Raw genomic sequence first — 144,179 nt, forward strand, 5'->3', positions numbered from 1 at the left:
ACTTTTCTAGAATGAAGGAAAAATGTCTTTGTGGTATAAATGAAAGAGATGAACTTAGTTGCTTATGATTAGGTCAGCAAGTTTATAAACTTTGGAAAATCAATGTTGACTAAAATGTGTATATTAGCTAAAGAATAATATCTGATCAACTCCATACAATTTTCAATGTTCAGTACCCCTAAATGTTTAGCACCCCTAAAATTGTACTCAGTACCCTATTGCCTCCAGAAGTATCTTTTCTACATTGTCTACTGTTGTACTAAGTCAATTACCAAGTTGTCTTTTCCCATTTATATAAAGCCATTAAACCAATGTCCTGTCCTGTGCAGATACAATAAGCAATCACTGACAGTTTTCCACTTAATTACATGCTTCACTGGGTACTTCTTGATTGAAAATATTCTCTCACAGTTTCCTTTGTTTTATGCTCATGCTATCACCCCTGTAACATAAGGGATGATAAAGGAAGATCTGATTCAACAAGATGGCTTTTCTGGGTAGTAGCTGTACCTGTCATTCCAGTAAAATACATAACATCTTGCCCTTTACCTTCAGGCTTGGATGTTGGATCTGATTTCTCCCCTGTGGGTCACTGAGTCTTTCATTTTTCAAGAGGTATTACTCAGCCCTTGGGTTACCACTTTTCTGGAAACTTGCTCTTCAGAGGCCACACACCTGCTTCCATTGGCCTTTTCTGATGTTTGAAAAAAGCAAAGTGACTGTGACATTTCTATTCAGATTTTCCCACCCTAATTTCCTGACCTCTTAGTCATTGGACCAGTAATTAGTGAGCTCCTACACCTCCATGATATGGCAAGAAACTCTCAAATGTTTTTTTTTAAAGAATCACAAAAATGTTGGGGCGCCTGGGTGGCGCAGTCGGTTAAGCGTCCGACTTCAGCCAGGTCACGATCTCGCGGTCTGTGAGTTCGAGCCCCGCGTCAGGCTCTGGGCTGATGGCTCAGAGCCTGGAGCCTGTTTCCGATTCTGTGTCTCCCTCTCTCTGCCCCTCCCCCGTTCATGCTCTGTCTCTCTCTGTCCCAAAAATAAATAAACGTTGAAAAAAAAATTAAAAAAAAAAAGAATCACAAAAATGCCTTTACTCAACCAATAGTATTATTTATTGGACCCAGAAACAACTTTGAATCACAGGCAAACATGTCAACCTTATGAAGAAGAAATTATCTGTTGGATTCAGCATTTGTTCCTTCTTCCTCTCCTAAATTCTTTCTCTAGAAGAGCTGGAGAAAATATTATAGAGTCATTTATTTTGCTTAAAGTGTCAGGTTGGCTAAAATAAAATTATCCCAAGAACAAGTAACAACTTAGGACTTATTTATTAATCACTGGTTAGTTAATCACCACGTATATAGTGCCATGTATGTAAAAATGTGAGAACTAGGAAGAACCTCAGAGAATCATCTTGTTCAATTTCCTTATTTCACAAAGAAAATGAGGCATAGAGGTGAAGTAACTTCTGATGTTGACTCCGTCTGTTAGAACTGGCACCAGAACACAGATCTTAGTCCAGAACACTTCCTATTATATCCTGCTCAGGAGGTCCTTCCATGGGAAGGGAAGGCTGAGATTATTACTGTAATAATTTTTCTGAGGGTTAGCATGGTAGGGCAGTGTGTTCTTGATCCCCTTTGTAACCTGGGAGGTACTTAATGTTTTCTCAAATACTTTGAGTTAAAAAATGTTTGTCCTTTTAAGATTGAGCCGTTTCTCTTTCTTCTTTTTTAACTCAATTTGGAAAACCCAAAATTTACTGAGTTTATACAACAAAAAAGATAAAGGGCCACTGATTGGCTTTTATATCTTTACAACATAGGAGACAGAACCATTTCTAACCAGTGTCTTGGATGATCTGGAGAATCTGGAGAAGAGCTCTGGGTGCAGTCAGAAAAGGAGGAATTAAGTTTGATTACAGTTGTCAGGAAAGAAGTAACACCTCAGCTTGTCTTTAAAATCCAGGCAGAATTTGAATAGATTCACAGGAACTGGCAGGGTAAGGGTACTTTAAAGGTGCAGATTTGAAAATGAACCTGACTAGGGTTTTGGAGATTAGTGGGAGATGAGCTTGCTAAGTTAGAGTGAACCGTGGTTGGCCTTGAAGTTTCCCCAATGTGATAGGATCAAGCCCACAGTAGGTTCCAGTGTGAGGGAATAGCTTAGGGAATGTAGGACTGTGGGAAATACAGTCTAATACCCTGAATGGTTTTAAGAAGTGGAAACAATGAAAGAAGAATGCGAGAGTACCCAAGACAGGAGGTGATGAGCTGGCAGCCCTGTGACCCCAAAACCAAAGAAGCATAGGTTGAACTCAGGACAGATTGAATACAGAAGAATATTAGAAACACAACTTCAAGATTTCAAGTTGGAAAGAAGACTGGTGTCAGTGATGAATTTTATAGACATTGATTTATAATACAGCAGCACTTGGCAAAAAGTTGAATATCGGGGATTAAGGGGAAGGAGAAGTAAACTGTGATTACAGTGTGACCCTTTCCACTGTGACCCCCCTGTCCCTGTCCACCAGTTTATTCATCACTCTTCCTGGCTGAATTGGAAACATGTTGGGGGTGAGGATTACACTCCATTTCTCTGTTCTCAGCACATGTCATAGAGGAACATACTAGGTGCTTAGTAGGGTAACTTGAACCCGGGTATCTGGTAACTTTATAAACAATAAGTAGGGGCATTGGATGGGGAAGAAATAAAATTCGGAAATTCTATGATTATGGAAACAACAGGAACCTCATATAGAAACATCTTAGCTATGGTTGGAAATACTGGGTCTTGGGTGAAATGTCAGGCCCAATGACAAAAGTTGTAAATTTGCAGGATGGAATTTAGGGTTGAAGTTTTGAGCTTGGATGAAGTTTCTGAGAATGGGGAATTAGGGAGAGAAGCATAGAGGGTTTGACTGTAAACCATCAGTTCCCACAAGAGTACTATCTGGAAAAAAAAAAAACAGCTATATATAAATCCACTGAGTTTAGAAGCTTATCATTGACTTCAGGAGCTTCTGTTTGCTCAGCAATTTTAAGCAATTACCTGGTTTATTTGGTATATTTTTTTCTCTTTATTTCTATTGTCAAAAAGCAAAGTATAACACCTCAACCAAAAGCAAGAGGGACAAGAGAGGCCAAAAAGCCCAATTCCCTTGTTCAGTGATGCACATTAACCTTGAGGCACCAGCATTAAGGGGAGGACTTGGAGATTAATGGGAAGATGATGAAAAAGGAAAAAATACAACACCTAAGGAAATAAGACAAAGTTGCAAAAGAATACTTCTGAGTCAGAATAATGTGTAGTTGAACATGAGGGATGGAATTATTATTTTTTTTATTACTAATATATGAAGAGAAAGTAAGACCAATAGAGAACATGAGAAAACAGGTTATGGAAAATGTGATTGGAATGTCTGGAAGATCAAATTATCTTTTCATTACTGCATTTTATAAAAAGAAGAACATTTCAGAGACTGAAATATGTTCTGTTGTTCTGGGGAATTATATTGTTAAAATTCCATTATAGCTTCTTTCTTGATATTAATGTACTTGCTAGGTCTGGAGAATCATGGCTGAAGTCTTTGCAGCACAAATCAAAAAGCATTTAATGAAGATTATGGCTGAATTGTGTTAAGAGGGCAGAAGAGCAATGGCCTTGAGATGTATGAACATCTCTCAAAACCATGAGTGCCTGATTCACCTGGAACCCAGACCAGTCTCAAGTATCTGTGGTACAACTAGGCCATAATGAAAAGTGAGGTTGAATGGAGTGGTGAGAAATGTGGCTGGGGAGGGGCACCTGGGTGGCTCAATTGGTTAAGTGACCGACTTCGGTTCAGGTCATGATCTTGCAGTTTGTGAGTTCAAGCCCCGCATCAGGCTCTGTGCTGACAGCTCAGAGCCTGGAGCCTACTTCAGAGTCTATGTCTCCTCTCTCTCTACACCCCCCCCCCCCCCGTTCATGCTCTGTGTCTCTCTGTCTCTCATTAATAAATAAACGTTAAAAAAAAAAAAAAGAAAGAAAGAAATGTGGCTGGGGAGATCACCAGTGATGAGATTCCATAGTCCCTGTCCATAAGCCTGTTTAAGGAATTTGGACTTTCTTGAAGAAGTAATGGGATCCATTCTCTGTTTTAGAATACTCTGTCTGGCTGAACTATGGTGATTGGATTGTTATGTACATTGGTGGGAAGAAGACAAATAAGAGAAGGAAGAGAATGAAGATTTAAGCAGTGGGAATGGAGAGCAGTGAGGAGGTTCAGGAGCTATCCAGAATTACAGAGTGGGATGATGAGAGTGACTCCTAGACCCCCTCCTTGGCCTGAGCACTGGGTAGATGTACATGCTGCTCACTGACAGAGGGAACACTGGGGGACATATATATCTGGGATACTAAAAAAAAATTTAAATGATTTTTTAAAATTGTGAAATACATGGAACACAAAATTTACCACTTGGGGGCTCCTGGGTGGGTCAGTCGGTTAACATCAGACTCTTGATTTTGGCTCAGGTCATGATCTCACAGTTTGTGGGATAGAGTACTGTGTAGGGCTCTGCACTGACAGCTCAGAGCCTGGTTGGGATTCTCTCTCTCCCTCTCTCCCCACCCCTCCCTTCTCTCTTTCTTTCTCTCAAAATAAATAAATAAACATTAAAAAAAATACCATCTTGGGTGCCTGGGTGGCTCAGTTGGTTAGACAACTGACTTCGGCTTGGATGATGAGCTCATGGTTAGAGAGTTCCAGCCCCGCATCGCACTCTGTGCTGACAGCTCAGAGCCTGGAGCATGTTTCAGATTCTGTGTCTCCCTCTCTCTTACCCTCCCCCACTCACGCTTTGTCTCTCAAGAATAAATAAACATTAAAAGAATTTTTTAATTAAAAAAATACCATCTTAATTTAAATATATAGTGCAATAGTGTTAAGTACATTCACATTGTTGTACAACCAATCTGCAGAACTGTTTTCATTTTGGGAATCTAAAATTCTATACCCATCAAACAACTGCTCATTCTTCCTTCCTCCAGCCCCTGGCAATAACCATTTTTGTCTTTATCACTTTGACAACACTAGGTAGGTACCTCGTATAAGTGGAATTAAATAAAATTTGTCTTTTTGTGACTGGTGTATTTCATGTAGCATAATGTCCTCAAGGTTCATCCATCCTGTAGCATGTGTTAGAACTTCCTTCCTTTTTAAGGATGAATATTATTCCATTGCATGTGTATACCATGATTTGTTTATCCATTCAGGACACTTGGCTTGCTTCTGCTTTAGGTTATTATGAATAATACTGCTATGACCATGGGTTTGCAAATACCTTTACAAGATGCTTTCAATTCCCAGAAGTGAAATTTTTGGATTGTATGATCATTCTTTTTTCATTTTTTTTGAGTAACCACCATACATTTTCCACAGTTGCTGCACTATTTTACCTTCCCACCAGTGGTGCATGAAGATTCCAATTTCTCAACATTGTTGCCAATTCTTACTGTTTTCTGTTTTTCTTTGTTTTCTTGTTTTTTTTTCTCTTTAAATAATAGCCAATCTAATGGTGGAAGATGGTATCTCATTGTGGTTCTGGAATATGTTTTGATATGTGGAATCTGAGATCTTGTAAAAGATACCAGTGAAGGAAAAGGGAATTTTTGAGTCCTTCACATGCTATTTAAATAATGACAGAGAAGACAAATGGTGATAACATAGCTTTTGAATCTCTCTAAATTCCCCTCAGAAACTGGCAAAAAAAAAAAGGTAGATTAAATAAACACTACTACTACCAACAATAAAAAATATGGAAACTTCTACAAAAAATGAATAATAAGACACTCCATGAACTCCTAAATACAAACAGCAAACCAATAATGGCAGCAAGAACTATGCTATATAAGCAACTGTGTGGGAGACTGCATGGTCATGCAAAGAGAGAGCCAGAGAAGCCAGAAATTAGCATGTTCTCTTTTAGTGTGGGAAGTTTGACAGGCTTCTCTGATAACAGCAGCAAACATTGGGAGAGGGTTTTGCAAGTGCCAATGCTCTTGTGAGGGAGAGAGAGCTGTAGGATGGCTAGATGGTGATGGAGCATTCTGGGTCCTATGAACTCTCAAAATTAACAGATAAATATGTCATTTCTGGAAAAAAGACCTTCACTAAGATCCTACTATTAGAAGTAGGAACGAAATGGAGCAGGGCTGGGATTCCATGAGCAAAGAAAAGTCCAGACAAAAGTGGGGAAAAGGGACCATGAAGGGTATAGAGTGAAACCATATTTGTTATTATTTCTTGATAGTAATGCAAAAGGAAGCCCTAAAATTGTGAAGATAAGGAAGTCACTCTACCACCCCATTGACCTAGCACAAAGGGACACCTAAAAGGACAGGCAAACTTGTCTCACCTAAACATGAGCAGCAGCAAAAGACATTAGTCACATCCCATACAGTTTCTTTATGAGAAAAAAGGGAGTACTAAGCAGAACAACATTTTTATGGGCAATCATGTATAAAACCATTACTCTTTCTAAAACAAACAAACTGAAAGAAATTAAAATATTTTTAGAAAGTAGAAAGAACAGCATAAATTAGAAATGGAAAACTCAGAGATAAAATAATTGGATAAAAGAAAAATTTGAAAAGAAACTAACCAAATGAAAAAACTAACTAGAAAAAAAAGAAAAAAGTCTTTTTAGAATTAAAGACTAAATTAGAAGGAGTTACAGATAATAGTACAGATAATACTTTGAGACAAATAGATAATGGAAAAGAGGAAAACAAAAAGATGAAACATTTGAAAAGCAAACAGGATTTCGGAAAAAGTTATAGATACATAATGTAGACAAAAAATGCAATATATGTAAGTTTCCCAAAAGCAAAGCAAAGCAATGTGACAAAAAATACTAGAAAACATGTTTCAAGCATAGTTTTATGGAATTAGAGTAGTCTTGAAATGACACTGTGCTTATGAGAAAAGTATCCTAGAATCACTAACACGGAAACATATGCTAGTAAAACTATTGGACTAAAAAGAGTAAGAACAAAACTTTTTGAGTTTTTATACTTCTTGAGGTCACTTAGAGAGGGGAAAAGCCATAGTTAAAACAACATTTTTTAAAGTTTATTTATTTATTTTTAAATATTTATTTACTCTGAGAGAGAGAGAATGTGTGCACAAGCAGGGGAGGAACAGAGAGAGAATCCCAAACAGGTTCCGTGCTGTTAGCACAGAGCCTGATAGGAGGCTTGATTTCACCAACCATGACATCATGACCTCAGTGGAAATCAAGAGTCAGACCCTTAACTGACTGAGCCACCCATGTGCCCCCAAACAACATTTTTTTATAGCAATACTTCATGCCATAATAGGAACATTTACTATACTCGAGGAAAAAAATGTGTAAGCCAAGAGCTTTATATTCTGCCAAACAAACTGTCAAGCATAAAATGCCATAGATACTCTTATAAACAAGTAAGAACTCAAGGGATATTGTTTCCAACATCTTTCCTGAGAAATCTCAATTAAAGTGACTGGTGAGCATGAACTAAAAAGCTGATCTGTGAGTATCAAATACATTTTCTTGTACAACCGAGAGTAGATGATGACATTAAGGGAAAGCAATATAGTATATGATGGTGACACACTGGCAACATAGATATGGCACAACTCTGGAAAATTGTGGGAAAGGAACAGGGTACATATATAAAATATAGTGTCAGCTCACTGAAGAACTTGTTGATATTAACATGAAGTAAAATGGCATTTCAAATTGAATGCTAGGGGAGAGGGAGGGAAGGAGGGACAAAAAGTAACTAGCTATATTATTCATAGTAGGGAAACGACAGAGAGCATCGTAAATGACTAATGAAATTATATATATTTTTATTCATTGCCTTGCATTTTCCTCACCTAACTAGACACAGAGAGCAGCAGAAAGGAGTGAGATCTGCAATGGGAGATCAGTTACATCTTTCCTCTCTATTTTATAGGACACATAGACATTCCCCTGATCCTTAATTTGGTTGGTTGGTGTGGTACAAGGAATAATGTCCCTTCCCCTTCAAGTTGTCTATATCCTAATCCCTGGTATCTGTGAATATGTTAGGCTACATGACAAGGGGGAATTAAAGTTGAAGAGTGAATGAAGGTTGCTCATCACCTGCTCTTAAAATAGGAAGATTATCCTGGATTAGCTAGGTGAACCCAGTGTAATTGCAGGGGTTCCTAAAAGGTGATGATGGAGGCATAAGACAGAGAGGTAGTAACCGGATAAAGTTGGCCTGATATTGCTGGCTTTGAAAATGGAAGAAGATGGCCATGAGCTAAGGAATGTGGGGAGCATCTAGAAACTGGAAAGGGGAAGGAAATGGATTCTCCTCTAGAGCCTCCAGAAAGGAATGCAGCCATGCTAACATTTGATTTTAGCCCAGTGATACCTACTTTGGACTTCTTAACTACAGAACTATAGCTTAATGAATTTGTTTTAAGCCACTGCATTTGTGGTAATGTGTTATAGCAGCCATAGAAAACTAACACAGTTAGTTTATATACAAATTCATATTCATAGAGTTTATGTTGGATATTGTGCTTAGTGTTCACAGTGTGTTCTATCTTCCTTGTATTGCATATCAATATCAAACTTTTTTGGTCCCAGTCCTATGAGCCAACAAACCATACAATCATTTTACATCATAACCCCATATGCACACACTCACACACACACCCCAAAATAAATGGCATTGCAAACAAATCCTTCTTTACTATATAGGGTATATTCTAGCCTGTTACATTTCATTAAAATTAAATTGATTTCACAGCCATTAAATAAATTGATTTTATCACTCACAAGTAATTTGCAACATAGAATTTGGAAAAGTGCTCTTTTAATATCCTTCCTGCCTGGTAAAACTATACTCGAATGCTAAAATTTTCATTTCCTGGACTCCTTTGATAAAGGTCCAGATGTGATTAGTTTTGGCCAAACAAATGCCCTTGCATGAAATGACAGACCCCATTTCCTCTCCCCCCCCCCCCCCCGCCCGCCACTGCCACTGTTGTTTCTTCTTGAAAACAGAGTGGAGACATTGGGCTTTTCCACAGTTGAATTCTTGTGTCTAATCATTAGCTTTGTAGGTGTTAAGAGGTAGAACTTGGAGCAGAGAAAAGGTAGTGTGTTCCTGAAGACAAAATTTCCAGTGGCAGCTTCATGATTGTTTTATTTGCTGATTGTGGCAAAGGAAGCTGTTCCCTTGGCAGGTCAGTTCTGAAGTGGTTTTATGGGAGCCATTCCCCAAAGCCCAACTGAGAACCTGTTCCTCTAGCTCTACCAGTGATTTTGTAAGCACCCAAGTCTCACTCTATTTTTTAAAATCTTTTCTTTTGAAAACAATTTCTGTTTTCTTCAGATCAACACTGACCAGGACAGTGGGTATTGTATTATAACCCCATGGGTATAATCAGTGAGAAGATCCCTTTTAAAAGGCATGGGCAAATCACATCCATGGATCCTGGATGGGATTGTGCCTGAGGGCAATCATGAGGTATAGTCATATCAGAGATTCAGAGATTCCTATTTTAAGCATTTCTGACTTTGAGTGACTATAGAGTTTTTGGAGGTGACAATGAACTCTTGATGATTTTCATTCCTTTGTTGAGTACCTAAAATCATGGCTGCTAGTAGAGGTCATTAAAAAAAAAGGGTACTTTGGGGGCACATGGTTGGCTCAGCTGTTTGAGCATCCGACTCTTGATTTGGCTCTGGTCATAATCCCAGGGTCCTCGGGATTAAGGGCCATGTCAGTGTCCATCCTGAGCATGGAGCCTGCTTAAGATTCTCTCTCTCTCTCTCTCTCTCTCTCTGTCCCCCCCCCCCCCAAAAAAAGATACTTTGTATGATATGCATGAATATAGTTGGGATATTTATTTTCAATTTCGGGTGACTTCCTTAGAATTCTTTAGCCTTTGAGAACCCTAAGGAACAAAGGGTTTTATTTTTTTAATGTTTATTTATTTTTGAGAAAGGGGGGGCGGAGAGAGAGAGAGAGAGAGAGAGACAGAGAGAGAGAGAGAGAGAGAGACAGAAAGAGAAAATAAGTGGGGGAGGGGCAGAGAGAGGGGGAGACAGAGGATCTGAAGCAGGCTCCAGGCTTTGTGCTGACAGCAGAGAGCCCAATGCAGGGCTTTAACTCATGAACCATGAGATCATGACCTGAGCTGAAGTCAGACGCTTAACTGAGCCTGTCAGGCGCTCTAGAACAAAGGGTTTTAAAAGCACAGGTATTTTATGTCCAAGCATACATATGTACAAAAAATATTTAACAGCTGGTATAACCCAGTCACTGGCGGATTGGAACAGGGAGAATGGATGCTAGCCATAAACATCCTAGGCAGCCTAGGTGGTGCCCCACAGGCTGACCATCAGCCTTGTTTACTATGATATATTGTTTGTCTAGAAAGAATTAAGTTTGTTTACAAAATTAGAAAAAGATAAAATAAACATATACTTAGAAAAATAAACAAAAATTTACTAAAGAGAAAAAGAAAGTAAAAAAGACAAGATGAAGCCAGGGGAGAAATGGATACATAACATGCATGTCATGGGATGTTAGGTACTTTTTAAAGGACAGGAGGAAAAGGAGGGTGACTTTCATCATACTCCACCAGGGGGCACTGAACCTGTGACAGTTTATGACTGTAGCATTTGAGGTCACTCACTTTCTTCATAATCCAGATTGACCATCTATCTATATGTTAACCACAGGTTAGTTAAATAAATGCTTTCAATCTTTAGAAAAACTTCACAGCATTTTTTATTTCCTGACACAAAAATTCCCCCGAGCCCTCTCTTTTTCCAAAGGGCAGAGGAAAGAATAAATGAGAAATGGCTCTTCTAAATAGAAAGAGCATGTCTGAGTTCAGCCTCATTGTGGCCAATTGGATCTCAGTCACGGTGACCACTTTAGCATCTTGCAACTTATTGATAAAAGTAGGGTCTGTTTTTCAGCTCCATTCTCTTAACTAGCTACAGTCAACCTCTGATAATCATTTCGTGCACTCTTTTTCTTACTGGCCTCGTATACAGGTTTGCTTTGTGGAATTTTATTTAGCCTCTGCATTTTTTGAAATACTTGCTGAGGGGAAAAATACTAACAAATGAATACAGTTAGTGCCTCTAAATCAGTAGCTCTGAACAATACTTAAAAGAGTTAATGTAGGAAGAACAGTGCTGGCCTATAGCAAGTCTAAAAACGAAATGTTATTATGCTGTTCAAACGTAACTATTAGAAATACTTCTCATTACCCATATTAGTCTTCACATTCAAGGGCCAAGTGGTTAAAGAGATAGGCTCACCTACAATCCCAGCTAAGCCATTAAAGCTGTTTTTGCTCTTCAAACAAATGTCAAAAACCAGCTAGACTTTAGTCTGTTAACTGCTAATCTCCCAAATCGTTGAAACAAGAAACTCTGCAGGGCTTTAGGGTTTAAATCTGAAACCAGAGATTAATGCCAAATGCCTTTATTCTTTTCTTTTCTTTTCTTTTTTTAAGCCAGGTATTTTCCTCAGGCTAAATCATCAGCCCTGGGGATGCTGGAAAGTCATAGCAATTAAAACATAGAAAGGTATATTTAGAAGTCTTCCAAATAGTCTTCAAAGTAAATTTTGACAATCATTTAAACCAAGTGAAATTGATATCCATAAACCTTTTTTTTTTTACTAATGAAAATAATAATAAATAGGAGCAAACAACAGCCAACATTTATTGAACCTTAATTATGTGTCAGATGCTGTGCAAAATACATCAAGTCTGTTGCAAGTTGTAAACCTCACAACTACCTTTTGAATTAAGTACAGATCTTACAGGTGTAAGATCTGGATACGAAGAGGTTAAATAATTTGCTAGAAGTCTCAGGTTATAGCGTGTGGTAGAATGGCTTTCAAATCCAGGCCATCTGACTCCAGAGTTCCTTATAATTTCGATATGTCCTACCTTTCCATACCCATCTGTATAGCTGAACAAACATGAATCAAACAACTCCCCACTATGGCTTCTGGGCTAACTCAGTGGTTAATTATCATTGGGTCTTGTGTGAAATCTGTTTACTATAATCAGAATTGGTAGTTGGTAGGGTAACCTAAGAATCATGACAAATGATAAAACATTCAGATTCTTCTGGTGTCCTTAATGGCAGCTTTTATGCACATTAGACTATTCAGAGGTTACATTGGATTTTAAAATAAATCTTTGATTTATTAAAGTAATAATATCAAAATCTAATTTTTCCTAAATGTTTCAATGTAACTGAAAACATTATGATTCTAAATATAAATCTAGGAAATTTTAGCAGTTACTTTTAAAAAGGTTGTACAATTTCTTTTACGACTTGTAGATTAAAACTGTTCTAAACATTTAAAAATATTACTCCTTTACAAGAATCTTGACAAAACTTTACTTCAAGTACTTAAATAACTCTCACAGTCTAGCCAAGATAGGGAAGCAAACCAAGTGTCCATCAGTAGATAAATGGATAGCCACCAAGTGGAGAGTGTATTGAGAGGTTTCTGGGAACAACTGAGTGGCTGATGGATGCTATATTTGGGAACAGCAGCAGTTGGGAAAAGCAGATGGTATCAGGGATATATATACACGTGTGTGGAGGCCCTTATTATTTAGACACCACTAACCTTCTGTCAGCCCTACTGTGAGTCATTCTCAAGAGAAAAGGCATGTTAACCCCAGTTATCTGTCTACATGTGTGTGTGGTGGGGAGAGGTGTGGAAACATAGAGGTAGTTGGTATTAGTAGACATTTCTTGGAACATAAAGAATGACGACTTCCTGCCTTGACATCCAAATGTGGTTGTAAGCCCAGAACCTCTGGGTAGGTATATTAGGCTTCTAGAGCCAAATAAAAACAAAAACAAAACCAGAAACAAACAAAAGCAAAACAAAACAAACTACAAATTTATGTGAGAACAGTGTAGAGATTGGGCCAAGTCAAGATTCAGAGGAAGTAGATAAATTCCATTGTTTTTCTTTATCACCTCTTCTTGTTTACAATAATCCTGTGGAGTAAGTATTATTTTTCAGATAAGAACACTGAGACTCAAATGCATAAATTAATGTATCCAGGATTTCACAGAAAGCAAATCAGAAACTCAGCCCAGGTTCCCTGACTTCTAATTCAGTGTTTACCCTCTGCCAAGATCTCACATTTTCTGGCAAGCAAGTGCCAGGAAAGAGAATTTCATGTTACTTAGCTACATACAGTTTGGAGATGGTGCTTTGAGCCTCAGCAGGACATATGGTTATATCCTCAGGGGAATGGGCCTTCTGGGATTCTCTGTTGTGCTCATGGATGAAACACTCTTTATTTTGGGCAAGTCTCTCTGAGCCTCATTTCCTCTTACAAATGGAGATAAAAGTCTATTTTACATTTATTTATTTATTTTCTATTTCCCTCACCAGAATGTCATCTCCATAAGAATGGGGACGTTGCCCTCTACCCTTCTCACAGCACTAAAGAGAAACAGAAGTATTTGGTGAGTGTGTGAAATAAATGACTACACCCTATACTTGCCACCTGTATTAGTTTCCCAGAGCTGCTGTATCTAAGTACGACAGACTGGGAGGCTTAAAACAACAGAAATCTATTTGTCTCACCGTTCTGGAGGCTAGAAGTCCGAGATGCAGGTGTCAACAGTGTCGATTCCTCCTGAGGACTGTGAAGGAGAATCTGTCCCATGAATTTCTTCTAGTTTCTGGTGGTTTGTGGGCCATGTTTGGTGTTCTTTGACTTCTGTTACATCACCCGATTTCTGCCCACCTCTTCATATGGTGTTCTCCTTGTGTGCGTGTTTGTGTCTATATTTCTTCTTTTCATAAGGACACAATTGGATTAGGGGCCCATTCTACTCCAGTGTGACCTCATCTTAACTGATTACATGTGCAAAGACCCTCTTTCCAAAGGTTACATCCTGATGTATTTGGGGGTTAGGATTTCAACATACGAATTGGGGGTGGGTGGACACAATTCAACCCATAAATAGCACCTAAATGCACTATAAATAAAATATAGTTTTTGTCCATGAGGAGCTCATAAATATGAGCTATGAAGCAATTCCAGGAGATGATTATAGGTTTTAAGCAACAAATGGTTTTTTGTTTGTTGTTTATTTTGCATAATAAGTTAAGGAACTTTTGAGTTAAGCCATTTAAAGGGTTTATTTATTTAAGGATTTCTCAAGTCTTTACAATGTGAATATATGTTAGATAACACCCTTTTCATGGAGGATCTCACATGATTGTTTTTCTACAGAATCAATTTTGGGAAATGCTGGCAGAGTTTAAAAACACTCCTTTGAGAGTTAGGAAGCTGATCTTGGAAAATATTTGATGTTGGTACCTCTGCTTTATTTATAAAATGCACCAACCATCTGCAGAAATTTCTACTGAGGGTTGTTGCAAGGATCAGATAAGATCAGGTTTGTAAAAGTGATTAAAATTAGTAAAGGATTATATGTATTTAAGGCATTGTACTTAAATTCTAATAAGGAAGGTACCACTTGAATCAGGTGGATAAAGATATTAGTTTTAGTGTCTACATTTAGAAACTGGTATAGCAAACAAAAGATGTCTCTTAGTTATTTGGAATAAAAATATAGCTCTTCTTCCTCTTTGTTCATCTGCTATATTTTGCTTCCTTGTGATGTTGCCTGTGGCATGGACTGGCATAGTTGCTGTGTTGGCTCCACAACTACACAGTATGGTAGCTCACCTAGCCATTGCTGTGTTGTAGCCAGTTGGTGAAGGACCCCTGACTTCTGCAGTGAGGGACAGGGTGCAAAGGGGAGGAAGAGTTACATACCTTGATTTGGGGAGCATGGCACCTTATTTATCTCAAAGACATGTTCTAGTCTGCCACTCTTTTCTACTTATTTCCCAGGAAGTTGGTGACCATGCATGAGGAGTACCCAGATATGTAGGAGCTTGGAGAAAAGTGGTTTGTTACTATGGAACCATGAGTGAAATAAACACATGTGTGTGTGTTTCCAGTTGTTAATCCTGCCTTACCGGGACACAGAATTTTGAACCCATTTGTTTTTTAGGTTTAAGGTGAGAAGGCAAGTGACAGATTATGAAAAGTATATCAATACCTATTTTTAGATTTGGCATTGTTGGGTTAAAAATGAAATTCAAGCATGGGAGTGAATGCTCGTCAGTCCTTTTTCTTGACAAAGGCGAAATGCATCTAATTCAAACTGGTACAATTTTGGCAATAACCATGGTTACTAAAATGGATGCACTTTATCTCAGTGAGAGAAAGCAGCATGACAACAGTTGCTCATTTCACAATAGTAAGGCTCTTCATGGCAACTAAAAATGGAAGAGTCAGCCTATGTTTGTAAGCAACTTATTTCAGCCTCAGACTATCCATTTAAACTAAACAACATGATGAGATGCTTAAGCTAAACAACATGAAAGGACGCCAAGATTTAGTAAATACGCAGACGGGTTTGAATGAGGCAGCAATGTGATGAAAGTGTGGCACAAATGGTTCAGAGAAGTGGAACAAGATACTTCTGTAGTACATTTGTCAGGCATAACTTGGCTCTAGATAATGCAACAATAGTGCCAATCGCAGATATTGATGGAAACAGAAATCTGTAGTTCTATTCACTGAGTTGCTGTCCACTATTAGCAAAGTTTTGATTTGGGGAATATCCACACGGTGCAAATAATTTTGATAAAAGAAAACTGATTCTTTTATTCATTCTACATCTTGACAATATAGAAGCCTGTCTTGTATTATTTGACCTACTTTTGGAAGAAGGGGAAGCCCTTTCCTCTCAATACTCAAAACATTTATGTACTTGAATTTGCTGTAACCAGGAGTAACCTTTCTAGTACCCATTGGAAACAGAACTCCTCTAGAAGTTTACCTGCTATTTAGCATATCTTGCTCAAGATCCATAAAATACCTGCCTGTTTTCCTTTATCCATAGAAGTTTGCTTCTAAAAATTGAACAGCTAAAAATCATACATAAAATTGGTTGTGGCTAAAATTTAAGTAAATAAAATAATGTATGAAGCACTTAGAGAATTTCTTCTAATAGGATGCAAACATAAAGAGTTTCTTGATTTTCCTGTCCTTATTCAATAAGCGTTTTAATAAAAATATGTTGACTCTCAACTATGAGCCAGGCACTTTGCAAACCCTTACCTTATTTGATTTTAGGGAACTCACATAACAGGTGATAAATGAATGTATTTTAAATAGTGATCACAATGTACATACTACAGAATATTTAGGTTGAACCATATAGAATTGCTGTATCTGACCACTTTTTACTTATAAAAATAATAATTCCCTAAGTTTACACACGTACACACACTCTCACACATACCCCTTCAGCTAAACAAAACTTCCTTGCATTTATAGCCATGTTTTTATTATATATTATGTTCATGGCTTATCATGTTAATTTCAGGATGACATGGAGTGTAGCTGCATTAATTATTGTTCCATAACAAACAACTACACAACTCCAAGAGCACATAACAATGAAGACCTTAGACACTCTGCTTGGACTCCAGATCTTCTGGTCTGCTTCATGTATCTCTTAATCTCCTGGGCCCAGCAGACTCCCAACAACATGTCCTTGTATCAGTGTTAGAGGTGCAAGAGGGCAAACAAAACGTGCAAGCTTTCTTAAAGCCTAGACATGGAACTGGCCCAATGTCTCTTCCAACACCCCATTCCACTGGCTAAAATGAGTAAGTAAGGTGTGGACACAGGGACAAGGGGAAGGACTTAGGTCAGTTATGCAATCTACACAATGGTCTAGCATTACAAAGCAGCATGTTATCTCTTTATGTCACTGCTAGAAAAGTACTTTCCTGTAAGGAAGGCAATCATCGTTGTTGTCAACATCACTATCACCATGATCGCAAATACATGTCATGCTTTCTATGCTCAGCCCACTTCTATTAGCTTTACATTTAATTTTTGCGACAACGCTGTAGGGTAGTCAGTGTTATCACCCTCCATTTATAGCTAAGGAAACTAAGGCACAGATAAATTAGTAAAAATGATCATTGTTATCCAGGAAATCAAGAATAACTGGATGAGTTTCAAGTTGCACTTTTCTAGCACAGAGTCATGTGTTGGAGGATGTGGCTATGTTTAAGAGATTTTAACTTTATGTCAGGGCACTTATCTGCCCTTGAAGTCACCGGAGCGAAAACTCCACAATAGGGTGACTGTAGCACATTAGTATCTCCCTTAATTCAGTGGCTTAGTCAATCAGATCTTGTACTGGAATGTTTGGTCCAATTCTCTGCTTGGAAATGAGGGAGTCAGGACTATCATTCACTACTGCTCTTTTCTTCTTAATAATGGTTTTGTTAATCTAGCATATTTCTCCTTTTGGCACACTGGTTGGGTTCCACTTAAAGGTCTTGTCAAAAGATGTATGTATTTTTTACATCCAGTAAATTAATACAACCACTAGTTCTATCTGTGATACTTAACCCTTTGCTCTATAGAATATGTTGAGATTTTTGTTTTTGTTTTTGTTTTTGGTTGCAGGAGTAACATGGCCCAAAGAGAACCAGAGAACTAGGTCCAGGGTGGAACAGGGAAAAAAAAAAAAAAAAAAAGATTCCTGAAGCATTCATTTCCATTTAGAACCAAAGAAAGGAAACATAAGCTAAGTCCAGTTCAGTGTAATTATGCTTAGTACTTAATTTAAAGAAAAATCAAGACTTCAAAGGTTTGTATGATAATACATACCTTCACATAATTTTTGCTATATTCTTACGTATCATTAATTCTTATAGGACTTAAAAGAATCCTTGAATTCAGTTTTTGGATGTGTTCTTCCAATTCTTTAACTCAATATTTTTCGTTTTGCAAATCTTAAAGATTTGTACCAATACAAATCTTTTGTATTGATGCATATATTAAATTATAGCTTTCCCTTATATTATTTTCTTTGTTGGGTGAAGGGTCATGTTTACTGTAATCAAAGAACACTGTATAGTTACAAATAAGATAAAAAGCATTTAGGAGACACTTTTTGGGGACAATGCTACTAAAATTTATTTGTATAAAAAAGATTTCTAGCATTTCTACTTAGTCAATGTATTTGAAACCATCTTCCTTTTAAAACATACTCAAATATAGCCTAATTTTGCTATTTATTTTGCTATTTACTTATTAAATTTTTATTTTTTTTTCCAGTATATTTAACATACAGTGTTATATTAGTTTCAGGTTGTACAATAGACTTACTCAACAACTCTCTACATCACCTGGTGCTCATCACAACAAATGCACTCCTTAATCCCCATCGCCTGTTTTACCCATCCACCTACTCACCTCCCCTCTGGTAACCATCAGTTTGTTCTCTACAGTTAAGAGTCTGTTTATTGGTTTCTCTCTCTCTTCTTTTTTACCCTTAGCTTGTTTGTTTTGTTTCTTAAATTCCACATATAAGTGAAATCATGGTATTTGTCTTTCTCCAACTGACTTATTTCAGTTACCCTTATACTCTCTAGCTCCATCCATGTTGTTGCAAATGGCAAGATTTCATTATTTCTATGGCTGAATAATATTCCATTGTGTGTATATACCACATCTTCTTTATCCATTCATCAATTGATGGACACTTGGGCTGCTTTCATAATTTGGCTATTGTAAATAATGCTGCAGTAAACAGAGGAGTGCATGTATCCCTTTGAATTAGTGTTTTTGGAGTTTTTTTTTTTAGGGAGGGTAAATACTCAGTAGTGTGATTACTGAATCATAGAGTAATTCTATTTTTAAATTTTTGAGGAAGCTCTATACTGTTTTCCAGAGTGGCTGCACCAGTTTGCACTCCCACCAGTAGTGCAAGAGTGTTCCCTTTTCTCTACATCCTCACCATTACTTGCTGTTTCTTGTGTTTTTTATTTTAACTGTTCTGACAGGTGTGAGGTGATATTCCATTGTCATTTTGATTTGCATTTCCGTGATGATAAATGATGTTGAGCATCTTTTCATGTCCCTAATGACAACCTGAATGTCTTCTTTGGAGAAATGTCTTCTGCCCATCTTTTAATTGGATTATTTGTTTTTGGGGTGTTGAGCTGTGTAAGTTCTTTATATATTTTGGATACAAAACCTTTATCAGATATGTCATTTGCAAATATCTTCTTTCATTCAATAGGTTGCCTTTTAGTTTTGTTGATTGTGCAGCTTTTTGTTTTGATGTAGTCCCAGTAATTTATTTTTACTTTTATTTCCCTTGCCTCAGGAGACATATCTAGAAAAATATTGCTACAGCCGATGTCAGAAACATTTCTGTCTGTGCTCTCTTCTAATATTTTTATGGTTTCAGGTCTCATATTTAGGTCTTTAATCCATTTTGAGTTTATTTTTGTATATGGTTTAATAAAGTGGTCTGGTTTCACTCTTTTGCATGTAGCTGTCCAGTTTTCCTAACACTGTTTATTGAAGAGACTGTCCTTTTCCCATTGTATATTCTTTCCTGCTTTGTTGAAGATTAACTAACCATATAATTGTGGATTTTTTTTCTGTGTATTTCCTATTCTGTTCCATTGATCTATGTGCTTAGTTTTGTGCCAGTGCCATATTGTTTTGATTACTACAGCTTTGTGATATAACTTGAAGTCTGGAATTATGATGCTTTCAGCTTTGCTTTTCTTTTTCAGAATTGCATTGGCTATTTCTTTGGGATCTTTTGTGGTTCCATATGAATTTTAGGATTGTTTGTACTAGGCCTGTGAAAAATGCTGTTGGTATTTTGATAGAGATTGCATTAAATGTGTAGATTGCTTTGGATAGTATAGACATTTTAACAATATTTGTCCTTCTAATCAATGAGCATGGAATGTCTTTCTATTTATTTGTGTCTTCTTCCCATATTATGTCTAAGGCATTTAAAAATTTCATGTCTAGGCATTTATGAATTATTTATATATTCAAGAATTAGGAAAATTCTTCCTAATTTGCTCACCAGCAGTCAACTTGCCCAGCCAACCCTACATGGCAGGTGCTAGAGTGGCTGCTAGAGCTACTGAGTAAACAAGGCTCAGGGCTTCTTGTTTCAGTGTAGCGTTTTAGGGCTTACCAGGAAATCTGATCTTGGCACTCCTGTCATTTGCTAGATGGTTGACACAGGCTCCACTTGGAAAGGAATGTTGTGACATTTTAGAATGATGACCAAGAGCGCTTTTTTTTTTTCAGGGTCCTCCCAAATGATCAAGTAAGTGCCACTTGCTAGAAAGGTTTAAGAAGTGCATTTGGTAATAATATTATCTCTTTGCGGAGTCATTCCTCTTAGAAAATTTTTGGCTTCTCAGCTTTAAATGCAGTGCTGTTTACTGGATTACAAACCACTGTCTTGCTAGGGAGTGGAGATAGTGTCTGTCTCAATTTTCAGTGACTCCCACACTTAACATGGGTCTTGGCCAGCAGAAGAAATAAGACAAAGGCTATGTGAGGTTGGAGGTACAGCCTTGCCTTCTACTCAACATTGGTTACTTTGGCAAAACATTCGTTTATATTTTTATTAAAAAATAAAATGGGCTGAGCATAGTTCTCAGCATTGGAGATAAAACAGGGATCTGTGTCAAAGAGAAGCCCTAGGGGCCAAGACAGGGAATAACTGTCAGGGGGAGAACTGAGGGATCTCACTTGTTCTTGTGCTTCCTTCTTGAGGATCTGTGAACAAGGTCCACCTCCTCATGCTCAGATAGGAAATCATCTAAAAGAATTGCTTTAAAAAATGATGGATGAAATGATGGTTCATGCACAACAAGGTTCTCTGCAGACCTTGACATTCTGCTCTCTGACTCTCAGACAGAGTCTTGGCTTTCCTCCATGCTGGGCTCTGTTGAGCTGACAAAATCTTTTCTTCAATTTAAATGACTTATGGTACAGGGACAATGCCTTCTGTGGAAATGTGCTTGAAGGCTCAATTATTAAATGAAAAATGACTCTAAGCCAGAATGTGTTATATTTTTAGTTTTTAATATTATTTGTATGGGTTCCATACTGAACTAGTTTACACAGAGTCACTCCTATACTGATCATATAATAACATAGAATTAACATGACTCATTAATTATTTCTTTCCAGAAGGATTATGAGCAACTTGGTTTTGGTGATCTGTCAGAGTATTACACTCATTGAAGATATTTTAAAATATTTGCTTGTTGAGTGCTAGGACATCAAAATAACAACTAACAAAACAAAACAAAACAAAAAACAGGCAGTAGCCTGGTGCACCACCACTGGATGAGCTACTAGTACTCATTTTTACAAATTCTTCTCTGAGAGATTTCTTCAAACAGGGAGTATGGATGCACATAAGCACTGTTTTTCAAAAATACATCTTATCACCAAAAACAGAATATATAAGGACAAATTTAAAACATAGTAAGTTGATTTTATAACCTCATTTTCCTTATAGCGAGAGCCACTGGGCTGTGCCGATGGCTAGTCACATGCTGTATTGCCTGTTGGGAATGTTCACTGATAGGCAGCCATGCTGTTGGGACAGTGTAGGGAATCCTCTGGGAATGGACCACCACCAACCCCTTCCTTGCCTGAACATAAGGCAGGAGGTGGATACCTTACTAAATGAATGGAGTCTGCCTTCCCAGGGTCTAAATACTGGGGAGAAGTAAACTTGGAGATTTTCCTACATGTGAAGTGGGTTTCCAGCTCATAAAGAAAGCCGTGTGTCCCTTCTGACCTACACCAAGGGGTTCATTGACAGGAGAACTCTCTTGCTTATGACTAGCTCAGGATAGCTCAGAGAAGCAGCAACTTTTCATCTGCTAGAAGAGAGAAGGACAGAAAGGGAGAAACAAGAAACATCCTGACAATGATTTTATTTCCTTTCTTCTTTTTTTCTCTCAATCTCTCTCTTTCTCATCCCCTCTCCCTTCATTCTTTCCTTTCCTCATTTTTGCAAAAGTATGGCTTACCTACCTGCTTCTGTCATCCCTTGGGAGTGAGCCAGGCTGTCAGTGGTAAGATATTTCCTGGCAAACTGTACTTAGTACCTTGCTCTGATTTTGTTGCCACACTAGCGAAGTGACGCACTCACTTTCTTTCCTTGAGGGAAAGGTCCAAGCAGCAGTCCCCGCAGGCAGGCTGACAGATGTCAATACCCCAGCCAGAGTCTCAGTTTAAAACAAATTGGGTCCAAGCCCGGGATAAACTTTTATGTTTCTTTGGAAATTTTGAAGTGTATACTTGAACAGACGATGAGGACTTGCTTTTGATATTTTTTGTTCCTTCAGTGGATTGTTAAACAGTAAAACTCTTCCCTATAATTTTGAAAATGAACCTTTTTTCCTTTCTCTTCCCCTGATCTCACACAAAGTCCAGGAAGTTATAGGGATAACTTGGTTAACAGTATTTCTCAAACTTTAATGTTCCTATAGATCTCATGGGAGTGAAGATACCATTTCAGCAGGCCTTGCTGAGGCCCAAGACTCTTTGTCTCTGGTAGGATCCCAGGTAATGCTGCTGCTGCTGTCCCAGGACCGCACTCTGAGAAATAAGGAGTTCTGCTTGAATACTCATGCTTTAGAACGGCCTCTGGAGTATGGATTCCTATTTTTCAAGGATGTTTACTTTGCCAGATCCAATTTGAAAATGTGTCCTTAAGTGATGCTGAGCAGGACACCCAACGTGAGGGTCTGCAAATTAGCTTGAAAGATAAACGGAATACCAATGGACAGTCTGCCCACAACTAAAGACTTCTTCCTTACATGTTGAGGTTGTTCGCTGCCTTTATAAACTTGTCTTTCTGACCTGGCAAAAGTGCGAAGCATAAGGAAAATGCGTGACCGTAAGTAAACAGCAGAGGTCATCCCAGTGAACGGGATACGCAGGCTGAGGTGATGGGAGGCCTCTGTTCCTGTGATGACTGTGTGAAACTGAACGACTAATTGACTTCTTTCTGACTCAGTTTTCATAGCTGCAGATTGTGAAAGTGAGAAGATAGCTCTTTTCCAACTGGTGAGGTTCTTTACTGAAATTATGCAATCAAACTTGGGACCTAGGACTTGCATAGGACTGTGTATTTCATTCAGATATATCCAGGAACATGTGTAGAAAATATGATTTTGAATAGTAATGCTTACTGGGTGCCATATAGTCCAAATTCTTACCATGTGGCCATATATTTAATCCTCCAAACAATCTTATGAGGAAGGTATTATAATTATCTCTTCTTTTCTTTAAAAAATTTTTTTTAATGTTTATTTTTTATTTTTGACAGACAGTGATAGCAAGAGCAAGTGGGGAGGGACAGGGAGAGGGAGACAAAGAATCTGAAGCAGGCTCCAGGCTCTGAGCTGTCAGCATAGAGCCCGAAGTGAGGCTCGAACTCATGAACTGTGAGAACATGACCTGAGCTAAAGTCTGACACTTAACCAACTGAGCTACCCAGGGACCCCACCCCTGTTTTTTAATAGAGAAATGGAAGTAAAAATAACTTTGTCCTGTGTCAAATCAAGCGCTTAGAGCTTGAGTGGTAAGAAGTTGCAAGGTGAGGGCCTACAGATATGTTTTGTTTTCTCTGGCCAAAGAGTTTTAGATAATTGAATTAGTCGGCAACAGTTACAGGCTATTTCCTGCTTCTTTTGTAAAACAGGGTATCTGGCAGTTTTAAGCTTGTGTTCCTGCACAGTGGCCATCAGCTGGTGCAGAGTAGCAACCCTGCGCTTCGAGGGGGTGTGAGCGCCTGACTTGTCACAGTTCTTACCTGGCCTGTTTCACTTGTGTTTACTATTTCCTCGCACTGGAAACCATTTGAGTTTGAAATCCCCTGGATGGCTCAGTTGGTTAAGTGTCTGACTCTTGCTTTCGGTTCAGGTCATGATGTCATGTTTTGTTAATTCAAGCCCCACATTGGGCTCTGTGCTGACAGTGAGGATCCTGCTTGAGATTCTCTGTCTCCCTCTCTCTGCCCCTCCTCTGCTCTGTCTCTCTCAAAATAAATAAATTAAAAAAAATTAAAAAATGAAATTCCCATGCACACTGTCATTATCAAGGATCTTTATACAACTAGGAATCACCACCCTGAGCTAGTATTTTGTTGAGCTTTCCCAAGGTAGAAGTCACTATAATGGGGACAGTCAGTGGGAGGGTGGGGTGGGCAGAGAGAGAGAATGAGATTGAGAGAGAGATTGGCTGTGTGCAGGCAAATGTATTCTGAGAAGATGGAGCCTGGATCAAAGGAAAACTACATCTCTGGCCTGGGTGAGCAGGACAGAGTAGAATGATATGGATAAGGCAGGTGAACATGCTTTTAATTAGCCTGAAACATTAGCTGGCATAGATTTCTTCTGCTTCCAAGCAGTCATGTAAGAATGGGTGCTTAAGCATGAACTCATTATTATTCTTGAGGCATTCCAGAATCATTGGCCTCTAAGGAAGTGGCACCTGCTATGTAAATCTCTGTGTTTTCGGACTTCTGTAAACCCTCCGCAAAGCCCTCCCATTCCCCGCTCTGCAACAGTTTCATATGATGTGTTTTTGGAAGTGACAGGGCATCTGAAAGTCCACCCAGTGCACCCAGTTTTAAGGGTAGTGGGGGCGGCAAGGCTGGACCAGGCACTGTCAGCAGCGGCAGTGACAGACTAAACACAGAAGTAATAGAACGGCGTCCCTATTGTTGGATAGAGCTGTCATCTTCTTTATCTGGCTCTTGCTGCTCTGTTGATTTTTCCACGTTTCTCAAAGGGCAGAATGTTTTTTTTTTTCCTTTCACAGGGTCAGTGGTTTATTCCTGCCGTCCTGTTAGTTACTGCCATTGCTAAGAGGTATCAGTGGCAAAGTCACTGCTATGAACTCAATAGCTGCCTGGACTCCCAAGGACCACATTTTTCTGTCTTGCCATGGCAGGGTCATTTGCTCAAAGTCAAATAGAATTGATTCTTCTATTTTCTTTAGAGTGACTGATAGCATCTCAGAGTTTACCAGTCCTTCTTGTCACTGACCCTGGTGCTATTTGGAGGATGCTTTCTAATTGGACAAAGTGGGTAAAGGAGACTGGGTGGGCACAACTGGGGGGACGGGAAGCAGCAATACTACTTTGTTTCCCATATCACTTGTGCACAGGTTATCTCAATACATCATCGTCTCTATCTAGGACCAATGTAGGTACAAATGACCCGGGCATGGCTTAGTGCCCTCTGTCCCTCCCTTTCAGGGAAGTGCTCTGCAATTCACTTCACCCTCCTACTCCTTTTTATTTTCTGCAGGTTGTTAATTAATCCTTACTTAAAATATCACTGCTCTTAGCAGTGTTTTCTTATTAATAGAAAAGTAGTGAAGAAGAAAAGCCTGAGAGGACCCTGAAGGATACATCTTTCTGGAGGTAGAATTTCAGGTTTTGGCACAAGAATTCCTAGTTCCTGAAATTCCCAATTCTGTGCCTTTTCACTTTTTGGTCCTTGTGCTCTTCTTCTTCTTTCTCTTCTTTTTTTATGTTTTAATTATTTATTTTGAGAGACAGGGAAAGCACAAGTAGGGGAGGGGCAGAGTGATAAGGAGAGAGAGAATCTCAAGCAGACTCTGTGCTGACAGTGCAGACCCAATGTGGGGCTCAAACTCATGAACTGTGAGATCATGACTTCAGCCTAAATCAAGAGTCAGATGCTCAACAGACTAAGGCACCCAGGAACCCCATTGGGTCCTTGTGTTCTGATTGATTTACCTCCTGATTATCAACTGGCTCATTACTTCTCCTCATTCAGGTTTCTATTTAAACATTACCTCCCCAGAGAATCTTATACTCGCCTCCTTATCCAGTCTATCACCCCTGCCAACCCTGATCTTGTCTTCATTTTTTTCATAATACTTATCATTACTTGACACTATATTCTGTATTTGTTAACTATCTGTATACTTTAAATAGAATGTAAGCTCTGTGAGCTCAGGGACGTGGTCTGTTTCAATCATCCCCACATCCCTTAAAAATAGTGTCTTACTAGGCTCTGTGAAATTTTTTTAAACTCAGGTTAGTCATAGAAAATTGTCCTGGTGTTTCTTAATTTTATCAGATATGATTTATCTTTATATTTCTATATCATATGCCTATGTCTTTAGCATTTTGTTTATATTTATTGGTTGATTAATTCAGCAAAAAATGTTAGCATCTACCGAGTTGTAATCATTAGGCTGGTGCTGAGAATAGAAAGGTAAATAAGTCATAGTCTCAACCTCCAAGCTGCTCACAATCTGGTAGGGGAGGCATATGAGTAACAGGTATGACAGAGTGTGAGGATGGGTAAGACAGTGCACATCCTGTAGTATTTCAGTACAGTGATGAAGATGAATGAGAACTGGCCAGGAGACCTGGAGGATGTCTCTGCAGGCAGAAGAGATTAGTAGGTAGAAGGTCAAGAAGGTGTAAGAGTTCATAGGAAATTCACTGACATGGAAGTAGTTGGCATGCCAAGACTGAAAGATATGGGCAAATACTGAGTGAGATGAAGCTGAAAATAAGTGAGGTAAGGTGGGAAGTTCTGAAGTCACAAATGCCACCTTAAAGAGTGTAAACTTTTTCCTCAAAGAGCCAACAAGGGATTTTTCACAAGGGCAAGACATAATTATATCTGTGTTGATTTAGCCTCTCTGGTCCCTCTGATTTTCTTTCACACACAGAATTAGCATCAGGTACAACAGGAAAGCAGGGTAGATGTGGAAAAAAATTTGTTTCTTTACGTTAAAAATGACCAGAGTCACTGAAAGAAAAAGAGGTCTGTAGTGCCCAACCAGTTCTCTGGTTGGTATATATCTCGTTTCTGAACTTTTTAAAATGAAAAATTTCAAATACATACAAGTGGTATGTATTAACAAGTGGTATAATTAACCTCTGTGAACTCATCACACAGCTTTAACATTTGTCAATATTCTGTCATTCTTGTTCCGTCTGTACCTCTGCCCACGTTTGACCCTAGCCAGTAAAAAGTAAGAGGTTTATAAGGTGAAATCAGATGGAGTCATGAGCAAGGGATGTGAAGAAGGAGGGAAGGATATAATTAAGAGTTCTGTCTGAAGGATTATTCTCAAGTAAGCTCAGACTGAAAGAGGAAAGAAGGGTATGGATGTGGACAAATGTGTAGGTGGAAGGAGCCATGAGGGTTGGAAGGCAAGGTCTTGAAAATAGGGACTCTGTCCTATCTGTTTTTGAGTTGTCTACAGTCAACATCCTGCTGCAGTTGATAAGCCTGCAATAAGCATTTGTTCAATTGGGCTCATGCCCAGTGGTCTCTGTTTGCTTCACGAGCTAGAGGCTCACTCATTGATGGGAGCGAGACATAAAGAATAGAGAAAGGGTGGGGCGCCTAGGTGGCGCAGTGGGGTAAGCGTCCGACTTCAGCCAGGTCACGATCTCACTGTCCGTGAGTTCGAGCCCCGCGTCAGGCTCTGGACTGATGGCTCAGAGCCTGGAGCCTGTTTCCGATTCTGTGTCTCCCTCTCTCTCTGCCCCTCCCCCGTTCATGCTCTGTCTCTCTCTGTCCCAAAAATAAATAAACGTTGAAAAAAAAAAAAGAATAGAGAAGGGGTATAGCTATGGACTAACTTCAGTGCTGCAGGAAGTAGATGCCATTGGTCCACACATGAAGATGCTTTTGTGTGCGTGCTCTGTCAAAAATGTTCAGTTATCAAGGAAGGATGTTCTTCAGCATTTCAAAGAAAAAAGTAATGAATGATTTAGAAGACAGGCTTTGTCAGTATTTGTGTTCTCTTTTACAGATAGAATCTTAAAGGACTCTTGGGGTTCAAAAGGTTGTAGAGAAGATTTTGAACTTAGATTTTTTATCTCTGTTGTCCTTTATTTTCCTCTGTTTTTTTTTTTAATCTTACTATATATCATGAATGCATCTGGTCCTTCTCTAGTCTGACATAAATATCTCTACTCAAAATTTTCTGGAACGCCCAAGACTGAAACTCAACAAGTCAGAGATGTTACTGTTCATTCCACCTCTGTTGTTGAGAACAGAATATGGGAATAACTAAGACATAGCAACAGATTTAACTCGAAACTTGTAAAATGAGATTGCATAGAGCAAATGCAACAGTCAGTGCTAAGGCTACACATGAACTTTAATGACCTTTTAGGTAAAGCAGCAGATTAAGTAAACGCATATCCATGTTGTATATTTACAACTATTCATCTAAAAATAAAAATTCTTCTTAAATGCAGTAACCATTCAAATATATTAACCTGAATATCAAGCATTGATGTAGAAATATTCCAGTGCCCGGACATTGTCACTTGTTATAAAAGAAATGAGGGGAAAAAAGGTCATTTGACTTTTTAAGGCTATTTTGCAAATGTTTCCATCACCATCATCCTGCCAAGGTTTAAAATCTTGAGGATTCAAATTTTTACTGCGCAAAATAGTTCATATCCTTTGCATGCTGGTAAACTTTATGGTCATGAGGTATCCTACACTTCCTTCCTTCCTATTTCTTGCAAATGTTATGAAGTTATTAACTTTTAGAAACCTTATTAGACACCAATCATGAGATGGCATGATTGCCACCCTGAGTGGACTCATAGTCTTAACCAGTCATTGATGTCTTCTTTTATATGTTCCTGCTGCTTCCTAGTCTTACTCACATTATAGAAATTCTCATGGTGCCTTATAATTACATTTGTGTTTTGTTTTCCTCTTTAGATGGGTAGAAGGATGAGATGATGGTGTCTTCCCCCCACTTTTTTGGGAGGCAATTTTCCACAGCATTTCTGCAATTTCAACTTTTTTGACGAACCATCCTTTCGAGTCTGTTTGTATAGCAAACAGTGTGAGAAGACAGAGAACCCAAACTTGCATTAGGATTATTGAGGTAGTAAGACAGTTAGGGCAAGTAAGGTCACTCAGAGCTGTCCTTGCATAGAGTTGGTGCACATTACTGTTGTTATCATTAACATTATTATTATGATCACCTACATGGAACACCCTAGATGCAATGTTCCTGCAACTAAGGATGTTTGTGATCTCTTGAAGTGTGTCTAGTGTTAAATTATTTAAACAAGGAGGCCATTAGATTGATGTGGCTCTAATCCATGGTGGCCTACTTAAGCAAACCAAAATCTAAGCCAATAAGCACCTTAAGGTTATGAAATCAAAATGCTAAGGACAACCAGCCACAAACAGCCAACTAGGCTTTAAGCTATAGCCAATCAAATAATTTCCTTTCTTTGCTTCTGCACTGTTTCTATGTAAGTCTTTTCCCTGCCTCATGTTGGTAGAGTTCTCCTCTACCTAACCACTCCTGGTTTTGTGTTGCTTGATTCCAATTCATTTTTTCTCGAATAAACTCAACATTTTTAATATGCCTCTGTTTATCTTAACAGTGGTAAAGAGCAAAAAGGGATGATGAAGTCACTTGAAACCATACAATAAGATGATTAATTGAAACAAGCAGAGATATTCAACCTGGGGAAGGAAAGGTTATGAAGAACCTGGTAGCTGTCTATCAATATTCAAATGGCTATGGGTGAGATTAGATTTATTTTGGGTGAACTCAAAAGTGAGGACAAGGACAGATGTAGATATCAAAAAGAGGCATATTTGGGCTCATGGTAAGGAAAGCTTTTGAACATGACTGCATAAAATGGCCCAGACTCTCACTGGAGGGTACCTTGTCAGAGATACTGTCAAGGGAACTCAAGGTCTCGATGAGACTGAGCAAGAGGGGAATGGGCCCTGGTGACTACTGAGATTACTGGTCAGAAGAAAATTCAGAAATCCATTAGTTAAACTTTCCATAGGAAACAAAAAGCTCATATTTACTTACTCGACATTTCCAAAACAAATAAATATCTTAGAGTTGTTTGCTGTGTACTGTTGACTCAGGATGAATGATGAACCAACTCACTAGTGAAAATTTTAGTTTCTGCTCTGTTAGTTTAACGCATTTATCGTAATACATGTGCTCAAATAGACAGCTGAATGTCTGCACAACTTCACTGTGTAATGGGATGCCTGGAGATGTGGACCTTTAAAAAATATGTATGTATTTAGTTAGAGATACTGCCATAAAATTTTCTAGAGAGCAGGGGCTCAGGATACTCTGGAGAAGGCCCTTTTGTTTGGGGAAGACAATTTGAGTAGTTCCATTTAGTAAAGTAGATGTAAGGTAATTTCCTGTTCCCATTTTATAAGTCGCTGGGGGAAGAGATGGGTGATAGGTTATTGTTAAACAGCTTGATTGTGGGTTTCTATTCTGTGGCAGTGGAAAGACTATGTGGAAAGCAACTGGAATGGATGGCTTCATCACCTGCAGTCAGTTAGTTCCAGGTGATGTCAGGGTCAGCTGCTTTGTGGCAACTTGGGTGGAGCAAAGTTATACATAATGAACATTGATTTCTGTGTGTGTGTATGTGTATGTGTTTGTGTATCCATTGTCAAACTAGATGTTTCCAGTCCATACCCAAAACGAATTTCTTGGATCAATATGGGGACTTATGAAAAAATCCTTTTGTGGGGTGCCTGGGTGGCTCAGTTGGTCAAGCATCTGACTTCAGCTCAGGTCATGATCTCATGTTTTGTGAGCTCAAGCCCCGCATCGGGCTGTGCACTGACTGCTCGGAGTCTTGGAGCCTGCTTTAGATTCTCTGTTTCCCTCTTTCTCTGCTCTTCCCTTACTTGAGGTCTGTCTGTCTGTCTCTCTCAAAAATAAATAAGCATTAAAAAAACTTATATAAAAAAAAGTCCTTTTGTGATTTTCTGAATTTGCACATGCAGGTTTTCAGCAGAAGTTACTGCTGGAAAAATTTGACGTGCAAGCCCAGTAGGGTGTCCTATTCCAGGCTATACACTCTTTCTTTTGTTCATGTTAACCTGACAGATATAGTTCACTTTTTCTTTTTCTACATCTGCTTGATTTCTCTTGGGTGATAATTGCAAGGTTTTAACATATAGGGCTCATCTCCTAGGGAGACTCTCTCCAGTTTCTTGTAACACTTGTGTGGGGAGGCCAGAGAGAAGCTTCATCTTTTTTTGCTTTCGTCTGAGAAACTGCCACCAGAAAACCTGTGAGATTTTCTGTGAGGCTCATTCCTGGATCACTAAAGTAATACCAGATTCCATAATTTTGGGCAGGAACAGCAGCAAATATGATTAAGAATGATGCATTTCAGGGAACTGATGAGACTCTCTGACGCCTCTTCTCTGAATCACTAATAACGAGGACTGACACTCTTAATTTGAATAAATACCCTTGGGCTTCATAGACTTTTTATGAAAAGGGGGTGAGGCACTACAGAGAAAGAAAGACATTCCTTAGATTAGTGGGTGGGGCTCAGAGTGGATGAATACTAAAAGGGATATAACCTTTTCTTTTTTATGAGGTGGGATGTGCCAGGCACCATTGGTTAATATAAGCTAGCTCATGACAGAAGAGACAACAGTGAGCCTGATTGGATTTCAGTCAAGTTAGATTTCAAACCCAGATTAATACTAACTGCCATATCAGTAATTCTTCATGGTGTTTATATCTCCTTTGTTAGTCCAGGACCTAGTTCAGGTGGTGAGTGTTACCATCTAAAGGTAAGACATTCAGTCATAAACTCAATCTCAAGCATAAATATATTTATTCAAAAACCTCAGCCTAATTGTCTAGTGGGATGATGGTAAATCAAGGACATAGGACTTTATTGATCTATTTTTTGGTTATCTATTTATTTATTTAATTTATTGGGGTATAATTGACACAGAATATTGTATTAGTTTTGGTGTACACTATAGTGATTTGAAATTTGCATACATTGAGGAATGGTCACCATAATGTCTAGTCACCATCTTTAACCTTATAAAATTATAAGGTGATACACTATTATTGACTTATATTAATAAAATCAACAATATTATTGACTATATTCCTCACGCTATACATTATATCATTGCTTATTTATTTTATAACTGGAAGTTTATACTTCTAATCCACATCACACATTTCAGTGCCCCCTACCACCCCCTCCTTAGTGATATATATATATATATATATATATATATATATATAGTCATGGAATACTACTCAGCCATAAAAAAGAATGAAATCTGACCATTTGCAACAACAGACAAACCTAAAGGGTACTGTGCTAAATGAAATAAATCAGACAGAGAAAGACAAATACCATATGATTTAACTTATACATGGAATCTAAAAAACAAAATAGATGAACAAAAACCAAACAAACTCTTAAATACAGAAAACAAACTGGTGGTTGCCAGAGGGGAGGTGGGTGAGGGGATGAGTGAAATAGATAAAGAGGATTAAGAAGTACAAACTTCCAGTTATAAAATAAGTAAGTATGGAGATGAAAAGTAACAGCATATATATTACAATAATATTGTAATACTCTGTGGTGACAGATGGTGATTATACTTATTGTGATGAACACTCAGTAATATATAGAATTGTCAAATTGATATGTTGTAAACATAAATTAATATAACATTGTGTGTCAATTATATTTCAACTGAGAAAAATATTGCTAAGACAGATATCAAGAAGCTTACTGCCTATGTTTTGTTCTAGAAATTTCATGGTTTTGGGTCATAGATTCAAGTCTAATCCATTTTGAGTTGATTTTTGTATATGATGTAAGATAGCAATCCAGTTTCATTCTTTTGCAGGTAGCTGTCTAGTTTTCTCAACACCATTTATTGAAGATACAGTTCTTTCCTCACTGTACATTCTTGCCTCCTTTACTGTAAATTAATTGACCATTTATGCGTGGGTTTATTTCTGGGCTCTCTATTCTGTTCCATTGATCTATGTGTCTGTCTTTGTACCAACACCACACTGTTTTGATTACTATAGCTCTGTAGTATAGTTTGGAATAAGAGAGCATGATATTCCTGGCTTTGTTTTTCTTTGTCAAGATTGTTTTGATGATTTTGAGCCTTTTGTGATTCCATACAAATTTTAGAATTATTTGTGTTCGTTCATGAAAAATGTCATTGGAATTTCTATAGGGATTGCATTGAATCTATAGATTGCATTGGGGAATATGGACATTTTAGCAATTTTAATTCTTTTAATCAATTAGCACTAAATATCTTTCCATTTAATTGTATCATCTTCAATTTCTTTTATCAGTGTCATGGTTTTCAATGTACAAGGCTTTCACCTTTTTTGTTAAATTTATTCCTGGGTTTTTTAAATTCTTTTTGATGGAATTGTAAATAGAATCATTTCCTTGATTTTTTTTCCCCTGATAGTTTGTTATTAGTGGAAAGAAATGCAGCAGATTTTTGTATACTAATTTTGTATCCTGCAACTTTACTGAATTCATTTATTAGTTTTCTAACAATTTTTTGGTAGAGTCTTTATGGTTTTCTATATATACAGCATCATATAATCTGCAAATAATAACTTTCTTTCTTCCTTTCTAATTTTTATGCCTTTTGGCTTTTATTCTTGCCTAATTTTTGTGGCTAGGACTTCCAGTATGGTGTTAAATAAAAGTAGGAATAGGAAGCATCCTAGTCTTTTTCTTGATCTTTTTCCTGCTCTTAAAGCTTTCAGCTCCTCCTCACCATTGAGTATGATGTTAGCTGTGGGTTTGTCATATATGGCCTTTATTATGTTGAGGTACATTTCCTCTACACTCACTTCGCTGAGAATTTTTATGATAAATAGATGTTGAATTTTGTCAAATTCATTATCTGCATCTATTGAGATGATTGTATGATTTTTATCTTTCATTTTGTTAATGTGGCATATCATGTTGATTGATTTGTGAATGTTAAATGTCTTTGAATCTCTGGAATAAATCCCACTTAATTATGGGTGTATGATCCTTTTAATGTATTGATGTATTTAGTCTGATAATATTTTGTTGAGGATTCTTGTATATATGTTCATCAGGGATATTGGCCTGTAATATTCTTTTTTTGTGGTGTCCTTGTCTGGTCAATCTGTGTTCAGTTAGTGTCTTTGTGACCATCGCTTTGAACTCCTCATAAGGTAGATTACTTATCTCTGTATCATTAAGTTCTTTTTCTGATGTTTTATCTTGGTCTTGAATCTTTTTTTTAATGTTTGTTTATTTTAGAGAGAGAAACAGAGCATGAGTGGGGGAGGAGCAGGGAGAGAGAGAGAGAGAGAGAGAGAGAAAGAGGGAGAGAGAGAGAGAGAGAGAGAGAGAGAGAGAATCTGAAGCAGGCTCCAGGCTCTGAGCTGTCACCACAGAGCCTGACGTGGGGCTCGAACTCTCAAACCGTGAGATCATGACCTGAGCTGAAGTCAGACGCTTAACCAACTGAGCCACTCAGGTGCCCCTTGGTCTTTCATTTGAAACATATTTTCGTTGCCTCATTGTGTTTGACTCTCTGTGTTTATTTCTATGTACTAGGCAAAATAGCACCCTCTTTGTCTCGGTGGCCTTATGTAGGTGATGATCCTTCTCATTCAATTGTGTTCTAGTCTTTCGGTTGTCTCTTGAACCTTTGTGATTGTCTAAACCACCTGACTTATTCTTGATATATCCTCATTGTCAAGGGTATGCCAAGACCTGTCAATGACCCAAAGGGAGAAATTTCATTTATCACCTAGTTTCAGGCTGATTGGAAACCAGACCCTCAGGGAGCATCTTTAAAAGCAGGCAAATAGGGGCACCTGGGTGGCTCAGTCAGTTAGGCATCCGACTTCAGCTCAGGGCATGATCTCACAGTTTGTGAGTTCGAGCTCCGTGTCAGGCTCTGTGCTGACGGCTCGGAGTCTGGAGCCTGCTTCAGATTCTATGTCTCCATCTCTCTCTGACCCTCCCCCATTCATGCTCTGTCTCTCTGTGTCTCAAAAATAAATAAAAGTTAAAACACAATTTAAAAGCAGGCAAATATAAATAATCCTGTGGGTCTCAAATTGTTATCCCTGCTGGCCTCCAGACCAGGAGATTTGGAGGTGCCCTCTGGGCGATGGTTGCAAAAGTCAGAGCTCTACATGAATGTATAAATCCCCTCTGGGAAGTCTTGTTGAGCTGTAGGAAGGCCAAGGTTATGTACAAGGATGGTGTTTGCCTGGTTACTTTCTGGGAGCTCATCCTGAAGCCTGTCCCTTAGGCTGAAGCTCCAGACTAAGTAAATAGGCCTTTTCCACAGGAACTTGAAGTTGTGTTTCTGACTGCTATCTGTGCAGTGCCCTGGGGCTAGTGGCCTGCCAACAACTGTCTTTCTGACTGCTATAGTCCGAGGGAGCTCTAGGACTCCAGGTCCCTTGGCCACCATAGCAAGATAATCAGGTGTCCCCTGTGTGTATTGTATGTGCCCACTGGCTTCAATAAGGCCACTTGAGAGTATAGTGGGTGGGCTATGTTTGTGGGCTTCAGAAAGGCAATGGGAAAATATCTTGACTGCTTATGCCTGCTGGGTTTCAGCAATGCAGTGAGAGAGCAACTTCTGTGCCTGCCTTCTGGGTTCGGGCTGGGAGTAGGAGAATGCCATGACTTCTCACCCTTGCCAGCTCCAGCCGGAAGGTGGAAGAGTTTTGCAACCACTTGCACTCTCTGGCCTTAACAAGTACTATGACAATTCATGCCTGCCTGGCCCAGCAAGGTGGCAGGAGTGTGCATCCCAAGCTCACCCACCTGGGTTAACAAACTATGTGGAAAGGGCAACAGTGGTGTCTGCTATGCCTCCAACTCCAGGCAATGCCCAGCTGTCCTCTGCCCCTCCAGCCAATGTTCCCAAATCAACAGATGAATCTCTCTTACATACAATCTAGGTGCTTTTCAGTCTGCTGTTTTCTGGCTGGGTCTTGGTGCCAGCGAGACAACAAGCGATTCCTCCAGGAGAGGAATCTCAGTTTCCAATAGCACTTCAGGACCACTGGACATTTGCTCCTTTGGGTTTCCAACATGCTGGGGGCTTGGTTCTCTGGTGCAGATCCCAGGGGCCAAAGTGCCTGATGTGAGGCACCAACACTTTGCTTCTCCAGAAGTGCCTGTCTGGTGAGATCCCTCCCTATTGTGTGTTGGTGCATAGGGAATGGGTTTTTATTTTTGTGAGGCTGAGTCTCTACCTGCTCTACATCTGCTACCTGGACTGGTGTGGTCTTTTTGTCCTTTGTTGTGGAGAGCAGTTCATCTAGTTTTCAGAAAGCAGTGATTCATGAGCAGCTGTAGATTTGATGTGTCCACGGTAGGAGGTGGGTTCAGGATCTTCCTGTGCTGCCATCTTGGACATCCTCCTCAACTTTATTTTTTAAGCACAAGTTAAAAAAGGAAATGAAGATACTATTGCTAGTAATAATATTTCACAAGGGGACTTCAGCGATAAAGAAAGAAAAATGAGTTAAAATTCATATAATCTGCATGGGCTGATCGTGAGATCATTTGTAGAGGGGCGGGAACAGAGGCCCCTGCTTAACTCTACCTGTAAGTGTCTTGCCAGACAGTGTATAAACATTGAACTCAAGGAAGAGGAAGAAAATGTGCCCACTATCCTCTGTGATAACACACGATCTGATGTTCTGATGTTTTTCCAAATTCCCTGCAGTTGAGAGCAGTAACTTTATCCTTTGAAGTAGCTCATAGAAAGTGTCTTTGAGGTCTTTAATTAAATGCTAAAAACTGATTCCAGAAACTTCATATTGTCTGGTACTATTCTGCTGATAAGCTGAACTAGCCAAGGAGAGTCTTAGGGGAAAAAAAAAAAAGAAAGAAAGAAAGAAAAAAGAAAAAAAGATAGAAAAAGAAAAGAAAAGAAAAAGACGGGCATTTCATTTACTCTCCATTCAGGTTTTCTCCAGGTGTTCCCATTTACATGTAACCTTTGTGTTAGACAATTCTTTCCCAGAAGGATAACACTCTGTCACTAATCTCTAGATAACACAAGACAAGAGACATAGGGTAAAGATACAATAATAGATTTGAGTCTCTGGATTTTTCACTTAGACATTATGAGGGTGGGAAAGGGGCCAGATCAAAAAATAAATGGGCCCAAACAGAAAACATCCATTTGTCCATAGACAACCCACATGGGTTTAATGGAAAGAAGCCCAGAATATACAGGATTGTCTTCTTACTTTTAACACAATATTTTTTAAATGTTTATTTACTTTTGAGAGGAGGGGAAGGACAGAGAATGGGAGACAGAGAATCCCAAGTAGGTTTGGCCAGCACAGAGCCCCACATGGGTTCAAACTGTGAGATCATGACCTGAATCAATATCAAGAATCTGACACTTAACCAACTGAGCCACCCAGGCTCCCAAGGCAATATTTTAAATACCCATTAGTGGATTCATTCTACTTAGACCAAGCAAGTGTGTATGCATTTTAGAGTTCCATAGCAGCGCTTTCTTAATAACAACAAGCAAGAAATAACCATTTCCACCATTACCTGACTGACTACATAAGTCAAGAGTTTGTAAACTATGACCTGTGGGCCAAATCCAGTCTGCAACCTGTTTCTGTAAGTTTATTAGAATACAGCCACACCCATAAATTATGTATTATTTATAGCAGAGTTGAGTAGCTGTGAAAAAGATCATATAACTCACAAAGCTGAAATATTTACTATTTTACCTTTGCAGAAAAAAATTACCAACTACAGATATAAATGGTTGCATATACATTCAATGGCACACTGCTTACCATTAAAAGAATGCAAAATATTGGTATATGATATGAGAACATATCTGGGATCAAGAAAAAGTGAGTCAGAATAGTGTTGATATAAATATTTTCAGAACCTATTTGTCTAAAAACAAAGAATACAAATAACAACAAATTTTTTGGTAAGAGTATATAAGAAACTCAACAATGATTACTTCTGGGGAACTGAAATATAAAGTATAAGTGGGCAGAGGAAGGGTGGGAGAGGGAGGGAGGGAGAAATATTTATTTGATATTCTTCTCTATCACTTAAAAATTATAAATTTTCATATTATGTTTATATTTGGAAGGAAACAAGATTAGGTTTACAGAAGCCATGGTCATTTGTTAAGAACATATTTATTTATAGCATGAATTATTGTAATGCTTAATGATATAATAATAATGCCAGTCTTTTTTTTCTTCTCTTATGGATATTTTTGTTGAACATCTATGTAATATCTTTTATTTCTTTTGACTAGTAAATAGAGTAAATGCTGTCTCATGATTAAATATCTATCTGAAATTTTAGGTTCATTATGAGCATTAGATGATTACAATTTACCTCTTCATTAATTTGGTGAAGAAATCATTAAGGCATTTTATTCCAATTAAATTGTTTATATATTTTTAATATATTTTTACTAGGAAGAATTTCACATAATGGTACTGTCTTCTAATGGAATTTATAAAGCTTTATCTTAAAGCCCACTTGAGTCTTATAAAAATGTTTAAATGTTTTATTTATTTTTGAGAGGGAGAGCAAGAGAGACAGAGAGAGAGGGGACAGAGAATCCCAAGCAGGGTCTGCACTGACAGCAGAGAGCCCAATGTGGGGCTTGAACTCACAAACAGTGAGATCATGACCTGAGCTGAAGTCAGATGCTTAACCAACTGAGGCACCCAGGAGCCCCAAGTTTTTAAATTTTTTAACTTTTTTCTTTCTAGTTTTATAGAAAAATGTTTGATTTGGGACAAATTATTTAAATACTTGATTTTTTTTTAATCTACCAAATGGAAAAGAAAAATAACACCTGCTTTACCAAATAAAATTTTTATGTTATGAGAAACTTTTCATTGTTAAATAATCAGTTATTTCAAATATATGATTTTGGCACAGTTTTAGTGCAATCAAAATGTGGACGATCACAAGAAAGATTTTTTTATGATATGCATGGAGCCAATTAAAAGGCAATTTTCTGAAAGATCTGAAGCCTGGAATTTTAGGCTCTTAGACCACAAATGATCCTGGAGAAGTCACACATCAACTGTGAAAATTTAGAAAACACAAGTCTCAAATAAAAGCAATGTCCAAGTCCCTTTCAGCATGAAAATTCTATTTTTTAGAGACAGTGCCTGTTTCTCATATCTAAAGTAAGAATGGTTATACCTGAGTTTTGTAAATAATTAAATGAATTAATGTTTACTAGAGAAATTTGTACATTTTAAGCCTGCACAGCAGAATTTTTCAAAATATGGGATGTAACCACTGTTGGTTTACAAGATGATTTTCAGGGGGATGACAATTTTTGTATTCTAATGATTATGTATTCATTTTATATTTACTTTTCATTTATGGTGAATGATATGTTACACTTATGGTAGCTTCCTTTGAAGTTAATTTTCAGAAGTACAAATGTGAGTCAACTTAATGAAAAATATTAAATAATTCACACTACAGGTGGAATGCAGATATGACATAATGATGGTATGTGAACAACTAAAATTCAAGAAATCTTGCATTAGAGAGATATAAATTTGATTTGGATTTTCATATTTTGCCATATGGTTCTCAATTGGCATTGTTTAATCTGCTGTGGCTGCAAGCATACTGTGCTAAAACAAGACATATGGAGCCCTTTTGCAGTAAAGGAAGAAAGAAAAGAAGCAGATGCCTGAAGCATTTAGGTAAGGAACCCCACAGTAGCTGAAATACTGGCCAATGCAGAATCCCTAGTCCTGTTAGTGTGGGTTAGGCTGATTTCACTGAAAGATGAAGAACAACCACCATGAGAGTCCTGAAAAGTATAGCTCTAGAAAGGACTTAACATTTCTGGGAAATTTCTTAGATAAATTGCAGTAAAGAATCTTCCAGAGAAGTGTGATTCTCATGAGGAGTGAATCCAACTGCATGTCAGATCTGACCCACACACCTGCCAGCTCAGTGAGTTGCCATCATGAAAGCTGCTAGATTAGGTAGAGGCAGCAGATAGAGAAAAGTGGTTTTTGGAGATCTGCTTTTGCGTTCACAACCTAAAGCTACCGGACTTCTGCCTGAATATAGCTTTTGTGACTCTAGGTGAAAGAGGCCCACCAAGCTCAGGCTGGGAGGAAGCAAGAGTTGTGTCGAGGTGCCTGGTTTCCTCTGTGACCTGGACAGCAAAAATGTTATTTCATAACACAGCAACAAGCACACCTCTTCCCAAGCCTTCCCTCTTCTGCCCAGCAGATAGTTCCAAGAGCAGAGGGCTCTTCTCTGGGGTGCCTGCACATTCTTACCTCTTTTTTCCTCACATCTGCTTGGGAAGAGTACATTTTGTTCCCTCATCCAATTTCATGCCCTGATATGGGAGTATAAAAGCAAGCTACTGCGTTGTAAGTTGAGGACTCCTGACTTAGGAAGTCCCGCTATAGAGCAGTTCTAACCTGCTCTTGATGTTAGACGGGAGCTACTTGGTCTGAGTATCTGCCTGCGACACTGTTGCTTTTCCATGTCTCTGCAAAGTCAGACAACTAAGGAACTGCTTATGCAGCAGTTCAGAGGCAAGATGGAGAATCTCTCTTGATTATTTATTTAAGAAATTCTTTGAAGCCTGCCATTTAACTCCAGCAGGGGAGTTGGGATTTTTCAGCCACACATAGTGATTTTATTCCTCTGAGCCTTATATGAATTATTGAGCTTTTCAGAAAAGAGAGCAAATAGTTCTGCAAGGTAATCAAAAGCAAATATGCTAATTTGGGTCCATAGGACAGTATTTTTATCAGAAAGAACATTAAGGTTAGATGAGTTATTCATCTAAATTAAGGAAATTGAAAAAGAGAGCAAGACTAGCAAATTACCTTTGCTGATGTTCGAAACCAGCCCTATCTTGGACTCTTTCTTAATCGTCTTTCTCAGTGTAAAACCTAGTTACTAGGATACAGCCGTGTGGCAGCATCTTTATTAGAAATTGTGTGGGAGAAAAAAAGGTCAGAGGCTCTTTTCCAATAATGGTTTGACAAGTAACACAGAGAAAAGAGCAGAAGGAATTGAGGTTTGTGGTGTTTCCCTGTATCAAGATTTTGAGATAATAGCACTTATGTGAATGGGAAGTCTCTGGGAATACATTTTATTAATCTCAGGATTTAAAGGAAAACAGACATGATATCATATTGTCATCAAAATTAAAACCAGGAAGCCTAAAAAGATACATAAAAATCCTTTCTAAAGGATCAGGTAAATATCAAAATATCAAATAAAGAACAAAAATCCCATTATCTGTCATTGGTGAAAATTTTCTTACCGTGACACTAGCTAAATCCAAGAGTTGTATAATTATATAGCTAGAACTCACACCTCCAATTACCACAATTTGAAAATAGTCACTGAAGAGCTTAAACATTATAGAAAACTTTGTAAGAGCCAGATCTTGAACAAAAGTCTGCAGAGAGGTCATTATCCCTCTCTGCACTCCTCTCTGATATCTTCATATCAGAATAGAGATACATTTGTAAAAATTTGCACTAATGAAAATTTCTTTGAATTAAACCCTACTATCGTCTTCTAGCAAAATCTAAGCTATATGAATAAATTACTGAAATTCACATGAAGCTCTACAGTAAAACGTGTCTAAATTATTAACAGTACAATTTGCTGAAAGATAAAGAGACCAAGAAAATAAAAATACGTGACATCCCAGACATTCTGTGTTATCATGCCTTTCCCGCTCTCCTCCTCCACCCTTATCACACACAGAAGCAGTCTGGGCTAGAATAGAGCTCAGATGTGTTGGCTTCCAATAAACCTGGCATTGAAATTCAGTCTACCAATTTATTAGCTGTGTGACCTTGGGAGGATCATGTAGCTCTTTTGAGGCTTGGTTTCTTCAACTATAAAGTAAACAATTTTCAGGCTTATTGTGATAATTCAATGAGATCATATATTTAAGCTGTAGGTATTTAATGATTTATTATTATTATCATTATTATTATCAGAATTTTGAGGGGGAGCCAATAAAGAACACATTTCTTCCCTGCCTAAGGGTGAAACCAACTGAGAAATGAACGTAGAAGTCATACAGATGGACTTTGAATTACTAATAACAGCTGGGCTGAAGATATAACTAGGTATGGGTCACAATAGGCTTGCTAGATTCTCTCTGGGTAAAGTCTACCCCTCTAGTCACTGGCACAGCTGTATAGGGACAGGCTTCTTTCCTCATGAAAAAGGATACACCAGACCATCCTCTCCCACTAAGCAGGGCTGCTACAAGAGCGAGCCTAGATGATCTGTGTCATGAATTCCCAGACATTTCTAGATGTACCTATTATTGCCTGTCCTGGAAGGAGGGAACAAGAAGGTTAAGAGAGACTGGAAGTCCCTCCACATGGAAATTTAAGATGAAGGGGCACTGAGATTTCTTCCAAAGCATTATAAATTTGATGGATATAATTTTAGAAAATTGATTTTTAATAGTTAAAAGTTGAATATTATAATACCTATATTTTATATATGAATGTAAATATATGTGTCTATATTGTGTGTGTATGTATATATACCCTCAATCCTTTTTCTTTGATACTTTTCCTACTGTGGTAAATTGAACTATTGTTCTCAGTTGTTACCTTCCTCCCACTAAAGAGTTTTTGCATGCTTTCTCTTCGCCACAATTTTCTCAGTATCTTCTCTATAGGTGAAGTATACCTTCCCTGCCCCATCAACTTTGGCCATGGTCTTGTGACATGCTTTGGCTAGTGGAATACATGTGGATATTAGTTAAGCCATGTCTGAGCAGAAGCTTTAAATGAGCTTGTGTGATTTGTCTCCATCCATCCTTGACCATCTGTCCTTCACTGTAAGAACACCAAGTCCTATGTCTGGCTGCTTCCTCAGTCTGGATTCCAAGATGAATGGACACACAGAGCTGGCCCAATGGACCCAGCTCAGCCTAGGTAAGATCCTACCTGGTTACCTATGTCATCAACACATCTGCAGCTGACCTGCATCTTTCATGTAAAAGAATAAGTGTTATTGTAATTCACTGTGCTTTTAAGGTTGTAATACCACCAAATATTGACTAAACAGTAGACCATTTGTTCTTACTAGATCACTGACCAGACAGCTTTCAGGGTCATATCTCAGGTGAGAAGCAAGAATAGTAGTCAAAGCTCAGGACTAGGAGCGCTGGGGTGGCTCAGTCAGTTAAGTGTCCAACTTCAGCTCAGGTCATGATCTTGCAGTTCTTGAGTTTGAGCCCCATGTTGGGCTCTGTGCTGACAGCTCTGAAACTGGAACCTGCTTCGGGTTCTGTGTCTCCCTCTCTCTCTGCCTTTCCCCACTTGCACTCTGTATCTCTCTCAAAAATAAATAAACATGTGGAAAAAAAAAAGGCTCAGGACTAGCTGGTCTAAATCATATGGAATTGTGCTGAGTAAGCCTGACACCTGATGACCTGTTAATAATGTAATAGTGACAGCCAAACTTCTCACAGAGACTGCTAGCAGTTTCTGAGCTGGACAAGGAATAGCACGTGGTTAGACACTGCCCAGTTGTTGTTCTGTGAATACCAGAAACAACAGGATCCTTACTCGGGGAATCCTAGCTCTCCTGATATGTATATTTGGAGGAAATGTTTTCTTAATGTGAATCTCATTTTAAGTTCTAGCAAGTGCATGGCAGTCAGGAGTGTATCAAATTGTCTTAGCCCTCCTGCATAGTATAATTTAACGTGTGAACGTTCCAAGTGTGCACTTGGATCTGTGAAATTGAATTGTGGCAAATACCTAGGTCTTATTACAATATAATATATTATAATAGAGCGTTTATGACCCAAAAGATTTCCAAAATCCAGTAATGGCCAATTTATTTTGAGAAATGCGAAAATAAAATTTGATGTTGCCTTGCTTTATACGATGGGATTTGACTCACAAATGTTTTTTGTTTTTGAGATAGTGTACTTGCAGAGTGACTAAGGACAAAGACTCTTACTGAACTAACAGGACTCATTTCAAATGCCTACCTAACCCGTGTCCTAACTTTACATTTTTTGGGTAAGTCACACTGAGCTGTTTCCACTCTCCCCACCTGCAAAAACAGGGACAGTGATAAACCTACATAACAAGGTTGAATAAGGATTATAGGAAATTATATTTTAAAGCACTTAACACACTGTCGTTGGCATATTGTAAGCACTTGATATTTGTTAGACATATTTTTACTATCATCTTTGCCATATATGATTATGGATAAAGCATAAACAACATTGAATATTTTAAAAAGTTTCAGCTGTTGGTACTTCCAAATGATTAAAATATGAATGAAATTTCATCAAACACTGAAGTTCCACTATTGTGATAGAGGAGATAAAAGGAGAAAAAGGAAATTCTGTTTTGTTTTGACAAGACAAGGCAGTAAGTTCCATAAATATTAAACAACTGACGTCAAGGCGAACATTTCAAAATGTCACTGCCTTTTAGTAATAATTATACTCATTTATTGTATAGCATTTACTCTTTTCAAGGAACTTTGCTGGCTATTTTCTTTAACCCTCCCAGCTATTTTATTATAAAAGTTATTTACATATTTCATACGCATACCAGAAGTCAATGACATTTCTAAAAACACTGGCTCTTGAAAGCTTCCATAGAAAATACTTTTAAGGTTTTATTTTTATTTTTTTTGTAGAATGGATTCACCGCCTTCTTCTAGAGGTTTACTCCTTTGACAACACCAACCCAGTAAGTATGAAAAATCTGGGTGTGTTTATGTGTATTCATATGAATATTTTTATATTTTTCTTTGTGTGTTTGACGTTTCATAATTTTAAAAAAGCTTTATGGAAATGATTCAAACTGTAAAATTATATAAATTCAAATTTTAGTGCCCAGAAATAAGGTTTTGTTGGAATTCAGCCATGTGCATTTGTTTACATATGATTGATGGCTATTTTCGCACGATCACAGCAGAGAAGAGTAGTTGCTCTAGAGAATGTATGACCTGCAAAGTTTAATATTTATCATCTGGACCTTTACAGAAAAAAGTTCACTGATCCTTACCCTTCTAGGGTATATATCTAGAAGTGGAATTTCTGTATTCAAAATAATGCCTATGAATAAATAAATATATATACCCTTTATAGTATTATGTTTACAGTATATGTGTATGTTTATTGATTGGTTGATTGATATAATATGTAAATATTGCCTAATTGCTCTCCAATGTGATTGTTCCAATTTATATTCCCACCCACCAGGAGCATTTGAAATGTTTCCATTTCTTCATATTCTTATCAGCATGTTTTTTAACACCTTTGTAATACTTGCTAATCTATGTCTCAGGCTCTTTTAAAGACTATAGTATCTAAAATTGTTTTCTTCTTAAAAGTCTTTATGTTTATGGTTACCTTTAAATTGGTGGCAAATGATATTGGTATATAACAGTAAAGTGATACGCAGAAAATAATGATGGATTATGAATGACTGAAATTTGTGAATCAGTGAAAGAGTGGAAACTTTCTGTGTTTTAATCCTGGGTCAGTCACTTGCTAATTGTGTGTTCTTGGACAAATTATTTAGCCTTTCTAGATTTAAATAAAGTGGAAATAATTGCTAAAATTTCCCTGTCTCTCTCATAGTATTGTTCTAGAGATTTATTGAGAATGTTAAGTTAAAGACTTTGATATAAGTATAGAACGTTATTTAAACGTAAGACATTACTGTGTTGTACCGTCTCCATGCATAACCTGTATCACAACTTAACTGAAGTTTCTACTGTTTCAAAGGTGACCAACATCATCCACTTTTGGAGTTTGGGTTTTGCTCACCTTGACATTTCTGTCAATAGTACCAACCCACAACCCTCCATTTCTACTTGTAGAAATTGTATTCACTGTTTGTTAGCCCTTTTCCATGAAATTTTGCCCAGATTCCATTCCCTATCATCATCTTGCATGATCTCTTCCTCCAGTAAATCTTTATATTACTTGAGGATGTTCTCTTATAACATGGGACATATTCCCTATTCTTACTTGGGCTGCTTATGTGCTATGGGTAAGAATTGTTGTATTCCTTTGGCATCTTCTTCAGACTCCAACGTTGTTCCTTGCACATAATACTAGTAAATCCATGTGTTGACTTTAATTTCTTTTATAAGCATCTATTACCCCTTTGGAAAGTTTTGTTTGCCCTAATTTTTTCTATATGGCTGAATATATGACCTTTTAATATGGTAAACAAGGTCTTGGGTGGTGGGTCTCTTCTTGCCTCTTGAGACTCATCTTACAAGAGCCTGTCTTCCTTCTCTCTGCATCAGCCACCGTCATGTGCCAGTCCCCCAAGCATGTGTACTCCTGCTTTGGGGCCTTCACATCTACTGTTCCTAGGGTGTGGAATGATCTCCCTCCCTCTTCGTGGAATAATTTCTACTTATTTTTCGTACTTTATCTCAATTATTTATTCTCCAGAGAAGCTTTCCCTTACTTCCTTAGTTATGCCAAATATACTTCTTCTATGCCTTGATAATACTACAGACTTTCCACTGGCAGTGTTTATCAAAGTGACAATTTCATATTTATTTGTATGATTATTTGCTTAATGTTAATCTTACCCATTAAGATTTATGCTTGAGGAACACAAGGGAATATTGGTTTTGCCTCACTGTTCTATCTCCAACATCTAATACAATACTGCATACATAGTAAATGTCTAATGATATCTGTTGGATGACTGAGTGAATATAGACTTGCTGTGTCCCCTGTAAAATAAAATCCAAAGTACTGTCCTCCCTTGCTCCCATTTTCCATGATCAATAAGGAAACACATAAGCAATGGCATAAACTGAGCTTTATTTGCTTTAGCCAAGTAGTCTGGGAAAATTTCCAGGGTGTCAAGACACCAGTCATGTCTTCCAAGAATCAGTGACTTCTTGTAGCAGTTCTTAGTGACTTGCTACCACTGACCCCTGCCTTTTGAAAATTATATCTTCTCCAAGAAAATGCCAGAATGCTGTCTGTGATAGTTGGACTCCAGCTACAGGCTACTCTAAATATACCCAGATGCCATTTACTTTAAATTTCTATCAAAAAATTATCAGGTTGTTAAACCACTGAAGAATAATACACAATTTAAATTCAAGTGTCAAGCAGCATGTCGATGTTTAAGAACAGGCCATCTTGCATTTGGTTTCTGACATAAAAAGTCCTGTCTTGCTGTGAGGTATGAATTACAGACAACCCTATAACATCACATATCAAATCTGACACTAAGAGCAGCCTCCATATACATAAACACATGTGCATAATTACTATTCAAGCTGTATTTTAAAAGCTTTTATGATCAACAACACTAGACTTTATTGCCACTTATTAGTCTTAATACTATGGCAATAGATTGTGGCAGACAGAATTTTAAAAAGTACTTAGCTTTTGAAGATTTCAATAAAGCGAGTTTTCCTAATTTTACCCCCAAATATCTTTTTTGTTAATTGCCAAAATGATCCGGGAGGTGTGTTTAACAGGAGATAGAATATTTTGAGTTCAGGGCACCATGTTTATATATTCTTATTATAAATTCCCTCACAGTATAGCTATGGCAAGGACATGGTCTGTGAACAGATGTCAGCAGTCAACAGAACATATACAATGGCACTTCATCTATTGTTGTAACTTGGCCAAAGCCTCTTTCTGCAGCATTGTCTGTTGTCTTTCCACAGCATTGTTAGCATGTATGTGCCGCTTAGGGCCACCCAACTGAAACACAGGGAATTGTCTTCTGGATTTTGTTGAGGACTGAGCATTACTTGTCTTGATCTAAACTTGCCTCTTTACTTTCTAGAGCCTGAGTGTGGAAGAACAAATGCTTGCTTTTAACCAGAGGAAACGATCAAAGCAAATGGTCTGGATAAGATGGCTCTGTGTACTGGTTTAGTTATTGACTTAATCAGGGAGAGAAATTATTGCAGAAAATGTTCATATGCAGTCCTGGATTTTCTAAATTAATGAAGACTCTCATTTCCATTTTCAAACAGTGCTGCTGGGTATCATTCCTGCTTAATGTCACATTGTTGCTGGGTTGGTAGTGGGCTGGCATAAAAATGGTGTAGAGAGAAGGTGCCAGTCAATACTAGAAAGGCCCAGGAAGCAAGAGCGCCAATAGAACATCTGGGTTAGAGATACAGCTGCTTTGGGGAAGGTTCATATCCTTATAGATGGGGTGATAAAATTCGGTGAGTCAGAACTTATATTATCGTGCATTTCGTAATAAGCTTCTAGCAGTGTTGGAGGACTGTCGTTGCCAAGACTGCTATTTACAGAGGAACCATTTGTGTTTCATTTTATTTTGCTTGATTGCTTCCATCGCATTGTGATGAAATTTGCCCAAAGTTTTGATAAAGGAGACCTTTTAACATTCTTAATAGTGAATTTTAGAAATATTATTGAAAATTGGGACTGCGGCAGTGTAAAAATCTGTTTTGAATCAATTTTCTTTGATGGAATAAACAAACATTGACGTGAGAAGGAGTTTTTGACTACAAAATGGTATCATCCTGTATCAACAGTGGTTATTCCTGGCTGAGGGTTTTAGATAATTTAAAATTCTTCCTTTTTGTTTGCCTCTATTTTCTGAATGCTTTCCTTTTTTCTCTTTTTTTTCCTTCCAAGTTTTTTATTTAAGTTCCAGTTAGTTAACATACAGTGTAATATTAGTTTCAGGTGTAGGATTTAGTGATTTATCACTTACATACAACACCCAGTGCTCATCACACATGCCTTCCTTAGTACCCATCACTCATTTAACTTGTAATGTAAAAGCAGACACACATACATGAGCATACAAGCACGTGTATACATGTGCAAACACGTGGACTTATTTCCCTTAGTCTGAGCTGCTGTTTTGAAGGAACATGTATTCTTACCCTCCAGGATTCTATCTCACAACTGTTTTGGGGTGGGAGTGATAGAGAGGGAATGAGAAAGGGTGAGATAGGCAAAAACAGGAACTTCTGCGCCCTTGTCTGTGGCTGTTGTTTGAGTTGGATCTTTGACTCCCATTTTCCTCACTTTCCTGTAACTTTTGCAACTGTGGTATTCAGGACAGAAGTTAATTACTTGGCACGCTAATGACTTATGCTTTCCAAAGACCTTCACTTGTGTGCATTGTGAATTTTCCTTGTGGTCTGTTGGTGTTGTGGGCATTGTTATAGTTTGCCTACAGAACAGTCCTCTCCTCTACCTCAACTGTTTCCTTGCTAACGAAACCCAGCACTTGTTCAGGTATTGGGTGACCATGTTTCAAAAGCTCTTATTTAGCTGCCAAGGAGTGGGATGACCCATGTCTTCTAATCTAAGTCAGTTGTGGTAGCTCTATTCCTTTGCCAGTGGTGGGTTCAAGTGTGCACATGTGACACAATCCTGGCCAATTAAATACAAATGAAAATTTATTTGAGAGTTTTTTGGGAAATGTTTCCTTAATCTTACAAAAGGAACATAAAGCAGTGACTTGTGCTTTTTAAGTTGTTGTAAATGTGGCACAAGGGTGAAAACCTTAGAACTACCACAGACACGTTCCCATGGTAGAACAAAGACAAAGTCAACATGCCGAGGAAGGATTTGAGAAAGATGGAAGACGCCTGGTCCCTCTTGATATTGCTCTGCTCCTGAAAACTTCTACCTCTCAATTTATTGTTGTGAAGCAATAAGCTTTCTAATTGTTTTATCCACTTTTTTTTTTTTTTGGTTGGATCCCTTACTTGCAGCTAAAATCATCCTAACTGGTTCAGCCTGTAGCCATATTTCAAAATGAGTCTCCCCACTCCCCTCCATTTCCTGTAGGAGATAAATAACTCAGAAAAATGTTAACTATTACTTGGATAAATACAGGATTGTTTTAACCCATGCCCCATATAATGGTTCATTTTAGGGAGAAGGAACACACACACATCCTGCCAAGTGCTTTAAAACAACATGTGAATTAACAGTTTGGAATGCATTTAAAAGATCTACCAATACAGAAAGAGTTGAAAATGGTATATAACAGACAATTTAATACTAGGCAACAGTTAAAAATAGGGTAGCTCTGTGGGGATTTATCTGGAAAAGGCTTTAATATATATTTTAAGTGGAAAAAAACATGTTGCATACCTACATATGCAATATGTTATTTCACATGTGTGCATGTATATAAATGTGTGCATGCATATAAATTATATTTTATTTTATATAGATTTGTAAATGAATAGAAAAAGTTCCAGAAAATGTAAAAACAAATGGAGGGTGGTGGTTATCTTTGGGGAAAAGCTAGACTGAGGAATATAAAAGGGATGTTAAAATTCTTTACTCTATATTTAAGTAACATTTGAATTTTTAGTGAAAGAATTTATTCATGTATTACTTATGGAATTAAAACCTAAAAAACCCACAGGTCATGTTAAAACATTTACAATGGCTTTTAACTCTGTGATTATTACTTCCCACCTAATCCATTAAACAAAAAAATATGCCTATATAATTCACTTTCCTTTATTAATATTTTGAACAATATATAGAGATCTGCTTTTTTTTCTTTTTCTTTTTCCTTTTCTGTTTTTGCTATTGAGCACTTATTTCTCTCCCCACTTTCCCCAACATACACTTGTTAGGCCCACATGTCCCTTTCATGGACTTTTCTATTGTATATAGTCTAGGAAGGGTGGGTGTTCCCTGACTTCAGTTCCCTCTCTGGCCTCGAATCTGAGGCACCAAACCCTTAGTTCAGCCAGAAGTAGGGAGGCGCTTGCTCCTGGAGTTTTTATGTGAGTGCTTCAAGGTGAAAAGAAAATTTGGGGGTTAAATTGGTCACAGAGGGGACTCGAGGACCAAATTTTTTCTGTAGCGCATAGGTCCTTTTGGCCCAAGCTACACAACCTTTGGGCCTCTTTGGGTTTCTGCTTGCTCTCCAGACCTTCCCTTGGGAGCCCCCAGTGTCCTTCCAATCGGTTTGCTTAGATAGCTGAGTGTACTTATCTTGCTGGCAGCTAGGAACTGACAGATACAACTAATGTTAACTAAAATAGACATGTCTCTTTTTCTATGTGAGGTGATCCATAATCCCCAGGAACATCCTATGGGAGAAGACTATTCTTGGAATATGAATGTCCACAACAAAGTTTTAATCTGTGATTTATACAGCAGCAAGCCGGCTCTGGGGCTTTCTCTATTTAATCATAGCAATGATGATGCATTGTTCTTTTATATCCCTCAGGCTGCTCTCACTTTTGATTACACAGAGAAGGCACAGAATTCTTAAAGACATAATGAATCCAGAGGTCTTTCACCTGGAGTTTGACTTTTAAAGAATTCTATTTGTGACTTGCTTTACAGTTGTAAATTGTGGACCTATAGAATGACTGTCATTGAATTTAGTCCCTGGAAGGAACTCAGTAGTTATCTATGAACATACGTTCATTTTAAAACTAAGAAACTGAGGGGCGCCTGGGTGGCGCAGTCGGTTAAGCGTCCGACTTCAGCCAGGTCACGATCTCGCGGTCCATGAGTTCGAGCCCCGCGTCAGGCTCTGGCCTGATGGCTCAGAGCTTGGAGCTTGTTTCCGATTCTGTGTCTCCCTCTCTCTCTGCCCCTCCCCCGTTCATGCTCTGTCTCTCTCTGTCCCAAAAATAAATAAACGTTGAAAAAAAAAATTTTAAAACTAAGAAACTGAAACTCCTAGTAAAGAGACTTAACCCAAATCATAACTATTTACAGACAGAACTGTGCTTAGAATTCAAGTCTTCTGAATCCTCGTCCCAAGTTCTTTCTTGAGACACCACTCTTGAAGGATTTTATGATAATTAAAAAAAAAAAGATGGAGTTTAAAAGCCACTTTGCTTTGAAAAGTGTGGTAAATAGATTCATAATAATGCTTTTTAGACATCAGCTAAAGAGGAATGCACTTAGCATTTGCTTCACTTACACTTCTGTTGTTTGATTATCACGTTTTAGGAAACTGTCTTTTAGATAGAAATAGGAAAAAGTAAAACACATTTTAAAAAAATATTTATTTATTTTTGAGAGAGAGAGAAGGAGAGAGAGAGCAGGGGCAGAGGAGGGGCAGAGAGAGGGGAAACAACTTGAAGTGGGCTCCAGGCTCTGAGCTGTCAGCACAGAGCCCAACGCGGGGCTCGAACTCACAAACCATGAGATCATGACCTGAACCCAAGGCAGAAGCTTAACCAACTGAACCACCTAGGTGCCCCGTGACCTTCTCACCTTTTAACCCCCTACTCAAACTTCAGGTCTCAACTGGCTCAAATGTCATTTCCTCCAGAAGCTTCTCCTGACTTCCAGAACAGGTCTAGGTGTCTCCCCTCTGTTCCCAGAACACCCTATGTTTAACATACATCGCACCCCATGAAATGGCCTCTTTTTCAGTTTATCTCTTCTTCCAGACCAGAGAGTCCTTGAGGTCAGAGACAAGACTAGCACATCCCAAGCGTCTCACAGGGTGCCTGATACTTAAATATTTATGTAAAGTTGACAACACATCAGGAACCAATGAGAGGTTGTCAGGCAAACAATTATACCAGCCATAGGATTTTTGTTAAAAGAATTCACAGTTGGTGAGCTCTCTACTGCCTGAATCAAATACCAAATCTCCATCACAAGTTTCTCATCAATGGATTAAATATGTTGTGAGTTACAATCATATGCCCCACTAGAGTTAGCTGCTATGGTGTCTTTAGGGAGACCAGCTTCGAGTTGGAGAGAGAAAATTAATGCAATTGGGAAGCAAGTTTGAAAACAAAAGTTAGAAGAAATCCATAAAGATAAATCTAGAAGTACCTAACTATATGTAGCAGGTAAAGCTCAATGTTGGCACTCAAAAGAAAGAGAGATCAGGGCAAACTGGAACAGACATAGTATTCACTGAGGGATCTAAACATGAGCAATCTCTAGAATAAAGAATAAAATTTAGCTCGGTCACTTTTAGGAGGAACTAATTATAGGCTATGAAAAGAGGCCCATCTGTCATTGTTTTCAGTTTACTCTGGTGGTTAAAAGAAAAATCTTTTTCAGAAGGATTAGAACCATAATCTTTGAGTAATGGATTAAAGCAATTAATTTGAAATCCATTCTTAGTTATATTTTCAAGTAGCTTCATTCTTCCTTCTTTTTATCCTGCCATTGATTTCATTATTCTTCCTGAATAATATTGTTATTCAGCTTAGAAAAAATATATACAAAAATCCTGAGGCAGTCTAAGGATATTATTCTGAAAGTGGAGAATTTCAGCAACAGTCCACAGTGCTGTACAGGAGGCCAGCATTTGCCCGTTTCAGCCACCGTTAGCAACCCATCAATTTCTCACACAAAAAGTCACAGTGACCTACAGTTGAAGAGGAGTCACTCTGAACCACTTAGTCAAAATGACAAGCATGTCCTTGGTGACAGGATGTTTGAATGGTTGGCCAAGGGTTTGCTGGGGTGACAGCCTATGGGTGTAATTGGAACTGCATTTTCCCCTGAAGAGCTTTGAAAGGCTACTTCCATCTCTGGTCCCCCCTCTCTCTGAATTTGCTTTATCTTCACATTCTTCAGTTAAGTGATACATAATTCTGCTCTTATATTACTTTATCAAACACATTACTCACTTAAAAATAGTTACCATAAAGTTAGAACTCCTAGGTAGCCCTTGTTCTTGAGCCTGAGATAGTAAGTAAAAGTCATGTATGAGACCACAGCCAGAAAGAAGTACCTGCAGGCAAAAAAGGATGTAGGGACCCTCTTTTCTATCATGGTGACTAAAATTGCATCTTTGTGGCTGTATCTCTGTTATGTATCATTTCTCAAAACAGCCATTTTTAACAGACATTACACTCTCCTGGTCCTTCCCTTGAACCTCATAATTACCTACAGTCCTTCAATATTATTAATTTCATACATTCTATTTTTTGATAGCCTTTTTTTTTACCTCATTCCCTCTAGAACCTCAATTTCAGCATTTGACACCATCTAAATAACCAATCTATTGATTATCCACGTTTACCCTGTCCATATGACATTGCTTTCTTCCCTTACTTGACTTAACTCCATGGCCAATCATTCTAATCACTTCTTGGCATGCACTGCCTGAGAAATCTTTTACCTTTCTTTTCAATCTGGTCTGTTGGTGACAAATTCCTTTCAACCTTTGTCTCTCTGAAAATGTCTTTATTTCACCTTTATTTTCCAAAGACCTTTTTGCCAGATGTTTACTTTGGAAACTCTGAAGATGTTTTTCTAGTGTCTTATGGCTTGCACTATTTGTGATGGGAAGTCTATAGCAATTTATTGGTTTTCTACATATAATGCCTGTGTGTTTTTTTCCTTCTGAATACTTTAAGGATATTATCTTCATCACTGTTTATTATCAATTTGATGTTGGTATTCTAGTGTTGTTCTCTTTGTGTTACCCTCCATGTAGTTCACAGAGTATATTAAGTCTGTCAATTTGTAATTTTAGTCACGTTTGGAAAACTTAAACCCTTGTTTATTCAAATATTTTTATGTTCACTTCTCTTTCTTCCCCTTCTGGGACTCATTGGCTCATATTTTAGACTGCTTCGTATTGTCACTGAGGCCCATGTTCATTTTTATTTTCAGACACTTTGCTTTCTGAGCTTCACTTTGGATAATATATAATATATATTGCTATGTCATCAAGTTCACTGATTTTTTTTCCTGCGGTGTTAATCTTTTTTAATCCCATCCAGAGAGTTTGTCATTTATGACTGTATTTTTCATCTCTACAATTTCCATTTGGGTCTTTTTCCATTTCCCTCTCATTATGTTCATATTTTCTTTCAAAGCCTATGTATCTGTTAAAGTCTTAGTCTATCTGTCTTATATCTTTTAAGGTCTTACTCTTCTAATTTTACATCTTTATTATCTCTGTATCTGTTTGTAGTAGGTGACTTATTTTCTCCTGCTAACGGTAGACATTTTCTTGTTTCTTAGTATTTATTATATTTATTATTATATGCTAGACATTTTAAATTTTATGTTCAGTGCCACATTTTGCTTTCTTTCTTTAAAAATGTTAAACATTTTCTTTCGGGTAGTTAAGTTACTTGGGAATCAGCTTGATTATTTTGAGGGTTTTTTGTTTTACATTTTGCTAGAGTGGGTCTAGCTTAGACCTACAAGTAAACTTCTTGGGTCTCTAGTGAATGTTTCAAGTGTTCAATAAGGACTCTCTACTCTGGCTGGCTGGAACTCGAATGTCTTCCAGCTTGGCATAAACATGACAATTGCTTCAGCTTAAAGCTTCCCATTTGTTTTTTTTCCAGCATTATTTATGGCTTAGTATTCAGCAACAGAATCAAAACTTCCTGAGTTATTTCTCTGTTACTTTCCCTGTAAATGCCAGTTATTTCGGCCTCCCTCAATTCCTTAATATTTTTCTTCTCAACTCAGTGAGACCACCATGTTCTGTGGGTCCACCCCCTATCCTGTGGCTCAGAAATGACTTCATGTAGCAAACCAAGAAAAATCATTTGTTTTCCCTCTCTCGGGGATCACAGTCTCACATTGCCTAATGTCCAATGTTTGAAAACAGCTGTTTTACATATTTCTTCCAGTTTTCTCCTGGCGTTTTGTTTTGTTTGTTTTTTGGTAGTCTTGTTCCAGTTACCTTAACATGTGTAGAAGCAAAAGTTCTGAGTATGCTCCCTTTTGAAGTAGGGGCTTAGAATAGTGCCACGATTCAAAAGCTGGATGTTCTCATCCCAAATAAAATGTTCAAGAGGAAACATGAACTTCAGGTTGAAAAAATCTTGACTGGATTCCTGGTACCACTATTTACAACTTGCATGATTGTGAACAAGACCCTGAACCTCTCTGTGCTTTTATTTTCTCTTCTCTATGATAATGGTAATGACAATACCACCATGGGTGTATAGCTGCAAGATTTGGATGAAATAATACACATGAAGAGCTTGTAGAGATTACTCAAATTTAATTCCCTCAAAGAATCCTGTGACTTTCCCAGTTTGCCCTGATCTCTCTTTCTTTTGAGTGCCAACATTGAGCTTTACCTGCTGCATATAGTTAGGTACTTCTAGATTTATCTTTATGGCTTTCTTCTTATTTTTGTTTTCAAACTTGCTTCCCAATTGCATTAATTTTCTCTCTCCAACTCGAAGCTGGTCTCCCTAAAGACACCATAGCAGCTAACTCTAGTGGGGCATATGATTGTAACTCACAACATATTTAATCCATTGATGAGAAACTTGTGATGGAGATTTGGTATTTGATTCAGGCAGTAGAGAGCTCACCAACTGTGAATTCTTTTAACAAAAATCCTATGGCTGGTATAATTGTTTGCCTGACAACCTCTCATTGGTTCCTGATGTGTTGTCAACTTTACATAAATATTTAAGTATCAGGCACCCCGTGAGATGCTTGGGATGTGTTAGTGTACAAGACCTGAGCTCTGACCTCAAGGACTCTCTGGTCTGGAGGAAGAGATAAACTGAAAAAGAGGCCATTTCATGGGGTGCGATGTATGTTAAGCATAGGGTGTTCTGGGAACAGAGGGGAGACACCTAGACCTGTTCTGGAAGTCAGGAGAAACTTCTGGAGGAAATGACATTTGAGCCAGTTGAGACCTGAAGTTTGAGTGGGGGGTTTAAGGGTGAGAAGGTCATTGCAGCAAAGGGAAGAGTATGTACAAAGAAATGAAATTTGGACAGAACTATGTTTGTTTGTTTTCAGAATTTGGAAGGACCTACATGGCTGGAACTTAAGAGAAGAAGAGTATCACGAGCTGGAGAAATCAGCAGAGCCTTGTATGTTTCACGAATGCTATTGGACTTTATCTCCAATGTATGGAGAGTAATTTGAAGTGTCTTCAATAAGGAAGACATTACCATGATCCTATTATTGAGAAAACATTCCAGATAGAATGTGAAGTGAATGGAGTTGGGCAGGAATAGATACAGAGAGAGCTAGTAAGGGGCTGAAAACTACTGTATTTCATTAATTTTAAGACATATGCTTTTCACATATTATTGTCTCTGAAATACGGGTTCATCTTGCCAATAGTGACATGTCCTAGATTAACTGGTATCTTTTATTTTCTTCCTAGTGACAAAAAATATAATAGTAGAGTTTACACACCATGGCAGCTTAGATTCAAGTCCACAAAGTCAGGAATGACTGTAGCTTTAACTAAAGTAGTTCAAGCAGAGCTGAAGAGCAGTGGATGTGAAATCAAGACATATCTTGGAGTCCAGATCATCAGGATCTGATGACTGATTGCATTTGGGAACATGAGATTGAGGGAAAAGTTAATGATTTCTCCTGTTTTTATTTTGTTTTATTTTTCATTTAAGCAGTTGGGGAGGTGCTGGTTTGGGTAGCAGGGTATGTGTTGGGGATCAATAACCTCAATAAAGAATTCAATAGGGTTTGTGGGGATGAGGTGGAAAAGGTATGGGATGGGGGAGATGAAGAGTATAGTTCTGGGGACCATCCAAGTTAGAATGCCCCATCAGGCATTGTATCTACACTTCTGTTGATGAAAGGAACTAGAACAAGAGATGTAGGCTTCTCTGCTGTGTTTATTTTTTTAAATTTTTTTTTTCAACGTTTTTTTATTTTATTTTTGGGACAGAGAGAGACAGAGCATGAACAGGGGAGGGGCAGAGAGAGAGGGAGACACAGAATCGGAAACAGGCTCCAGGCTCTGAGCCATCAGCCCAGAGCCTGACGCGGGGCTCGAACTCACGGACCGCGAGATCGTGACCTGGCTGAAGTCGGACGCTTAACCGACTGCGCCACCCAGGCGCCCCTCTGCTGTGTTTATTAACCAACAAACACATAAAGTAGCCACAGTTACTTTAGGCTGCCAGGGAAGTAGTTTCCCCTCGAAGGCTACTCTTTCATGAGGATTAGTCTCATTCCAGAAGTAAGCATCTCTAAAGAATGAACTCTTATATTGATGCCTCCATCTTCTGTGTGTCTGGTAGATTTCCCTCGGGAGAAGTCTAATCTTCTTTTTCCTGGATCCCTCACGTTTATTTTTAGGATAACCTCACCATCTTATAGAAAAGCCATATGTATATTCACCTTAGCTGAGTTCAAGAGCCCACATTTAAAAGAAATTACTTGGGAAGTCTTGCCTTTGTAGCTTCAAAGACCAGGATGCTGGTTTATATTTGTCTGCAGGAATAGTGGAAAGGTAAGAGAAAGAGGAGACTCTTCTGATCATGACCCTACCTTCTCTCTCTCCATAAGTTCTTCCTGGACTACCAGTACCAGGCACGTTTTGATTAGGCACCTGCTGAGAACTTTGCCAGGCACTGGTCCCCTTTTCCATATGGTGGGGCTCTGAACCCCTGCTAGTGCTGCCCAGGGTACACAGGTATACCTGATGGTATAAGCTGATCTTCTGGCTTTCAAGAGCCTTATGGATCCTGAGTAGGGCTTGGAGAGAGGATAGGAAACTCTGGTATGGCTATAAGGGGCTGGCCTTATTTCATTCATATGGTGAAACTCAAGTAGACTGGTTGGGCATCTTAATACTCATTAGATACCCATTGAAGGCCTTGAGTTTTAGAAGATGGAAAGTTCAAAGCCACGCAATGATCTGGCAATATTAAAACCTGGTCTTCTGAATTCCAGTTGACTCTTCTCACTAGATCAGAGAAGCTACTGACAAAAATAAGAAAGGTTTCTTGAAGTGTTTTAAATTACCGTAAATGGTATGGAATGTAGGTCCCTGAGAAAGGCCTAATATTCAGGGGTCTCCCAGATGTCTGGAGTAATTTCACCAAACATGACACCCCTCAAAGACATTTGCAGCTATTTAATTCTGACCAATAGAGCAGGGAAACCTCCAAGAAAACTCTGCAGAGGCTCCTAGAAGGCAGGGGTCAAGCAGAGATTTGTTTGCTCCCAGAATCTAGGAGATACCCTGTGTTTGGGCCCTTTAATTTTAATAATGGACCCAGAATGTGGTTTCCCTGATTATTCCTAGGCTCAAAAAATATCCAGCTGAACGAAGTACAATGTTGGTCATTGCCCTGGGCATTGTGCATACAGTGGAGGACTTTCTGGTTTCGTCCCCAGAAACTGTTGCTCCCAAGCACCAGGAGTTCAGATCTGAAGTTTTGCTGCTATGAGTGTGTTGAATGCCTTGTCACAGGCTGTTCTGTGGAGTGAGATCACAGAGTTCAACAATGGGTTATGTTAGCAAGGGAAAGATTTTCTTGTATGTAGAATCATGCCCTTCAGCAAATCTGTTAACCTCATTTGAACCTGGACCCTTTTCTTCTTGAAAGTAATAAAGCCTCTGAAATGACTGCACTTGGCAAGAGGGTCTCTTGTGTCATTTACAGCAGGGGAGAATTCACAGAGTAAGTGAATTACTTTGGTTTCCAATAAAAATGTTAATATCTGCCTTAGATGTGAACAAAGGACACTGTATTTCAATAATGAGACGATCAAATCCACAGGGGCTGAGGGAGATGGGTGTGTGGAGTTGATGCCACTTAGCTCCAGACAGAGAGAGTGGGGTTGGGGGGAGAAGGAGAAAGACAGAGAGAGGGAGAGGGAGACAGAGAGATGGAGGGACTGGGAGAAAGAGAGTGTGAGTGAGCATGAGCCTGAGAGCACGGAGAAGAAGAAAGACCTCAAGATATGCAAGCCTTTAGAGGAACTCAAACTATTCAAACTGGGATTGAGAAATCACCAAATCAAACTGCTCTCATTTGGTAACCTGTAATAGAAGAGAAGGCTGTGTGTGTCTTTCTTCTAGGACTCTGGTATGTGGTGGTCATGAAAAAGAAACTTTAGAATATAACTTTGTTCTTTTCAATTGCATAAGATGCAGGTAGCCTTTAAAGAAGAGCAGGATAATTTTAACATAGAGAAAAATGTTCATACCCATCAACATTATGTTATTCTGTATTTCAAAACTCAACTCCCATCCCCCACCAAAACCCACAAAGATTATATATACTTTGTTAATGAGTGAGCAGAGGCTTGTCCATATAAGATTCTGACTGAACCGTTTTTTCTATATAGTGTTATTAACAATAGCTATCATTTAACAAGCACTTACTACATACGAGACATGATGTTAAAAGCAGTTGCATGCAATGTCTCTAACTTTAGGGAACTTTCCAGGTTGTACAATCACCCCTATTTTAGAGATGTGTAAACTGAGACTCAGAGAGGTTAAGTGACCTGCTTAAGGTCAAAAGGCTAATGGGAAAGAATTGAATTAGGTTTAAAAAAGCTCAATGTGAGGAGGAATCTATGGAGGAAGTTCACTGTTACTAGTAATTTGCAGGCTATGTGCTTCCATTTATTTACCTAAGATCCAGGAATAGGCAATCCTAGCACTTGAATTCTATTTAAGGATTATTTCAATATAATTGGGTACAGCTAATGTCTTAGCTTTATCTTGGAGTTTTACTCAAATGTCAACTTCATTTGTAAGTATTGCAGTCTTTTTTTGTATAAGTTATAGATCTAAATAACCAAATAGTGATCCACATTCGTACAGGTGGATATTCTGACCTTAGATGTTCTGAGGCCTTAAACACCCCCTTCCCCTGAAATTTACAAGAAGAAAAGCCAAGTATAGGAGTTTTCATTCACTGAAGTCAATGTGTATTTCCTTCATATCTCTATTGAAATGCGTAAGCCCGTTTCAGCCTCTGTAGTTCTCAAGGGTAAACTATGTTGATATTTAAATTACACTTATAAATAAATATAATTTATTAACCAGCCTATAATAATTTCCTACAGACCGTGAATTTAATTATTATTTTTTTAACCAACTTCTAACCAAAAGTTGATACTTATTCCCAGAAGATGACTAATTAAATCTTTCAGGGCTCAGTTGAATTTGATAATTCTAATCTCTCTCAGATAAATTCAGTGACTGGAGAAGAGGACATCTCTAGAGATAACTGGAAAGGAGAGGAGGAAGGGATAAGGAGACCTCGTAACCTGTAAGTACCCTGGATATTATCTTCCCAACCTGTCTCTGAACAGGTGACTGCCATCTTCTTGAGTGTTGGCATTTGAAGGAATAACATTAAAAAAAAACAACAACAAGAATTTCCCAGAAGGATTATATCCAAATGTCATGTTTGAGTTGCAGTAGAATATAATTTCTGGAAGCATGGCCTTTGTGTGTGTTTGTGTTTGTTAAAAATGTTCCTGCCGGCATAGGTTAGAAGGCAAAAATTAAAACAGTTTATGGTATTCATTACATGGTCATCCAAGTTTTCTTTATTCACAAAAATATTTACTTACTGTTCCTGAACTACCACGTAGTATTTTAATAAACATCACCACATTGCAGCTTCTGGCAGATGTTGGAATTGTGCTCATCTATAAGTATATCACATTATTTTATTTTATTTTATTTTATTTTATTTTATTTTATTTTATTTTATTTTATTTTATTTCATTTTATTTATCCTGACAACCTCTTTAATTGGCAATAATTTTCAAACATTCCCAACTGACTTCTCAGATGGGATGCTGTGGCTGACATACACTAAGATGACTTCAGAGAGTCACGCTCTTGTATAATCCTTCCCCTTGAATGCAGGATGCACCTGTGGTTACTTCTGGCCAGTAGAATATGGCAAAAGGATTCAATTCCCTTGATTAGCTTACACTATATGGCAAAGGTGCTGGGATATCACTCCTGTGATTATGCAATGTTACATAAAATTCCTTTTCCGCAGCTCAGAGTGAGAGATTCTCTGGCCTAAAATAAGTAAGCTGAATATTGTGGGACAGTCAATGTAGGCAAACTCGTGGCAAATAACTAGTGTGTCCTCTGGGATGTGAGAGCAGTCTATAGCCAACTGCTAGCAAGATCTTAATCATACAACTGCAGGAAATCCCAACAACCTGAATGAGTTTGGAAAAGAAACCCAAGCTCCAGAAGAGAACACAATTTAGTAGACACCTTCACTGCAGCCTTGTGAGGTCCTGATCAGAGGACCCAGTTAAGCTGTGCCCAGAATCCTGACCTATGGAAACTGTGAGATGATAAATATGTATTGTTATAAGTTTGTGGTCATTTCCTACTCAGCAATAGGAAATGAAGACAGGTGCTATGGCCTGCCTATCCTATCCTATTCATTTTCATTTTCATTTTTCTGTGGAAAAGAATTGAGTGATAATGGAATTGTAGAATATTAATATAATTTAAAATAGCTCCAACTTCTCATAAACTTTAATAGCTCACTTAGAGGATACTTGTAAGTAGTCAGCCCTTTAACTGTATATAACAATGGAAGGCCAAGGAAGGGCAAGTCACTTGAGCTCTAATTTGGGATTGAGTACAGGAAGCAATTGTGGGATCTGTTTGAGGGGGCTAAGGACTTGGGTGGGGAATCACCACCACTTTCTATTTTTATGCTTGAGACTTTTTTGGAAATAGCAGCTGCTAAAAATGTAATCACAAAACACAAAAGTGTTTTCATGACACTAATTGTTCTGTTTTCTGGAATTATCATAGGTAATGTAATTGAAGGGTATCCCATAGAGCAAGTGGAAGAGGAAAATTGTGCAGTGACATTATTCCTGAACAATGCTGAAACCTATATGGTTTAATGTGGGTACTTCTTTGATTAGCAGTTGGTTTCGTTAAAAAATATATAACTACCTATATTTGTAACTTATGAAATTAATCTATTCCCAAGTTAAAAATTTCAAGCCATACAAAAATATACACTAAAATACAGATCTTGATTTGTGATGTAGTTACATCCCAATAAATTCATCATAAATTTAAAATATCCTGTCAAAAATGCATTTAATATACCTGGCCTACTGAACAGCACAGCTCAGCCTAGCCTACTTTAAATGTGCTCAGAACACTTAATGCTGACCTACATACAGTTGGTCAAAATCATCCAACACATAGCCTTTTTTAAAATAATGAAATGTTGAATATTTCATTTAACTTACTGAATACTTTATTAAAAAAGAAAAACAGAATGGTTATAGGTGTGTGGATTATTTATCTGTGATTGTGTGGCAGACTGGGAGCTGAGGCTTTCTGACGCTGCCCTGCACCAAGACAGCATATCATACTGTAAATCACTAACCAGGAAAAAGATCAAAATTCAAAGTATGGTTTGAGCGCATATCCCTTCTTCAAGAAATTATAAGTTGAACCATCATAAGTCAGGGAACATCTGTATCTGCTTCTGACTCACATCTTGAACCCTTTCCCCAATAGGCAACAATCATCAGCACTTTCTTGTTCATCCTGTAGGAAACGTGTGATACATTTAGATGCTCACATATCCTTTTGAAGCTTTATGTGAACACATATCTTTTTGGACATATATAGGAACATAGGACCCACTGTGTTCTTTATCTTATTTTTTGAGAGTAACAGTATATCCTGGAGATTTTTACCTATCAACAATGAACTTATGCTGTTTTAAAATAATTTTAAAATATTATAATTGTGTATGTATCCATGCATGTATATATGTACATATAAATTGTATATGTATGTATATTTTTATGAACATATGACACATACTGTATCATAAGCACTGTATATGTGTTAATTCATTTAATCTTAACAACTCTATGAAATAGATACTCCTTTTAGTACCACTTTACAGATTAGGAAACTGAGGCACAGATTGTTTAGGAATTTGTTCAAGGTCACAGAGCTAATAAGTGGTAGAACCATCCAGATATTAGATGAGGCAGTAAAGCCTCAGAGCTCATGCTCAGTTAATATCCTAATCATGTTGATACTTAAGTATCAACTTAAGTTGCTCTCAGTGATATATATATATATATATATATATAATATATATACACATATATATATATATATAATATATATACACACACACACACACACAAAACCATGCTTAAAAACATTTTTTGCACCTTCACAGTTGCACACACGTGCAAGTCTGTCTGTGGAATAAATTCCTCAAAATCAAATTTCTGAGTTGGAAGATATACACATTTTTAGTTTTTATAGATACTATCAAATTGCCTTCTAAGGAAGTTATGACAATGTGTACACCCATTGCCAGTGTGGATAATGCCTTTTTCCTCACAATCTTGCCAAGACTGTATACTATCAAACTATTGCCAATCTGGCAGCTAAAAATTACTATCTTTATTTTGCTTTAATTTGCATTTATTTGTGAGAGGGATTGGGCATCCTTCCATCTGCATGTAAGCCATATGTGTTTACTTTTGAGAGAAATGCCTATTAATCTATATTTTAAAGAGGATTTGGGGTATTTTTCTTTATTGATTTTAGGAGAGTTTTATATTTTAAGGAAAATAGCATTTTACCTTTGAATATGTTGCAAATATTCTCCAGTTTGTTTTTTGGCTTTTGTCTTTGTTTACACTACTCAGTTTTAACCACACACAAGTTTTAAATTTTTATGAAGAGTAATTTACCAGCATGTTCTCTAACGGTTTCTGGATTTTCTAGCCTCGATTTAAAAAGTTGTTCGACTTCAGGATTTCGAAATTTTGGGATAATTTCTTTATTATGGGCATGATTTCATTATTTTCCCTTTGATGTTTACTTCAGTTGGAAATTATTTTGATACAAAGAGTGAAGGAAAAATTCAGCTTTATTCTTAGTTTAAGTAGCTGATGGTCCCATCAAAATTTATTGAATAATGTCTCCCATTTCCACTTTTTGCATACAGTAAATTGTCATATCTACTTGCACATATTACTGGACTTTTTGTAACCACTCTATAGTCTGGCTACCTGGGCCTTCCTCCTCCCCCTCCCCCATTACTATTTTATTTCAGAATTTTCTTGATATTCTCACATATTTATTTTTTCCAGTTGAACTTTTTTAAAAATTTAAATTAATTTTAAAATACAACTTGTATAAATGTAAGATAGAAAACATGATATTTTGATATATATGTATATATATATATATATATATATATACACACACACACACACACACACACACACAGTGAAATGATTACTATAGTCAGGCTAATTAGCATGTCCATCCCTTCACATGGTTACCGTGTGTGTATGTGTGTGTGTGTGTGTGTGTGTGTGTGTGTGTGTAGTGAAAGCACCTGAGACCTACTCTTTTAGCACATTTCTGGTATCTAATACAGTATTTTTAAAAAATATTTAATGTTTATTTATTTTTCAGAGAGAGAGAGACAGAGTGCGAGCAGGAGAGGGGCAGAGAGAGAGGGAGACACAGAATCCCAAGCAGGCTCCAGGCTCTCAGCTGTCAGCCCAGAGCCCAAAGCAGGGCTTGAATCCACAGACCACAAGATCATGACTTGAGCCAAAGTCAGATGCTTAACTGACTGAGCCACCCAGGTGCCCCTCTAATACAGTATCTTTAACTCTAGTGGCCATTCTGCACATTCGATCTCTAGAAGTTATTCATCCTATACAACTGCAACTTTGTGCACTTTGACCAGCATCTCCCCATTTCCTTCATCTCCTTGTCTCTGGTAACCATCCTTGTACTCTGCTTCTAAGAACCAGTGTTTTTAGATTCCACATATAAGTGAGGCCATGCAATACTTTTCTTTTGTGTCTGATTTATTTCACTTAGCAAAAAGTTCTCCAGTAATTAGACTTTAAAATTTTGTCTCTTTATCAGAAAATGTTGTTATTCTTAATGATATCACACCAAATAGTTAGATTAATTTATAGGAAACAAAAATGTTTACTGTGGAATATTCTTAACCCCGAATATGGTATATAATTTCCATTAGTTCATATTTTTATGTCGTTAAGAAAATTTTGAGGGGCGCCTGGGTGGCTCAGTTGGTTAAGCATCTTGATTTCGGCTCAGGTCGTGATCTCACATTTCCTGAGTAATAGCCCTGTGTCTGGCTCTGTGCTGACAGTGCAAGCTGACTTGGAATCCTCTCTTTCCCTCTCTCTCTGTTCCTCCCCCCCAAATAAATTAATTACTTTAAAAAAATTTTTTTGAGGTTTCCTCGTTTCTTGCTTATCACTAGGATGCAAGTAAGTGTTACGTGAGTGTTGGTGTTGGTACATAGGATCTTCCCTATGTATAGGAAAGCGATTAGATTTTTAGAATACCAATTTTGTAATAGCTAACTGACAAATATTTTGTGATTTCCTCCCTTCTTTCCTCTGTTTTTTTTTTTTTAGGATTTTTCAGATATGTAATTATATCATCTGTAGATAATTTTGTTACTACTTTCCTCTAAAATTCATTTTTTTCTCTTAAGTAACTGAATTGATTGGTGCTTTCAGGACAATACTAAATAAAACATTTAAAGAAAAATATCACCTTGTTCTTGACTTTAATAAGTAAGCTGTTGATGTTTAACCACAAAGAATATTTACTGACAGTCTTCTAACAAATATCTGTTATCAAATGTATACCAATTGTTAAGAGGTGTATTCCAAATTCAGTCAGAAACTTGAATTTTGCTATAAATACTACTTTTTGTTATCTACAGAGTTGACACATCATTTTTAGCTTTGCCTATTATGATGAATTATATTAATTGGTTTCCTATTATTGGTTCCCATCAATCATGCTTATATTTGTGAATAAACCCTACTTACTTGTTTATCATCTATTGATCTTTAAATGTACCACTGAAGAGCATTTGCTGTTTTATTTAGAATATTTTCATTGTTATTTATTATAAATGAGATTGGTCTGTAGTTCTTTTTGTGGGCTATCTATGTCAAGTTTGGGTGACAATATTATGAGGCTTTAAGAAAAATTACTTGGAGAATTTCTTTTACTTTTTATGTTCTGGAACAATGCAAATGGCACTGAAATTATCTGTTCCATCTACAGATGTATTCAACTTTTTAATTTTTAAAGCATTCTGGACTTTTTTCATTAAAGGGCAAGTTCTTATCAGACTCTTACCAGAATCCGAGCACTCTTAAATGTAATTGCTCGATTTTAGCTTTCTAGAATTAATTTTTGTAATTTTTTTCTAAAACATCTATTTCATCCAGGTAATTCAAATTTACATGAAAAAATTTACAAAATATTTTTGCTAACCATTATTCTCCCATTTATTATGTCTAATTTTGCAAATTTGTGCTTTCTTCCTTTTTCTTTATCAGATTTGCTGATGGCTTATCTATTGTGTTGTTTTCTCCATTTCCTAGAAGCACCTCTTGTCTCTGTTCATTATTTTATTTACTTATTTTATTTACTTCATAGAAATAATTTTTACCTTTACCTTAGTTTTTACTAAAATACTTTTGTTAGGATATTTTTATATTCTGTATTCATTTTTTTTTCATTTTATTCCCTTATCTTCAGTACTCGTTCTTCAGTAACATGGCATAAATTTCCACTGAGTATTGCTTTAGCTATATTTCAAAAACTCTGATTAGTAGTGGTATAATTATCATAATTTTCTACAGTATTTGGAATATTATCAACCCTTCCTTGCTTCTCCATATTTTCATGGTTTTGTTTTTCCTGGGCATGTATTTATACATTTAAATATCCCAAAATCCCTATTACTTTATTTACCATCCATATATAGACACTATTGACTGTATACTATGAAAGATGAAAAAATATCAATCTTTTTTCCTCTATTTTCTGGAACTCACTTCCTAAATTTTAATATTTAAATTATAACTTTATATTTTACTTCACATACTGGTATCATTATATTTTGTATTTGTAATTTATTTATTTCTGCATTTATTATATCTGTTCTCAGAATGATACAATATTTACTGTCATCCATTTTAAAATGGCTTCTCCAATTATTTCTTGTTTTTTGATTTTTAAATTCCATTTTTCCCTCAAAATACATGGATGTCTGTAGCATTTAAAATCAAACTATTTTATGGGCACCTGGGTGGCTCAGTCAGTTGAGCATCTGATTTTGGCTTAGGTCATGATCTCAGGTTCATGGGTTCGAGCCCCCTGTCGGGCTCTGTGCTGACAGCTCAGAGCCTGGAGCCTGCTTTGGATTCTGTGTCTCCCTCTCTCTCTCTCTGCCCCTCCCCCACTTGCGTGCGTGCGCACTCTTGCTCTCTGTCTCTCTCAAAAATAAATATTTAAAAAATTAAAATCAAACTATTTTATTTACATATTTTCTGTGTCTTGTTTCCTGCCTTTTAGAGTGTGTTCCACTGTCTTCTTCTTATCTATTTTTTATGATTTTATGATTTTATTCTTATTTTAATAACATTTTATTATTACAAAGCAATACATACATTGCTGAAACTAGAAAACAAATAAGAAAAAACAAAATTGCAAGGTCACTTCTGATCCTCAAAGATCACTACTACAACACCACTAAAAGAATATGGTGCCTATTCTTTAGATATTTCCCACACATACAGAAATAGACATTCACATAGATAATATTTCCCCTGCTAGCTGAATTATGAAAGTTCTTATTAGTAATACAAAACAAGCCTGTTTATATTCAGCCTTTGGCAGCTTTATTTTTGGCCTGGATGGCAGTGCTTTCTCAAACTTAAAGCCTAATAGTTTTACCAAATTGTGTTATAGTATTGATTATTCTATAGTTTTTCCACCAGGATATGTATGCCCTTTCAACGTGCAGATTTAGGGTTTTTTTATTTCAGTGTTCTGATATTAGAGTCAGAAAACATAGCAGTTTATAAGTTTCAGGTATCTCTGAAAATAAAATAAAATACCTTTAGGTTATCTCTGAAAAGTACCTTTGGCCAAGGGAGGAACACAGTGAGACATTCTACAACATTGGTGGTGCTGTCATTCCAAAGCACATGCCAAGACCACCTCCCTGGCCATTTTATTCATAGAGTTATCACTTTATTGGTAGTATTGTACCTATTCCCCTGGTTAAGAAGCACTACCAATTTTTTCTCAGTTCAATTCATTTATTTAAAAAGTAGTCATTTCCAACTCTTTTTCTTTTTACCCCACAATTTTTACCATAAATTTTAACTTGTTACATACTAATCCATGAGGGATTGTTGTCATTTTATTTCATTTCAAACTGTTCCCTCTCTTTCAGTTTTCCAATTTCTCTTTCTCTCTCTGTCCCTCTATACATGCATGCATACACACATGCTAACATATATGCATACTCACACAGACACACACATAAATTTTCAATCTTCACTGTTTGCGTCATGAGTGTGGTGACAGTCTGAGAATTGATGCCATCATATTGTACTGCATATGGACGTGTATAACTGTACTGCATATGAATTTGCACACTCACTGTATATAACTGTATAAAGTGTTTATGAGGCAAGTGAAGGTTTGGATTTCTGTTGAAATTTCTGAGGGAGAGGAAGTGAAGTGTCAAATATAATCCTGTCTGTCAAACAATATTCCAGAAAATGTTTTGGGACATTTTTTCCCCTTCTCATAAAGATTCCAAGGCAATCATGAAACTTCTGTAATAACATGAGGATATATAACAGAGAGTGGAGGAGAAGGATTAAAGCAAGGCAAACTGGTTTTATAACCTAACCATCCTTATAAAACCAAGCTAATGAAATACATTTTCCCTCTAATGGCTTTCATTTCAGGATACTGTGTGCTTTTCCTTGAAAATGTGATGAATTGTTGCTTTACAAATCATTTTGATTTCTTCTTGTTGTCACATTCTCTCTAATTTTGCTGAGTTACTGGCTGAACATTGACTACAGTGATGGAGAGTTATCACCATTTCCAGGGATCAGAAAATATATGACCGAAATAATATCTCTCACTACGATATCTGTGACTTAATTTTCCTGCAGTTTACTTGATATGGAAAACAGGAAATGACATGTTGCTTTATAATCCCATAGGCTTGACTATGAAATACCTAATATAGAATCTGCTCAGTTTATGTACTCAGTGACTATTGATTTACTACTGAATAAGTGAATGACAAGCAAATAAAAGAAAGTGATTTAAAAAAATAATCATGAAGTTTGGGCTCATTATAATGGATAGTTTATGAGTAGGATAATTTAGTAATTTATTCCTTTATTTTGTGGCCCAGATCATAACACAGTCCTTATTGAGGAGACTTGCAAACCTTTGTTACTGAGAGAGACCTCTGTGCCTTCTGATAAAAAATGTATTTTTGGACGAAGGTATACATGTTTACACACATGCACACACTTATTCACACATGCACAATCACACTCAATGCAAAAAACATTGCAGCTTAAATTAGTATTGCTCTTGGTATTATATGATAAGGGAGAGAAAAACTGGGAAATGGATCGACTTTCTATTTTATTGTTATTATTGGCTGACTCAAGCTCAAAGCTGAAAAGATTAGCTCCCAGGCGATCCCTTCAAAGTTTGGAGATTTATTCAGAATAAGCATCTGGGAGATTGGATGCTTAGCTATGCTATTCAGTCCCATCCAGCCCAAAATGTGGTTAGAAATTCTTTCCTGAGAGACAAGGTTGGACCTTTCTCTTGTCAGCAAAACTAGAACTGTTGAATTTTTTTTTTAATTGAGCAATTTCACAGCTCCTTGTAATCCAGCTGTGTCCAGGAAGTGATCGTTATAGTTAAAGTATAATACACATATTTTCCACTCTCTCCAAAACCTTCTTTAGGAAATTAGGAGATGGTGGAGATTTATATGTATTTTTATTCCTAATAAATTTAAATGTAAGTGGATTGGTTTTGTGGGAAAGAAGGAACGGCATGCCTTAAACATACCTCTTTTGAAAAAGACATTTTATTTTATTGCTGGCTTGACAACATAGAAACATTCAGTAAGGTGCAAACACTTTGGTTCTTATAAGAAGATACATATAGATGGGTCGCCTGGGTGGTTCAGTTGGTTAAGTGTCTGACTTCAGCTCAGGTCATGATGTCGCAGTTTGTGAGTTCGAGCCCTGGGTCCAGCTCTGTGCTGACAGCTCAGAGCCTGGAGCCTGTTTCAGATTCGGTGTCTCCCTCCCTCCCCCGCTGGAGCTCTGCCTCTCTTTACCTCAAAAATAAATAAACATTTTTAAATAATTTTAAAAAAGAGGATACTGGTAGATGAGTGGAATGATATTTTTCAGAACTGATATAATGGTATTATCTTATTGTAAGGAGACAGAACTTTGGGTGGTCTGAGAATTTTTCTGGGCTATGGGCATCAGTGAGTCCTGCTTTAGGGACTGCAGCTTTGCTGTGTCATATACAGAACCCATTTGACAGGTGTCACTAATGTAGGCTAGGATCTTATGAATCACTTATCATAATTTAGGGGTTGCTCTTCTCCCTGTTAGAATCATAGATTTTATATAATAAGAGATTGAGATAATCTAATCTGTGGTTTCCCTATAATGAAATTTTAGGTTTCAACTTTGAAATTTTCCAAACACATTGAAAAATACGGAAAATAACAATAACAAGAATTCACTACCAGTATTAAGTAGATGGTAATATCTTGCTATATCCACTCAGATCTCTTTTAAGAGAATAGAAAAAGCATGCCTCATATAGCAAACCATCTCTCTTCCATTCCCCAATCACTTGTCTTATCCTTTTTACCAGGAGAAACTTCCACCTTGAAATGCATATAAGTTTCTTTACCTTTTCTGCATATGTATTTATTCACTAACACTATATGGCATTTTTTATATGTTTTAAAATTTATATAAATGAAATGATATTATGAATGTCTCTTTGTTAGTTACCTTTTCACTCATTATTGATTTTTTGAGATTTTATCAACATGCATCATATATTTACATATGGCCCTTGTGCTTTTCCAAGGTCAAGAACGTGGAATTAGAAGTGGAATTTCTAGGTCGTAGACTATTCACATGTTTGATTTTATTGGCTCTTGTTCTGCTGTTCTCCATAGCACTTATCCCAATCTGCATTTGCACCAGCAACTGCTATCCAGCTAAGAATTAGTACTCTCAGATTTATTCATTTTTGCCCATCTGACAAACATGAAATGGTATCTCTTTGTAGTTTAGTTTGCATTTCCCTGGTTTATCTGTGACATGGAGCAGTATCCCTCTCTTCTTCTGTGACTTCTCTTATCATATGCATTATTTATTTATTTTTCACTGGTTTATTATCCTTTTCCTTATGGTTTCCTTTGACTTCTGTATATATTCTGGATTCTTTACTGATTACATGGATTGTGTATGTCTTCTCCAAATTTGTGTCTTACCTTTCGATTTGTTGGTTATGCCGTGTTAAGAGAAATGTTACCTTTATATTTTTTGTGTCTTAAGAAATTCTCACCTTCCTCAATGTGATAAACTATTAGAACTTTTCTTTTAAAATTTTCACATTGCCATTTTTCTTCTTTACCTCTTTATTTTTAGGAGCTTTATTTTTATTTATTTTTTTTAATTTTTAAAAATTGTATTTAAATCCAAGTTAGTTAACATACAGTGCGATAATGATTTCAGGAGTAAATCTTCTTTTCTTCTTTAATTCATCTGCGTTTTATTTTTGCAAATGACATCATGTAGGTATGTCTTCTTTTCTTTTCCCGTATAAATAGCCAATTTTCCAAAAGTATTTAATGACTAGTCCACTCACTATTTATTGGCTGGAGCTAGCCACATGGCCCCACCTGTCCTAAGGACCAATAAATGCAAATGTTTACACTGTGCCCACTGTCAGGGAGAACTGAGCATATTCATAAACAGCAATAATAATTATCTACATAGATGTGGTGTACTTAAAATACGTTCACAGATTCTTCGATACTCCTCAAAACTTGGAGTCTAACTTCTCTCCCCTTGGATGTGAGCTTTCTTTGGATCCTTTACCATGGAGGAAGCCAGGTGTCATGTCATGAGGATACTCAAGCAGCCCAACAGCAAAACATGTGATGAGGAGCCAAGGCCTCTTTGCAACAGACAGCATCACCTTGGCAACCATGTAGCAGATTCTCCAGCTCTAAGTAAGCCTGAAGGTGACTGCAGCCTTGGTCCAAATCTTGATTGCAAACTGATGAGAAGTCCTGAGACAGGACCCTCAGCTAAGATATTCCAGAATTGCTGGCCGGCGGAAATTGTTTGAGATAATAAATATTATTGCTGTTCTAAGCCCGTGTATTTTGAAGTAATACAGAAATGATTATGCAGTAATAGAGAATTAATAAGTTGGATTTTACCAAATTTTAAGTTTATGTTAAATTCAGTACGATTTCAAATATAGGCTATGTGGCATGAATCATATCTAATTCTGTGGTCTGATGAGATTGTCTCAAAGAAATTATTATCTGCCAGGACAGATTAAACTGATGGATAGCCAGAAACTTAGAAAGACATCTATGCCTATTCAAATGCTGTGGGTGGAAAAAAACAACACAGTAATCACTAATAAGAACCTCAGATTGTAACTGTGAGTGTTCTAAGTTGCAGTGACTAATTTGCTATTCCTGTGCTTCTTGCATGGGCAACAGCACGGAACTATGCTTCACAGTGAGTAGAGATCTATGTATCTAATGTCATGTGAATTGGGGGAAGATATGAGGTCCAGCTAATTTCTAGCATAGAGATATCATCACCTGGCTGCCACACTTCATGGGGTTTGGGGATGATCAAGGTAAATAATACGAGAGTATCACTGGGATTATATACCAGTCAGAAAAGGTTAGGCTTTGCTGTGGTGATGGAAACTCCAAAATCTTACAGGCTTATAATATCTGAGTTTTGTTTGTTTGTTTGTTTTTGTTGTTGTTGTTTGGTTGTTTTTTTTTTTTTTTTTTGTTTTTGTTTTTTGCTCACGTAAGTCGGCTTCAGGTTGGCTATGGCTTTGTCATATCATCTTCACTCTGAGACCCAGAAGACAGAGCAGCCTCTACTTAGGGCAGTGTTACTTGTCATGAGAGAGGAAAAAACTCATTAAGGACTTTCCAAAAGCAACACTGTCTTGGATCCTCAAGATAGCCCTAGATTTGGCGATTCACTACAAGGTCTGACGGCAGGTGGTCACAGAGTGTTGATTTACGACTGAGAAAGGCTCTGAAGCAACATCAGCAAAGGAAAAGGTGCATGGGATAAAACCTGGAGGAAACGGGTGCAAGTCTCCAAAAGTCCTCTCCCAGTGGAGTCACACAGGGTCCATTTAATTCCATCTGCATCAAATTGTGACACCACGTGTGCAGTGCTATTTACCAGGGAAGTTCATTAGAGATGCAGCACCCAGGGTTTTTACTGGGGGATGGTCATGCAGGCACCCTCTGCCTAGCATGTACCACAATCCTGGATTCCCCAAGGGAAAGCATGTATTAAGCATAAGCCACATCATTGGCACAGTTTAGATGCAGTGAGTCATTCTTACCAGAGAATGACAGCAACTTTCCCCATACCAAGCTCCCCAGTACCATTCAAGGGCCAACCTTGCATGCAAGTCTTTCTAAGTCTAGCAGACTCAGGCCTGCTGTTAACTTCTTTCTGCACAGACATGTATCACTTCTGCTTACTTTTCACTTGACAGAGCAGGTCATATGGCCAAACCTGACAGCAGGGCAGTAAGAACATACAATCTCGCAATTTTGAACAACAATTTGGTCTGCCATAGGTTATTACCTATAGATCCTTTGAATGAAACATTAAAAAAGAGAAGGAATTGATAACATCTATACATGTGTGTATGTATACCTTCTACATATTTACATGGCCAAGGTTCATATCATTTAAACATTTTTAATGAAATGAATTCTATAATGACATGAAGAAAAAATATAGCAACAGACAATTAGAGCTACACTGAGTACTGATTAATTAAAAAAAAAGTATTATTTTCTCTACATTATAATTCTCTTTTTTCCAGATCAAGAGGGTTTCTGATTCCTTTGGGAGGCAAATGCTTCCATTTTGTTTTTGCCTTTCGCTAGAGTAGCACTATATTTGTTGAGGCTCTAATCCTCTCCAGCACTTGTGATTAGACCCCTGAAGAGCTGTTTCATGGCCTTTGCTAGGTTTCCTTATCACTGTACCTTTTAAGCTTTCAACCGTATTTCCAGGTCTGGCCTGCTTATGGCCTTCAGCATAAATTCCACGGGCAAAGTGCTTTCCTCATCTCTCTCAATTGTTTTTATGCATCTTTTCATTATCTCTACTCAGCTCTTTGACCTTTTTTTCATTAGTTCTGACAAGGTAGAACACTTTTTTTCCATAGGGTCAAGTCAGGAATATAAGAAAGGTGGTTGGCTTTTAGCATATATATCTACATTTTTTGCTTATATTTTTCTGTATGCTGTATAGTGTTTTTTATTAAAAATATCTTATCTGGGGTGCCTGGGTGGTTCAGTTGGTTAAGCATCTGACTTCAGCTCAGGTCATGATCTCACTGCTCCTGAGTTCAAGCCCCATGTTGGGCTCTGTGCTGACAGCTCAGAACCTGCAGCCTGCTTCAGATTCTGTCTCCATCTCTCTGCCCCTCCCCTGCTTGCACACTCTCTCTCTCTCTCTCTCTCTCTCAAATTAAAAAAAAAAATCTTGTCTGTCCCCTCAAAGAAAAACAAGGTTAATTGCTTAGAAATAGAAATAAAAACGTTGGTTCTAAAACTGCAAATTTTAACCCCTGCTTCCCCCACCAAAAGACAGATATTTAGTAGAAACGCATAATGTATTGGAGGGAATGATATTTGCAGCACAGTTTTAGAAGATAACATCTCCCTTTTCAATGAAGGGAGGACTTTATGTGGGTCTCTTCTTTATGGTTAGATGGCAGAATGTTTTATTGTTATTTATAAAGCCTGCATTAAAAGAATGCAATATTGGTTCTCCCAGAGCGGGATCTATTTGGAAAACTAATTATCTCCAAAATGGCCACAAATTTTCAAGAATCTGCCAAGAAGACAAATCAAGAATACCATCTAAATGACTTACTGCAGTGAGGGATACTTCAGAACTCTTGGGACATCCCTAAAGCTATTGAAAACTCTCCACTCCCCTCCTGGCTTCCTCCCTCTCCAACCTCTGCAGATGACCTCAGCTGTTATTTCACAAGGAAAATAAGGACTGACAAGGGAGAACTGGCTCAGCTCACTATTCTGCCTTGCAGAATACACTTTACACTTCCTAATGCCCTTTCCTTCTATGGCAGTGAGACTGTGCCCTACTGCATTCGACGCTGATCCTGCCACATGAGTTTCTGCCATTTCCAGGTCATGGCTCCATCAAATACTCCTCCCTCACCTGCAGTTTCCCCACTGCCTCTCTTTTGGCTCTTTCCTATCAGCTTGTATATATAATCAAATTTCTTCAACTGAAACAACAGCAATATCACACACACGTTTGCACCAGCTACTCTTTCTCTTTTTCTTTTTTTAAATTTTCTTTTCTAAATTTACATCCAAAGTAGTTAGCATATAGTGCAACAATGATTTCAGGAGTAGATTCCTTAATGCCCCTTACCCATTTAGTCCACTCCCCCTCCCACAACCCCTCCAGCAACCCTCAGTTTGTTCTCCATATTTATGAGTCTCTTCTCTTTTGTCCCCTTCCTGTTTTTATATTATTTTTGTTTCCCTTCACTTATGTTCATCCGTTTTGTCTCTTAAAGTCCTCATATGAGTGAAGTCATATGATTTTTGACTTTCTCTGACTAATTTCACTTAGCATAATACCCTCCAGTTCCATCCACGTAGTTGCTGATGGCAAGATTTCATTCTTTTTGATTGCCGAGTAATACTCCATTGTGTGTGTGTGTGTGTGTGTGTGTGTGTGTGTGTGTGTGTGTATACCACATCTTCTTTATCCATTCATCCATCGATGGAAATTTGGGCTCTTTCCATACTTTGGCTATTGTTGATAGTGCTGCTATAAACATTGGGGAGCAGGTGTCCCTATGAAACAGCATACCTGTATCCTTTGGATAAATGTCTAGTAATGCAATTGCTGGGTCATAGGGTAGTTCTATTTTTAGTTTTTTGAGGAACCTCCATACTGTTTTCCAGAGTGGCTGCACCAGCTTGCATTCCCGCCAACAATGCAAAAGAGATCCTCTTTCTCCGCATCCTCACCAACATCTGTTGTTGCCTGAGTTGTTCATGTTAGCCATTCTGACAGGTGTAAGGTGGTATCTCATTGTGGTTTTGATTTGTATTTCCCTGATGATGAGTGATGTTGAGCAGTTTTTCATGTGTCAGTTGCCATCTGGATGTCTTCCTTGGAGAAGTGTCTATTCATGTCTTTTGCCCATGTCTTCACTGGATTATCTGTTTTTTGGGTGTTGAGTTTGATAAGTTCTTTATAGATTTTGGATACTAACCCTTTATCTGATATGTCATTTGCAAAAATCTTCTCCCATTCTGCCGGTTGCCTTTTAGTTTTGTTGATTGTTTCCTTCGCTGTGCAGAAGCTTTTTATTTTGATGAGGTCCCAGTAGTTCATTTTTGCTTTTGTTTCCCTTGCCTGCGGAGACATGTTGAGTAAGAAGTTGCTGCAGCCAAGATCAAAGAGGTTTTTGCCTGCTTTTTCCTCAAGGATTTTGATGCCTTCCTGTCTTACATTGAGGTCTTTCATCCATTTTGAGTTTATTTTTGTGTATGGTGTAAGAAAGTGGCCCAGGTTCATTCTTGTGCACGTCGCTGTCCAGTTTTCCCAGCACCACTTGCTGAAGAGACTGTCTTTATTCCATTGGATATTCTTTCCTGCTTTGTCAAAGATTAGTTGGCCATACGTTTGTGGGTCCATTTCTGGGTTCTCTCTTCTGTTCCATTGATCTGAGTGTGTGTTCTTGTGCCAGTACCATACTGTCTTGATGATTACAGCTTTGTAGTATAGCTTGAAGTCCGGGATTGTGATGCCTCCTGCTTTGGTTTTCTTTTTCAAGATTGCTTTGGCTATTCCGGGTCTTTTCTGGTTCCATACAAATTTTAGGATTATTTGTTCTAGCTCTGTGAAGGTTACTGGTGTTATTTTGATAGGGATTGCATTGAATATGTAGATTGCTTTGGGTAGTGTCGACATTTTAACAATATTTCTTCTTTCTATCCAGGAGCATGGATCTTTTTCCTTTTTTTGTGTGTGTGTCTTCTTCAATTTCTTTCATAAGCTTTCTATAGTTTTCAGCGTATAGATTTTTCACCTTTTTGGTTAGATTTATTCCTAGGTATTTTATGGTTTTTTGTGCAACTGTAAATGGGATCAATTCCTTGATTTTTCTTTCTGTTGCTTCATTGTTGGTGTATAGAAATGCAACCAATTTCTGTGCATTGACTTTATATCCTGCCACTTTGCTGAATTCATAAATCAGTTCTAGCAGTTTTTTGTGGAATCTTTTGGGTTTTCCATATAGAGTATCATGTCATCTGCAAAGAGTGAAAGTTTGACCTCCTCCTGGCCAATTTGGATGCCTTTTATTTCTTTGTGTTGTCTGATTGCAGAAGCTAAGACTTCCAATACTATGTTGAATACCAGTGGTGAGAGTGGACATCCCTGTCTTGTTCCTGACCTTAGAGGGAAATCTCTCAGTTTTTCCCCATTGAGGATGATATTAGCATTGGGTTGTTCATATATGGCTTTTATGATCTCGAGGTATGCTCCTTCTATCCCTACTTTCTTGAGGGTTTTTATCAAGAAAGGATTCTGTATTTTGTCAAATGCTTGCTCTACATCTATTGAGAGGATCATATGGTTCTTGTCCTTTCTTTTACTGATGTGATGAATCACGTACATTGTTTTGCAGATATTGAACAAGCCCTGCATCCCAGGTATAAATCCTACTTGGTCATGGTGAATAATTTTTTTAATGTATTGTTGGATCTGGTTGGCTGATATCTTGTTGAGGATTTTTGCATCCATGTTCATCAGGGAAATTGGTCTATAGTTCGCCTTTTTAGTGGGGTCTCTGTCTGGTTTTGGAATGAAGGTAATGCTGGCTTCATAGAAAGAGTTTGGAAGTTTTCCTTCCATTTCTATTTTTTGGAACGGTTTCAAGAGAATAGGTGTTAACTCTTCCTTAAATGTTTGGTAGAATTCCCCTGGAAAGCCATCTGGCCCTGGACTCTGTTTTTTTTTGGCACATTTTTGATTACTAATTCGATTTCCTTACTGGTTATGGGTCTGTTCAAATTTTCTATTGCTTCCTGTTTCAGTTTTGGTAGTGTATATGTTTCTAGGAATTTGTCCATTTCTTCCAGATTGCCCATCTTATTGGCATATAATTGCTCATCATATTCTCTTATTATTGTTTGTATTTCTGTTGTGTTGGTTGTGATCTCTCCTCTTTCATTCTGCATTTTACTTATTTGGGCCCTTTCCTTTTTCTTTTTGATCAAACTGGCTAGTGGTTTATCAATTTTGTTAATTCCTTCAAGGAAGAAGCTTCTGCTTTCATTGATCTGTTCTAGTGTTTTTTTGGTTTCGATAGCATTAATTTCTGCTCTAATCTTTGTTATTTCCTGTCTTCTGCTGGCTTTGGGTTAGATTTGCTGTTCTTTTTTCAGCTCCTTAAGGCGTAAGGTTAGGTTGTGTATCTGAGATCTTTCTGCCTTCTTTAGGAAGACCTGGATTGCTATATACTTTCCTCTTATGACCACCTTTGCTGTGCCCCAGAGGTTATGGGTTGTGGTGTTATCATTTTCATTGATTTCCGTATACTTTTTAATTTCCTCTTTAACTGCTTGGTTAGCCCATTCATTCTTTAGTAGGATGTTCTTCAGTCTTCAAGTATTTGTTACCTTTCCAAATTTTTTCTTGTGGTTGATTTCGAGTTTCATAGCATTGTGGTCTGAAAATATGCATGGTATGATATCGATCTTTTTGTACTTAGGGCTTATTTGTGTCCCAGTATATTGTCTATTCTGGAGAATGTTCCATGTGCACTAGAGAAGAATGTATTTTCTGCTGCTTTCGGATGCAATATTCTGAATCTATTTGTTAAGTCCATCTGGTCCAGTGTGTCATTCAAAGCCATTGTTTCCTTGTTGATTTTTTGATTAGATGATCTGTCCATTGCTGTGTATGGGGTGTTGAAGTCTCCTACTCTTATGGTATTGATGAGTTTCCTTATGTTTGTGATTAATCGATGTATATATTTGGGTGCTTCCACATTTGGCACATAAATGTTTACAATTGTTAGGTCTTCTTGGTGGATAGACCCCTTGATTATGATATAAAGTCCTTCTGCATCTCTTGATACAGTCTTTATTTTAAAGTCTAGATTGTCTGATATAAGTATGGCTACTCTGGCTTTCTTTTGTTGACCATTAGCATGATAGATGGTTCTCCATCCCCTTACTTTCAATCTGAAGGTGTCTTTAGGTCTAAAGTGGGTCTCTTGTAAAGAGCACATAGATGGATCTTGTTTTCTTATTCATGCTGTTACCCTATGTTTTTTGATTGGAGCATTGAGTCCATTGATGTTTAGAGTAAGCATGGAAAGATATGAATTTATTGCCATTATGATACTTGTAGAGTTGGAGTTTCTGGTGGTATTCCCTGGTCCTTTCTAGTCTTTGTTGCTTTTGGTATTTATTTATATATGTATTTTTTCATCTTTTCTCCCCTCAAAGAGTCCCCCTTAAAATTTCTTGCAGGGCTGGCTTAGTGGTCTCAAACTCCTTTAATTTTTGTTTGTCTGGTAAACTTTTTATCTCCCTTCTATTTTGAATGACAGCCTTGCTGGATAAAGAATTCTTGGCTGCATACTCTTCTGATTCAGCACACTGAATATATCCCGCCACTCCTTTCTGGCCTGCCAAGTTTCTGTGGATAGGTCTGCTGCAAACCTGATCTGTCTTCCCTTGTAGGTTAGGGACTTTTTTTCCCTTGCTGCTTCATGATTCTCTCCTAGCCTGAGTATTTTGTGAAGCTGACTATGATATGCCTTATTGATGGTTGGTTTTTGTTGAATCTAATGGGGGTCCTCTGTGCTTCCTGGATTTTGATATCTGTGTCTTTCCCCAGGTTAGGAAAGTTTTCCACTATGATTTGCTCACATAACCCTTCTACCCCTATTTCTCTCTCTTCCTCTTCTGAGACCCCTATGATTCTGATGTTGTTTCTTTTTAATGAGTCACTGATTTCTCTAATTCTTAAATCGTGCTCTTTTGCCTTAATTTCTCTCTTTTTTCTGCTTCGTTATTCTCTATAAGTTTGTCCTCTATATTGCTGATTCTCTGTTCTGCCTCATCCATCCTTGCTGCTGCAGCATCCATCTGTGATTGCAGCTCAGTTATAGCAGTTTTAATCTCATTCTGGCTATTTTACTTCTTTTATCTCTGCAGAAAGGGATTCTAATCTATTTTCAACTGCAGCTAGTATTCTTATTATCATGATTCTAAATTCTGGTTCAGACATCTTGCTTGTATCTGTGTTGGTTAAATCCCTGGCTTGTGTTTCTTTGTGCTCTTTCTTTTAGGGTGGATTCCTTCATTTTGTCATTTTGAAGGGAGAAAAGGAATTACTGAGGTAGAAAAATTGAAATTAAAAAAAATTAAAATGCAAAAAATATTAAAATTAAAAATTAAGAACACACACACACACACAAATCGAATAGATGATGCTAAATGCTAGGTGTGTTTTGGTCTGGGTGTGGAAAGAAAAATTAAAAGAAAAATATTAAAGAAAAATTAAAGAAAAAAATTAAAGGCAAATATTTTTAATAAAAACTAAAAATAAATATGAATTTTTTCTTTTTCTGCATTTAAGAATAAAGAAATGAAAAAGAGAAAAAAGATAAAAAAGAAAAGAAGAAAAAAAAGAAATCGTTTGAAAATTTGAAAATGTGAATACTCTGTAGTAGACTAAAATAAATTGATGGAAGTAGAATAGAATTTGAAAAAATTTACATAAAAGCAAATAATATAGTAATAAAAATTAAATAAAAATATTTTTAATAGAAATTGAAAGTAAAAATGAAGTTTTTCTCTTTTTGTATTCAAGAGAAAGAAAAGTAATGAAAAAGAAGAAAAGAAAAAGAAAGAAAAAAAGGAAATTGTTTGAAAATTTGAAAATGTGAATACACTGAGGTAGACTAAAAATGATGGAAGTAAAGTAAAATTTGAAAAAATTTACACAAAAGTAAAAAATATAGTAATAAAATGTAAAGAAAAATATTTTTAATAAAAATTGAAAATAAAAATGAATTTTTTCTCTTTCTGTATTCAAGAAAAAGAAAAGAATTTTAAAAGAAAAAGAAAAAAGAAAATAAGGAAGAAAAAAAATAAAGAAAATTGAATAGATGAACCTGCTAACAGATTGCAGTAGGACTGAAATTGCTTCATTTTCCCCTAGAAGTCAGTCTATGTAGCGCTTTATAGTCCATAAATTAAGCCCTCGGTGAGAGTTGTGTTCTTGAAGAGCCAGGTTGGCCCAGTTGGGCGGAGCTCAGTGTATCAGCTCTGCTCTCCACTAGATGGCGCTGCTAGCCTACTGGGGTGGAGTGTTGCGGCGCTTGTCAGTGCATATGCGCATGCGCGGGAGTGGCGGAAAATGGCCGCAGCCAGCTACCCAGTCTGCTCTCCCAGATTAGCAATCCCGCACCCGTCCTGTCTTTAGATATCCTCCACTGCTTCTTCACTGTCCGTGACCAGGCCCCAGGCAATACCTCTCTTCTGAGTTTTGTCTCAGATGCGGCTGTTTTCCCCGGCCCCTTACTTCCGAAGGACTGCGGCTTTGACCGGCTCCACCCCTCTGCGGGAGGGTCTCACTGAGCAGTGACAGAATGAGCAATGGCCAAATGTTGGCTGCACCCAGGAACGCTTGCTGGACCCTGCAGCTGCCAGTGCACCGAGACTGCAGCCAGGTGCCAGCCCGCCCCAGAAAAAGTTTGCGAGATAGTGGAGCAGCAGCATTTCAGGGATCATGGAAAATCACAAAACACATCTGGCACCAGGCTTCACCCTTAACGACTTTGTTCCAGCACCAGCAAATGTGGCCGCCTTCTGGGGTCTGCTGGGACCAGGTGGCTTCAACAGTCTGTACCAAATGTCCTTCCAGAAGTGGAACCGCTTTTACCCGGGTGGCCTGAGAACCTCCTGGACCCCACTCTGCTCCTCAGGATTCGCCCTTCCCACCAGAGCACCACCAGGTATGGAGCTGCGGAGTTGCAGCCTTTGCGCTTCCCTTGTTTACAGTCTTAATGGAATTTAAACCCTCTCCTTTCTCCTTTCTCCCTTTTTAGTTTAGTCCCTGTGGCAGTTTCTAATTTTCCACTTTCTCTCCAGCTGCTTTTGGGGAGGGATGCTTTTCTCGTAAGCTCCCTCCCTCCCCAGTCTCCATCGTCTCTCCGCCCGCAAAAGTGGTTCCCTATGTTTCGCGGCTTCTTGCTCCTCAAATTCACGTCTCCCACCACATACCTGCTGAATTCTGTGGTTCAGGTTGCGCAGATTGTTGTGTTAATCCTCCAATCAATTTTCTAGGTGTGTAGGATGGTGTAGTGTTGGTCTGGCTGTATTTCATGGACGCGAGACAGAAAAACCTTCCATGCTGTTCTGCCATCTTGGCTCCTCCCCCCCCCCTTCTCTTTTTCTTAGAGAGGCTGTTTTGCACCTTCCACGCCTTTTACTCTAGCAGCTGAGGTGCTGTCCTGCATGAAGGATCCTGTTGTAGTCTGAGTGCAGTTGCTACTAGATGACCGCTTCTACCTGCTTGTCATTCCCTATCCTACAAAATATATAGAGTGGTTTGGTTGAATTGTCTTTGTTATTGTTGTTTTGTAAATACTTCTGCTAGTAGGTGCTTAAAAGGCAAAGAAATGATCTCATTACTTTCTTCCAATGGAGCCTTCAGGTAACATGTGCTGAGAATTTGCTGTGTACCAGGTACAAAGCCAAACCTTTTATGTGGATTATCTCATTTCATCATAATATGAATACCTGGTATCATTCCCATTCTGCAGATGAGGAAATTGAGGCACCAAACATTAAGTAACTTGCGGGAGCTCACACAACAAGCAGACAGCAGAACCAATTATTTCTTTTCCAAATCTCCAAGGACATATGTTTTGGGAGTAGGAAACCATGTACCTACAATGTCAACTTTCAGATAACAGGAATGTCTGTTCTCTGTGATTCTCCCGAGGCCACTGAGGTACCTCATATATTCTCACATGTGCTTGTTCGTTTTCTTATCCTAGTGGTTTCAACCCATGTTGAGCATGAGATTCGTGCCTGGCCCCAGTCCAGACCAAATGAATCAGAATCTCGGGGTGGAGTGAGGGGCACCTGTGCTTTGTAAAAGCCCCCCATTGATTCTTATGGGCAAGGAGGGTTATCATATCTCTCTTCCCTCTACTATCCTATTTGCTATTGCCTTTCCTGTTCTGTTGTATTCTCTTCTGAGTAGAGAAAAACATTGCATTTTGAATAATGAAATGGTTTAATAATCAGCTTCCTGTTGGTAGTGTTACTGGGAATTATATAATTGTGTTTGATTATTTCACTAAAAAATAAGCACAATTTGTACTTGATTGAGTAAATACTCAGGATATTGTAAAATGATTTTTAAGAGCCGCACTTCTACTCTGGACACTAGAAAAAAAAATGAGCCAGATGTCTTCAAGCTGTTTCTAGGCAAAGGTTCATCTAAGTCCTGGCAACATTCAGTGAATAAATACTACCTTTTGGTTCCTTTACCAATGCCACAGTTTTGTATCATGTATTCCACTGTATAGACAGTTTCACTGAAAAATAATGAATTTACATGATGTATTTTAGCACATTATTTATTGAGTTTAATTCCTTTTGCTATTTAAAAAAATATATTTGAGGGGCACCTGGGTGGCTTAGTCAATTGGGCATCCAACTCTTGATCTTGGCTCAAGTCATGATCTCATGGTTCATGAGATCGAGCCCTATTGAGCTTTGCACTGACAGTGAGGACCCTGCTTGGCATTCTCTCTCTCCCTCTCTCTCTGCCCCTCCCCTGCTCACATTCCCTCTCTCCCTCTAAAAATAAGTAAATAAGTATTTCTAATAAGTATATATATTTGAAATCACCAAGCTACTGAATGTGCTATGTTGCAGGGAGGTGAAAAAAGGGTTCTCTTCTTTTGTCATTTTCAATTTAACTCTGATATTCCGTAAAACTAAATGCCAAAACCAAATTTGAAAATGAACATAAAATAATATTTAAAAAACATCTATACCACTTTGTAGAGGAAGAATAATTATTTTCAAAAAGCATCTCTTACTATGCTAATGTTGAGAGTAATCTGTAGCTCCCCATTAGAGACCTTTCTTTTTTATCCAGGTGGGGTATATGTCAGCAGAAAATTACTGTACTGCTTTCTGAGTATCAGGCTTCATCCTCAGAAAGATGCACAGTATTCCTAAGATTTATGACACTAATGGAAGTCTCCTGGCAGCAGTGTGATCCATCTCACTGATATATAGGAAGCAGACACAACTCTAATCTCCTGTTGCACATATCCAAAGACTGAAGAAACCAACATCTTAATTAGCATAGAAACAAGAGATGTGGAAGCCTTCAGTCCCTGAGCAAACGAAGTCCTATAATAGAGTCATATATAAAAGAATTAGGCTTGATCATGTTTAAAAAAAAAAAAGATTGAAACAAATATTGGCCATTATATACTACATGGCTTTATCAAAGGGCATCAGAAAATAGATTCCATTGTGATTTTAAAGGGAAACCTCTATTTTATAAGATAAAGTTTGTGACCTGCATAAAGCTATATAGACTTAGCCTCAGGAAGGAATAATTTGTACAATTTTTTAAAAAGTAACTGAAATATGAGTGTGTCAAAATTGAAGAGTACTAAACTGAAGTCAAATTGAATTTCAGCCCCAGCTTTTCCATTAACCAACTGTGTGATCTTGGGCAAAAATCACTTGATCTTTCAGGGCTTCACTTCCTTTGTTGGAATAGATAATCTCCGAAGACTTTTCCAGCGCAATCATTTTATGGTTTCATTAGGTTTACCTTAGTAGAAGCTAACAAGTGAGCTGGATTGTAGTAAACAGGACTCCTCTTCTGTAGTGAAAAGGAGCTCCTGACTGTAAGTCAGAAAAACTGCATTTTACTCCCTGCAGCACCACTTAAAAACTGTGAGATCTGGGCAAGTTCTTAATGCCTTGGCTTTATCATCTGTAAATTAGAGATCGGGGTAACTCACTGCATTGATAGGAGTTTTATTTTTTATTTTTTTTCAACGTTTATTTATTTTTGGGACAGAGAGAGACAGAGCATGAACGGGGGAGGGGCAGAGAGAGAGGGAGACACAGAATCGGAAACAAGCTCCAGGCTCTGAGCCATCAGCCCAGAGCCTGACGCGGGGCTCGAACTCACGGACCGCGAGATCGTGACCTGGCTGAAGTCGGAGGCTTAACCGACTGTGCCACCCAGGCGCCCCAGGAGTTTTAAATGAAATACCACCTGTAGTCTGCTCAGATTGCCATAACAAGACATCACAGACTGTATTGCTTAAACACCAGCTATTTGTTTTCTCACAGTTCTGGAGTCTGGAAAGTCCAAGGTCAAGGTCTAGCAGGGTTGGTTTCTGGTGAGAGCTCTCTTCCTGGCTTGCAGATAGAAGCTTCTCTTTGTGTCCTCCTGGCAGAGAAAGAACTCTGGTGTCTCTCTTCTTATAAGAGCACCGGCCCTATCAGATCAGAGTCCACACTTATGACCTCATTTAAACTTTATCAACTTGTCATATGCCCTCTCTCCAAACAGTCACATTGAGGGTTAGGGTGTCAAAAAATGAATTTTGGGGAGACACAGTTGAGTCCATAGCATCATGTATAATAATTTTTTGTATACACATAATTTTCAACTAATGTCAGTACTATAAGTATATTCGGCATTCATATCTAATGTTGGTGGGACTACTCAAAGCAACAATGTTTTTGAAGAACTATTTAGCAATATCATTAAAATGTAAAATTCATATCTTTTTTTTTTTTTTTTTTTTTTTAATTTTTTTTTCAACGTTTATTTTTATTTTTGGGACAGAGAGAGACAGAGCATGAACGGGGGAGGGGCAGAGAGAGAGGGAGACACAGAATCGGAAACAGGCTCCAGGCTCTGAGCCATCAGCCCAGAGCCCGACGCGGGGCTCGAACTCACGGACCGCGAGATCGTGACCTGGCTGAAGTCGGACACTTAACCGACTGCGCCACCCAGGCGCCCCTAAAATTCATATCTTTTGAACCAGTATTTGCACTTTAAAAATGTATGCTCCTGAAACACTCTTAAAATTGCACAGAGATAGATATAGATATATATATAAAATTTAATGCACTGTAGTATTTTATGCACAATAGAATATTTTACATCTAATATGTACCCATAATATGAAATATTATACATTCATTAAAAATGTGGTTAATCTATAAATCTATAAATACTAATTTAAAAATATGTGTAAGACCTATTGAAGGAAAAGGAAGTGCAAATTAGAAAACAGTTTCTATAGTATGATTGGTTTTTGGTAAATATACATGTTTTGGAAGAATTATACATTAAACTGTCTACACTGGCTTTCTCTGAGTGGCGTAAACTTCTCGGAGGCTTTCATTTTCCAAGTAATACTTTCCTCTGATTTGGATTTCATCTTAAGGACATATTTACACCTGATTTAAGAGATTTAAAGATTAAGAAACCAAACATTCACTAACTCAGGCTCTCAGGCTCAGTTTATATTTGAAATACTTTTGAAATTTTTGTTTTTGTTGAGGAATACATGCACGTAGTTTAAACAATTGCAAAGCTTATTATGAAAAACAGAAGTTTGTATTTTGCATCTCTCTGTTCCTGGTCACCTGGCCAAGCTTATTTCACTTGTTCAGCAGATTCACCTGATAGGTTGTGATATATATAAAATAACATGCATATGTTAACATCTGTCGATTATGTGATCTTAAACATTATCTCCTGTCATCTGCAGAAGATTTAGACTTCCCTCATTGCTTTCTGCCTCCCCCTCCTATAACCTGTACTTCCCAACCTGTCACTTTATGTATATCACAACTATTGCTTCATTGATATTCAGACTTTATATTAGTATTACTATATAAATATTGTTCGTGGCTGAGCTACATAGTACATTATAATGAAATATTTCGCCTTATACAACTTTTGTATTGCTATAGTTACTAATTATCTTATATTTTGTTTGCTTATTTTTTTTTGCACATATCTTCATTCCATTTCTAAATCTTTTCTTCGGAGTTGTACAATTTCTTTCAATATGGTCCAACATAGCAGGCAATCTATTTTTCATGGTGTCATATTTCCTAGTTCATCATTCAGAAAGCCATTAGTTGTGTTTGAAGAGCTAATGCTTATGGAATATTCGCGAATTCCCCCCTTTGTTTTTTTTTCTTTAATTTTTGATCCCTTCCGCTGTTTATTTAGGCATCCAGATCATTCTGTTCTTATTTCCTCACGTTAAAAAAAAAAATGTTAGCAGAAATCACGAAAGTAGAAAGGGGACTCTTTTCCTGACTTTGAGTTGTGAAGCTTACATTCTGTTTTTAAAATTTTTTTTAATGTTTACTTATTTTTGAGAGAGAGAGAGACAGAGAGAGACAGAGCATGAGCAGGAGAGGGGCAGAGAGAGAAGGAAGCACAGAATCCGAAGCAGGATCCAGGCTCTGAGCTGTCAGCACAGAGCCTGATGCGGGGCTCAAACTCACGAACCACGAGATCATGACCTAAGCCAGTGCTTAACCAACTAAGCCACGCAGGCGCCCCTATGAAGCTTACATTCTGAGGGAATGGAAAGGCCTTATGGTAAATTGACAAATTTTGGACAAAAGCGCAAGAGATAAATGCCTCTATTCCACTGCTCCTGTCAAACTTAAAGTCAGAAGGAAAATGGTGAAAAGAGAGAAGTCTGGAGTGAATGGAATTGAGGACATAGCAGTCAGTGTTGACTGATGGCCAGCCAATTATCTACTCCCATGTGCACTTCAGACCCCCACACTTCAGACCAAAGCTAACAATTATTTGATCAGTTTCTTTTCTCCTCCTCCTCCTCCTCCTCCTTCTTTTTTCCTGTTTGAGAGAGAGAGTGTGAGTGTAGGAGAAGGGCATGGGGTGGGAGAGAGACAGAGAAAGAGAGACTTTTAAGCAGGCTACATGCTCAGCATGGAGCCTGACACAGGGTTCTATCCCACAACCCTGGGATTATGACCTGAGGAGAAATCAAGAGTCAGCTGCTCAGCTGCCTGAGCCACCCAGATGCCCCTTATTTGATCAGTTTATGATGAGAACATTTCTCAATAGCAGTAAGAGCATCACCCACAGAAAACCCCAGGTAAGTGATGCCTGTGTCCATGTAAGTGTGCCCCCCTTCAATGACAAATGATATTTACAAAACCCAAAAGTCTTTGGGGCTCTGGATTCCTAGCACTTGGCGGTATTGAGCAAAACCAGCTTGACTTTCTTCATGACATCCATTAGTGGTAAAGCACAGTCCTGTTAGGTGCAAATGCTTGGGGACAAATTAAATTGTTACATAGGCTGTCCATTAAAATTGTTGAATCAATGAGTCAGAGAATAAAAACAATGGAGAGTTCATATGATGGCCTAGTGGAAGGAGCAAGAGCCTAAATTCAGACAAGTCAATTAATTACCATATCTGATTTATCATCTGTAAAGTGAGGACAGCAATAGCATTGTATCCCTTAGAATGACTGTTTAGCGATTGTATAAGTATTGAAAATTTAAATGCACAACACTAGGCATCGCTTTATACAAAGACCAAACATTTGACATATTCATTTATTTCAAAATTCAAGAAACATAAATACAGTATGGACACTAAATTTGAGCAGAAGAGTAAAAGCATATTTTCACAAGTAAGCCCATTATTAGTATTGCAGCACAAGGGAAATGATATCATTTGCCTCTCTAGGTGATTATACCTGAGAAAGGTTGCTCAGGTGTTACATATTAATTTTAAATACTTCTCTGCTATTTAATTTACATTTCAAACTGAGGGCCTCCTTGTCAGATATCATCTGCAAATACTGATTAAGCCCCTGTGAGTACCACAGCGTGCTTGTCACCCACAAAGCAAGTTATGAGACCTTGTCCTGCCACCTGAGAGCGTTCAATCTGACCATGACTGAGTGCTGATTTTAATAGTAGAAGATTCTCTAAGAGTCTAAAATAATATTATGGTATTGGAATTATGAAACATTATGGAAAAACAGACTATAAATTTTTAGGAGTAATGGGTCCCATCGATTATAGCTTCTTTCTTTGACAGTGGGAAAGACAGTTGGAGTGAAGGGAAAGCTCCTTACAGAAGAATTCCAATTAATAAATATAGAAAAAAATGAGAAAAATATAAAATCATCATTAGACAAACATAATTGTTGCACGCAAGGTCCACAGATGGATGCTAAAAGCAGTAGATGGAAGTTTGAGAAGAAACTATACGTTTGTACAAACTCAAAGGACAAGCTGAGTGAAGGGTACATTAGGACTGTCTGATGGTTTCTGCAACTTTTATGTGAGTATGAAATTATTTTTTAATTTTTTAAGTTTATTTATTTATTTTGAGAGTGAGATAGAGAGGTCCAGGGAGGGGCAGAGAGAGAGAGAGGGAGAGAGATTCCCAAGCAGGCTCCATGCTGTCAGTGCAGAGCCAATGAAGAGCTTGATCTCAGACAGTGAGACCATGACCTGAGCCAAACTAAGAGTTGGACAACCAACCAACTGAGTCACCTAGGTGCCCCGAGTATGAAATTATTTTTAAAAAGATTTTAAAACTGGATGAAATATATGTTATAAATTTCCTTACCCCAAACTTTTCTTTTGGTTTCTCAGCTCTATTTTTATTTTATTTATTTATTAAAAAATTTTTTTAATGTTTTATTTATTTTTGAAGGAGAGAGAGAGACAGAGCATTAGCAGGGGAGGAGCAGAGAAAGAGGGAGACACAGAATCAGAAGCAGATCCAGGCTCTAAGCTGTCAGCACAGCGCCCGATATGGGGCTCGAACCCACAAACTGTGAGATCATGACCTGAGCTGAAGCTGAACGCTCAAACGACTGAGCCACCCAGGCACCCCTCAAGTCTAGTTTTAAACTCATACATTGTCCCATGTTAACCTCTAATAGCTTTCACCTCCTTATACAAATCTTCCAGATTATTTCCATATTTGCTGTCAAGTCTTCCCCAACTACCTTCTAGTACTAGTAGAGGTGGGTAAACATCAATCAAAACTCTTCAAGTATGTCTTGAATACCTACCATTTTCATGGAAGTGTGCTAACAACTGCAAGAGACTAAAAAGCAGTCTATGATCCAGTCCCTGCCCTGAGGAGGCAATAAGCATGTGGGGAAGATAGTAGGTATGTACATGGAAGACTTAAATAGCATGTGAAATTATTATGTGAGGTCGTGTTTTATTTTTATGGTATTAGTTACAGGAATTGACAGAGACAGAGAAAAATGACACATACAAACAAGAACAAGGTGGACCTGAAAAATGTCAGTCTGGATGATGAGTGGGTGTAAGGAGTCTGCACAGTCCTTGTGGGGACTTTGGGGATGTGGGAATATGTCATGGGGCCCTTCTAAGTGGGTGGAAAATTTGAGGTGATGAGAAGGAGCACAGGCCTGGAGAGAGCTGAGCCAGATCACAGAGCACTGTGGAAGCTAGGTGGAAGACCTTGTGGTCCCAGTAGAAAAGAGAAGCTATTTTAAGCACTCTGTTAAGGACAAATGACTTCTCTGGCACCAAATAGGTATCATGGATCTCAAGTCAGAACCAGCTCCATTTTTTGCAAATCAAATATCTAATAATTCACCTTTAAGAGACTTTTTCTAAAATGCAAATCGATTGTCCTCCCTTTCACCACTTGACCCTACTCTCTCCCCCTAAATCATTCTGGGGGTTTCCTTTTGCTCTTAGTATAAAAACCAAGAACTTTAACATGGCCTCACACCTCTCCAAAATTGGACCCCCTCCCCTTATCCCTAGATTTCTCTGGAAACTGTTCCCTTCTGTAAACTGTTCCTCCCCTGCTTGCCTTCTTTTGTTTCTTTCAGGGCTCTCTTCTGTTATCATTTGCATATGCTCTTCCCCCTGATTTACTATTAGCTCTTGACTAGTTAACTCCTTTATGTCCTTCAAATGTCAGTCTAACCACCACCACCCCCCACCACCACCCCTTATCCCCTCAGTGCAGAGGCCTTGCTCCCTGCTCTGACTGGATCTACTCATAATACTAAGTATCTCAGTTTGTAAAATCTTCCATATTTTTGTATTTTGTGTGTGTGCCCCCTTTACCTCTCCTCATTTTTCTACTTGCCTGATTTTATGTATAGCAAAAAATAATTGTTCTTTCCATGTGGGTGAAAGGATAACCCCTTCTTCTTGCTGGCTGCAACCCTCTTGTTTCCATTATTTAAGCAATCCAACACATTGGGCACTGATTAAGTAGCTATCTGCCCAATACCCTGGGAGTCTTAGATGATTGAGGCACTATCCCTTTCTTCAAGGAGCCCTTATAGATGTAGGTAGAACTTGAAGCCCAATTAAATATGATATGAAAAGTGTTGGGGTGCCTGGGTGGCTTGGTCGGTTGAGTGTCCGACTTTGGCTCAGGTCATGATCTCATGGCCCGTGAGTTTGAGCCCCGCGTCGGGCTCTGTGCTGACCACTCAGAGCCTGCAGCCTGTTTCAGATTCTGTGTCTTTCTCTCTCTCTGCCCTCCCCTGTTCATGCTCTGTCTCTCTCTGTCTCAAAAATAAATAAACGTTGAAAAAAAAATTTTTTTTAATAAAAAAAGTGCCATAATAAGACTAACAAGAAAAGCTACCACTAGGGCACCTGGGTGCCTCAGTGGGCTAAGCGTCTGACTTCGGCTCAGGTCGTGATCTTGCGGTTTATGAGTTTGAGCCCTGCATCGGGTTCTGCAATGCAGGTGCAGAGCCCGCTTGGGATTCTCTCTCTACCTCTCTCTCTACCCTTCCCCCCCCAACAAAAAAATAAATAAATAAACTTAAAAAAACAATTAAAAAAGAAAGAAAAGCTACCACTTATCTCCTCTCCCTTCATTCACTCCTTCTTTTGACAAATATTTTGAGAGCCTCTGCAAGGTGTTTAGCCAAGAATAGGATTTAGAGTGGTAAACAAACCCGACCCAGAATGTGCACTTACAGGGCTTATTACACTTAAGAAAGCTTACACCAAAGGATTTAAAAGTAAATTAATTAATTAATTGATATGTATATACAAGCTGAGGATATGTTATGAAGCATTAGTAATAATGGTGATAATAATAGTAATGATAACAATATTTAGTTAGAACTTAGTATGTTTTGGGGTACCTGAGTGGCTCAGTTGGTTGAGCGTCCGACTTCAGCTCAGGTCATGATCTCACAACTCATGAGTTCGAGCCCCACGTTGGGCTCTGTGCTGACACCTAGGAGCCTGGAGCCTGCTTCAGATTCTGTGTCTCCCTCTCCCTCTGCCCCTCCCCTTCTCAAGCTCTGTTTTTCAAAAATAAATAAATGTTAAAAAAGTTAAAAAAAAACAACTTAGTATGTGTTAAGTGCAAGCATTCTGGTTCCAGAGCTGATAATTTTATATTACATTATACTAAAATTATAAATACATATATTCTCAGGTGGTGGTACCTATTTATATAGTGTGGTAAGCAAAAACTTGTCTAAGAAGGCAGTGTTTAGGCTAAAACACGATGAATGAAAAGGCAAACTCTACACAGAGAGTCAAAGCAGAGCATCTCAGGCAGAAGAAATAGGACATGTAATGTTTCTAAGGCAGGAAAGAGTGTGGCATTTTCTAGGGATAAACTATAGGTTAGTTTGAGCTGAAGATAGTGAGCTATGGGAGAAGAAGGTTTGGATGGGATTAAAGAATAAACAGGAACCAGATCGTGCAGTAGGTCCTGTTATGCAGAAAAGAGTTTAGTTTTTATTTTACGAGAAATGAGAAAACATCAAGATTATACAAGCAGGAACAGTAATTTTATCTATTTATATTTTAAAAGTATCAAGTTGACTCCAGCATAGAAAATGGATTAGAAAGTGCAAAAGACAAAGTTCAACGGCCATCAAGTGACAAAATCAGGATAATTCAAATCACCGTGATTATAAAGTCAGGAGTTGTAACCGTCACATGATGCTGTCCCCTGCCTTGTCATAGATTTGCAAACTGGCTGGGGGCATTGTCTTCCCAGATATCAGAGAGCCATAAACTCTACATTTTCTTATTCTCTCCCTGTCTCTGGGACCGTCACCCTGGCCTTTGTTAGGTCTTGGATCAGGAATATAGGCAGATTTTTCATGAAAAAAGAAGAGATGGTAGACATTAATGACTTTTTAGCTCATCTTTACTCTCATCATTTGAATATAACTTCCCATCCCGGTTACACTGGCATATAATAGTGATTTTTAAAGTGCATAATTTAAAGTGTCTGTTACTGTACATAATTAATTGTCTGGGTGGTATGTGTGTGTGTTGGGGGGTGATCAAAATGCAAATACATGGGTTACATCTCCAGGAATTCTGATTTAGTATATTTGGGTTGGACATTTTAAATAAGCACTCCAGCTAATTCTGACGCAGATGATCCAAAGGCTACATTTTGCAAACATTGGTTTGTGGTGGAAAGCTTTCCGATTTTATTCCAACCATGGTACAATGACTTGGATGTATCTGTTCTATTAATATTATCAGCATTAGAAACCACCAATTGCCAAGTAACCCCAGAATTTAATAGCCTATATATTTTTGGTAGACCTCTCTCCCTAGTGCAATGTAATACAAAACACAGATAATCAATTTGATCTCTTTCTTTAGGCAAGAGACCAGAGAATTTATATAAACAATTTCCTGACTGGTCAGTCTCAATGTGGTCTAAATATATCATGCAGATTAATGACAGAAGGTTTTTCCAACTGGGTGGAAACAGAATATTGCCTTCCCAATATTAATACAGGGTTACATATAAGACCCAAATAATTATTGCTCAATAATTCTTTTGGAGGTGGTTTTGTAATATAGAAATGTTTACAAAGAAGTAAATAATAAATGAAAGTGAATCAAATTTTTTTACCACAGATCTTGCGCAAAATAATTACTAGTCTATATAAGTAGTTCTTTAAAAGGCAATAATAATAGCCAATAAGGTGAGTCACAATTATAAATCTTTCTAAAAATCAGCACACTAATTATATTTTGGAATCACATTCTGAAGAACGCTCTTCAATGTAATAATAACCCAGCTTGCTTCTGATGGCCATGCCTTTTGTAAGAATGGCTCATATCATTAGTGGTTTTCCTGCCATATAATATCCCTTTCTTGGTTAATATCATGTGTAATCCAGCCTTAGGATATCTAATCCTTCTAAAATGTGTCGACTGTTTATCTTCTACATTTGTCTTAATTAGCCTGCATTTTACATTCACTCAGTGAACCAAGTAAAGAATCAGAACATGTATACTCTCTCAGGGCCAGTTTTGAGTCTGTGTCAGCTCAAGTCGGCTTCTTTAGAGAGGAGGCTTTATTACTTCCTTAATAGTCTCAGATACAACCTATCTATAATAACTGAAAGATATCTCAGTATATACTCTTACGGAGGTAGGATTTTATTAGTCAACGTCCAGATGGTTTTAAGAGTTACTCATTTATTTCATGAGATAAGTATTTGTTGAGCACCTGGTAAGTACCAGGCACAATTCTAAGCCCTGGAGCTGTAGAGATAAAAAAGAAAATGTTCCTGCTTCTGGAACTGATATTCTAGAGAGTGAGACATACAATATACAGAAAAGCAAGTATAATATAATATGTAAGTGCAATGCAGGAAAATGAAGAAAGAAGAGCAAGGGAATGGAGTGTGACTAAAGTGGTCAGAAATGACCTCTCTAAAGATGACAACATGTATGCAGACACTTGAATGAAGCAGAGTGTGAACAGGGGAAAAGAAGGCAGAAGAAGAGCAAATGAAAAGGCCCCAGTTAACAGCATAATTGATTTATGTAAGGAACAGAAAGGAAGATAACAAAGAGATTAATAGATGATGGGATTAAACAAAAAGCAGGAAACTGGTTGTGGAAGGCCTCAAACAGCCTCGGTAAGTAATGATGCTGAGTAATACAAGACATGTGGTCGATTAAAAATGGTCAAAAATTGGGGCGCCTGGGTGGCGCAGTCGGTTAAGCGGCCGACTTCAGCCAGGTCACGATCTCGCGGTCCGTGAGTTCGAGCCCCGCGTCAGGCTCTGGGCGGATGGCTCGGAGCCTGGAGCCTGTTTCCGATTCTGTGTCTCCCTCTCTCTCTGCCCCTCCCCCGTTCATGCTCTGTCTCTCTCTGTCCCAAAAATAAATAAAAACGTTGAAAAAAAAAATTAAAAAAAAAAAAGGTCAAAAATTATTTGCTATTCCTTCCATTGAGAGGCAGTCTAATTCCCTTCCCTTTGGGTCTGGGCTGGCTGTGGTGACTTGTTTAACCCATAGAATGTAGCAGACGTGATATTCCGGGACATGGACAGGTGTTGTGAAGCCTTGTAGCTTCTGCCCAGACAGCTTGAAACCTACCAGCTGCCATGAAAAGAGTCTGACAGCTCTGAGACTACCATGCTGTGCAGAAGTCCAAGCTAGTTGTGCAGAGAGACACAGGGAGTTGTGTAGCCAGCCACTGTTGTCCTGTCCATTGCATCCTAGCTGCCAGACATGAGTGAGGAAATCATTTGGGTCAATCCGGCCTCAGCAGACATCACATGGAGAAGAACCTCAGACACATGGCTTTACTAGAGTTTATTCCAGCCACCCTGAGCCATTCAAATGACTCCAGCTGAGCCTTACTGAAAAGCAGAGGTGAACAATCTTCATTGTGCCGTGTACAATTTCTTGACCTACAAATTCATGAACGTAATAAAATGGTTGTTATTTTATACCTCTAAATTTAAGATGATCTATAATGCAGCAATAGATGGCCTGCACAGAAAATGACTGTTCAGTTAAGGACAGGAAAACATAAACCTGATCTATATTCTAAAGGGATCTCTCTAGCTGCTGAGTGGGATCTAGACTTGCAAAAGAACAAAAATGAAAACAGAATGATCAGTAAATTCAATTGAAAGTCCAGGTAAGAGTAAATAGTGGCTTGGATTAAAAGAGTGGCACAAGAGAAAGGAAAAAGCGGTTGAATTTGAGATATATTTTGAAGATAAGTTGACAATATTTGTTCAAAATTACAGACACTATCTTTAATTCGATTTCAATTTTGAAAATATTTAAAAATACATTAATATTTCATGCACTACACTTACTCAGAAATGCCTGGAACATACAATCTGAGGTCTATAAAATAAATGAAGCTATACTGAATCTCTCTTCGATTTAGAATCTGTCTGTATATCTGTTTAATCATTACAACCATCAAATAAATATTGCATTTTCATTGTGGAAATGTATATTGACCCAGGACATGTTCTTTTTTTTTTTTTTTTAATTTTTTTTTTCAACGTTTATTTATTTTTGGGACAGAGAGAGACAGAGCATGAACGGGGGAGGGGCAGAGAGAGAGGGAGACACAGAATCGGAAACAGGCTCCAGGCTCTGAGCCATCAGCCCAGAGCCTGACGCGGGGCTCGAACTCACGGACCTCGAGATCGTGACCTGGCTGAAGTCGGCCGCTTAACCGACTGCGCCACCCAGGCGCCCCGACCCAGGACATGTTCTAGAAGCTTATGGTGTGCCTCTGTTTCTCCACAGAATTCACTTATTAATCTTTTAGCTTTTCCAACAAATATTCATGAATAACTTTCTATGTGTACATTGCTAGGTGCTCATTTATGAACAAACTCAGGTAGCACTTTTGATGGAAGGTAGACTTTTTTTTGAAGGTAAAACTTAAACAGATAACCACATAATAACTATAACAAATGCTATAATCACAGCCAGGGTGATAATAAGAGGATTTGATTTAGAAAGGTCAACAGGTTTTCCTCAAAAAATTGAAAAATAAGTCAAGATCTGGAGACAAAGTCAGAGTTAATTACTGTAAAGAGAAGTACAAGAGTATGCTACGCAGTTAGAAAAATAAGTAGAAATGCTCTGTAGGGTCTAGAGCATGATATACTAGTGAAACTCAAAAAGACCCTTGCTACCTCTGCAATTTGTTTGCCACACTGAAGCTAGAATGATCTTTTTGAAATCTAAATATGACATCCCCCTTCTGCTTCTTAAAATCCTAGGATGGCTTCTCTTCCTAAGTGCAACACAGATGGTGATTCCATTTACTGCTTTCAGAAGTATTGAAAGAGAACTAGGCTTGGGGAAAATGAGTTAAGTTTTGGACATATTGGGTTTAAGATGCTTTTGAGACATGTTGATGGAGATGTCAAGAAGTGAGTTGGACATATCAATAGGGAGATCTGGCTGGAGCTGTGTAGATATTAGTCAACAAGAGGTACTCACAGTCATAGTATGAATGAGAGCACTTAAGAAGGAATTGTGAAAAAGGAAGACAAAGAGATTGATGACCACACCTTAAGAAATCCCAGTGGAGAAGAATATACATCTATAAAAGAGACAAACAGGAGTAACCAGAGAGATAAGAAGAAAACCTGGGGACTATAGTGCCATAAAGGCCAAAGGAAGAGTTTTTCAAGCAGCTGTGCATGGTTGACCACATGGGATGCTGCTGAGAGTCAAGAAAATTAAAGATAGTGAACTATATTTTGGATTTAGCATACACAGGGAGTAGCAGGTGGTGTAAGGAAAGAACATCGATCTTAAGACACAAGAACTGAGATCTATTAACTCTACCACTAGGCAGACCACCAGTTGGCAAGCAGTCCAAAATCTTTATGCTTCATTTTTTCACCTATAGCCTTTTAAGGTTTTCTGAGATTTCATTTATGGATTAAGCAACAACCTATTGAACTTCATGGATTATAAAACATATGCTGATCTCCTCAAGGTTTGTAATTATAAGTTCCTCAAGAAACTTAAACAAGTAAACACATGAAAATATGGTCAACATAACTAGCCATTAAGGAAAAGCAGATTGTAAAGATGATAAGATATCACTACACACCTATCAGAATGGCTAAAATAAAAAATAACAATAACAACAAATACTGGTGAGGATGTAGAGAAACTGGATCATTCATACCTGTTGCTAGGAATATAAAATGGTACTGTCACTATGGAAAACATTGTAGCAGTTTCTGAAAAAGCTAAACATCCAACTATTTTACAACCCAGAAATTGCAATTCTGGACATTTATCCCAAATAAATGGTTTAGAGTCATACAAAAACCTGTGCATGAATGTTTATAGCAGCTTTATTCATATTAGTCCCAACTAATATGGGAGACAACCCAGGTATTCTTCAATGAGTGAATGATTAAATAAATCAAGATGCATCCATACCATGGGACTATTATTCAGCAGTAAAAAGGAATGAACTATTGATACATACAACAGCTGGATGTTGTATATCCAGAGAATCATATTGAATCAGAAAAGTCAATCACAAAAGATTACATTTCTGAAATGACAAAATTGTTGAAATGGAAAATAGATTAGTTGGCTTCAAGGGGTTAAGGAGGGGGTGAGGGCAGGAGGGAAGTGAATGTGGTTATTAAAGAGCAGCATGAAGGATCCTTGCAATAATGGAAATGTTCTATATCTTGAGTATATCAATGTCAATATCCTTTTTGTGATATCGCACTATAGTTTTGCAAGATGCTACCATTGGGAAAACTGCATAAAAAGTCAGCAGAATCATTTTGCATTGTTTCTTAAAACCTGTGTGAATCTACAATTATCTCAAAATAAGAAGTTTAATTAAAAAAGAAACATGTTCAAGAAAGAAATTGAGACATGTAAAAACATGTCTATAGAACAGAAACATAGATGAGATGTTATAGTTTAGAGAGGAATAAATTATTTAGAGATGGAGAAATTAGGAACTATTTCATGTAACAGATGGGTAGGATTTGGACATTCAAATCTAGGGGAGGACATTCCAAGAAGAGAAAATTGTATAAGGTATGAGGCCAGAAAGCTTGGAACATATTTAGAAGCCATGTGTAATTTAACTGGAGTCCCAATTTTATTATAGTAAAGAAATAAAATTGGAAAAGGAGATTGGAGAGAGACTGTGGAGAATTTTAAATGTTGCATCAAGAAATTTGTATTTTGTGGGTATGGAGACCCATTAAAGTGTTTAAGCTAGGGAATAATATGGATGGCGTTTTGCCATTGGAATGTTGGAAATGGTGGACAGGAAGTAAAGCTATGGAAGGCAGGAAAACCAGTTCAGAAGGGATGATAATCATTTAAGAGTTTAGGTAAAGAATTACAGTGGTGATGGGAATAACGAGGTGGTTCAGACCCATACTTGCTTATAGTTGTATCTTTAGCGGTGGTGAGCACAATACCTGACACACAATTAGTGCTTAATAAATGTTTGTTAACCACAAACATGAGTGAATTAAGAATTAAATAAGTAAAATTTGAGAGTCTACTGTATATATTTAATCTTCACAACACTGTAGGATAGAGATTATCAGCATTTAAAAATGAGCAGCCTCAGGAATTCAAAGAGAAGACTAACCAAGGTTGTTGTATTAGTGCTCTCCAGAGAAATTGAACTAATAAGATGATAGATAGATAGATAGATAGATAGATATGGGGAACCAATAGGATCTGTCTATCTACTATCTATTATCTATCTTCATATATGACATATATATTCATGCACATATATATATCTGATATATATATATATAAACATATATATATATATATATATATATATATATATATAAAGAGATTTATTGTGAGAAGCTTATATGATTATAGAGCCTGAGAAGTTCCACAATCTGCTGTTTATAAACTGGTGACCTGGAAAAGCTAGAGATATAATCCCAGTCCAACTCTAAAGGCCTGAGAACCAGGGGAGCTGATGGTGTAAATCTCAGGCCAAGGGAAGAAGCAACATTGTACCCTCCAACATTTGGATCCAGACATCTAATGCTGTCACATCCCATGTCCCTCAATTTTGAACTTATCATTCATTCAATATTCCCATTGGGTTTGAATCCTGTATTGGCTATTTAATAGTTTAGTGACTTTCTGAGATTCAATTTTCATCTTCTATTAAAATATAGATAAAAACTCTAACCTCATAAGATTTTTAAGCATGATATGTGCTATATACAACCTCCCCACAGTGCCTGGCACCTATTCTCTGTTTGATAAATGCTAACTAGCATGCCACCCACTTACGATGTTTTAAATCTACTTACATGACTCTTAATCTGTCTCTAGTTTTACATTCTCTCTTCCCTGATCAAATTGAGAAATGTCGTTTTCTACAGTTGTTAGAATCACGATAATAGAGGGTGACAAGGAGAGAGTTGAAATATTATTTCACACCACTGTAAAAGCTTCCAAGTTAATTCTGAGTGATAATGGCAGGCTCTGAAATGATCCCCAATCAAATTCTATGACTTGGAGGTATAGCAGCAGCTTGCTGTTGGGGGTAGGGGGTTGACTTGAAAGAAAAGTGAAATAATGAGGAATCCAAAATTGAACTCTGAAAAATTATTGAGTGAAAGTGTAATCAGACTTTCTCCAGGGCAATTGCTTGTACTTTAAACTTCAGTTGCTAAAAATGTAATATCTGGAGATGATTGGTGAATATTTACCACACTACTTTTGTAGAGAAAACCTGAAATGAACAGTCATAATGTTTTTAGTTTGTCAGGATGAATATTCCGTGAAATGGTGCATTGTTTAGAGTACATGATGTTCACTATCATGAAGTTACAGTATTAAATGGTTCTCTAGTCACCTAAACTAACCAACAATTGTCATAACTATATCACTGTAAACAACATCAGTCAAGAGGTGCATGACAGAGTGTTCAGTGCCACATAAAGTTGTGCACACACTGGTGTAGTCGAACATACGTGCACACCTTCATTTACAAGTATTGGAAAAGCTAAAATTTTGTATTCTTATTTTACAATATTTCAGATAATTTTTATTCTTAAATATAAAGCATGGATAGTGTTGGTGGTGGTGATGATGATGATGTTGATAGCAATGATAGAATCCATTGCTATTTTAGCAGGATACCTGAAGCACTTTCTACCTCCTTCTCTTAGAGCACATAACACATGTTTGTAGTTAATTTATTTCTGAGCCTGTCTCTTTCACTAAATTATGAGCCCTTTGATAGCAGACTCTATGCCATCCATCTTATCTTGGTGCTGGGCATCTGCCTGACATATAATAGACACTCATACATTTGATGGATTGAATTTTGTTAAAGGATATAAAGAACGCCCATCATATCATGATTTTAGTGTTTACAGGGCTCAAGGCACTATACTAAATCTTATGTTTAGGTAAAGCAGTTTAGACATAGACCCCATCTTCATGCTTCTCATAGTGGGCTATTTGGAGAATTTGAGGGCTGTTTCCCATTAGGCATCTTCCTGAAGTTTCACCCGTGATTTTAAGGTTGGGAGAATTGACTGTAATCTCGTCAAAAAGCCAGCTATAGTACCCAGATTTCCTATAAAACACATATCAACTTGTATACAGTCTCACGAAAATTTGGTTTCTAGACACCTTGAATACACCAAATGTTCACTGTTCTAAAGAATTTAGTCATTCAATTTGATATTCTGGGATGGCGGCGAGGGGGGAGGAACATGATTAAACTGTCCACCAGTTCTATACTTTAATCACACAAGCTAAGAAAAAGTAAAGTTAAAAGTTATACACCGTCCCCAAATATTTGTAAACTCATGTCTGTTAAATGTTAGAAAACAATGTGATATATGATAGAAAACTCTCAAATCATCTTAGTCATTTTTGCTATTTGCTTTAAAAACCAAAAGCCACTCAATTAAATGACAGATTGCCAGGATTTTAAAAGGACATATGCTTTAGTTTTAGATGGCTTTTGAAATCTCAGCCATCAAAAATGATTTTAAAATATCATGAACTATAAATAAGTAATGGATTTTACTCAATTCCAAGTGTCAAATTATGGACAATGGCAGGCTCTTCATGAATGTGGCCTTCCAGCAGCAAATATGCATAGTTGGCAACAGTCACCCCAAAGATAGCTCAATAATGGCCTCTATTTTAATCAACAGAAAACTATTTAAAGTGTGGTAAGGATCTCCTAGAAGTAGTTCTGCATTTAAAATTTTTAATTACTTAGTTTACATGTATATTAGAGGGAAAAATCTATAAAAGACAACTAAAAGCAATTACTTTGAAGTTCAGGACCACCATACTATGTACCTTTATTTTATTTATTTATTTTTAATTTTTTTAAGTTTTATTTCTTTATTTGGAGAGGGAGAAGGGAGGGGAGCATGAGCAGGGGAGGGACAGAGAGAGGGAGAGAGAGAATCCCAAGCAGGCTTCACACTGTCAGCACAGAGCCTGATGAGGAGCTTGGACTCACAAACCATGAGATCATGACCTGAGCTGACATCAAGAGTCAGATGCGTAACTGACTAAGCCACCCAGGTGCCCTCCTACTATATACCTTTATACAATATATTTTCATTTCCAGTCTGGAGACTAGGAACAGTAGCAACAAAATGGCTGACACAAATCCCAAGTCTCTGAGAATATCAGCTCTCAGGAAAAAAAAAAAAAAAGAAGAAGAAAAAACTATAAAACCAAATTGCAGCCTTTTCATAGGTTTTTTTTTAAGTAATAATGTAAAACTACCACAGACTTATTTTTTAAAACAGGATTTATAAGAGGTAGAGGCAAATAGAGGTAGGAAAAAGGTGAAAAAAGACAAAATTGACTTACGGATATCACCCTGCTGTTCCAGGTTGTTATTATGGAAACATTATTCTTTAAATACAAACAAAACTCTAAATGTCTGTCTGTCTTACTTCCTTTTCAGTTTAGACTTTAGGTGTGTGTGTGTGTGTGTGTGTGTGTGTACACAGAGAGAGACAGAGAGTGAGAGAGAGTCTGCCATCAAAGGGCTCACAATAGTGGTTGCCAGCCATTGCGGGGAGGGAAGAATGGGAATTATTGTTTAATGGGTACAGAATTTCAGTTTGAGGAAATAAAGTCCTGGAGATGGATGGTGGTGATGGTTGCACAAGAATGTAAATGTACTTAATGCCATTGAACTGTATGGTTAAAATGGTAAATTTTGTGTTATTATATTTTACCCAAACAAACACACAAACCATCTGTAGCTTAGTGAGTGAAATACAGATTTAAAATCACCTGGAGCTCCTCACAAGAAAAGGGCTCCACAACAGCAACTGAAAAGGCAAGTCATTGTTCAGATTCTACCATTTTATCAATGAGGAACGAGGTTTCATCACTGAAAGACAATATTTCACAGGTTTGGCTTAAAATGCCAGGTTGTCAATTTAAATACAAAAGCCCCCATTCTAATGTGTATACAATAATGTTGCTGAAGAAAAGAGAAATCAAGAAGAGATTATTTTTTTCTCTCCTATTTTAGTTGCATGCAATTTTCAGAGCACTTACATATTCTCATGAGATTTGCCTTTGAATTCATGCATTTACATCTATACTTTCCTTGCATGTTATTTTAAGAGAACAAAGCTGTTGCTGAGAAGTAAAAAAAAAAAAAAAAAAAAAAAAAAGACAGATGCCACCAGGAGAGATTTTTTTTTTTTAAAGAAAGGAAACTGGTCCTTATTGAAGAGTAAATTGTACATGTAGCACAGAACACAGTTGGAAAACTTTGGGTACCACTAATCTCAATCATTAATACTTTGACAGGTTCCTGTTCTCTTGATTAGCTTAACCCATAGATTAGAGATGACTTAATTAAACAGAATAGAATGTTTGTGTAGCATACACTATGAAATTAGATCCTATTAAATGTTTGCAACAGTGCCCACTTCTGTAAAAGTATAAAGGAAACTGTAGAAAGATCTGTCTATTAGCACAAATACCTTTTCTTAGCAACCCAGCATTGAACTGGAAGGCAAAAAAGAGCTTTGCCTGAAATGAGAACAGAGACAGACTGCCTAAGAAGGCTTGGAATTCCATGCCATTGGACGAAATCACTATTGTTCTATAGTTCAGTCCAAGTCTGTTTTTCTCCCACATGCAATCTCACTGTTACTATTTTTATTTATTTTGTTGTTGTTGTTTATTCATTTATCTTTGGGAGAGAGAGTGCGCACAAGGTACACAGCGGAGGGACAGAGAGAAGGAGACAGCGAATCAGAAGCAGGCTCCTCGCTGTCAGCACAGACCCCAGTGTGAGGGTTTGAATTCCTAAACCCTTCAGATCATGACCTGAGCCTAAGTCAGTTGCTTAACCGGCTGAGTGAGACACCCAGGCGCCCATTGCTGTTGCTACTTTTAAAAGAATAAATCTTAAGAGAGGAAATGGTTTATTTTCCCTTTGATTTTTATTTTAATTAAGTGTATAATTTTATGTGGGTATGTGTTTGTTTTGCTCTTTAGTTTCTCCTTGATATTCTTAGCTATTTTTAATTAAACTGTGATGGGTAGAAAAGTTTCTCTCTCCGTGTATTCCTGGGTACTGTGGCATAGAGAGAGAGAGAGACACTGGAGATACATAGATCTTTCATTTAAATTTTTTGAGGAAGAAAAGTTTTGCTTTTAAAAATAATAGTGAGCCCTAAACCCTCAGATCCTGAGGAAAAAAATACTCCAATTTTGAGTTTTTTTCTTTGTTTTCTTAAGAGAAATTCATAACACAAGTCACTACCTATTATTAAGAATAGTGTTTCTCAGTTTTTCTTAATGTATGAGAAGTGCCTAAAATGTTAAAGAATCTTTGTATCAGAAACACCTACGAAGCTTAAAAAAGCTGGAATTCTAGCCCCATCCAAAATGTGAATCAGCATCTATGGGTTCCTGACATTCATAGATTTAATAATTCCTCAAGGGATTCTGATGTACACCAAAGCCTTGAAACTACAGATTTGGGGTGTCTTTGACATTCTAAAAGATAGGTAGTTAGCATCATTGTGCAATTTTCCCACTCTAAAGCTGAAAGGAGTTTTTCTGGCCCTTACTGTTTTTATTTACATCAGTTAGCATTACCTGTATTAATCAAATTTCATGAATATATAAAAATACCAACAAGTGAGCTATTGAAACTAGCTACAGAAATTATAACGGCATTTTATGCTTTCAGTTAGAAGTTGTGGACCACAGGGGCGCCTGGGTGGCTCGGTCAGTTAAGCGTCTGACTTCGGCTCAGGTCATGATCTCATGGTCTGTGAGTTCGAGCCCTGCGTCGGGCTCTGTGCTGACAACTTGGAGCCTGGAGCCTGTTTCGGATTCTGTGTCTCCCTCTCTGTCTGCCCCTCCCCTGTTCATGCTCTGCCTCTCTCTGTCTCAAAAATAAATAAACGTTAAAAAAAAATTTCTCTCAAGAAGTTGTGGACCACATAATCTGTATTAAACAATGAAAACAAAAAAGCAGATACAACTATTTATTTGCAATGGTAGCAGAGAAATCTACTACATGATGTGGTATATGGAGAACCTTCCATATACAACTTCCTATGCAGATCCTAAGAGTTTTTTGATGGGCCTAAGAGGACACTTCTCGGTTATGAATATTTTCTTTAAGCAGGTTGAAAATTTCTGGCAACATTTAAAATATTGACTTTCATGAGATTGATTAGGACTTTTGTGGCAATTGGGAAGCATAGGATCTAAACTTTATCTATGTTATCCATTGTGAAGACATAGCTTTTTCTTTAGACCAATAGTGTTTCCACCTAAGCACATATGGAATTAAATCTGCTTCTAATTTCATTCTCTCTGTACCCCAAGTCTTGCGCTTAAAGTAGTAACCAAGTTGCATGGTTATTTTTGGAACAGCAGGCATTTCCACCATTATAACAAATTTATAATAGGAAGAGAAGTAACATGTTAGTACACAAAACTCAACCTCTAAAAAAAAAACAGTAAAGCAAGTTTATTTCCCATTTTCCAAACAAAGCCTATGGGAGAAACTTAATATAAGAAAACCTAGAAAGTATCTTCAGAAACAGAACTATTTTATTTTTCCAATGTTAAAAATCACAAGATCAAAGCTGGTACATCCTTTACTTTATAAAATGTTTGCAAAATGCCAAATTTGGGCTTTTCCTTTTTGAATACTTTTTTTTTTTATTTTGTTTTTTGCACAGTGCATGGGCTAAGTTCAGCCATCATGGTACTTCTAAGACAGCAGTGTTAATTTTCCAGTAGTGATAACAACATCTGGAGCCTTTAGAAACTGCCTTCAACATTAATTCCTTCCTTTTTGCTTCAGTTAGCATTTTGATTCTTTAATGACTCCAGGTCTGACAGTGGCAGAGCTGGCGCACGTTGCTGACTCCACCCGACAGAGCACATTAGGACTATAAATCTCAGGGCCTAGGCTGCTTATAGACATCCTTTGTTTAGATATTTTCTTTCCTGTTATTACAGATGAGTATGCACTGTAGCTTCCTCTGGGTTTACATTTGGTTCTTCTCAAGGCATGTTTTTTTTTTCAGATTTTAATACATCCTTCAATTCTTTACTGGAGAAACTCATTAATTTGATGAAATCAAATGGAAGGTGTGATCCTTAGATGCCACACTTTCCATCTAGTAAAGAATAAGTAAACAGGAAGCAGGAAGTCCAGCTTAGTTTCTTAATATGGACTTGGTTAGAATAGGTGCGATATTAACATGAGATCTAACTGTTCTGCTAGTAGGAGATTAAGCAGTTAAGTATAGATTACTAGAACTTTCTCTTTTAGCACTGTATTACTTTATTATATGTACATGAAAAATAATCTTTTTATTGGGCTACTTTATATTATATTGGGCTATTTTATATCATAGGCTAGTTCCTTAAAAATTGTTTTTTTCTTATGCTTTTCCTTATTTGACATTTCAATTCCAAATACTCTAGCTTTGTGAGCATATCTGTGTGTGTGTGTGTGTGTGTGTGTGTGTGTGTGTGTGTGTGTGTTTGACTCTGATTTCTAGAATTATTAGAGAGATGTTTCCTTCAACTTAGGGATACCATCAGGGTCAACATTTTATCTAACACTGAAAGTCAAGTTCAAATATATATAGTTCACAAAAACTTAGCTCAATCAAATGATTAGATAAGCAGAAAGTTTTCTAAACATATTAAATGGGATATATATTTGACAAAAAAATAAACTCTCAATAAATGTTTTCAACATTATTATCTTTTTATGTTTTTATTTTATTTTTGAGAGAGAGAGACAGACAGACAGACAGAGACAGAGCATGAGCAGGGGAGGGGCAGAGAGAAAGGGAGACACAGAATCTGAAGTAGGCTCCAGGCTCTGAGCTGTCAGTACAGAGCCCGATGCAGGGCTCGAACCCATGAACCATGAGATCATGACCTGAGGTGAAGTTGGACGCTTAACTGACTGAGCCACCCAGGTGCCCCTCAACATTATTATTTAAAATCTGAATTACTTAGTCTTTGACTCCAAATGTTACTCAGCTTCAATTTTCTTCCAAACTTGCAAATTTCATTGTCATCCATAGGGTTTGACACAAGCTTAACTTTAGGTGAAATAAAAACATCCTACCTGTAAAGCGTTGGGAAGTATTATAATCTCCATTTAATAGACTAGAAAAATGTGTCTTGAGGTCAATAGGCACAGGCACAGCCCAGGTGGAGCTCAGGTTATTGGCTGCATAGGCCAGCGGAAATTTCTCACCATACTCTACTCCAGTGTTTCCAGGGATTCATGGAACATTAAAATAGGTATATTTGGGGAATCAAACTAAGATTGAGAAGTTTTTCTTTTCCAGGTAAATTCATTTGACAGTATTGTCCACCATCTGCTGTCACCTTATTTCATTAAAGCAAGTGAATTTAATGCCAAAAACACAGGGAGGACATAATCTCACAATAAATGGCAGTTCTTGTGTTGAATAAATTGAGTGCTATGGAGAATGAACTCCATTGCTTTTCCTCTTCCCATTCTCCTAAGGGTGGTACTGCTGCTCCATCCTCAGCTCTGAGATCTTGTGGTTTGGGAAAGACTAGGGTATTTTTGATGCCATCCAGTCTTGAGGGGTAATCTTTGATTTTCTATTTAGCAGCTAAATGGCCAACTGCAGACCAACTTTACGATTCTGAAATGCTGCTTCTTTGCTTCTCAAAAAAGAAATAATAAATCTAGCTCTCGGTTAAATTTTTCTTGATAAAAAAGAAAGATTTTGGTAAAAACTTCCTCTTGCTCAGAAAATAATTTGCTTTGTCTTTTAAAATTTAGTGTGAATTAAAAATAACCTGTTAACTCTCTGAAACTTGTTTGCATTTAATTGTTCAGCAAATTTGTTTTGTTTTCTTCTGGCAGAGAAGATAGTAAGCAATGGCAAAATGGATCTCTGGGGCAAGCTGGGGTGGGGGTAAATTTGGTTTACACGGTAGAAAAGTGAGAAAGAGGAAAACAGGGAGACAATGAGAAGATGGAGGAGGAAAAAGGGTGATTGTAGGCTGGGGGCAGCAGATGCCAGGGGCTGGACCCAAAACAAGTGGAGAAGGGGGGAACACTGAGGAAGGATTGTTGTTAAGAGTAAGAAGGCAGACGTGGAGAAATGCAGGAAGATAGAAGGTCCCTGATGGTTACTCTTAAGACCTCCTGGTCATCACGGTGTCATGGTCTAAAAGGTTTGTGATATCACCTAGTGTGCTGCCCTCAAGTTACAGTTGAGGGAACTGAGACCTCAGAAACTCATCCTCCGGGTTCTTGCACAGGCATTTCAAACACTGCTTTTACCTATGGGAAGTGCCTCTCACTCTCCCTTCTCAGGGGAACAGGTGTGCGGTTTTTGAAGCTTGGAACAATGCAAGGTTCTAAGCCTCTGGGCTGCTGAGAAAGTAGCCATTCTTATTGGGTAACTACTATTTTAATGATCTGAACCTACCAGTGAAATATAGGTGGTACATGAAGTGCCCTTTTCTGAAAAAATAATTGAAATGTGATTGCAGAATCAAAAGGTGCCGTTAGGTCTGGATGGAGAGATCCTGAAGCACCCTCCACAGAATGCCATATCCCAGGCAAGGTTTATGGACTTGAACCTGAGTCAAGTGGTCAGTAGGCAATAATCTCAGCACGGCATTAAAAGGACCTTCACAACTCTCCCCTTTCTTATCCACTTGAAAAGATTGTCTTGTGACTGACTCCCACTGACTGAATCCCATTTATTATCAATATAAACTTTTGGAGCTTTTAAGCTTTAATATTTAAACCTATTTGCGTTTCTTTGTGGGCCACACGAATGCCAAACTAAAGAGAACAGGTAGCTTAAAGATTATGTTCTCTAAACCTTTACCACCAGGCTGAAAAGGAAAGGAATGTCAAAATCTGCTATATAAGATAATACATTTGATTAGCAGAAAACGCTCATGGGAGAGAACATTGGGACAGGAAGCAGCAATATACTGTGGCTGTTGAGGCAAAGCTGAATGTCAGCGCTTAATTGCAAAGCAGGAGGCCATTATCCACTGGCAGCAATTCCCCCGGTGACTTTGTTTGTTTAGCAACAAATTATTGAAGCAGTGGGAGAGCAGTGCACCGGGTAGCAAAGTGCACCCTCTGGCAGGGGCTCTCTCCTGCCTCACGTGGCTGGCCTTTGAGGGCTGGAGAGTCTGAAGCGAGACAAAGAACATGGAAGTGGTCTAAGTCTGGTGTGGGGCACCTCTAGGCTTATAGCTTGTGTGGATGTCTGGATGTGTGGACATAGAGCCTAGACTGCCAAGTACTATTCCTTTGTCACTACCGGGCTGTGAGATCCAAAGCACAGAGCAAAGTAAGCTGAATCTGTTGAGTAGTCATGAGAAAGAGCCTTGCAGACCTACTACCTCAGGAAAAATGATGGACTCAGAGTCCTAGCCACTAAAATCTATCACAGGGCTACTAACACAGACCCATCCCTGCGAGCCAAGGGACAACTTGGTGACCTTGGTCCAGGAACTCCCTGGGTGACCATCATTAGCTCAAGGACTCCCTGATGCTCTGCGATGCTTTCTATTTCTCTCCTTCACCCAAGGGCAGATTTGACTCATGGTCTGATGGCTCTTCCAATGTCCCAGCTCTCCTCCTATTTCCTCTCATGCAGGCATCTTCCCTAACAAGATCCTTGCAGTTTTTAAAAAATTTTTTTAACATTTATTTATTTTTGAGAGAGAGACAGAGTATGAGCAGGAGAGGTGCAGAGAGAGAAAGAGACACAGAATCTGAAGCAGGCTCCAGGCTCCGAGCCGGCCGCACAAAGCCCGACACGTGGCTCAAACTCATGGACCATGAGATCATGACCTGAACTCAAGTTGGACGCTCAACTGACTGAGCCACCCAGGTGCCCCAAGATCCTTGCAGTTTTAATCCCAACCAGGTATCTGCTTCTTGAAGATTCCAGACAAACAAAGTTTCATTTTCTTCCTTTTTAAAATGGGAAGTATTCCTTCATGCCTTCCTTGCAGAGATGTTATAAAGATTAAATGAGACAATGTATGAGAAATGCTAAAAACAATGCCTGACATTAGCAGGTGATCATATAAATAGTAGCTGTTCTGTTAGGCTGCATGTGGGTTGAGTCACAGCCCAGAAGCTGATGTGAATCTGTGTTCCCAGCAGGTGTATGAGTTGAGATAGTGGCAGAGGGCATGTTCCCTCACCTACCTCATGGGCTCTGAAATAACGAAAAGTCAAATACCCATCTGACACGTTTCTAGTATTCTGGGAAGTTAGGAGCCTTTTTCAAGATGATATAGAAATATCCAAGAAATGGGGCGCCTGGGTGGCTCAGTCGGTTAAGCGTCCGACTTCGGCTCAGGTCATGATCTCACGGTCCGTGAGTTCGAGCCCCGCTTCGGGCTCTGGGCTGATGGCTCAGAGCCTGGAGCCTGTTTCCGATTCTGTGTCTCCCTCTCTCTCTGTCCCTCTCCTGCTCGCACCCTGTCTCTCTCTGTCTCAAAAATAAATAAACGTTAAAAAAAAAAAAAGAAATATCCAAGAAAGATTAAAATCTCTTCTATGAAGCATGGAAAAGAGGATTACTTCTCTGGCCCTTTGAACCTTTGAATTCCATTGAACACATCCTCTCTCCCAATGATACCTGAATTTAAGTCATACTTTTAGTTGTTTCTGGTTAAAGGAATCAGTGAGCTAGTGGAGGAAATTGGAGAAGGGGGGCTTCCCTGTGCATGGACTGGGTGTGTGGTAGTGTAGTCTACCTTCCAACTGATGTCCTACCAAAAAGCAATGCAAAACTGCCCTGCTCTCAGCCTGGCACAGGGAACAAGAATCTTGTCTTTATCAGATTTAGTCCAGACACCTAGGAGCCATGGAAATCTATATTTAATTAAGGAAAAGTAATCAAACTTAAGTGTGTGACTTATCTCTGAAGCACAAATATATGAGGAATATATATCAAGGGTTACATTTTTCAGGCAAACAGACATTTTCAAAAGGGCAACTGGCAAAAAATAGAATTAAGGTGTTGGTGACCAGCAGTGTTAATAGGATCACATCAGGTATCAGGAACATTTTCAAAGTTGTCTCTTACTAAGAGTTCTGAAGGGGGATGGATTTTTGAAAGGACAGTTAAATTATCAGCATAGTTATGCTTTTAAATCCACACTAAAGGCTTTCTTACTGAAGTCTGCTCTATGTACCTTCTTCCTTCAGCCATTTAGCTTTTCTTTACCTCAACCTCGCTGCTTTGTAAGTGTAATTTTCACTGGAAACAAGTTTTATTCTGTTGTTCTCACAATCCAAGTGTTTTTCAAATCTCTTTGGCTCTTGACCTTGGACCAGTCATAGTCTCTGTTTATGCATGCGGCTGCCCAGCAGGATGTTAATATAAATGCTCTACGTGCCCAGGTGGGGAGCAGTCCTTTGCATAACTCTCCTATAGCCAGATGGTCTGGTCGGGTGACTTAGTGCTCAGTCTAAATGTGCCAGAAACTTTAAACCCAGTTATACATCCATTAGGAAAAGAGTCACAGATGCTAGTTCTTAATATTCATTTTAATTCTAATCTGGCAGTTCCAAATGGAACCTCACTGCATTTTTCTATTTTTTTAAGGCAAGAGCTTTGAGCCATCAGTATGGAACTGTAAAGACTCACAGGAGCCCTGGAAGGGAATTTGGTCATCTCTTCCCTTTATGGGTGAGCAAACCAAGGTGCAGGGAACACAGCCAGATAGGGAGGGCTCAGAGCTGGCTGATGTCCTGAGACTCTGGCTGTCCTAGAGTCTGGTCCGCAGGCTTGCACAAATTCAGAGGAACTTCCCAGCTGGAGCTGCTCAGTGTGGCCACCCTGCACAACATGGAATCAGAGAATTCCAGAGCCCTCCAGGGAGCTTTCGGCCTCACTTACCTGGTTCTCACGGGTGGAAACAAAGTAGGGCTAATGAAATAGATGACTTTCCTGAGGTCTCACAACTAGATTAAGAAGTATCTCTGAAGTGTTCCACAGACTCAGAAAGGTGAAACTAAGAATAAAGTCCACTGCTCGCAAGTATAGTATTCATCACAGACCAGACTGCCTTCTTATTCTATTATACTTCAGTGAAATTAATTTTTGGAATCATTTTTGATCAATATTGAATGTTATCAGTACTTAATTTGATGATAATACTTAATTCCATCAATTAATAATTAGATCAATAATTAATTCTTAATTTTAAATATAGGAATTTTGAATTTTGGTGGGGGCAGAATATTTGCATATTTTCCACTCGCTTTGTGTGTGCTCTTTCTCCTAGCAAAGATTTTTAATTAGTTTCTAAGCCAGAAAGAAGTCAGATGCTCCTATGGGGAAGACCTTTGTACTGTAAAGGTTCATTGGGCAGGGTATGCCCTTTGGTATATTTTCATAACAAGAGTCATTCTTCTGGATTTGAAACTTTTAGGTTCAGCCAACATGGCTGGATTAGCTGGATTAGTTGGATTTTATAATCCACCTTGTGTCTCCTGGCACTTATCTGATTGTGTCCTCGGAACAAGATAACTCATCAAGGCATTTCTGGTTGTTTACCAAAGCTTTGCAAATATTTCATACTGTATACATGTGTGAATATGTATATGTATTTAGCTAACATTTACTGAGTACTTCATTATGTAGTAGGCACCGAGAGAAGTACTTTACATTGTTTACTTTGTTCTGGGGAGCATGTGTTATTATTTCCATTTTATGGATGAAGAAACTGAGGCTTTTGAGAGGTTAGGTGACTTAAAGTTGCATAGCTGGTCAGTGGCAGAACCAGTCTTCCAAGTCTTAAATCTGTATTTTCTTTTTTTCTTTTTTTTTCATTTTTTTTCACGTTTATTTATTTTTGAGACAGAGACAGAGCATGAATGGGGGAGGGGCAGAGAGAGAGGGAGACACAGAATCAGAAGCAGGCTCCAGGCTCCGAGCCATCAGCCCAGAGCCCGACGTGGGGCTCGAACTCACGGACTGCGAGATCGTGACCTGAGCTGAAGTCGGACGGTCAACCGACTGAGCCACCCAGGCGCCCCTTAAACCTGTATTTTCAAGATGAATGCTCTACTGTTCTCTTTATGAAGGAGGTACACTCTGTCTTACATCCAGGTCTGGAGTTCTCAGAGGAAGCTTTCCAGCTTATGAATCATTAAAAATCACTTAATCTTCTATAAAGAAAGCAAGGACCCACATTCTGCTGCCTACTGTGTCCAGGCTCTGGCAGCCATAAAAGAAAAAGAAAAGATAAGACTTCAATTCTTGTCCAGAGCCAACTGCTTCAGTATTTCATCTATTTTCCAGGAGCAAAGAAGGTTCTTTAAGAAAGGAATTAATCTCACAAAAAAACATAATGCTGAACTGAGGGGACTCAGTTTTCCCCTTTAATCTAACCTCTCTTTGAAAATGATGGGCGACCCTTTATCGTTATGAGCTGTCCCTTCTCGCATCCTGAATCTTCCTATGTAGAGGTAATCTCCATAACTGATGTTCCGTTAGCTAAGGTCTCCTAAGAGGGAAACTCTTCATTTTATTTTGTTTGTGGATCTAGATATAGTTAGTGATTAGAAGAATAAAGGAGCATACACTGATATTCCTTTCGCAGATGATTCTAAAATTGCCTCACTGGTTTCTGCTGTCTTATAGGTTAGTATAATTTTGTTTGGTAGAATTAATTTTTTTTTGTATTTACAAAATTGTAATAATACTCTTTAGTGTGTATTTTAAAGTAGCCCTACATGGTCTATTGTGAAATGTTAAGTATGGCTCAATAATAGAAATGCCCATTAAATATTAGTATCAAAATAATAAAGAAAAAGATATATCAATGTTGATAACTGCCACAGAAGCATTTAGTAAAAATTCAACAATCATCCCTAATAAAAAATTACTGGATACAAGAGAAAGAAATACCCTTAGCATGAAACACATTTAATTCAATTGTTCGCACACAATTCACACACAATTCAAAAATTAACATCAAATATATTTGATAGTAAAACATGAAAAGAATGCCATTAACGTGAGCCCAACACTAGGCTGACCACTGTCAATGCTGTTATATAACTTAGCTTAAACCTTTGAAAAAAGTAAAAAAATAATCATAGGCATACTGTGTTTGGTTTATAACACAGAGTGACAGCATTTTTCACGGTCTTGGTGGATTTTACAAATGCAGCAGTTTATTCAGGACCTGTGGAGAGTTAGAAAACTGGAGGCATCATCAGAGTTGGTTGTAGGGATCAATGCCTCACTATGCACAGCCTTGACGGGGCCCCTGACAGCTGTTTGGCAGCAATGCGGCTGTGCCTGGTGTAACTGTCATTTTGGTTTACTGTAATAGACTTTGCACTTCTGCTTCTTCAGATGAGATTAGAGACCTTGGTTTATCTTCTCAATAAAGTTATTGATCCCACATCAATGTCTCAACCAGTCCCAACCACAGCACATTCACAACGCAGTGTTAGCAATGAGATCTAAACATGTTCTTCATGCAATCTAGCAGAGAAGTGATACAGGATAGTGGGTAAGCGTGCAAACTCTCTGGAAACCGGGAGTCTGGATCCAAATCTTGTCTCTGACAGTTACTAGCTGGGTGACTCAGGGCTTGTTACTTAACCACTCTGTGCTTCAAAATCTTTGTCTATAAAACGGAAATGGAAATATTAATAGCATCTACTTTATAGTTTTGTTGTGAGTTTTAAATGAGCTAAGTAAGTAAAGTGCTATGAAGTGTTTGCCATTCCTACTAAAGCTGTTGTAAAATGTGACTCAGCCAGGTAATATAGTGCATTTATGTCTGATGCACAAACTCTTCCTCCTACAACTTCTATAAACAACTCTCACTGCTGACCATCCTGACTGTACCAGGAGTCAGGTTGAGACACTCCTGTACATCATGTTACAGCCACAAAGGCCATTAAAAATTGTATAATCTGACTGTTTTATTTTAGACAAGAAAGCTATGATCTAGAGAGGTGGGGCCACTTGCCCAAGCCCACAAAGTTAATCGGCAACCAGTTCAGAGCTAATATGTCTTGGTTATATAAAGAACAGACAATGTGGGACACCTGCATGGCTCAGCCGGTTAAGCATCCAACTTTGGTTCAGGTCTTGATCTCACGGTTTGTGGGTTCAAGCCCAATGTAGGGCTCTGTGCTGACAGCTCAGAGCCTGGAGCCTGCTTAGGATTCTATGTCTCCCTCTCTCTCTGCCCTTCCCCTGCTCATTCTCCCTCTCTCTCTCTCTCTTTTAAAAATAAATAAACATTGAAAAAAATTTTTTAAATAAAGAACAATCTGAATGTTATTTTATTCCCACAGTGAAGTTTATGCTCATAAAACAACAACAATAATGAATAATAAAACCATGCAATCGTCCTAGGGTATTTCTCTTTTGGGAGAGTTGAATGGAACATATTTTCTAATTCTAAATTTCTTGGAATATGTAAGCAAAAGAAATAATGACACTCCATTTTTGGATTTCCTTTACCACCTATTTCTTTAAAGTTCCTGAAACTATGAATGCAAAATGGAATAGTCCTCTTATACACATCTCCCTGGGTCTCACACAAGGTCAAACTCATTTAATATTTGATGAATGTTGAAGGGAGAGTAACTCTGTCACCTGCAGTTCCTGACAAAAAGGTTAAATCCAGTGTCTCAAATTTCAGAACGGAAAAATAAGCCAAAATTCTCTAGTAATAATCTTTCCCAATCATTATTTCCCAAGACTCTCCATTGTTCCATGTCACACTCAATTTGCTTCCATAATCATCCTTTTATTTCCATCCTTATTTTCCATTTTGAAAACGAAGATGCCGAATTCCAGCCCACGTTCCTTTTTAAATGTCTTCTGAAACACTAGGGGCTAGCTTCTAACTTATGTAAAAAGATCTTAAATAGAAATTGTTTTAATGCTCCTGGCTACATTCAATTTTAAGGGGCAGAAACTACTAGCTTCTGGTGAGAGGTCCACCATTTATTGTTTGTTAATTATAAAACTGGCTAAAGTAGGAAACTGAAAGCCAGATCTTTTAAAAGCCAGATGATCACTTGTAATTATTTTGTATTGAAATTGCAAAACACACTAGTCTAGCTTCCTGATTCCCTGGAGGAAACGATTTTAAAACCATCTCCACAACCTAATGACAGTCTTGTCAGAAAACAAAACAAAACAAAACAAACAAAAAAAAACCCTCTGACTTACTCAATGATGCCCAAAATCTGCAATTAAAAAGTCATTCTTTAGGTCAGTGTTTTCAGAGTTTGTTTAATTTTCAGTTGCCTGAGTTCTCGACTCCACCTGAGTTCTGCTGAATCAGAATCTTCTGGAGAGAGGGTTTAGGAATGTGTATTTTTCACAAGGATTCCAGATGTTTCTGAGAGCTTACCATGTTTGAAAAGCTCTTTTTTTGATTTAGGATTGCTGTTCTCTAACTAAAGGGCACATCTCTCACAAATCAAGAAATTTAGCTCTTTGGTGAGTGGTTCGCATCTAAACCTAAGTGATCCTATCCAAGCATGATTCTGAAGCAAGAGCTGTGAGTAGCAATATTGAGGAAGGAAGAACAGCAAGTAAAGAGGAAAGACAAACTTCCATAGTGTGCCCAGCAGTGGGCCTTGGACCCACCCTTGATATCAGCAGGGTAGGAGGAAACTAAACTTTACTCTGGGGAATATGCTTTCAGTTCCTTCTCCAGAACTCACTCAGCCTTGTGTTACTTTCTGAAGTAAAACTTACTGGGTTGTTTAAAGTCTGCATATTTGCTGGAGTTTACAGTAAAGTAGATAGCTTCTTTTTGGAAACAGCTTCCTTTTGGAAAAGGATAAGAGAATAAACTAATTCTTATGTATGTGTTAAATGCACTGAGGGTGTGAGAACCTGACTGATCAGGTAAGTTATACTCTAAAGATTGTTTTTTCTTAGTTTTTTTTTAATTAATTAATTATTTTATTTTATTTTATTTTATTTTATTTTATTTTATTTTAGCCAGGGAGAGGGACAGAGGGAGAGAGTGAGAAAGTCTTAAGCAGGCTCTGCACTGAGCATGGCTCTAGCCCATGACCCTGGGATCATGACCTGAGCCTAAATTAAGAGTCGAGACACCCAGGCTCACCTCTTAGTTTTGTTGTTGTTGTTGTTGTTGTTGTTTAATGATATCAGAGTGCAAAATATTTTCTAGTGTATGGTTTTCTAAATTTGCATTGCATTATATATTGAAATCCAAAGCATACGCTTCCTTTTAGCGATTTTGGCAATCCAGGGTCCTGGCTTCCTTTAGTTTAGGTCTAGGGCATATGAGCAAACCTCTCAATACTGTAATGAGAGAATAAAGATCATACTAGAGAATCCAGCTCAGCCTTTTGTAGTAACAAACAAATGCATGGACAAGCTAACAAACATTAAGCATCTGTGCCCATGTCTGCATTACTATGAGAACATCTCATATTTGGACTTTTTATAATATGATAAAACCAGAATTACTTGTACATGATGTGTAAGAGGTCCATTTTGAAATGACTTGTTGTAATTTTTTAAAAATTATGATGCAGTCATGGGTTTATTTAATTTTAGATCATTATATCTAAATCTAAAAACTTGAGCATGGCATGAAATGATTAATGCAGGTACAGACCTTATCATCCAATACAACTCTTCTTTAAATTACAAAGAATGGAAAATGTCTTTTTAATTTTTAATTCTCTTTTTATTTTATGACTTGTGCAACCCTTTGAATCATATAAGATATTAAATAATATCAAACTAGACAGCTGAATTATAAACCAAAACCTTTGAAATGACCTAAGACAATATGGTAAAGAATAAATAGATAAGTGGGTGAATAGACAGATGGATGGATTTCAAACAAGAAAGAGGCATAATCTCTTTTGTATTTCATCAGTATTACTGTACTGTTGATACAGAAAATGGACTCAAAAAGAGGTTAGAAGACCAATAAAAAATGACTTGATAAAGAAGGAACAGTGTCCTCCTAAAATTCATGTCATGAAAAGCATTTTAAGCAAAAGAATGTGTGGTGACCTCATTGAGAGACAACCTTACTTTTTGCTCTAGAGATGTAAAGACAAGGATTCATATTTTATAGCAATTACCAGTGTCCATGAGGTCATGCAGCAAATTAGTGATATCTACAGGAATTCCCATACAGCTTTCTCTGTCTTCGAAATCACAGCATTGTGTACATGTGCTTTAGTGTGTTTTCATATCCTGTGTACCTCCCATGGTATTCTAATTAAACTGTGAGAATTGGTAAAGCTGTTAATATTAGTAACTTCTACATTATTACACGATCCCATTGCAAATAAGAATGATGTGACTAAATGTCAAAATTTTGCTGAAGATTAGTATGAGCCTTTAACATAGACAATGAAAATCATATCAAGCACTAACATTAATTTGAGCTTAGCAGTTATTTGTATTAACCATAGTTAATGTTAAATAAAAATATGCCTGAATGTCTAAGGTAAAATAAATAATGTATGTTGAGAGATTTTTCCTGGGAGCAAAATTAAAAGTGAAAGGCTATCATTAGGTATGGATCTTTTAATGTTAAAGTTATTTAAGAAAAATAATATCCCTCTTCTGGGGGAGTAGCTGAGAAACAGCTACTGCACCATTGATTTCTTTGCTCTATAAAATTATGTGAGTACATGCCCTTTACTGAGCAGATTTATATTATGGTAATATCATTATTTTTGTCATGAATACAATTATTCAAAGCTAGTCTTTCAGTCATGACTAATTTTGTACTGTGGTGACTCATATGTCTCACCATTAAATAAGCAAACATACTTTTAGATTTTTAAAGATAACTAAAGCTAAAGATTTGCATAGTTAAAATTTAGTTATATATCTGTTTACTTAGGTATGTTGAATTAAACATTATAAGTACAATATATCAACTGTTCTGGCATTATTCAAGTGTGACTATTGATAGCACCAGAGGTCTCTGTGCTGTGTTTACCCTCAGGTTTATTTTCACCAATTTGAAGTCTCCTCTGGGGTGCTAACGTGCCAATATCATGACTCAGTCACACAGATTGGTCTCAAAACCAGGTCATACGTTTTGTAATTCTAACAAAAGTGAGCGCTTCGGACTGATCTTTCCTGCCCTAAGAATCAAGGGTGTACCGGAAGTGCCCAAAGAGACATGGATTTCCACTCTGGTGGGAACTGCCTCAAATGGCAGGGATTTCTATGGCTCTATAAGAATGAAGGGATCTCAATTTCTCACAGCCTCTCTGAAAAGGCAGAAAAAGTTTTACTGACCTCTGTACCTCAAAGGCAAGAGAATAGAGAGAGATCACTAAGGAGCACACATTAGTTAAAGAATGCCAGTCATTTAACAACATCTCAAATTCATAGGTAGAGGACATGTTGAGGTCCCCTGAGTCAGGCTGCAAGATTCTGAGGGCTAAGAAGCTCATTTGCTGTAAGCAAACCAAGAAATGAATCAAAGAATCTTACACCACAGAAAATGACCAGCATTTCTTCCCTCTGTTGTATAATCGTATTTAATCACATGGACTTGGATAACATCCCAGCTCTGTCACTTACTTATAACAAGTGACTCAAATATTCATGTATAAAATAGAAGTAAAAATAATGCCTGCCTGTCTCACGAGGTCCATTAGGTTCTGGCTGACATGGAACCTATACAAAAGAAATGTTCCATTAATGGCAGCTTCCATATCTAACACAGAAATAATATTTCACCAGAAAAGCAAGCCATTCTCGAGTCTCATTTTGGTTTAAATTTCAGAAGGGTTTTGTAATTCATAAAAGGTGAGATTGTAGGGAAGATTTTAGAATATACCTTCTCATGGATAAAAGTCACTTTGATAATATTGGAGTTATGCAGTGATTTCCATAGTGGGATTTTTTTTTTTTTTTTTGGAATGGGTATAAGGCAGTTGCCAAACTAGTTTAGTGAAAATTAGGAATATTATGACTATTTGATTAAATCCTTTTGAATAATATTGCCTCATTTTTAGAATAGAGTTAAGACTTTACATGTAAAAATTATTAAATAGGAAAATAGCAATTTAACATCTGCAGTGGCTCTGCAGTTACAGGTTAGGATTTTGCCTCCTTTCAAAGACTCATAATAGGATTTACTGTTTAATGGGCTCCATTCCACTCTATTTTGGAATCATTGCCTATGGACTGCTTAATCATCCAGCAAAACTATGTTGGCTCCATCAGAAATAGGAAGCCCGCTTTGTGGAAGAGTGATAAGGGCTCTTCAAGATGGTGCAGTTTTGTCTGACCCTCTAATACACTGATAATGAAGACCAGACACTTAATTCAAAATCAGATAGTTAGTGGGCAAGGCTGAGGCTAGCTGTCAAGTATCTTGATCATTAGTCCATTGAATGAATTCTGCCACAGATATTCCATAGCTTCTTGTTTAGTGTGATCAGGATAAAGGACCTCAACTCCCACCCAGATATGCAACCCTGCATGATCATCACTGAATTTAAGTGTTGAGAATATGGTCCTCTAGTCTCTAATCCTTGCAGAGTAGAGGGAGTGTTACTCCAGCAGTACTCGTAGAGATAAACTTTCATCCCATACTTCTTTCACTTATTCTCTCTTATCCAGGAACTTCATTTTCCATCATCATAAATTATTCCATTCCTTTTCCCTCCTGCTATAGACTCTGCTTTCAGTCTGACTTCTCCCAATTCACTTCTTTCCTCCATCTACTGTCCCTTCTTCTCTACCTTGCCTTATTACCTATTGGTGGCCAAGGAAAATACATGATTTGAGAGGTGAGCAGTGGAGGGACACTGGGAAAGATTAAAAAAGACAAAACCTCTCTAAAGTGCTGTATCCAGAAAACACTCAACAAGGAACATTGGAGGTACTGGGTGTTCTGTGTATAATAAATGATCTCACCCTATCCCTCTCATCTTTGTCATTCTTCCAGCCCAATGTCTACCCCCACCACAGTGCTTCTTCTCTTCTCCCTTCGGATCCCCTCCCTGTAGTACTCCTGTTCCAGGTCAGTGGAACACAGCCAGTAACTTGAACCTTCAGGAATGTACAAGGCCACAGTCTGGAACAGACCTTGTCTCACACTGTGAAGTAGATATGCACCAGGCATCCCAATGTACAATTGAGAATTCATTTTTATCTAACGCATTGTTAGGTGTGAGTGCTTAGCACTTGATCATGCAATAGGCTGATTAAGCCCCTACTGAAGGCATCAGCACAGCTGTGGCACAAAATGAAAAGAAATGGTCTTTACTTTAGATACACTTATCTAAAATGTTTGCAGTCAGAAAATTTAAACTTATTTTGATTGTTGAAAATAGATGAATTTCGTGTCATTTAAAAAAGGCAACACTATCTTCAACACGTGTAAGGGGATCATAATGTTAGCAGTACTTAGGTCTTTTAAAAAAATGTTTATTTATTTTAAGAGCGAGAGAATGCATGGGAGCAGAGAGAGAGAGGGAGAGAGAGAATGTCAAGCAAGCTCTGCACTGGCATTGTCAGCACAGAGCCAGACACGAGGATGGGTCTCACAATGGGGCTCAATTTCAGGAAGAGTGAGATCATGACCTGAGCTGAAATCAAGAGTCAGATGCTTAACCGAGCCCCCCCCCCCCCCGCCAGGTGCCCCAGTACTTATGTCTTAATATAACCTAGTGGGATTTTATGTATACCACACTTTAAAAACTTTTCTGTGGGTAGACCTGTGGGCCAAACCAATGTAAAACATTACTTGGGAAAATTTTATTTTGAGCTCCAATAAATCAATTTATAAATTTTCTAATGAATCATTTTACATATTAAAAAGTTAAAGACTAGCTTTAATCTATAAAATATATTATATTTTCAATTCAAATGACTTGAGATTACTCAAAGAAACAATATATAACTAGTTGTTTATTCCTAAGTGGAAAAGCAGTTAATCACCATGAGAAAAATTTATTAAAGGCCAATTGGTAAGAAATTTTTTTCTTATATAACATTTATTGTTGTTGTACAAGTGTTTAAATAAATATCTTTAGAATTATATTGTTCTTATCCAAAAAGCCACTATTCCCTTTTCTAAATTATGATCTAAAAGTTTAATTTAAAAAAAACTACTGAATTTTAATGGTTTTTGTTTTGAAAACCATTCTCTGACATAACTGGGAATGTCTTGTGTTGCTGTAAATCCATGGTTAGGAATGGGTAGCTTACATAAACTTGTTTTCCTGTCAAATTCTTCCATTAGTCTTGGTGACATGGACTCACTTTTCAGTCCCTGGTATCCTCAAATACTAAGACAGGGTCCACAGGGCAGAACTTTCTTGGCCCAGGAAAACTGCAGAGGTGATGCAGGCGTGAGCCAGGATGGACAGGATGATGGTGAGTAACCATTTCTATCTGCGGCTCCTACTCACTGAGAGAGAACTTGCAGCAATACTTTAAGTTTCCAAAAAGATCTCAGCAGTGAATCAGTAAGGCAGGAAAATGGTTGCATCTGATAGTCACATAGTCACGTTTATTATGTAGAAGCAGATGTCATTAGTAGAACTAATTATTTTTAAGGTTTGGCCCTCAAGCTCATGTTCTATATATTTTGTTTTATCATTATAATGGTGTATACACAATTAACCTCATACCTGTTTTTCAATAACTAAGACTGAAACTGCCTTCTGGCCATAATATTTGAAGTGACTTGATAACATGACTTGATACTGAAGTAATCAGTATCTGCCTCTCTGATTACATGTGTACATGGTGGTCCACATATACATGGCTCCAATAACCTATTACACTGTGGATGAATCTCTCCTATAGTTGCATATTCTTTCAAATTTGGAGCATGAAGTTCTCTGTAGACTGTACCTTGTACAATTCTATGGTCATTTTAAAGAAAATAATAGAATTGGCTTTTTTACAACACATTTATCTCATAGAAATTTGATTCTTAAAGTGATAATAGATAGTTTTATCAAAATGTGTCAAAATAGAAGAGATTTAAAATTCAATAAAAGTGCTCGAGGGTATGTGTGTGTGCCTCCGGTACCCTCACTGTAGTACGATATGACCCATTATTTAAGACATCAAATTTTTAGATCTAAAACAATATTGGGAAAGAGAAAGTAGGCAAAAATGCCTCTTGAGATGAATGCCTTAAAGCCATGTGCTTTTCTCTGCTCAAAGAAGACCCATTAATTTGCCTCAGTCAGTCATCCAGCTACCAGTGTCTACTACCTAGCACCTGTGGTAAGCCAGGCATTGCACTGGGGACTTAGATACATTGTCCTCAAGAAGTTCAGAGTTTACTGGGAAAATAAATAAGATCAAGTAATTATGATAAAATATTAAAGTTATATAATAAAAGTATGTATAAAATTGTAAGAGAGCATAAGAGAAGTAGTTAATCATGTCTGAGGAAGGCTTAACACAGGAAATGATATTTAAATGGGAGTTTAACTGATACGTAAGCATTTGGAAAACAGAGAAGAAACAGTAGAAATTTTAAGCCACATCAAGAACATAGCGCAGGTGTTTTCCTCAGAGAAGGTCAAGAAATCTCTGTGATACTAGCAGCATATTCAGGAAAGGGGGAGAAGAGGAAGACTTGAAAGAAGCAAACCAATGATTACTTATTGTGAAATCCCCTAAAGACCCTACAATTCCTTGGTGATAGTACATACTCAATAAGTGTTTGTCAGGGGCACCTGTGTGGCTCAGTCAGCTAAGCGTCCAACTCTTGATTTCAGCTCAGGTCATGATTTCATAGTTCCAGAGTTCAAGCCCTGAGTCTGGCTGTGCGCTGACAGCATGGAGCCTGCTGTCTCTCTTCCCCTCTCTCTCTCTCTCTGCCCCTCTCCCTCTTGCACATGCTCGTTCTCTCTCTCAAAATAAAGAAATAAATATTTTTTTAAAAAGAGAAATCTTTGTGGCATGAGTTTTGGGCAAATGCAGGGGACAGGGATTCTTTCTAGGCAGTAGTAAATAAAGGGTAGCATTCTCTCCAAAGAAATCACTCATCATTCACTAAATATTTATTGAGTATTGCCAAATATTGACTGAATGGAATTCTTAAGCAAAAGCCGTGTCCTATGTATCAAAAGTAGATTTGCTTCTTGTCTAGGAAGGGTTCAGCTCAGATGAGGACATCATGTGCAGTGTATTAGCTAACCAGCTCAGGATGGAACAGGGTTGGGGGTAGAAGGATACAAACCAAGAACAAAAGCACCATGGCCTGGGGCAATGCATTATGGGAAAATGCCGCTGAACTCCCTTCACAGACCCTGCAGACCTTACCGCGTCATTGTACAGTACAATCATTCATATTCATCATGTTCCTCTGAGTCATCAAGAAAAAGTTACATCATAGAATTTTATAATCAGAATAGAACTGAGAGGTCATCACGTCCCCTCCATCCCAAATCACTGCTGAAAGCTAAGCTCTAATGCCTTCTCTTTGGCTGAAAGTGAAACAGATTTCAGTATTTATAAGGCAGCTAGTTTACTCTCATTTTACACAGCTCTGAGGGTGGTAAAAATCTCCATATGTTTCCCCCAAATCTGCCTCCCTGTTAATTTCTTCCCACGGGAAGTTCCTGAGAAGATGGGATAAAACTGCTCTCTTCTCTTCAAAACTTGGAGTTCTGTTTGATTTTGGAGAAGGGGGTAGGAAACTATGTCTGTGGGAGCTTTCACCTCTCTAGGATCTCTGGGGGGCAAGGAACTTTTTAAAATACTGAACAACGCAGTGATACCCGCTACGGGTGTCCTATCACTTGTTTTATACCTGACGGCCCATATGCCAAGCCACAGTCATGCCAGCCAGGCTCCACAGCAATGTGTCTCCTGAATATTTATGAATACAGTTCACAGTGATATTTTCCCTTCTTGAGGATGCAAAACCAGTGTGCCAAAGTGACACACAGCCATTCGGAGGCCCATCCTAAGATTTGTCTTGCATAATTCATAAACACAAGAAAAAGATTGCAAAGCTCTTCCTAGAATAGTAGTGGAGCTCACCAAGAGCCAGAATCTCCTTCCGTGATGAGGGAAGGGATAAAGCTACCCTTAACTCTCCTCTCAGGAAAAGAACTGGGGTCAACTAAGCAAATCAGCTTTGATTGCTTACCAAGCTCAACTATTTCCTAATTTTTCCTAATTTGAATCAGTTCAAAGATACTCTTCTTTATTTTGACTTATCTACATTCACGGAGCTTGTGATCAGGTTTGTGAAGTGCATGTGTTTGAAAACCTGTCAGCATCCTCTTCTCTCTCATGTAGGTCTCAGGGCCCACTTGCTGCCTCTGGCTGTCCAGGAATGTGCCTCTCCTGGCCTGCAAACACCTCAGTGGGCCAGGGTAGTAATTCAGTCAGTGACTCAGTCAGTTAACTAATTCTTGAGTCTATATAATGTGTCAAGCGCTGAGCTAGGGTATAAGAGTAAATGAAAAAACAAATCCCTATTCTCACAGGGCTTAATAGTCTAAAGGTAGAGGTGGATAAACAAGCAAGCAATTTTAAAGGGGGGCACGATGGATATTATGATTGAAAAAGTATGTGAAGTCCTATAAGGAACCTATGGAAGGAGAAGATACCTGGAAGATTTTCTAGAGGAAAATCTGAGACCTAAGCATTAATCCCCATGATAATCTCAAGAGGCAGGTACAATTATTGTTGATGTTTCTGTATAATGCACGTTTCATATCAAAGGAGGCATCACAGGTCTGAGGAAAGAAGAAGGAGACTGAGTACTCTACCTATTATAGCTGGAATTGCCTATCATAGTCTGAGTCTTTCTAAGCATTTAATTCAACTAAGTTGGCTTTGTTCAGATACCATACTCTGGCAGAGAATGCTAATTGTTCTTTTAATAACAGAACCCTCACCTCTGTTCTACATCTGAGTTTTAGCAGGACACAAGGCCACCTCCTTAAAGAGTATATTTTCTAGCTCCTCTTGCAACTAGAGGTGGTCATTTTACAACCTTCAGGGCAAAGGGATGTAAGCAGAATAATGTGTGAAATTTCTGCCTGCTTTAAAATAAAAATGTATTCCTTTCCCCTCCCCCACATCCTTATTCTCACCCCCTTGCCTGAGACTGGAGGATGTAGATGGCTTGAGATAGCTCCAACCAGGTGAATGAAAGCAGCCCCAAGGATAATGGAATGCTACCACAGCAGAATGTGGGTCCCTAGATGGCCTTCTGGAACAGGGTAGCCGGTTTGTCCTGGATTGTTATGTGAAAGCCATGGTATTCTGGGGCCTGTTAAAATAAAATAAAATGGAGATCAAGACTTGAAAATCCATCAAGGAGACAAAGCCCTTTAAGCCATGTAAGCAAAACTAAACCCTGGTGATTTCATGAACATAAGTGAAACTAAACTTTGGTTACTTCTTGTAAATGTCTCTGATAATCATAAAATTAAATTTAAGTTATCTTCCTAAAATGGTGTATGATAATCACTTTTAACTAATTCCATGCCATCTGGAAACCCACATTGTAAACTCAATCATTGTAAAGGTTAAATAACTTCCTCAATCTCACTTTCTAAGCCATCTTATAATGTCATGCCTCTGAACTTCACCTCAACTTTGGAAGACTCCCAATTCTCAAACTATTTTTTTGTGCACAATAAAGTCTTACTAAGTACTATTTTACTGATTTGGTCTTAATTTTTGCTGTTTCTGGTTTTTTGACAGGTTTTGTGACACAATATAGTAACTTGCACCTTAACGAATACAAATAATTAATTGGCTTCAAATGTTCCTCTAAGAGAGAGAGAATTAACATTTTAAATGAACATTTTTGTCCCTGAAGCAGCTATTAATCATTATTAACTAAGAAGTTAACATTATGATTATAATTTTATTTTCCATATAATTCTGGTTCTGGAGAAAGAAAAGCTGGTTTTCCAAATGTAAGTGTTCTGGGTTCACATCATCATCTTGCAAGGTTGACTGTTGTCAGTTCACCTCTGGTACTAGTGTAAACAAAATTTAGTTTCTCATCCTGCAAGACTGAGGACCAGACTGGACTATGGTAAAAAAAGAAAGAAAGAAAGAAAGAAAGAAAGAAAGAAAGAAAGAAAGAAAGAAAGAAAGAAAGAAAGAAAGAAAGAAAAGAAAAGAAAGAAAAGGAAGAAAAGCACATAAATTTTCTTTTATGAGACTTCTATTAAGAAGTCAGACTTGGGGGGCGCCTGGGTGGCGCAGTCGGTTAAGCGTCCGACTTCAGCCAGGTCACGATCTCACGGTCCGTGAGTTCGAGCCCCGCGTCGGGCTCTGGGCTGATGGCTCAGAGCCTGGAGCCTGTTTCTGATTCTGTGTCTCCCTCTCTCTCTGCCCCTCCCCCGTTCATGCTCTGTCTCTCTCTGTCCCAAAAATAAATAAAAAACATTGAAAAAAATTTAAAAAAAAAAAAAGAAGTCAGACTTGGGGCGCCTGGGTGGCTCAGTCGGTTGAGCGGCCGATTTCAGCTCGGGTCATGATGTCGCGGTCCGTGAGTTCGAGCCCTGCGTCGGGCTCTGTGCTGACAGCTCAGAGTCTGGAGCCTGTTTCAGATTCTGTGTCTCCCTCTCTCTGACCCTCCCCGGTTCATGCTCTGTCTCTCTCTGTTTCAAAAATAAATAAACATTAAAAAAAATTAAAAAAAAAGAAGTCAGACTTCTTAAATCTTAAAGCTAACTCACATAAGACTTCTTTTAAGCTAACTCACCTTTCCTTGGTGAACCAGACCAACTTCCCCAAAGGTTATACAGATCACTGAGTAGCCATTATGAGGGCTATGCTTTTTAAGTTATTTAATTTTCTATGTAAATGAAACAGAGATAAAGAAAAGAGACAATATTGTATTAGTAAAATCTCCATTATGGATCATTTTTTCACAGCAAAAGCAAAAGTTGGATTTGGCCTGATTCTCTGAATTGCATGCTATTATTTCTGCACCCCAAATTTTGCACAGCATCATGATCTTTAGCTTCTTTTTTCCTTTGATTTATTGTTTTCACTTGTTCCTTTTTTGGTACCTCACTGTTGGGTAGGCTACAGGGGAAAGGGAGAAGTTATTTATGTCAATTTTTAGTTATAATAAGGTAATGCATTTTATTTGGCAATAAAAGCTGGACAGCAGCTGGCAGTATAAATTCATTTTCAAATAGTCTTGGCAAACAATTGAATTCAACCTCCACCACAAAACTTGAGCAGACCTCAAATGGCTGCTTTGGGGCCCAGTGAAAATTTTGATGTTCTAAATTACTCTTCTTAGGATTCACATGCTGTGAGACATTCATTTTATTTTGCAGTAAAACAATATAGAATGGAGAAGGTGTATTGGAATATGGTGGTTTTGAGTATGTAGGGGGCCCAAACATATGGTAGAATAAGGTGTCTCTCTACTCTTAACCACACTTAAGAACAAGAGTTTTGATAAAATTGTTACATTACTAAAGAAGCTCCATCAATCACTGTTCAGATGTTTAAATATTATAAATGGATGCAGTACCGCTTACATTGCATCATTTTACCATCTGTCTCAACAAGGAACATTTGGAAATTTTTTATATGCTGTGTAATCTTCTATTATGCTGGGTGGGGGGTTCCCATCAAAGACTCTTATTTGCCTCTCAACTGAACTAAATGTGATAATTTTAATGATCCAGGAAAAGGATTTAGTGAAAGAAATTGTATCGCTAATTTTCTCAAATCAAAGGAGCAATTTTTAACATATAGCAATACTCTTACCATCTGAGTAAGCAAAACAGAGATATATTTATTTCAGAAAAGCAAAAGTTCATTCAGATATATCAAACGCTGACCATTTTATAGAGAATTATGTTGGTGCTCTCCTTGAAGAGTCAAAGAAGGAGAATACAGATGCTTAGAGAGTATACCATTCAAAATCCAGTAGATTGAACAGCAGTGCCCAAGACATGATAGGTATTACTTATATTACAATAAATAGCAGTAGATCCCTGTAAGAGGCTTTAATATTCTCCAACAATATTCATTGATGACTATGAATTCTGAACCAAAAGTGGACTCAAGTTGGCTGTCCATTATTGACTGAGTTAGGTTTTATAATTTTATTTTCAAAACATCAGTTGTCAAGTTGCTAGAGCCAATATTAAAGATTAAAATCTTTAAGAAGGTTTTTCTTTAAGATATAAAATCTTTTTTTTTTTTTAATTTTTTTTTTTTCAACGTTTATTTATTTTTGGGACAGAGAGAGACAGAGCATGAACGGGGGAGGGGCAGAGAGAGAGGGAGACACAGAACCGGAAACAGGCTCCAGGCTCTGAGCCATCAGCCCAGAGCCTGACGCGGGGCTCGAACTCACGGACCGCGAGATCGTGACCTGGCTGAAGTCGGACGCTTAACCGACTGCGCCACCCAGGCGCCCCTAAGATATAAAATCTTAAGAAGGTTGCTGAGAGCTTTACCATGAACATACGTTTTCTTTATGAGGGAGCTTCAGTTTGTTAAAGCAAGGGCATAACACAAAAGGCTTTTGGAAATAACAGATCTCTCAGACCCCTGAGAATATGGGAGACATTTACACTAAGTCAAACAACTGGACTATGGGAAGTTGTCAATGTATTTCTTAAGAGATTCTTTGAAGAACCAAAAACCTGTTATAAAAGTGAACCAGTATCATATATATGTTTAGAATTAGAAACAATAATATTTATGTGAATAAGAAAACTAGATTGCTAGATTTAGTATTTAGAACATCAGTTCACAGGTTTTTATATTTTAATTTGTATCATGAATCAGCTCATGGTTATAATACACTTGAAAGCTAAATTCTTTGGTTTAAATTTTTAATGGATAATATTCTGAAATACTTCTTTCAAAAATTTACTGATTTTCAATTTTAAATACTAACTATATACCTCTAAAGCTGAAGAGATGTCTTTAGTGGTATGTGATGGACTTTTACTTCATTTATTTAATAAATAGCAATTGAAAGCCAAAAAAAAAAAAAAAAGGCTTATGTGCTTCAAAGAAAGAAAGGGAGAAACTAAACTATATGCCTGTTGTATGCCAGGCAGTGTGCTAAGTAAACACTTTACATAATTATTAGATTTAATTCTTGGAACAATCCTACGAGGTAGAAATTATCACCATTTTGCAAATGAAAAAATGGAGATTAACAGAGTATATGTAATACTCAAGATGATAGGTAGAAATATAAGAATTGACTCAAACCAAGTCTATATGATCCCAAAGTCCATTTTTTTTCTGCTATACCACAAACTGAATATCAGTATATATTGACTAGATGGTGAAAAAGATTTCATATAATTTTATTTAGCAAGTTAAATAAGTTCTTTTTGGTAAACTGGAGACTATAAGCAATTTAACACTGAATTTGCAGCTATACTCCCTGAATTTTATTTGGTCTCCAACTCCTACTTCTTTTTTCTCTTTCCCATCCCCTTGTAGGCCCTCTGACCCCTCATGCAGGCTGGCTCAGGCCCACACTCATTCCTAGGACTAGTTGGGACAGATTTCAGGGACATAGCTACCTATCTGTGTGTGGCAGATAGAGTTAGCCCAAAGATGTCAAAATTTTGATCTCCAGAACTTGTGAATATGTCACTTTACATGGCAAAAGGGACATTGTAGATGAGATTAAGGATTGTGAGATGGGAAGATTATCTTGGTTTATCCAGGTGGGTATAATGTATTCACAGGGGTCTGTATATGAATATACTAGGAAAAGATAGCATTCAGTAGGCAGAGTGGGAAAGGTTATGACCTGAGGCCCCAGGGTCGGGAAAAACACTTACTTTGGAACAATGCTGGGTTTCACAGGAAACTCCCTCAGGCTGGTGGAAGTTTCCTCTTAAGAATGTAACAGATACCACCTACTCCCCCTTGGGTTCCCCTCAGGAATTTGACAATCAAAATACCTAACTAAAAAAAGTAAACCATAAAATCTTACGTTACAGGAGGGACAGTATGACATAGTCTGACTCCTCACACAAAGGAGTTGAGACTTTGGGCAACCCAGCACCTAGAGTTAACCAGCCAGGAAGGATAGAACCTGAAAAGGAAAGAGGGGGAAGGGGAAGGGGAGCTGACCAGAATCTAATAAAACAAAAACCCTTGCCTATTGTCACAGGCATTCACTTTCAAATGACTCCTTTCTGTAAAGAGAGTTTCATACTATTCTTACTTTCTAATCTTATAGTCTAATAAACTTTTTCCTGCTGCTCGTTTTATGTCTACCTCTTCATTCTTCCAAGCGAGGAGACAACGAAACCTGGGTATTGAGGTAAAAAAGAAACAAAAAACCCTGCAACATAAGCGAGAAGGGTCAATGAGACAGACTCTCCCCTACTGTGTACAGAAGTAAAGGAGCCTCTGCCAACTCCTTAATTTTAGAATATTTGATCTCCAGGGGCGCCTGGGTGGCGCAGTCGGTTAAGCGTCCGACTTCAGCCAGGTCACGATCTCACGGTCCGTGAGTTCGAGCCCCGCGTCGGGCTCTGGGCTGATGGCTCAGAGCCTGGAGCCTGTTTCCGATTCTGTGTCTCCTCTCTCTCTCTGCCCCTCGCCCGTTCATGCTCTGTCTCTCTCTGTCCCAAAAATAAATAAACGTTGAAAAAAAAAAATTTAGAATATTTGATCTCCAGAATTATAAGATAATAAATCTGTATTGTTTGAATCTACTGAACTTATGGTAATTTGTTACAAGAGCACTAGGAAATGAATACTCTGGGTCTATGACTCGACTTCCTTTTGCTAATCTTGGATTTGATTTTGTTCTCTGGGTCTGGTAAACAGGTCTTTGTTTTGGTCCCAGGGTCTGAGTCTGCTCTGCTGAATATCTCAGCTCTTAGTCTTTCCAGAGATTTCTTTTTGCCCAAGAGACTTAAAACACAAATGCAGCTGGAAAAAGGGGGGTACTTATTATTACATATTTCCCAATGAACAAATGATAGAAGCAAAATAAATCATTGTTCTTTATATTTTGGGGAGGACAGTCAGTCTTAAGCAACATGAGCTTTGTTTCTTAAGATGTAGTGAATTGTATTATTATTATTTAGGTGAAAGTATAGTGTACATAGACATGGGTATAAAGTAAGAGCTGAAACACAAAGGCCCACCTGATACCCCTAGCACTTAAGAGCTGGGGTTCTGCTTAGATTTTTAAGCAGAACAGGGGACTTAGGGAACAGGGGACAGGGGTCTGAGCTAAAGCCGGTGTGGGGATTGGGGGGGATAGCAAGTTTCCAAAAGAATGTATGGTAGTCAGTCCTAGGAAAAGACTTATCTCTGTTTATTTTTGTCTCTTGGAACTAAACACAGTACTTGACCAATAGTGGTGTGTAGTAAATGTTGGGTGAATTGAATTAAGTTGAATTGCATTACATTTTAGCCTTTATTATGACATTAAAGTAATTATAGTATAGTGTAGTGCTCAAGAGCCCAGCTCTGGAGTGAACTGACTAGATTTGTATTTTGTCTGTTTCTGTTTCCTCATCTGTAGAAAGACAATAATAATAGTACCTGTCTTATAGCATCTTTTGTCCAGAGGAACCAATACAACTAAAGCATTTAACACAGTCAGTGGCATATATTAAACACTCAAAAGAATGTTACACATTTTATTTGTATACTTCATTGTGTGTGTATGTATGTATATAAGTATAGACCCACAGAGATTTTCTTATATTTGTGCGCACATATATTTATCAAAGGTCATATTTATTTCTTTAAAGGATTAGACTCTGCTGCATTCTATGGATACAAAGATGAAAAAGATATTCCCTTGCCCTCAAGGAGCCCATGAATACATGCATTATGAATGTCTCTCCCCTCCCCCATCAAGCTAGAAATCATTCCAAGGAAACATTTGTCATATGTTTAAAAGAAAAAAAACAGTAGAAATTTCAAGAAAACTAGGTTCTGGTCTTAGCTTTTCAATACTCCTTCAAGTTTTACATTTTATAACCTCTCTCACTATTGAGTAACATTAATTGAACTTAGTTAAGTAACTAAGAAAATACAACCCCATGGGACAAACCCAGGCATTACTACAAATGAGTTATTTGTAAAGAATTACAAGGACTGGTTAGAAAGATCATTCAAAGTCATTTATGTATGAGTCTTGTCTCACACCACCCCCTCCAGACTTCGAGATTACCTTCTTTAAATTAAATGGTTTGCTTTCTTATTTTCCAAAACCTGCAGAAAATGAGAAATTCTAAAGTTGAATAAAATCAACTTACCTTTTCCATGTACAGAAGTGCATTTAATTGTATATGTGTATTTGTGTATGTAGAGATCACCCATACGTTCTACATCCAGGATAAGAAATAGAGTATTTGTCAGTACTGTAGGTGTGCTCCTTCCCAAACACATTCCCTCCTTATCTGCCCTATCATGCCATTTGTAATAAACATCCTCCTGAGTTCTTTTCAGTTTTCTAGTTTTATCACAAATTGGCTTTGCTTATTTGTGAACATCGTGTAAATTGAAACTTGTTGAATACACTGTTCCGTGACTTGACTTTTTGTTTTGGAAATTCGTTTGTGTTGTACATGTAGCTACAGTTCATTCCTTTGCACTGCTGTTTCATTCTGTGATATACCTTAATTTATTTATCTATTGAACTCTGACTTTTGTCAGTTATATTAATTTAAAATGTCTTCTTCCTACTCTGTGTCTTGTATTTTCACTCTTTTAACAATGTCTTTTGATGAACAGAAGTTCTTTAATGTGGTTGATTAATCCATTTTTTGCCTACAGTTTGGGCATTTTGTGGATTGTTAAAATTTCTTACCCCAAAGTCTTTAACAATTTCTTTTATATTTTCTTCTAAAAGTTTTGTGTTTTTGACTTTCACTTTAGGTTTTAAATCTACCTAGAGCTGATCTTTCTCCATGTGTGTGTTTAGGGCAGCGGGAAGGAGGTAAAGATCCATTTTCTTCCCCCATCCCTACCTCAAATGGATCACCAATTGTCCCAAAATAATATGTGATAAAATCCATTATTTATCCACTGGTGGGCAATGTCATCTCATTCATTCATCAAATGTTCATAGATGTGTGAGTCTATTTCTAGTCTCAACACTTTTTTCAACACTTTTTTTTTTGTCTATTTTTCAACCCTACACCAAAAGCATATAAACTTAAATAGTATAGTTTTATACTAAGATTTGATGTGGGAGAACAAGTCTACTTTGCTTTTACTCAAGAGCCTCTTGCTATTTTTTTAGGTCTCCTTTAACTTTTCTCAGTGAGTTTTTGCAACATCATTTTCTATGTAGAGGTCTTGCATTTACATAAACTCCTATTCATATTTGTATGTATGCTATATTCAAATTTTACTTTCTACTTGATTCTGGAATCTAGAAAAACAAATGATTTTTATATATTGACTTTGTATCCAATAACCTTGATAAACTCACCTATTAATTTTAATAATTTATCCTAGGTTATTTTTTTATCATCTGTGTACACAGTTGTAGGATCTATAAATAATTATAATTTTCTGGCATCTATGGGGTGGATCAGGTTAATTTCTTCCTTTAATCTATAAACATAGGTTATAATTAATTGCTTGTATGATATTAAAATATAATTATATTATTTAGATACACCCAAGTTATATATTATTATTTTTATATTTTGTTGGTTGAATATGTTAATAAGTGATATTAACTTGCAAGTTTCATTTCATTTGCTGTCCTCAACAGGATTTGATATCAACATTATACTTGCCTCATAAAATGAATTAGGGAGTGTTCTCTTTTTTTCTCTGGAAGTTTATGAGATTGGAATTGCATCACAACTCACTAGGAAAACTATATGGGCTTATAGTTCTTTGTGGGCAGATTTCAATTACTGTTTCAATCTCTCTAATCATTAAGGGAACAACCAGGTTTTCTAGTTTTCAAATATTTTAGTTTCATTTTCTGAAATTTATTCTTATCTGAATTTTCAAATTTATTCACATAAAATTATTCATGAAACTTTCTCTTTTCCTCATAAGGTTTACAGCATCTATAGTTATAACATTTTTGTATTTCTTATATTGTTTTTACTAAGCTGCTGTTCTAAAAAAAAAATTAGTCTCCCTAGAGGTTTGTCAACTTAATTAGCATTTTCAGAAAATCAGCTTTCACCTTTGTCCTTTTAGGTTTGTAGCTATTTTTCTATTAATTTCTGCTGTTTTCTTTGTTATGAATTTCCTTCTACATTTTGATTTACTTTGCTATTCCTTTTCTGACTTCTTGAGAACTATTTAAATAATTAGCTAATTATTCTCCAGCTCTTTTTTTCTTTTCAAATATGTATATCTAAAGCTAGACCTTTCCTTCTAAGTACTGCTTTAGTTTCACTCCAAAAGATGATATGTGCTTTTTCATTTCTAAGTGATTTCTGTGTGATTACTTCTTTGAACCTGAGTCATTAGAAGTATGTTTTTCCATTTTCAAAACCATAGACCTTTTTGGATCATTTTATTAGTATTCATTTCTAGCTTAATTGCATTCTTGTCCAAAAATGAGGTGAAAAAGATTAATTCTTTAAAATTTTCAAAACTGGTTTTCTTGCCTAGTAAGTGATTGCTGGTTTTCCAAATACTCTTCATGTACTTGGAAAGAATGTGTAACTGTTTCATAATTCCCAAGTGCATTTTTCCAAACATATTAGGTCGTACTTGTTAATTATATTGTTGAAATCATATATCTATGCTGATTTTTTGTCTTCTCACTTTTTCATTCCCTGGAAGAGATACGTTTAAATTTTCTATTATTTTTTATGTATAATTAAATGTATGCAAATTGAAAGTAGTATGTTTCTGATACTTTTATCCTTGTATAATTATGAAGTGACCTTCTTTATTTCTAGTAATTTTTTTGCCAAATAGTATATTTTGTCTCATATTAATATTCAACACAATTTCTTTTGATTATTATTGGCTTGATTCATCTTTTTCGTTCTTTTACTTTCAACTTTTTTTTATCTGCTTTTAAGTGTCTTTTGTAAATAAAATATAATTAGGTTTTGTTTTGCCACTTAGTTTAACCCTATTTATCTTATAGCGAGAGCATTCAGTTCATTTATATTTAATATAATATTACTAGCATATTTGGCTTTTAAAATGTCTGCTTTTCTGCTTTACTTTTCCTGATAACTTAATGTGGCTTTTGTTTTTCGCCTCCCTTTTCTTTTTAGACTGAATAAGTACTTATAAACATTTTTTGTTTCCTCTGCTAGTTCAGAAACTATACATTATTATTATTATTGTTATTATTATTATTATTATTATTATTATTATTTTGGTGCTTACCTTTACACTTAAAACACACAAAATTAATTTCTCAAACTGCAAGAGTTATAAATACTTTTACCCTCCTTAAGCCTTAAAACATGTTTATAGCATTTGTTCCATGAATTTTATGCTATCAAATGTAGATTGATTTTTTTACTTCAAAGACATTATTTTTATAAGGTTGATATTTGCATAGATTTATTCAGTTACTAATTTGTTTTTCATCATTCTTTTCGTATCTCAGTTTTCCATCTGGCATGACTTTCTTCTGCTTTAGAATTCCCTTTAGTGTGGTTCTGCTGGTGAGGTATTCTTGGTTTTTGTTTGTCTGAAAATGCTTTTATTTCACTTTTATTTTTGAAATATATTTTCACTGGTCATATAATTACAGAGTGACACTGATTTATTCCAGCATATCAATTATATCATAATGCTTTTCTGGATGCCATTGCTATTGTTGAGAAGTCAACTCTTGGTCCAGCTGCTGCCTCTTTGAAGTTAATTTCTCTTTTCTCTGTGGCCACTTTTAAGATCTTTCCTTTGTCATTAAAGATTTTCAGTCTTGTTGATGTGTATAGATTCATTTTTATTTATCCCTCATGAGATTTATTTGGATTCTTCAATCTGCATGTAGTAGGCAGAATTCTAAGATGGTCCTCAAGATTCCTGTCCTATGATAGATGTGCTTTGTATAATCCTCTCCTCTTGGGTATGAGAGTCACTTGGTTGATTTATGAATCTGGTGGAATTTCACTCCCATAGTGAGGTTATGCTATATAGCAAAGATGACGGGATTTTGAAAATGTAATGAGAGCCTCTACTCAACTGACTTTTAGCTAATCAAAAAAGAAATTATCCTAGGTGGGCCTGACTTAATCAGATGAGCCCTTTAAAAAGAAGTCTAAACCTTCCCAGAAAGAAGGATTCAAAGTGAGGAAGATTCTCCTGTTGGCCTTGAAGAAGCAAACAAGCACATGTGAACTGCCAATGGAGGGTCATGAAGCAAGGACCTGAGGAATTAAAAGTATATTACGTACTCATAATGTGGGGGTTAGGGGCATATAATAACTCTGCATTTAATTTTTGACTCCCTAAAAATTAACTACTAATAGCCTCCTGTTGATCAAAAACCTTAATGATGACATAAAGGGTCAACACAGAGATGGTAGCATATATATGTATATATGTACTATATACTGTATTCTTACTATAAAATAGCCTAGAGAAAAGAAAATGTTGTTAAGAAAATCATAAGGAAGAGAAAATACACTTACAGTGTACTACTCTACCCTGTACAGTATACTCTACTATAAAAATCTGCATATAAGTGGACTTGCACAGTTCAAACTTGTGTTGTTCAAGGTCAACTATTTATTACTCCTGCAGCTGCAAGGAAAGAAATTGTGCCAATACCACTAGGCCTGAAGGAGGACCCTGAGCCTTAGATGAGATCCCGGTTATGGACAGCAGCTTGTTTGGAGCCTTGTGAGTCTCTGAGCAAAGGGCCCAACTAAGTTGTGCCTAGATCCCTGACCCATAGCAAGGGTGTGATAACAAATTTGTTTTGCCTCAAGCCTCTAAATTTGTGGAAATCATTTACACAGTAATAGAAAAATGATACTGTGGATTGGTATTTTTCATCACTTCTGGAAACTCACCTGTTCTCAAGTATTGTCTCTGCTTTCACTCTCTTCTTTTTCAGAAAATGTGATTAAACATATATTAGATCTTTTCCCTCTATTCTCTATATCTCTAAACATCTTTTATTTTTGATCTCTGTCTTTCTGTGATGTATTCTGGGTAATTTCTTCAGGTGTCTTTTCTAGCTTACTAATTTTCTATGTGTGTCTATTATTCTATTAATCTGTCACTCAGTCTTTAATTTTAATGATTGTATTTTTCATGTCTATAGGTTCTAGTTTTGTTTTTTTTCCTCAAAACTGCTTGATTATTTTTAGAAATATTTCCAAAGTGTTTTTCATATTTCATTGCCATCATTAGAGGTTCAGGTTCTGGGTGTGGGGCACAAAGGGCCCATTTTCCAGTTGATCTGTAAATAGTATTATTTCCTCCTAAAGAAATAGCATTGCCTAGACTACCCTACACACACACACACACACACACACACACTATACACATACATGCAAAATTTGGTAATTATTTTCTACAATGAAAGTCTCCATAATCATAAATTTAGTTATGTCCATATGTGGTGGCTGGACAGAAATCCCTCACTCTGGGGAAAGTTAAGGGAGTGTCATGCATACAAAAAGAAGACTCACCAGAGCCATATATTTGTGTAGAATTCCAAGTCATTCAAAGTGTGTGTGCCAGCATCTACTAAGGCTGCTGTCTCTTACCCAACTGGGGTAGAACTTTAGGTCTGTGTAGCACAGAACTATGTCACTGCACTTGTCCTTGTTCTCTCCTTCTCCTTCTAGCTTTCCAGTGCATTTCTCTCATTTTTATGAGCTCATTTATGAATAAGCTTAATAGCATTTCATATATAGAAGGAAATTGGGAAAAATTACTTCTAACAATGAAAGTCAATGTTTTCACAGTGAGAGAATCAACTGGAAAATCTTATAGAAATATATTCACTTGAATATTAAAAAAAAATAATATCTGGATCTGTGGGTAAAGCCATCTATTAATCTTTTATGCACTCCTCCACCTCAGTTTGGGGTTCCTTATGGTAGACGGTGCTTATTTTTTAAGAGGTTTCACTGAGACAAAGCTCAGCCAGGCTGATGAGACAAAGAAAGGAAGGAGTGGAGTCTGGAAAGAACACCAGCCAGGGAACTTAGTCATTGACCCTCCACTGACTTAGACACGTTTTCTGGTCTTACCTCTATTCTATTTTAGTTTCTTTGTCTAAACACTTGCAGTGATTTGAGCAGTCCAAATTCTATGATCCTAGATACAGTTGTAAAATCGCAAGAGGTACAGAAAAAGAGTATTTCCTTTTCAATTTCCTTCATCTCTATTTTCTTCCACTACTTTTAGTAAGACACATTTTTTTAAATTAATTTTTAAAGTATAAGCTCAGAGCTCTGTTACACATTTTGATGGGATTTTCCTGCTTTTTAAATTTTTGGCCTGTTTTTCTATACTCATCAACCACTGTGATTTTTTTGTACTTATTGGATAATTATAGACATAGCCTGTAAATTTATTATTAAATTATGTGGTTTTGGTTTTATTTGGTATTGCCAAGTGACATTTTGAACTACATACACAAGACCTGAGCATTGTAGTTTATTTATGATTACACAGACACAGACTCATTGTTTCTTCCCCACATTTTAAAATGTATTTTAATAGAATATGTCCATGTTAATTTCAATATTTCCTTGTTAACAGTAACAAATGGTCAACTATTCCTTGTTTTAATATGAACCAAACCACAGCAGTCTCAGGCCAGATTTTGTTAAAGGGAGAAAAAACAACAATAACAAATCATATATATTGACCTTTTTAGGCAGACAAAGTACCATTAAATAAATTATCACTCTAGCTTGGGAAACATCTCCTTGTTGGCCTGAAAGAGTTCATGTAAGTCTGGAAAATCAATAGTTTATTCCACACATATGAGAACAAGAAGGCCAGTATAATTTAAAATAAGGGCAGGCATAAGTTCGTTTGAGGATTAATGAACGCCATCATGGCTTTGAGGGCTAGTTCTTTTTATTTTAATCTTTTTAAATGTTTATTTATTTATTTCGAGAGAGAGAAAACACAGCAGGGAAAGGGCAAGGAGAGGGAGAGAGAGAATCTCAAGCACGCTCTTGAACTGTCAGATCACGACCTGAGCTGACGCTAGTTATTACTAGCATCAGACGCTAGTTATTACTCTTCAATTTCTCACTGGTGTATAAGCATGGAAAACAAATGGGCAAGTCCTTCCTAACAACTTAAATGAAGGTAGCTGAGGATATGAGCTTACCTAAATGCCAGGTACTCACCTATTTTTTTGCCTTTCAACTTTCTACATAAAAACCTAATGTGATTTTCTAATGACCCCTCAGTGACCTTAAAATGTTAGTGTAGTTTCCAAAAGTGTCTGACTCTCTCCCAGAGACTGATTACCTGATTCAGTAAGTCTAATATTTCTGTGTGAGTATATGAAGCTTACCTTTTTATGAGCTATCCATACACACAAACGAAAATAGTGAAATTACTCTAATTATTGATCAATAAAAATTGTACTGTACCAACTCTTTATCTCAAAGCTAAATGTCAATAAGGACGTTAGTTAGTAAATATTTTTATTATAAAATTGAGTTTTTATTGATCTCTTTTTTGCATAATCCATTTTATATTAAAATTCATTAATTCAATCTACATATTGCAGTACAAATAACAAAAGCACAGAATAATTCTCTGATTGTTATTACCATATTTACAAAGACACCAAGAAGTATGGGGCAAGATTTGCTTTAAATCTATTTGCATTAAGTTCCATTTGTTTTCCACTGGGTATTTGCATGTAAACAGCTAAATTATTTGGCAACCTCTCCTGGGGTTTCCTCTTTTCTCACTACTGACTATTACAGTAGATTATTCTTCAGCTTTGTTCACTTTTCATTTATAGCTTGATTTAATGAAACCTTAAAAAGGGTAGTTAGTTTTCTAATGTGTTCCAGATGAAAATGGTAGTGTAATTATTATCCCTTTCAAATTTGTCTGGCTTCAACTTTCTTCATCTTCATAATTTGGTACTTTCAAATGAAATTTTAATTATGCATAAAATTAATAAAGAGCAATTTAAATTACCATTGAGTGTCAACTGGTTGTCTGGTGATAAATAGAAGGCTGAAATCTTGATGGAATTTTTTATAACAGGAAAAAATAATTAAATGGCCCTATCATCATTATCAGGAAAGAATTATTAAAGTATTGCTTTTTACACAAAACCATTTTGTTCAGCTATTTGAAAATGAAAAGTGGAGAGAGTTATGCATAGAGAATTGGAGTGGTCCCCAAGCTTTATGCACCAAATATCCAGCCAGTTAAACAGCCTTTGTGTGACTATAGGACTTAAAAGATGATCAGCAAAGTATCATATGAGAAAGAAGTATACAGCCTTTGCCCACTGTGCCCACTCCTGCAGTGTGTCAATGCTGAAACATTATCAATACACACACATAAGGGATAAATCTGTAAGGCTGGATTAGGTAAAAGTAAAAAAAAAAAAAAAAGATATATCATTCTCTAAAATGTCCAGACTGTTATGAAAAACAAGACTAATCCACAAGGATATGACTTGATGGGTTACAATATCATATCTACAGTGGAATAATGCTTGTATGGTGTTCAAAGGCAAGAAGTAATACTTTTGTTTTTCTTTGATTTTCTTGTTATGGTTCTTCTCTTAATAGGACTTATAAATCACAAATTTTAAGAGTGCAATTTTGATTTTTAAACATCTTGCCATGTGTGCAAGCATATGTGTTACCCATTCTATCTGAACCTCTTTAAAGAAAAAGGTAACTTGAAAAATGCAATATTAAATCACTCTCCTAGCAGTTGTTTTAAATTTTGGTATCTGGTCCAGAGTATCTTACATTTATTCATTTATACACTAAATATACATTGAACACTTACTAAATATCAGGCACTCATAATAGGTTTCAATTTATTCATTTCATTTGATTTCAGTAACAATGAGCCAGCGAGCTAGGAACTTGTGTTCAAGTGTTAACAGAGCATAGAAAAATCTTAGCCCATCTGTGAGAACATAAAAACTTGAAAGCACAGCTGGCATTTATATTTTACTTGGAGGAAAGCATTAGAGAGTTCAGAAGGTCCACCCCCTGCCCCAGCTCTTGAGTTATGTCAAAGAAAGTATATACCTCAATGAAAAAGCACCTACAGTATTTATGGAGGAGAATAAAATAAAAGCATTTGGTAAAAAAAAGTATTTTCCAGCAGATAAAAAAAGAGTCTTCTTAACTTTTGCTTTCTCCAAATTGTCAATCCTAAGGTTGCTGCCTCTGCTGGGTGGTCTTTATTCTACATCCACTCACATCACCTGACTATCTGGTGGGGTTACAAGAAGGGCAGCTATGCCCTGAGGGGGCTGGCAGAGAAAAGGTTCATTCCTCTCACTGCTGCCAGAACAGCCCTGAAACTCTCACCTAGACAATCCTTCCTGAACTTCTCTCAATCTCTTCCATCTTGACCATTGCTCAATCCAAAGATGGTGACCTCAGTCCAATCTGCTTCTATACACAGCTTCTGAGACTAAATGTTAGAGATGTTTTTCCTCATTCCAGGCCATTCTGGAAGTTGTTATTAACATAATTTTACTTGAACAAAAAATGTTGATGGGATAGGGAGAGGAGATGTTGCTTTTCTAACACAATTTCCTGGAAAATGATAAATCCTCCCCATCCTTGGGGGCCCAAGGGGGTGGAGAGGATGTGCACACATTACAGCAATAGAGTGATGATTTCACCTCATTTGTTTTATTTTTTTGTTTTAACTTTTCTGGCCAAGCAGAAAGTAAGTCAGCTTTGTTTAGCTAAGCCAGTGTAGTATACAGAAGTTTTGGCTTCTATATTTATCTTGAGCTCTTCATTTTGGATATGAGGTCTGGACTTACTCAGTTAGTGCTTGTGGATCTTTTACCAGTAATTGATTAGGGAATTTAAAAAAAAAAGCCAGGGACAT

The sequence above is a fragment of the Lynx rufus genome, unplaced genomic scaffold, assembly GCF_022079265.1.
Source record: "Lynx rufus isolate CCGP_SWC_20201006 ecotype Redwood Valley unplaced genomic scaffold, mLynRuf1.p SCAF_13, whole genome shotgun sequence".
In the NCBI taxonomy this organism is placed as follows: Eukaryota; Metazoa; Chordata; class Mammalia; order Carnivora; family Felidae; genus Lynx; species Lynx rufus.